This window comes from Phyllostomus discolor, chromosome X, assembly GCF_004126475.2.
Source record: "Phyllostomus discolor isolate MPI-MPIP mPhyDis1 chromosome X, mPhyDis1.pri.v3, whole genome shotgun sequence".
In the NCBI taxonomy this organism is placed as follows: domain Eukaryota; kingdom Metazoa; phylum Chordata; class Mammalia; order Chiroptera; family Phyllostomidae; genus Phyllostomus; species Phyllostomus discolor.
In genome coordinates this window covers 22,359,434-22,474,117 of record NC_050198.1, presented here as the reverse complement: position 1 = coordinate 22,474,117, position 114,684 = coordinate 22,359,434, and the positions used below count along the sequence as shown (strand labels likewise).

At 39.8% G+C, this 114,684-nt stretch overlaps 1 protein-coding gene across 2 annotated transcripts; it reads left to right on the top strand.

Moving 5' to 3' along the window:
• The first annotated feature begins 25,497 nt into the window (after positions 1 to 25,497).
• On the top strand, positions 25,498 to 114,325 carry SRPX (sushi repeat containing protein X-linked). 2 transcript variants are annotated; one of them, XM_028523449.2, is made up of 10 exons: positions 25,498 to 25,682; positions 65,685 to 65,744; positions 71,217 to 71,408; positions 72,875 to 73,051; positions 82,433 to 82,559; positions 93,078 to 93,199; positions 93,931 to 94,110; positions 95,659 to 95,792; positions 98,113 to 98,234; positions 113,766 to 114,325. In XM_028523449.2, exons 1-10 carry the CDS (start codon positions 25,601 to 25,603, stop codon positions 113,947 to 113,949), a joined length of 1,380 nt encoding a protein of 459 aa, XP_028379250.2. In that variant the 5' UTR covers positions 25,498 to 25,600; the 3' UTR covers positions 113,950 to 114,325. The 2 variants fall into 2 exon arrangements, with proteins under 2 accessions (XP_028379250.2, XP_035872332.1); XM_036016439.1 differs by lacking the exon at positions 65,685 to 65,744.
• The last annotated feature ends 359 nt before the right edge of the window (positions 114,326 to 114,684 follow it).

The window sequence follows — 114,684 nt, the reverse complement described above, 5'->3', positions numbered from 1 at the left end:
TACCAGTCATTTGGCTGCTCATTGACAGGAAGAAAGGGAAGGGTTAGAGACCAAAGAAAGGGTTAAATCAAAACACTTAAAAGAGGTGAACATGAGACAGGCATAACCAAACTAACAAAATATCCTGCTTTGTCAGAGGTGTCAGAACAATTCAGACTTTTTAATAATGTGGTTCGTTGAGAATCAGCAACACTAAGAGTTGTTTTTCGTGGTACAAGCAAATACTTTTATAAAGTCCATTATAAAAACGTTATACCAGCCATCTACCCTTGGACTGTGAATGCTTGTATTATATTTGGTTTCCAAATTTGGTTTTCTTTTTGGCTTTTACATTGAAATACTTACTGAACACTTCCTACATGCCAGATACTATGCCAGATTCTAAGAAAATAGAAGTCACAGTTAACATGGAGTAAAATGAAAAAAGTGCACTATCATTTGGAGATATTAGGGCAATTAAAAAACCTAAGTTTCCTAATTGGATGGAAAAGATTAATGAACACTAACCTTCAAACAAACAAAAAACAACTAAGCTAACATATTTGAGAACTCAAAAAAGACAGAAAAGATCTTGTGAAAGATCTTTTATCAATTCTTTTATTATTATCAGAGATCTTTTATCAATTCTAACAAAAATTGATCAATTTATACTAGTTTCAAAAATAAGAGCAGTTACATTATCGATAACCTTATAGCTTTAATAAAAAGTGAAATTATTTTTTATTTTTATTGTTGACACTATTACAGATGTCTTCATTTTCCACTCCTGACATGATTATTTTAATCCCTAAACTATCCCCCTCTATTATCATTGCCATTAATTTCTCTTTCTTCTCTATAGTACTGTTACTTCAGATGTTTTTTACTGCCATTTTGGGGGCCTGAAAATAGAATCTCTTGACTTGAACATTAGGGGGTTATTGACATTGTTTAAATTATTATGGATCAAATATTAAATGGATATTGATTTACAGAATTCCAGTAGTGATAGGATTTTAAGGTATTATGAAAGAGCATACAATTCCATGTCAAAACATTAAAGATAAAGGAAAAGTTGGTAGTCACTAAGAGCCTCCTTTATATGAAGAAGAAACTGTACAATTCTGAAAAGGTGCTTTACATTAGTTTCCTCGCGCTTCTGTAACAGAAGACCATAAACTGGGAGACTTGAAAACAATAGAAATTTATTGTCTCACAGTTCTGGAGACCAGAAGTCCAAAACAAAGGTGTTGGCAGGGCCATGCTCCCTCTGAAGGCGCCAGGGATGTTTTATGCCTCTCCTAACTTCTTACAGCCTCGGGCATTCTTTGGCTTATAGATACATGATATTATTTCAGTCAATGCCCACACGTGGCATTCTCCTTACATTTCTTCACATTGTCTTTCTTGTGTGCATGTCTCTTTCTATTTCCAAATTTTCTTTTTTTATAGGGATACCAGTCATATTGGAATAGAACCCACCCTGACGACCTCATTTTAACTTAATTACTTCCTTAAAGACACCATTCCAAGTAATATCACATTCTGAAGTGTACTGGGGGTTAGGACTTCAGTATATCTTTTAGGGGAAACACAATTCAACCCATAGCAGTGCTTCAGTTAGGAAGAATGTAAGAGACCAGAGTCTAAAACCTGACTTTTTGTGTGTCATCTGTCGCTCTCAAACAGAAGCACTGTTATGGGTAGAATCATTTTCTAGCACTGAAGTGGAGAGTAAAGAATGAGAAAAGTGATATTCCATGTGTGTGTTGTTCTTCGAGTACCTTGTGATGCCCATGCCACTGACCAGATCTAATTTATCACATGTACTAATATATATAGTGCACATGGCTGTGCATAACATTTTATATACTGTAAAATATATTTTATAGGATTTAACTCCATGATTTTTTATATATTTTTAAAGACTCCTCTTCATTTGGATAACAAAAAATAGAAAGGTTCAGCCACCTAGGTTACCAAAAGGAGATGGTTCTATTATAAGTGCTTAACCTGCTTTCATCTTACATAATCATGGCTCCCCAGGCCTACCACCTAAAGGTATTTATTATTTTTTAAAGATTTTATTTATAGCCACACCAGCCAGAGCAAGGTACTGAATGTTTAAAGTAACAAATACAATCAGTCAAATTAGCTGTGAAAACCTACTAAATACAAGCTCTGGTTTGGTTAACAGTCTCTAGAACACAAACACACACATAAACATGCACACAGCTTCTAGTGAAAATCATCGCAGATCCAGAGTTAAGTCCAACAAACCACAGTTGCACTTACTTGAACACCTTGGCTTTATATACCTAAGGAGAAGTCTAAACTGAGCACACAGGGCAGAATTTAGAAAAGTTTTTTTTAAAAGGCAGTTTTTTCTTTCTGTGATTATTCATGAAATATGAACATCATTTTTCTATGTCAGATAGCCTATGTTGATAAGATATATAAATATATAGTAGAAATGATCATAATTCATGTTAATATGGTGTATTTTTACTCAGACACTTTTTTGAATGGGAAGCATTCAGCAAAGAGACTGCAGACTTGGTTTTCTCCATTCTGGGCACCAAAATCTTGCCTACAACCAACAGCCAGAGACACATAACACATGGGGGAAGCATTTCATCCAGAACTTTATGAAGACAACTTAGACATTTACTGAGAATCATAAGTGTGTATATTTTATTAGGATAAAGCATGCTTATACAAAATAATTACAACATTAACATTCAATAAGAGTTAGTGTATCACATGCTATTCTAAAAGCATTCATTAACACATTTAACCTTCATATTAAGCCTATGAAAAAAATATTTTATCTCCATTTTCAGATGGAGAAATGAGTCACAGAGAAAACAAAAGCTTAAGAACAGACTGCTTATAAGTGGGGTTTCTGACTATAAAACCTGTGCTCTTAGCCACTACCCTTTAAATTATGTAGAGTACTGTCATCATTTAATTCCCTATATTCATTTTCATTTTATCTGTCTGAAGAATTAGTGAATATTCTTAACCAGGTGTGACTATGAAAACAGTCTTCATTTTTTAAGTATTTTTTTATTGATTATGCTATTAGTTTTCCCAATTTCCCCCCTTTATTCCCCCCTCCACCTTGCCCCCCCAACCCTCCCGCATTCCCCCCCTTAGTTCATGTCCATGGGTTGTACATATAAGTTCTTTGAGTCCTGTTTCCTATACCATTTTTTATCTCTCCCCATCTCTTTCATGCCACTAATTATGCTTCTTCTTCCCTGCACCCTTCCTCCCTATTTCTACCTTTCCCCTCCCCACTGAACTCCCTCTTGTGTGATGTCCATTTCTCTGATTCTGTTCCTGTTCTGGCTGTTTACTTAGTTTTTATTTTGTTTTTTTTGTTGTTGTTGTTGTTCATTTATTGATAGTTGTGAGTTTGTTGTCATTTTACTGTTCATATTTTTTATCTTCCTTTTCTTAGATAAGTCTCTTTAACGTTTCATATAATAATGGCTTGGTAATGATGAACTCCTTTAACTTGACCTTATCTGGGAAGCACTTTATCTGCCCTTCCATTGTAAATGAAAGCTTTGCTAGATTAAGTAATCTTGGATGTAGGTCCTTGCCTTTCATGACTTCAAATACTTCTTTCCAGCCCCTTCTTGCCTGTAAAGCTTCTTTTGAGAAATCAGCTGATAGCCTTATGGGAACTCCTTTTGTAGGTAACTATCCTCTTTTCTCTTACTGCTTTTAGGATTTTCTCGTCTTTAATCTTGGGTAACTTAAAGATGATGTGCCTTGATGTGTTCCTCTTTGGGTCCAACTTCTTTGGGACTCTGGGCTTCCTGGACTTCCTGGAAGTCTATTTCCTTTGCCAGATTGGGGAAATTTTCCTTCATTATTTGTTCAAATATGTTTTCAGTTTCTTGCTGTTGTTCTTCTCCTTCTGGCACCCCTATAATTTGGATATTGGAACGTTTCAGGTTGTCCCAGAGAATCCTCAGCCTCTCCTCATCTTTTTTGGATTCTTGTTTCTTCATCCTGATCCAGTTGGATGTTTATTTCTTCCTTTTGTTCCAAATTGTTGCTTTGAATCCTGGTTTCCTTCCTGTCACTGTTGGTTCCCTGAATATTTTGCTTTATTTCATTTTGGGTATCTTTCATTTGTTCTTTAATTTTTTGACCAAGCTCAATCAGTTACAGGAGCATTTTGACTACCAGGACTTTAAATTCTCCATCAGATAGGTTGGCAGTCTCCTCATCGCATAGTTCTCTTTCTGAGGTTTTGCTGTGTTCTTTCATTTGGGCCATATTTCTTTGTCTTGGCTCACCTGATAAGTTGTAAGGGGGTGGGACATTAGGTATTCATCCAGGTGGGGCAACCCTCTTTGCTGCCAGAAGAACCTTCCACACTGCCTGTAGGGGAGAGGCCAGAGAGAGAACAGTGCAGCTTGCCTGCTCATCTCTAGTGCACTTTTCAACAGACTCTTGTGTGAGATTGGAAGTATCTCCCACCACGTCAACCCCAGCCTTAGCCCACAGTCCACTCTGGGTCTCAGTTTTCCCCTTAAGTCAGTCCCTCTGTGGAGCTCAGGAGTCAACTCCACCCCTCAGCCCCCTTGCTGGGGTTTTTCTGAGTCAGCCTATGCGGTCCACCTTACCAGTCTGGTGGTTCTGGTTGATTTTTTATTTACTTCCTTGGTTGTCAGAGTTCCATGCAGTTTGATTTTCTGGTGATTTTGGGTGTTTATTGATTTTAGATTGGTTGTTATCCTCCTTTTGGTTGTGGGAGGAAGTGAAGGGTTTCTACCTACACCTCCATCTTGGCTGGAACCAAAAATAGTTTTCATTTTTATCTTGTTTTGCTCTACTTGACTCCAGTTTTGTTGATGAGTCCTATTCTGGGTGTCACATTGTCATCTCCTTTGAGGTCTGTTAAATTAGACTATATATCTATATTAGCTTTGTGCTGGGTCAACTTAGCTAACCCAAAATTATGTTTCCCAGAATTTACTTTCTTGTGTGGTTCTAGTTTCTGGTTGGCCATGAGAGATTTTAGAAGGTAGAGATGAGTGATAGTCATTCTCTGAAGGTCAGTGTTGGGTGCTAGGCAATACCACAGTGCGCACATTGCTCATGATGTGTTGGCTTACCTTGTTAGCACAAGGCAGCAGCTGGACCCACAGATTCTTGTCCTTGTGGGTTTCTCTTTGTCCTTATGGGTTCCTGTTTGTCCTTGCTCTCTCACACTTCATGTTCAACTTTTCTGGCTGCTAGCCTTGCTGCTTACAGTGACTTCAGGCTCATCACCATATGCAGAAACAACAGGTCCTCATACAGTTCCTTACCAGCTTCCTCACTTGCTTAAGGTCTAATCCTTATCATAAATTCCAAATTCTGGAGGTAGGATTGAGCGTGGGAGGTGGGGGTGGGTGGGGTAGGGTGAAGTGATGGCAGGAAAATAGAGACAACTGTTCTTGAACAACAATTAACAAAATTAAAAAATCCAAATTCCATGTCACATATTCAATATGAGTCCATAAGGTGGGTATTGCAGGTGGGTCTGATCCACATAGTCACTTAAGGACATAGGCCAGCGGAGATGCTGACATCTCTACACTTGTGTTTCATGATTGCTGAGAGAGAGAGGGACTGGATGACTTTTAAATGCTTTGCCTCAAAAACGACAGATGTTACTTCCTCAAGCCCTTTGGCCACATGACTCTATTTAACTATAAGGTGGACTTAGAAATGTGGAGAAACATATACAGTGACCAATAAGTGCCTCTTCTACAGTCCACACTTCTGTTCACCAAATCTCTTTTTGCTTCCATCTTCCATTTAGTGGATGCTATTGGTGCTCCACCTCACCTTTATCAAGGAGGTGCATGCATCCCTAGTTGCTGTGTTGACCAACAGCTCACAGCTGTACCTTCTGGAAAGTTGCCCGTAGCCAAAGGGAAGCCTTCTTGAAAAGTTGATGCTTCTATCCCTGGGGAGTGGACCTCAGCCAGTAACTGAATGACACAGGGTTCCAAGCAATCTCTCTTGCTTCGTTGTGGGAATAACTATTCCGTAGTATCAGAGTGCATTTATTCTATATCTAATACTACATTTTTGCTTACATTTCCCCCTGCTATATTTTCCTTCCCTATATTCCTTTATCCTGAGAACATGCCCCCAACAAATCACTTGAACAAGAATCTTAGACTCTACTTCTATGTAATCTGATCTAAAATATTCCTACGCAATGAACACCTTCCACTTTCTCCAATGGAGACCATCAAAGTCCCATATAATCAATGACTCTAGCTCACAATCCTGCATTTCTGGGTAATGCGTGGTAATCACATCAGGACCAGCCTTGGTTCTTCTTGGTTGAGAAGACTAACAAAATAGACAAATTATCTGGCCTGCCCTTAAACATACACCTAACGTATAGTGGCAGAAATAAACACTCCCACTTAGAAGAAGAAGGGAGACACACACAGATGTTACTGGAATGTAGCAATTTTAAAACCCTGTTTTGTAGATGTTTACAGGGCCCTATGCCAAGAGTGAAGGACCTTCTGAGTTAGGCCCTGATTTTCTTTCCGGAAGGAACTCCACTGTTCACTCTTCTTTATAAACCCTGGATCTGCCTTCTGGAGGTTCTTTTTCTATCATGCTCCTTCCCATATCTGAAGTAGTTATTGGAAAAGTACTTATGTGCTCCTTGAGTCTGTATAGCTTTCTTAGCTGCCCTTAGAAGATTGGAAATTAAAATTCGTTTTAAGTGTTAAATAGTCAAAGACTTGCTTTGTTTTATTTGTTTTTGCTCAGGCTTGTGGCTTCCCAACAGTATAAGACTCATAAAAACTCATGAGACTTATCAATGGATGAATGGGTAAATAAAATGAGGTGCATCCATATAATATATCATTTGGCCATAAAAAGGAATGAAGTAGAGACACAGGCTACAGTGTGGATGTACCTTAAAAGCATTATGCTTAAGTGATAGAAGTCAGATACAAAAGATCACAGATTATATCATTCTACTTATGTGAAATATCAATAATAGGTAAATCCATAGAGACATAAAGTAGATTAGTGGTTTCTAGGGGCTAGGAGGAGGAGAGAATGGTAAGTGACTGCTAATTGGAGCAATGAAAAGTTTCTGGAATTACGTAGTTAGGATGATGGTTGTACAACTTTGTGGACATAACTAAACACCACTGAGTTATACATTAAAAATAATAAAAACGTACTAGATTTCCTCATATGTGATGGTAGTGAATTCCATGTAACAATCACATCCACAGTTCTTTTCGGAACATAGTTAATAGATCTGGCACATTTTTTGTTCCTTTCTACATCCCACATCTTTCTCCTGATTCAATGGTGAGGGAATCTAAAAGAGGTCAGACAGGGCCATAATCTTAATCATATCTTTTGCCTGAGTACTTTTATATAAGTAAGTAATTTTATTGAAGGTTACACACTTAATCTGATTCTTACCCTATAGTAGTTTTGAAAAAATAGCTTTATCAAGGTATAATTGAAATACAGTAAACTACATATTTAAAAATATATAATTTGATATGTGTCTATATACATATATACACAGATATACATATATATGTGTGTATATATAGATATACTCAATGAACATATCTGTCATTCCCAAAAGTTTACTTACATATCTTTTTTTTTCACATTTTTTATTGTTGTTCAAGTACAGTTGTCTCTATTTCCCCTGCCACTCTCCCCACCCCAGCCATCCCCACGTCCCACCCTCTGTCCTACCTACCTTTGACTTTGTCCCTGTGTCCTTTATACATGTTCCTGAAAACCCTCCCCCCTTTCCCCCCATTAGCCCCTCCCACCTCCCCTCTGGTTATTGTCAATTTATTCTTAATTTCAATGTTTCTGGTTGTATTTTGCTTGCTTGCTTGTTTTGTTGATTAGGTTCCACTTATAGGTGAGATCACTAATGCATCTTGTATAACCTCTCTTTTCCACCCCTGTACACCCCCTCCCTTGGGCAATCACTGATAAGTCTTCTATCACTATAGATTAGTTTTCATTTTCTAGAATTTATATAAGTGGGATAATACATTATATACTCTTTTTTATCTGGCTGAATTTGCTCAGCATAATTGTTCTGAGTGGAATGTCTGGGTTGTATGGTTGGTATATGGTGAACTTTTTAAGAAACTTCCAAACTATTTTTCAAAGTAACCATTTATACCATTTTACATTCCTACCAGCAGTATAGAAGAGTTCAAGTTTCTCCACATATTATCTAATACTTGGTATATGTGGTTAATCTTTTAAATTTTATCCATTCTAAAAGGTATGTAGTGATTTCATTATGGTTTTAATTTGAATTTTCCTAATAATGTTGAGCATCTTTTCTGTGTTTATTTACCATCCATATATCTACTTGGGGAGATTATATTTTCTAAATTTGGGGGTATTGTTATTATTTTTTATTGAATTTTGGGAGTTCTTTATGTATGTTGGACATGTGATTTACCAATATTTTCTCTCCATCTGTGGCTTGTCTTTTAATTTCCCTAACACTATCTTTGAAAGAGCAAATGTTTTCTAATTTTGATGAAGCCCATTTAACATTATTTTCTTTTCTTTTATGGATTATGCTTTTGGTGTCATGTCTAAGAAATCTTGCCCTACTCCAAGGTCACCAAGATTTTTCCCTATGTTTTCTTCTAGATATTTTGCAGTTGAATGTTTTACAGTTAGGACTATGAGTCTTTTTTGAATTAGTCAATTCAAAATTCATTCCTCATTATCAAGAGGAATGAATTTTGAGTGAACGTTTGTCTTTAGTGTGAGGTTTGGATCCAAGTATTTTTTATTGGCCTATGAATGTTTAATTGTTTAATTTGTTGAAATAACTATCTTTTCTCCACTGCACTGCTTTTGGCACCTTTGTCAGAAACCAACTGAAATAATATGTGTAGGCCTCTTTCTGGACTTTCTTTTCTATTCTATTGATCTATTTGTCTACCTTTATGTCAATACTTTACTGTCTTCATTAATGTAGCTTTTTAATAAATATTGAAGTCAAGGAGCGTTATTCCTCCAAAATTCGTTGTTTTTCAAACTTGTTGTAACTCTTCTGGGTCATTTGTATTTCCATATTCATTTTAGAATCAGTCTGTTAATTTCTATTTCAAAAGCCTACTGTGATTTAGATTTGGATTGAGTTTAATATATAAATCAGTTTGGGGGAACTTAACATTTTAATAGTATTGAGTCTGATTCATGAACTTTAATTTCTCTCAACAATATTTTATTGTTTCTTATATTCAGATCTTGAAGTTTTGTCATATTTCTCAATATTTCATAATTTCAATGCTTTGCAAATGGTGTGATATTTAAATTTAAATTTCCATTTTTTTATAATAGGATAGAGAACTCACTAGTGTTTATTACTTTTTTTGTAGATTGCAGTGAATTTTCTATATAGACAATCATTTAATCTTTAAATAGACAGTTTTACTTTTTTCTTTCCAATCTGAATCCACTTTATTTCATTGACTTGCTGATTGCACTGGCTATAACTTGAGCACAATATTGGAGGAGTGGCAACATCGGACATCATGATCTTAGGGGAAAACATTCAGCCTTTCACCGTTAAGTATGATATCAGCTGCAGTTCTTTTGTAAATAAGTGCTCTTTATTCAGTTGAAGAAATTTCCTTCTAGTCTCTCTTTGATGAAAACTTTTTACCAGGTATGGATGTTGAGTTTTGTCAAATACTTTTTCTTTTGAGATTATCAGACAGTTTTTCTTATGGTCTGTTCATGTTGTGAAATGCATTGATTGAATTTTGAATTCAATAATAAAGGTAGTTTTTAGTCCTATGAGTTTATCATAGGACTAGAATAAATTTGGTCATTTATTCCTGTACTATCATTTGATTCAATTTGCTGAAATTTAAAGAATTTTTATATCTGTGTTCATGAAGGAAATTGGTCTGTAGTTTTTTTGGTGATATCTTTGTTTGCTTTTGTTATCAGAGTAATAATGTTGGCCTCATAGAATGAGTTGGGATGTATTCCTTCCTCTTCAATTTTCTATGATTTTCTGAAAATTGGTATTATTTTTTCTTTAAATGTTTGGTAGAATTCACCAGTGAAGTCACGTTAGCCTGGAATTTTCTTTGTGGGAAGGTTTTTAACTACACATGTTGGCTGTTAAATGCTAAAGCCTGTGAATGGTGCATCACACTTCTCATAGCCAGAACCAACCATATGGTTCCACCGAATTGCAAGAATGTTAGGAAATGTAGGGGAAGACATGGATATTTGATAATTAGTAAATGTCTGTGCCATAGGGTCTTTTGGAAAATGTGTTAAAAATATGTTTACATGAGTAATGGCTCAAAGCTTAAAATGTTGAGATGTAGCAACTGTATTACTATGCAGGTTCGTCCCCTCTAACACTCTGCAGAAAGCCCATTGCTTTTATCATGCAACTCTGGAAAAAGATCACATTCCCTGTGCTGTGGCTCTGTTCTCTGAAGTTCAATGGAAACTCAGTTTTCTCCTCCTATGGCTTCTGTTCCATATTGGTGAGGGAGAGGATTTTGTCCAAGTTAGGCTTTGGCAGGGAAAATAATTTCTAGATTGGAGCCAAGATGAAATGGTTCCTTAGCCTTATGGAAATATGAATACTATGACTTCCTGTCTTACACTATAAATATCCCAGTGTCTGCAGCAGCTTCTCTTGGCTGTGGAGCTATTTAAATATTTCATGTCCTCCAATATTTGCACTATGAAAACCCTCAAAAGTTTGAATTTTGTTAATATTTTCATGTTATTAACATTAATTTCTTAGGCATATCAGGTGTATTTGATCATAAATTAAGAACTTATTGGAAATTATTTCATTCAGGCACATGCCAAGATGCTCTAATAGAGACCGACTATTAAGTGGCTTATTTGAGGTATATGTCTCTCAGATCACAATTCAGTAATGTACAGTCCAAGACCAATAAAGCTACTCTGTGATCCTAAATATGGGTCTTCCATTTATTTCATGGCTCACTGTGGCTTGAGTCCAGTTCTCATAATCGCCCAGTCAAGATTGAAGGGAAAGTCTCAGGAGAGCACATCAATGTTCCATTGTATGGGGACAAATTTAAAATAGCACATGTTACTGCTGCTTATATCCAATGACCAGAACTTAGTTTTATGACTAAACCAAATTGCAAGAAAGGCTGAACTATTATCCTAAACTAGGAATCCAAGTGCCTAATAAAGTTTGGGAGCTCTATTATTAAAGAGAGAGACTGGATATTTGTGGAAAGTGAGTTGGGTTTTAGGAGTGCACAGTATTGGCAGGAAAGTAGAAAGATTTGGAAACAAGCAAAAGAAGGGCAGCATTGGGTGGGGGTTCAGTGCTCAGGAAAATAGGCACTATAGGAAGAGTCAAGACACTGCTATTGAGTTAAAAAAATACTCCATTTTGTCATTTTTCTGTCACTTGTTCTAGATTCAAAGTCCAAATGACCAAGAAAAGGTGCCTGCCTCACACTGTTTTGGGGAAATAGGAAGAATCAGATGAATGTTACCTCCTGAAACCCCTTGGGTATCCAGCGTTGGAGAGGGAGCTATTTGAATTCCTAGTACCACCAGATTTTTCTCAATGGGAGAGGTAGTTCCCCAGAAAGAAATTGAGGTACTATTTGGAAGGAGTGTTAGGCTATCACAAAACACTCATTTACCATAACAATAGCTCCCAATATTTGCTAGAATATTGGTCCCATCTAATTTATTTGGCCATTCCAAAAAACAAGGTTGTGTCTACTTTAAAAAACAAGTCGCTGTTGTATCCCATATGTTGCCAGTATCTAGGTTTTATTGATGCTTTCTTTGTATTTCCTTCTGTCTATGCCTTCTTTCCCCTTCTCTGTGTGTTTTCCAGGCCTTTTTTTCTGTTTCATGATCTACCCATCCTTGGCTAGGATGCTTGAGATACAAATGAGAAAAACCTTAGGGAGCCTGGGAAAGCTTTTCTTGAAATGTCACTTAAGATCTGGAAATAAGGAGCGGTCACCTAGAACAAGGAATTGGAAAAACAAGCAGGAGGAAGAGTGTGTGCAAACACCCCAAGACAGAAAGGAACAGAGTGCAAACAAAAAGAAGGTCAATGTGACTGCAGAACAGAGAGTGATGGGAATAGTGGTGAGAGCTGAGGATGGATAGGTAGACAAGGTGCAGATCAACACACCCTTGTATGCTGTGCTCGAAATCTTGTCCTTTCATCTACTTGGACCAGTAATCAACCAAAGGGTTTTAAGCTGGTGAGTGATAGTTTGCTCTGGATGCAGCAGGTGGTGAGTGTATTGAGGTTGCAGGAGAGACAGGAATGGATGCAGGAGACTACTTAGAAAGTCATAGATAGGAATCCAGGTAGGAATCCAGTGTGTAGTGATGAAGATGAAGCAACATAGCAGAATTCAAGCAGAATAAGGAGGAAAGTCAACTGAACTTAGAGATGGGTTGGGTGGAATGGAAAGAAGGAGTCAAGGGTGAATAGTGGTGCCAGTCATGTAAGCAAAGGATATTAGAGGATAATTAGTTTTGCAGGTTACAGGTCTTGAATCTTTTCCATGTATGTAGAGTGGGAGATGAATTATAACAATCAAGAGAGGTTATATAGTAGAGTTAAGAACACATAGGAGAGCCTAAAGGTACACATTTACGAGTTTTCAGTGTTTAGCTGGTAATTAAATCTGTCTGAATGAGGTCACTGAGGGAGAGACTAGAGAGATTCTCATGGCATTCAATATTCAGTGGTTTCCCAGAGACTGATGGGTGGCAAAAGAAACTAAGCAGCATTCAGAGAGGTCAGAGGCATGATGATGTGGTATCCTGGAAGATTAAGATTGTTAGGGTTACTAGAAGTAATAGGTAGTCATTAATGTTGAGAGCTTCTAAGAAGTATATAAAGGTGACAAGTAACATGTCTGTTGGTGCAAATGACACGCAGGTCATGACAACAAGAATTATTTTAGAGGAAGAGTGTGAGCAGACCCAGATTGGAGTAGGTTGATGGAGGCAGAGAGTTTGTACAACTTTTTTGAAGAGGAAAAAATGAGTTAGAGGAAAACTATATAACATGACTATCATGCAATAGCATTCATTTGCGAATAAGATATACTAAACACTGGGTTTCATTGTACCAGATCATGCATCAAGAGACACATCACTGTGTATTCTTCTTTTAAAAAAGTGATAGCATGAAGCAAGGTGCCCATATCTTATATGTCTAAACAAACAGAAACTGGACCCACTCTGGCAGAGAAAAGGACCAGAGCAGTACAGGAAAGCTTCAAGCAGCCACCTGAATATATTACTGTAGAATCCCAATGCTGATAGCTCAGAATTTTTATTTAGCTTGAATATGTTCAACTCTTGTGTCCCTTCGTGCAAGTCATAACTTTTCCATGCAACAAGTGTGCTTTGGCTACTTACCAGGGTCAGAGAAAGGCTGATCCTTGAAAAACACTTGGCACAACAACAACAACAAAAAATCCAACAAGATCTGACTAAATGAAGCATTTGATTAGTTATCACTAACAGCATGATGCAACCCAAGAAGGACTATTAACTCATTGTTTCTAAACTTGGCTTGTTTTTGTACTTGGCTGGAGCCCTCAGAGCTCTGGCCAAGCAGCAGGGTTTCTGCATGTGCGCTGGCCTGCTTGAGGACCTCACAATGAGCCAGAAACTTTCAGGATCCAAGGGAGGTTTTTAGGAAAAGGAGAAAGGGCACAGGTACAACCACAGGGAGAGGCATCCTATTCAGTACACACACATACAGGGGATGTGTGTTAACTGTTCTTGCAGCTGGAAGCCCTACTTCAGCCTCCAGGACTAATTTTCCAGTCTAAGTCCTCATGATGATCTGACCTTTGGGTTACTTACAAAAGAGTAAATGAAAGTTTTCCCTCTCTTCCAACACATCCTTCTTTGACTGGAAACATGTGTCAAGGCTGTTACCTCCAGCAGATACTTTCTGGATGAGTCAGCATTCTAAAAGACAGAGGCCCTAGGATGTGCCAGTAACAGAATCAGCAAGAAGAAAGTGGGGAGATGGTTCAATGGATACAGCCTTCTGCAGGGTGTCAGTTGTACCATCTTCAAAGTTGGCAGCCCCAGAATTTTATTGGGAATAAAGGGAGAAAGAGCCAAAACTACCTCTGCAGTGCCCTGAGTGGACCTCACTGGGCTGAGGACTGGGTTCTTCTTTGGGAAATCAGTATCATGATAGTTCGATGTCTCTGAGAATAGTTTTTATACAAAAACACCCCAGTCTTGTACTAGTTATATTCCTTTTCAAATGTGCAGCCTCTGGGATACAATTTACTGTTTCCTCATTACCACATTCAGGTGTTTCTGCCTCATCAGTATCCTGGCCTCCTACTTCTCTGCTCTTCTTTTAGGCTGGAAGATTAGTGCCACAAACCACATTACAACCCATGGTGAGGGCTTTGGAGTTTTGGATTCAATCCTTATAGAAAAGAGATTATGTCATAGGATCTAACCGATATGCCCTCACTTTGTCCCATTTTCTGTCAGCCTCTAGTCTTGAAGCATATTCCCTTGTACATATTTCCATGGGTTTTACCTGGCAAAAAAGGGAGTGCCCTTCAAATTCAGATGTCCCTTGTCAAGATCCAGAAGCTGATGTTTGCTATGGCTTCCTTCACTTTACCCTATTTGAGTTATATACTCTTTTTTCCCTTTCATTCCCTCTTCTCCAATGTCCTCAAGGACCTCATCCACTGCAATGCTTTCAGCTTTCACCTGCATGCAAGCATTTCAAATCTATACCCCTCTCTTCATCTTTCCTACTGAATTTCAAAGTATTTTAACACTAGGCATTTTCCACATTGTTGTTTCACCTGCATTATAATTGTGACATATTCAAAACTGAACTCAATTTCTCCCCATACTGGCTCTTTGTTGGTATCAGTCCAAGTTCAATCAGAGCATCAGAATCGGTAGGGGACATATACTGCATAAGGCCAATATGGACTTGTTACAGGGAATTGCTCTTATGCAACTGTGGGAGCTTGCTAAATACTTTCTGTATGGCTGTTGTCTCAGAGTAATACTGGAGCTTGAAGTTCATGGGGCAAGCAGTAGGGAAGGAAAGATGTAGATTGAGAGGGGAGATCCAGGGGAGGCTGGAACCAACAAGCGTGATCTGGAGCCCCATGATTAAGAATTGGAACTCATCTTAGTTTGTGTTGTCACTGGCCTTGGTGATGAGGGTATACAGCAGAAGCAGGGCTCTTTGTCACATTACTAAACACACACCCCTGGCCCAGGAGTTGAACAAACTAAACAAGGATCAGGGGAAGGTAGAGAGAGTACTTGCAGTCCCAGTTGCTGCTTCATACCAATGAGGTAAGTCAGCAAATCTGCACCATGTGTGAGTTACAAAATGGCCCTGCTTCCCTTCCAACTTCCAAATCTCCCAAGAATCCCTGTGGCTGATTTTAAGTGGAAACAAATGAGAGAATGAATTCTGGGAAATACAGCTCAGTCTAGCCAAGCTGACACATTACAAAACCATTAAAATCCATCCCTAGCCAACTTGGCATCCATACACATCTGCTTAAAGTATACTTAATCTCTGAATAAAAACAATACCAAAGTCCTTCTTCTGCCTAGCATGATACAACTATCCTGCATACAAGTCAGAAAATGCTAACCCTTTCCTCAGAAGAGAATACAAATTTCTTTTTTATCTTTGGGTGATGTTCATTCTTTTCCAAGCTGATTCACATACTTCCTTTGATATCTTATAACTGAGATATAAAGTTAAGTATTATTAAGATATCTTGTAGCCCTGGCTGGCATAGCTCAGTGGATTGAGCGCGGGCTGGGAATCAAAGTGTCCCAGGTTCGATTCCCAGCCAGGGTACATTCCTGGGTTGTGGGCCATAACCCCCAGCAACCGCACATTGATGCTTCTCTCTCTCTCTATCTCCCTCCCTTCCCTCCCTAAAAATAAATAAATAAAATCCTTTTTAAAAAAAGATATCTTGGTAAGACGATAAAGGGATGAGAAAAGAAAAAAATATCTGATATATATATATATATATATAAACACATTTGTGTTATAAGGAAAAATATCCATTACTATAGTCTTTGTCTCTGCAGTGGTCACATGGTCATAGCTGATATTTATAGTAACTTTTCCCCATATTCTACCATTACATATTTTTTTACATTTTTTATTTTTAAATAATTTTCAATTATTTTTTACATTCAATTTTTTTAATCATTTTCAGGAGTATAGTATACTGGTTAGGCAATCATATACTTTATAAAGTGTTCTCCCTCATATTTCCAATACTTAACTGACACCATACGTAGTTATTACAATATTATTAACTACATTCTCTGTGACTATTTTGTAACTACCAGTTTGCACTTTTTAAAATATATTTTGATTATGCTATTACAGTTGTTCCATTTCCCCCCCTTCACTCCCCTCCACCCTGCACACTCCTTCCCACCCACATTCCCCTCCTTTACTTCATGTCCATGTGTCATACTCATGAGTTCTTTAGCTTCTACATTTCCCATACTATTCTTACCCTCCCCCTGTCTATTTTCTACCTACCATCTATGCTACTTATGCTCTGTACCTTTTCCCCCTCTCCTTCTCCCACTCCCCTGTTGCTAACTCTCCATGTGATCTCCATTTCTGTGGTTCTGTTCCTGTTCTAGTTGTTTGCTTAGTTTGTTTTTGTTTTTGTTTTAGGTGTAGTTGTTAATAATTGTGAGTTTGCTGTTACTTTACTGTACATGTTTTTTATCTTCTTTTTCTTAGTTAAGTCCCTTTAACATTTCATATAATAAGGTCCAGATGATGATCAACTCCTTTAACTTGACCTTACCTGAGAAGCACTTTATCTGCCCTCCCATTCTAAATGAAAGCTTTGCTGGATAGAGCAAATCTGGGTGTAGGTCCTTGCCTTTCATGACTGTGAATACTTCTTTCCAGCCTCTTCTTGCCTGTAAGGTCTCTTTTGAGAAATCAGCTAACAGTCTTATGGGCTCTCCTTTGTAGGTAACAGTCTCCTTTTCTCTTGCTGCTTTTAAGATTCTTTCCTTATCTTTAATCTTGGCTAAGGTAATTATGATGTGCCTTGGTGTTTTCCTCCTTGGGTCCAACTTCTTTGGGACTCTCTGGGCTTTCTGCACTTCCTGGAAGTCTATTTCCTTTGCCAGATTGGGGATGTTCTCCTTTATTCTTTGTTCAGATAACTTTTCCACTTGTTTCTCTTCCTCTTCTCCTTCTGGTACCCCTATAATTCAGATGTTGGAACATTTAAAGATGTCCTGGAGGTTCCTAAGCTTCTCCTCATTTTTTGGAATTCTTGTTTCTTCATTCTTTTCTGATTGGATGTTTTTTCTTCCTTCTGGTCTGCTCTATTGATTTGGGTCCCAGTTTCCTTCCCGTCACTGTTGGTTCCCTGTATATTTCCCTTTAGTTCATTTAGCATAGCCTTCATTTTTTCAGTTAATTTGTGACCAAATTCAACCAATTCTGTGAGTATCCTGATTACCAGTGTTTTGAACTATGCATCTGATAGGTTGGGTATCTCTTCATCACTTAGTTGTATTTTTTTCTGGAGCTTTGATCTGTTCTTTCATTTGGGCCATTTTTGTTTTGTCTTGATGTGCAGGTTATGTAGTGAGGGGAGGAGCCTTAGGTGTTCACCAGGGCAGGACAACCCATGGCGCTGTGTTGTGACACTATATGTGGAGGAAGGGTTCGAGGGGGACAATATGCACTTCTTAATCCCTTCACCTTTTCTCGCAGTCCCCAACTCCGCTCTCTCTGGCAACCATTAGTCTGTTCCCTATACATATGAGTCTGTTTCTGTTATGTTTTTTCATTTATATTGTTTTTTAGATTCCAAATAGGAGTCAAATCATATGGTAATTTTCTTCCTCTGACTGACTTATTTCACTGAGCATAATACCTTCTAGGTACATCCATGCTATTGCAAATGGTAAGACTCCATTCTTTTTTATGGCTGAGTAATATTCCATTATATATTCTTCTTGCCATCAGCAAATAGCACAGCTGGTGGTCATGGTTCTTTGCTTGGTGGAGTGATGCTAATTTTCATTCTTGAAGGCTCTGGGATATTAGCAGTCCTGCCTGAATTGGGTTTTTGTAGTTTTCTGTTTACTTGAACTCTGGGACATGGGAGTATTAAGAGGCACCCTTGAGCATTTCCTGCTTTCCTGATATTCTCATTCTTATCCCCATTGTGTGGTAGTAGCAGCCTTATTCCTCTTGACGTTAGGGTTAATCACTCTAGCCAGACAGTAACCCCCTTCTCCAACTGTTTATTCAGTGGCACAAGGTACCCAGAGTGCCCAGGAAGTAGTCTCATCTTCCATTTCAGTGCAATCATCATTAGGTCCTCTGTGAAAGCATTCCTGCCTTTGAAACTAAGGCCTCTACAGAAGCAGGGCCTATGCATTATGGGGATGGGAAGTGACATTTTGCATAGATCAGTGCTACTCTCATATTTACCATTGTACTCATGGGTTTATGAATATTGGCTACGGGAGAAACAGCACCATATATTAGATGCTGACTCAGCATCCAGGAGGACCTTTCCCAGCCCTGTAAGCCCAAGGGTCCCCAGCCTCCAGGCTGAGGACTGATACCGGTCCAGGCCTGGTAGGAACTGGGCTGCACAGCAGGAGGTGATCTTAAATGTAATGCACTTGAATCATCCCGAAACTGTTCCCCTTTCCCTGGTCCATGGAAAAATTGTCTTCCATGAAACTGGTCCCCAGTGCCAAAAAAGTCGGGGACCACTGCTAAGGTGTTACCACTTAGCTGATAACCATAACTTTGTCTTCAGAAGAGCATTCCACTTTTATTAGCCTGCTTCAAGATGATGGGGAACATGGTAAGACCAGTAAACTCCATGAGCATGGACCCCTTGCTTTGTTTCATTTCCTGTGAAGTGAATTCATAGATTGGAAGTAATACTGTATGGAATACCATGATGGTGGGTAAGGTATTCTGAAAGACCATGGATGGCAATTTTGGTAGAAGCATATGGACAGAGAAGGAAAACCCATATTCAAGGTGTCCATTCAAGTAACCAGATAGACTACTCAAAGTCTTGCCTACTGGGAGGATTTTTCCTCACTGCTGTCCTTCAGGGCTATCATAGGGTAGGTCTGTAGTACTACCACTATCCACTTCCAGAGGTGTCTCATGTCTCTATGTCATGCAGAACTATGTGTAAACCAGGCCGGAGGATTTTCTTCCTAAGTCAACTGGTCACAGGAAATGTTCCATCAGGACAGAGATCTGGGCTGGAAGAGAGAAGGCAATGTAGCAGAAGTAGGGGCCATGGGCATTGGGCCACCTCCTAATGCAACTTACTTGTGCCTTCAAGACTTGCTCAAACCTGATTACATGTATATACCTTTCATTTGATGATGGAGTGCCACTATGCATACCCAGCTCTGTGGCTCAGCCAGTTGGACAACATTCAGTTCATGATGAACAGCTCAGGTTACATGGCATTGTGGTGTGACCCATGGTTAAGCGTGCAGTCTATTAATGCCCAGTGGCAAACCAACAGTTGCTTTTTAAATGGAGAGTTGTTATTCACAAAGGATGGCAGGGATTTGCTACAAAATTCTAAGAGTCAGGTTTTCCTTCACCAACAGGATTTTGCCAGAGACTTGCAAATGCATCTCTATCTGCCGCTGACATTTGAGCACCACTGGATGGCCTGGATCATATGGCGCAGGTGGCAAAGCAACTTGTATAGAAGCCTAGACATATTGCAGAGTCTTCTATTGTTCTGAGCCCAACACAAAACTGGCATTTATTCGGTCACATTCACACAATACCTAACCAAAGAGGAAAATAGAGATTCTTTCAACCAGCCTCTGTTTTAAAAATCTGAGCAAGCCTCTGATTGGCCTGCATGGAACCTGTGCTTACCCCTCTAATTGCAATGGCTTGGGGGAAAGTTCAGTTGACCCAGCCTGATTCACAGAACCACACCTATGACCCAGGTTTGGAGTGTCATGGTTGACAGTTCCTCTCCAAAACCAGTTCTCCAAATGATGTTTTCCTGGGAATTCATCATCAAGACAAGTCAGAAAAATGCCCTTCTTGGGGTGAGATAAGGTTCTGGTGAAGGCTTTCCCCTTGTACAGTAGTTCTTTTTAATGGAGAAGTCTCTGACCATATTTCTGAATGACAACTCTTCCCCTCTCTCAGAGCAGGAGGGGTCTTTATTGGACCTTTATCATGAAAACCTAGTAGGGTTGTTGGAGGTGAAGCCAACAGCAATGGCAGGCCCTGTTATGACTTCAGCCTCAGGCATTTCTCACTGTCATATTAGTCACCCTCAGCTTCCAGCAATTTTTCTAAATTTGCTATATGTGTTTCTACCCACAGATGCTCTGATATGTCTTCTGCTTTAGGTAACAGATCTTGGCTGTGACTTTCTGGATCTGCCTGTCTTTCCAGATGATGATGGGTGGATATTTGCCCTGAAAACTCAGTTCTTTGCTGGGTTTGAGAAAAGTCATTGATATTTCTGTTTGCATAGCTATTTCTTATTGTCCAGACAGGAATGATGACTTCCAAACACATGGTGATTGAAACCGAAAGTTATTAATTTTATTTTTTAATTCTGTACATGCATACATCCTTTTATTGCAGTTTACTTTATTGTGCTTCACAGATGTTGCATTTTTAAAAAATTAAATGCTAGACCCTCCACCAGCAAATGATACAACTTGTTTTATTACAGTGGTCTAGAACTAAAGGTACAATATCTTGGAGGAATGCCTCCATTTCTCAATTCTCTGTATGACCTTCTACTCCTACTATATAAAAGCATTTCCTTTGATTCTTACTGAATACCCCAAAATGATGTCTAAAATTGCTTTTCCTTTTTCGTAGATTATTTTCATAAGAGATGTTTCCTTTGAATCTTTAGAGTAAAAACATTCCTTTTATTTTATGCTGCAGAATGTTTTCATCCCCTAGAGCTTGTGTTGTTTCATTCTGGATATTTATCCTAGAAGAAGAAATCTCTTTAAGTCAGGGGATTGTAGACAGATAACATTCTTGGAGTGTCTTTAGCTTTTTTGATCTTGACCTTGTGCATTCTCACCTTAACCCTCTCTGATCTAGATTTGTAATAGATACCAGTGAGCAAAAGGACCAGCCCAACTTTCCCTAGCCTTCTGGCATTCATTCAGCATAATTCCAATAGACTCAAGTCAAGTCTGTTGTCTTTGTAGTCCTGAGTTCTCGGAAACCTGGAGAGTCTATGCTAGTCTGTAGTTCGTATACGTGTAGTATGTCAAAGACTAAATTCAAGATAACTGTGCAACTCAAAGTCTGGTCCCTGGACCTGTGCTTCTCTCTTTTTGCCATTTCACTTTTCTAGTGAGTCATGTTTATTACTTTTACAATAGCATTGATCAAGGATAGATTGGAAAATTTAAAATAGTAGTCCTTGCCAGAGATAGTTTGAGAAGCATTGCCCTACATTGCATAACTCCTGAGTGTCTCCTCAACTTTGGGAAATGCCAACCCATTTTCCCCTTAAACTGCAGGCCCTTTACTCTTAATGGATGTGGAAAGAGAACCATTTGAAAGGGTGGGAGAATGAGGAGGTATGGGAAGATTGTAGGGGCACAGGGAGGAAAGGGCCTTGACTGACACTGTTGGGAAATCTCTCTGCTGTAGTAGGTAGGTGGCTACCAGTTTCTCCTTCAAAACCATCTTTGATTAGACAAGCTTGAAGAAGTAAGTGGGGGTGAATCCTAGAATCCTTTTTCTTCCTTTTCCATTGTGGTTCATTTTGCACTGACTCAGGGAACAAGACTGGTGTTTACTCCAACCTTCTTCACACAGTACAGATTGGAAAGAAACTTTCACTGCCCTTGCTAGACTTTGATGTCTGTGTTCCTTTCTCCTTACTTCTGGCACTTTATGCATCACCCAGGAATGCCTCAGAGCACAGAACAGGCACTATCTGCACAGCCCTGAGGTGCTCAGGAAATCTTCCTTAGCTTGTGGGCAACTAGACTTCATTCTCATAGATAGTGCTGTGAGGCCACCTATCCCCTACTCTGCATCTATGTGGTTGGCTGAAAGCCAACCACATAGATGATCTAATGTAGGACATCATATGTACCCTCATTTACCATTCAGACTCAGTACAACATTTATGCCTATAGAGATGTTTGGAACCAATTTCTTGCCTACCTATCTTTGTGCCTCATGCCAACAATGTCTTTTTTTCCATTTATTAATAGTTATGTAAAGCAGAACAGGAATGAGACCATATCTCCCTGGCACTCCCTGGGTGACTTCTCTTCCTGTTTCCATCAACTCATTACCCCATCTTCTTGGTTCAGTTGTTTGACAGATCATGAATCTACTTAACCATCTTATTGTCTGCAAAGATATTGTGGGATAAATTGATAACCTCTTCCCCTCACCTTCTCTATGCCCTCATCCTTTCTATCAGAGAGAGGCCTGGAATAATAATCATGAGTATCACTACTACACTAATAATAATATCTGATTGGCATTTGCTTTAAGATAGCAAAGAGAGCAACACTTAATAGCAAGAATGGTGTTTCTTGTATTTTAGCCAGATTTGGGTGCTAGCAGAAAGCCAGGCGTTCCCTCTCAGTGTAGTCAGATTTTATGTTGGTTTCTGTAAGCAGAGCTTGAGTTAGAGGAGATATAGGAGAGAAAGGCCACTGGACAGACAACCTGGACCTGGAATTTGAGAAGCACATTAACTTTTGCTCATGGATCTAAAACAATGGTTTCAACTGGGGGCAAATTTTCCCTTACGGGACATTTGACATTTTTTTAAATTGTCATAACTTGGAAAATAAGGGGCTGCTATTGGCATTTGGTGCATAAATGCCAGGGGTGCTGCTAACTATTCTTCAACACACAGGGCAGCCAACCTCCACAAAGAAGCAGTATTGAGCTCCAAATGTTAATAGTGCCTAGGCCGAAAAACCCTGGCCTAGGATTTATCCCATTCTAAAACCTGCACACTGAGTGTGGGTGAACAAAATTATGGATCAGGTCAAATTCCAGGCCGCATCCCTAAAGATTCTAGTGTTGTTGGTCTGGGTATTTTTATGAAGGTGCCCTACTCCCCTTGTGTGTAGACAGGATTGAAAACCACTCCCTGGAGTGTCCTGTCTAATGGAGGCCACAGATGAAGCTGACCTCCCTCATTTTTCTTGAGGATTATTGAAGGGTTCTTGGCTCTTTTAGGAGGTAGCAGCAATGGAGAAACCCACAGGAGATGGAGAAAAAAAACACTGGGGAGGATAAGATATGGAAGTTCAAGTTGGTAGTTTTTGTGAGAAGTGGAAAATGGGTACACCCTCTAGATAAAAGAATTTGAAAACTTTCTAATGGATGTTCCCAGGGCCCTAAGACTAGCTAATGGGCCAGACTGCTGTGGCAAGTAGAAAGGAGCACCTCCACAATGGATGTGGCTTCTGCCAAGGCACAGGGCTCCCTGAACCCAGAGGCAGCTGGATTTATGCTCACACTTGTCCCTTTTTCTAGGTACCTTTGCGCAGTGCTCAAACTGCACAATCTGATGCAACAGCCATGGTCAGAATTTGCCTTAACTAAGATGATCTCCTTCATCAGGAAAGGGGTGAGGTTCTGCCTTATGGATTAAAAAAAAAACATTTGAGAAAGCCTCAAAGAAACCAAATTGATCCTGCAGGCAGCCTAGAAACCATGCAGGGGTGTCCATCCTTTTAGTGTCTCTGGGCCACATGGGAAGAAGAATTGTCTTGGGCCACAGATTAAATACATTGCAAATGTAATCACACATAAAAAAATCTATAATGTTTTAAGTAAATTTACGATTTTGTGTTGGGCTGCATTCATAGCCATCCTGAGCTGCAGGTTGGACACCCCTGCATCCTTGATGCCAGATAACAGGGTGGAGGCTCCAGGCCTGTCATGGTGTTCTCAGGTTGAGAACAATACAGGAAATGGAGAAATCTGGTTGCAAGAAACTACAACAGCTGGATTCCCAAAGCTGTGATTGGGACAGGGAACTTTGCCTTATGCTCGCCCTGGAAAGAGCCTGAAGCCCCATTCCAAACCTCAATTTAGCAAGCATGCATGGGGGCCAGCCCTTGATTCATTCCTTTACAAAAGAGAACCACAAACGTTGTAGTGTGGACTTTGGCATCGTCAGAACCACACACCTAAGTTGAAAACCCTGCTCTGCCCATAAAGTGAACCTGTGCAATTTCTAAGCATGGGTTTCTTCCTGGATAAAATGGACATAATGATACTGGACTTCAGGTATGGTCATGAGGATTGTGGATGAAAGAGGGGACCGCCTACTAAACCTGATAAGCTCATGGGTGGCCTGCATGGTGGGCCTTACAAGCAGAGAGACCTAAAGTAACCACAGAGGATGGTCTGAACATAAAAGTTCCTAACTAAAAGCGTGTCATGGCGGGTATTCATGTCCTAGGCCTATAGCTTCCTTGACAAAGGTCAATCTTTACCTTAAGTGAGCCCATCTATTGTCTTTTTGCACCTAAGATAACATACCTTTTTTGTTATGATGTTAGACCGCTTTTCATTGCCATATTTTAGAAAACAACACCTTTGAAATGTCAGTAATTGTTTTCTAGACGCCTCAAGACAAAAACAAAGGACACCGGAGCAGGAGACCACAGAACCCCTCATGGTTGTCTTGTTCCCTGAATATGATCTCTATGTGTCAATGTTAATTATTAAATGTCCACCAATATGAAAGAAGCATGTATCTTTTTGTTTTACTTTTAATCCAATCCTACAGATTTCCCCACTTTGCTGTCTCCCACTCCCCATTAAATCTACCGCCAATGGAATTCATGTCACCCTCCTCATGCCTCTTCCTTTTATTCAAATGTATAAAATAAGCTGCAAAACTACCCTTCTCAGGAGCATTTTCTCAATCCGTTGAAATTTTGCATCCCAGCAATTGTCATCAGTTTGGCTCAAACTCATAAAAATTCTCTACAGGTTTGGACATTTGTTTCACAGACAGGATCAAACCAGCCAATGTGGCCATCATAACCTGCAGTAGTGGGCCACTCTGGATCTTTTTGATTGCCCCTTCTCTTTCTATGTGACTCATGCAGCTTCTTACACAAATGACATTGTGCTAGGGGCCCATGATCCTGGAGGCAGTTGGGCCACCAGTGTGTATATTCTGGTGAGAGGGCTTGCATGGGAGAACAGAAAGATACCCCTGGAGTGCTCTGGTGGTGCGGGGGTGGGGGGCGATCAGCTCTGCTTCCAGAGGAAGCACTGGCACAAAAGAAGAGGGTGGGTGGGAGCCCCAAACCGCGCCAGCGTTCCCTGGAGGCGGAGGAAGGAGGGCAGGCCCCAACTGAAGGGAGGGAGAGAAGCGAGAGAGGAGGAGTTTTCCAGCTCAGCCATCCGCTGGCCGCTCAGCCCCTCAGTCTGGTCTGTCTCTGCCCGCCAGGGAAGCGCGCTGCGCTGCAGGGCCAAACTGAGCGCCCGCGCGCCATGGGGAGCCCGGCATTGCAGCTGCTACCCCCATTGCTGCTGGTCCTGCTTCTGCTGGTCCCTCTGAGCCAGGGCTTCCCAGGTAGGGCCGGAGGCGGGGCACCCTCCCTAGCTGGGCACCGGGAACCCTCCGCTCTGAACAGAGGGAGGTGCGTGGTGGGGGGGGTGCCCTTTGTTTGCCACGAACTCCTTTTTCCCTTCCTGGGGAGGGGGTGACACGGAGCAGGGCTCGAGTCTGGGCACCGGGAGGGGAGAGCCCACTGCCGGCCCCTCGCCAGGCGCCTAGCGCCTTCAGGGTGCCTGGAGCCTGAGTACCCTCTGCGTCTGGGGTTCCAGGGGTCCAAGCAAACCCAAGTTGGCGCAGTAGGCTACTCAGAGGAAGTTTGATCTCGGGCAAGTTTCCTACCACCCAGACTTTTGCCTCTCACACAGATGCTCAGGGCCGGGGCCCAAGGGACTGGCAGATTATCTTGAAAGGAGCTCCTACCCCCACCCACACAAGGTTCCAGGCCATCCCCTAGGGCTACAGGCACCTTCACTGTGAAGGGACTCTTTTGGACAGAACAAGCAGGGTCTCTCCTGCTCCCCGCTTCTGGGGGTTCCAAGAAAATGTGCGCCTCTGGGAGAGAGGTGCCAGCTGAGAGTGGTGACATGAGGCATGCGTTGGAATAGCTCTAGGGAAAAAGGGCTACACAGGCGTGGCTCTGCTAGAAGCTGCTCCAGGGCCCTAGAAGATGTGGTTTCTTGTTGCTGGAAGGCGTGGCCTCTAGCATCTAAAGGAACCCTGGTACTTATTAGGGATCTCCTGGTACTGGCAAAACCTTCTTTGGAGATGTCCTTTAAACACCTCCAGCCTATTCCTTCATCAGGGAGTCTTACTTAGGTTAGCAGAGAGCTTGAGGGGAGCAGGGCAACGTGGATGCACCCATGACCTAGAATGGAGAAGAAATCCATGACCCCACTTTATTTTAGTGTTAATAGAAAGTGGTTGGTGTGGAGTATAGGGTGTGCAAATATTTGGCTTTGCGTTCAGCATCGTGGGCAGTTTAAACTTGGGATCTGAGAAACAAACATACTGACTTCTAGATGAAGGATGAAGGCAGGGAAGGGGTGGGGTGTTTCCCAGACTGTGTGCTTGGGAGATGTAGGGATGGCTGCTGGAAATTCTCTGCACATCCCCAAATGAATGAGTCAAACAAATGTGTGAAGTGATAAACAGGAACATTTGTGTTTTGAGCTGACTCTTGTAAGTTTAAGCTGTTTGGTAGGAACTGATTCAGGGCAAAGTGTAAAGGAGACTTTATCCTCAGTGCCAGACAAGTGCCATTCCCATGGTGTGATAATGCCCCCCACCCCCTTTAGCAGGAGTCAGATTAAAATGAACCCAGAGGGGAAAGGGAAGTCAGTACTGGGCAAGAAGCAGCCTATGGGGAGCAGTGGGGAGTTGAGAAACTAGCTAGAGGCAATTGTACTCTGAATTAAGAGGCTTTTCTGAGCTACCCGCACATCTGCTGGAGCCTTTCTCAGCCAAGGGGCCTCTTCTCATTTTCCATCTGGTCACCATCCCTCCCTTACCATGCCCTCTGCTCTCTTTCCTCTCAGCTTCTACCCTTGTATAGTGTAGCTTGCTGTCAGAGCCCAGCCATCCACAGAATCATGGGTTTGCCAGGGTGGGTGCTCACCCCTCTCAGTCTTTAGGGACCTGGCCCTGGCTGGCCTGGTTCCTCGGATAGCCTGTGAGTTGCCCCCTACTGGAGGCCACCTCCCTCCTCCTTGCCACCCCCTACACTGATTCCTCACTAGCCCTCAGGCTCTCCTGAGACCCCAAATGAGCAGAAGCTGGTTGGGGAGGCTTTCAAAGCACCCCCCTTGAGCTCTCTCTTGGCTCGTCCCCATGGGGTCTCTAAGGAAATGTGATCTGCTGGAGCTATTGAATTCAAGGGTGGGATTTCACTCCAAGCCAGAGGTTTTAGTAGGCTGGGGAGGGGAGATGCCCTAGGTCAGCAGGTCCTGAGGCAAGTCATGTCAGCTGAGTTCACTGTAAGTGCTGGCTGACAGACTTTGAAGATCATTTTAGAGGCACCTTCTTAGCAAGTGGACAGCATGTCTCCAGTAAGAGAGAAGGTAAGAAGCCTATTTAGGGCCCCACTCAGCCTCCTGATTATATAACCAGTTGAGATTTAATGGCAAATCTTGTCAGAATGAGAGTAAATCCTTCCCATTTCCACCCTTAGAAAGTGTCTGGAGCTCTTCCATCTTTGAATTTGATGCAGCTTTTCTGACCCTCTGATTTATTCTTTGTAGCCTAGCAAAGACACAGTATCTAAAACAAACAAACAAACCATGAAATGCATGGAAAGTCCATTGCCAAGTTATTTACATATGATTGTGTTTGCATGCCTATAAGGGTAGGGGTTTTGATTCTCTTCTTAAATGAACTCTTGAAACCTTATTTACAGCTGAGATTTTGGACGATCTTTACCTTCTTCTTTCTGTAAGCAGTGCTCACAGAAGGCAGGAATGAGTGCTGCGGCCACTAGGAAAGGCTGCATGAATCTTACACCTGGAGAAAGGAGGTTAAAGTAGTGTGGTTTGGCCAGTCAGGAAAGCCAAACCAGACCATACCAGCCAAAGCAGTCTTCTGAAATGCCACATTTGGATATAAATATTAGGAACTGAACACCTGGCTCAGGATATACAATTAAAGTCTCAGGCTAGGCTGGAAATCGCTCTTTGTATTTAAAACATGTAATCAGATGACAAAATTACTCTGCATTAAAAAGGAGAATGCTGAGGAGAGCAGGACATTTTCACCTGGCATCTTCTTCACTGAGAATGCTTTCGGTATAGTGTATTGGTATTGCTTGTTCTTATTTCACAGACTTATGAACTCTAAGAGACACCAGAAACCATTTAAAGCACCATCTTCAAACTTCCAGCCTTGTCAGTCCTCACATCACAATTGAAATACAGCCCCTTTCTTTTTTTATCATTAATACAACATTCACACCTTTAGTTTCTGTTATTCTAACTCATTCTATTCATTTTGGCACAAATTCTGGACTTTTAAGTATACAGTTTTACTTTAGTACCATTTTTATCACTTTACTTTCCTATTCAAAGATGGCAAGCAACAGCTCCAGGTTCTGTCCAAAGTTAAGTAGAACATTCTTAGCTGTTCTCATGGGACTATGCAATTTGCTTCCATCCTAATTTTCTAGTCTTTCTCACCTGGTTTCCTAAAGTCTGACTGAAATAGTTTAACTGTTTTTATAGAACTGGAGTGACCGAAAAATGTCACTCAAGAAGTGGGAGAACACTTCCTGGTATTACTGCTTCCTGGACCTGGACTGCTTTCCCCCAACCACCAGTCTGTCCAAATTCAACCCATCATTCAGTGACACCCCCATTTCGATGAAACTTTGTCTTGATCCCTTGAATGAGAAGCTTCTGATTTCCTTTAAGGACCCACAGTGCTTCATGTCTCTCTCATGGTATTTATCATGCACACCATACTTTATAGTCATTTATCTGCTCCGCTATATAGGCAGACATCAGAGATATTGCAGGTTTGGTTCCAGAGCACCACAATAAACAAAGAATCACAATAAAGTGAGTCATAATCTTTTTGCTAGTGTGGGCATCTTGCCTTTAATTTGTAAAAAAACAAAAGCCACATCTATGAAGTGCAATAAAGTGAATCAAAATAAAACGAGATATATCTGTATTTCTGCATTCTGAGCTCTTAAAGGCAGGGCAGTGCTATGTCTTACCCTTCTTTATATTTCTCACATTGCCTAATTGAGCCCCTTAAGCCAGGTGGATATTTGTGCATACTGATTTAATAGTTCCTTGTAATTTGGGTGTTGGCCATTGGAAAGAAAAGTTGCTGAGAGAAACACATGTGCAGGGAAACAGGGCTTTGTGCCACCATCTGCATACATAGAGACTATGGCTTACTGGCTGTAGAGCTTGCATTTAAATCCATGAACACCCTCTGTTGAAGCAATAACTTTCTCTGTTGGGGGCTGTAAGATGAGAGTCTGACTGCAGCCACAAGCTGGAGTTTGTATTTATTGTTTTTGTTGGCCACTTTGCTATGGCCCCTTCCAAAGAAGTTGAATGGTTTCCTTAGTAAACGCAAATGTGTGCTACATTAATTCCCCTTTCAGAGAACACAACTAAAATGGGTAATTGAAAGTGAAGATTGAGCTTAAGCAGAAGAAGGTTTACTTTTGACAAGCTATAGCGTAGTATAAAATTGTAGCAGCCAAGTTCTGATTAATACCCAGATTAAAGATTCACTTCCCCAAAACCAGTGTGAATAATAACCTCTCCTGAGTTCCAGTTCATAGGCAGTTTCTTGGGCCAGCCCCTTGATTTTCAATTGTATGATGTATTGACTGTCAGCTTTTATGGGCCACTGTTTTAGAGGTTTTAAGCCTAAACCTTTCTCTTGGATATTTGAATATAGTTCTGAAACGGAACCAGTTTTTGCCTTCTCCCAGGAAACATGGGCTCCATCCAGAGACTTACTTTTCAAAGTAGACACTAAATGATGGGGTGCTTGGGATACCAGGATGAGGAAGAAGAGGGAATTCCTTCCATCAGAAGCTTTCTGTCTTATGGAGAAATAGACACTGAAGGTTAAGGTAGTAAATGTTATAACACAGGTGGGTTGACAGGCCTAGAAGTGCAGAGAGTAGCCATGCAGGGACATTGGGCCTAGTTATTGAAGAATGATGCTGATAGATGCTCATGCCAAAGATAGTGGCACTACAGGCCCATGAAAGGTTAAAATAGGAGACCTGTGGGCTTCTGTAAGAACATTCTGAAATTGGAAACAAAAATTTGTGTGGGTGTCCTTTTTTCTGGGGAGAAGGCCCTAACCCAGTTCAAAACCACTGCTCACTAGATCATCTCTGTGAATTCTTTGAGAGAATGTGCACTTAGTAGGCACAAAAATCAACATACAATGTAAGATGAAATTTCCAGAATAGGGAAACTTTGATTGAACCAATGATCAGGTAGCCTCAAGTTATAACCAGTGGTACAATTTCCTGTTCTCCTCATTTAAAAAGCAACATCAAACAAAGCAGACATAATCATAGATTGGAATTGCCTTCAGGCCTGGGCTGGCAATGGTTGTACCCCCCCACCCTCAACTTAGCACAGTTTATGGGACATGGGAGAGGGTCTTTAGTCAGTATTTGTGAATTGATTGATTGAAGTAAGTGTGGCAGGAAATCAATGCATTATATTTCAAATATCCCAGTAGGATTTAACCAGAATTTCCAAGAGGATGATTCCCAAAGAAAATGGAATGCAGGATAGCAAAATGTCAGGAAATTTGCAGTACCCTGAACAAAAGATGCATCTGAGCAGGCAACAATTCAGGGCATAAGTAATTGCTGAGGCTCTGGGATTCCAATCACCCTAGGAGACTTAGAGACTCCAGGGAGTTCCAGGGACAAGATTTTCAGATAAAGATTTAAGGATAAGCTTGTGCAAGAGAAAAGTCATTGGTAGCATTGCTAAGCTCCCAAGTTTTCCAGATGATAATTGGTTGCACCTGGATCTTATAGTTGCGTGGCGCTCTGGCCTTGAAAACCTCTGGATCAGTCATTCTCTGGCTCAGTGATTCACTCACCCATAATCCTTAGCTCATACTGGATGTTTCTTTATGTATTGTTCTCCAGGAAGACGATAAATGGGTTTGGATACAATAGCTTGGATTCTCCCAGAGGTTTGGGGTTGAAATTGAGTATGTTGGGTTTAAAACTATTTTTATGGGTAATAGTCAAACAGACCCCAATGTAGAATTTGGGAGAGGGCTGTTTGCCTTAGCCTTGAAATATCCCTGCACTATTTCTTCTTCCCTGCTCTTACAGTGACCTGCAGTGTGATGGCTCATATGCATCAGCAACTTGTTTCCCAGGCTGTCACTGGCTGTTTGCAGTGTCTGTCCAGTTGTGCTTAGTGTGCATCTATTTCTTCAATGCCTATTGCACCCCAGGATCCTTGGACAGAGGGCTGTGGCCTGCCACTTACTGTGTGGGTGGCTGAGCTGAATGACCCTGCCAGTTCCAGGATCCAAGAATGTTCAAAAGCACTGCTTAAATTAAGGCCATGGGGTGAGAATTGAGCAAGGGTTTGGCAGGCTCATTGTGGAGTGGTGAAGAAGTGTTGACATGCCTCACCTTCTGAGACTCTGCCCCCAGAGTGGCTATCCTCGTGGGAACTCTGACTTATTGCCACTGACTCAGCATTTGTCAGCAAAGGCTCTAATTCCTTTAAATATCCAATGCTGAAATTCTCTTTTCACTTAGATTTTAATTCAGCTTTCCAAAGGTTAGAATCATCTTGTTTCACCATTAGATGTGTATGGCTCTGATGCCCCTGACCAAAGGAGCAGGTACTGGAATCTTCTTTATTTTGTGTCCTCAGGGCCTAGTAGGGACCTGGCTCCCAGAAGGCTCTTGGTAGATCTATGGAATGAAATCTGCTGGGGAGCACACCTCTGGCTAGTCCTGACCTGCTGGATGGGTGTCTCAGACTTAATTTCCCACAAGAGTTTTTCACCCATATCCATGCTTTCCTGCATGGACCACCTAATTCAGGTAACTGTGGAACTTCAGAGTGGGAGGTGTGCTGAGATGTAGCAACGTGCTTCTTAGTTATGACCCTCTGAGGCTTAGCCAGTTGAAGGGATTTCTCTGGGGAAACACAGGGAGTCAGAAGAAGAGCTGGGTTTTGAACACAGTCTAGTGACTCCAGAATTCCCTTCACTCTACCACAGGCGGTATTCAACTTGAAAGGCCACTACATGTGAGGACCATGCTACACACCAGGGATAGGCAGCCAAAAATTGATCATGCTGCATGCACTCACTGAGCCCCTGTCTAGGTTATATTTCAGCATAGTTGTTCATATCCACATGTGGCTACAATCTCAGAGTCGCAACGTGCAGCTGCTTGCATATTCTTCAAGGGTTCTGAGAAGTTGCTGTCCCATAGCCAGTTCCTGCCGCCTTTTGTCGAGGTCCCAAACACTCTCTCCCTATGCTACTTGCTTTAAGTTCCCCAACTGATATGTGATAACATTTTTAACAGCTTGATAGAGGTATCATTCGCATACCATACCCTACTCATTTAAACCAATTCAGTGATTTTTAGCATAGTCACAGAGTTGTATGTTACCACAATTTTAGAGCATTTTCATTACCATCAAAACAAAACCCACAGCCCTTCTCCATCACTCCCTAGCCCTGCCCCAGCCCTACGCAACCAGTCTTCTATTTCTGTCTCTATATTTGCCTATCCTTAACATTACATATAAATGGAATCACATGATATTTGTTCTTTTCTGTCTGGCTTCTTTCATTTAGCATAATGTTTTCAAGATTCATTAGTGTTGTAGCAGGTATCAGTACTTGACTCCTTTTTGTGGTCAAATTATATTCCATTCTATGGGTAGACCACATTGTATCTGTCCATTTATCAATTGATGGACATTTTGTCCACTGTTTGATTATGAGTGATGCTATAATGAATATTCATGTACAAGTTTCTGTGTGGACATATGTTTTCATTTTTCTTGGGTATATACCTAGGAGTGGAATTGCTAGGCCATAAGGTAGCTCTATGTTTAACCATTTGAGGAACTGCCAGTCTGTTTCCCAGAGCACCATTTTACATTTGCACCATTTTACAGTTGCACCATTTTACATTTTTGCTAGCAATGTATGATGGTTCCAGTTTCTCTGCATTCTCTCCAATTGTTGATATTATCTGTCATTTTGATTAAGTGATGTCACTTTATCTTAGCTCATTAACAGCTTCCAGTCAAGGGCTAAGTGACAAAGCAATGTCTGTTCTGCCACCTGTGGTGGAGTACTGGCAAGAGTCATTTAAGAGTGCCTACCACTCTGTGACTGCTAGCTGCAGGGCCATTGGTAACCCATAAGGCACCTTTAAGAGAATTAGAACAAGATGCTTTTTGGGCACATGTGATTCTGTGGACACAGGGCTTGGTCAGGAGGCATACTTCAGGGTCTAGGACTCCACACTTGGAGAGTGGACACAGGATGATTTGAAACCCTGCTTGCTCTTTTGGTGGGTATGACGGTGGATGCTGTGGTATAAGGAACTCCCTGAACAACCATATGTGTGGCAGTCCTGGATGACCATAGCTCCAGGTGGGATAGAGGTATGGACCTCATATTCTCTTATACCTTTTGACTATTTAAACAAAACAAAACAAAAAGTTGTGCTTGCATGCCAGCATCATTCTTGCATGCTTGAATCCTTGGATTACCTGGGAGCAAGTCAGAAATGCAGAAACTCAGGCCCTACCCAAGACCTGCCAAATCAGCATGTGCATTTTAACAAGATCCTTTGAATGATTCTTATACACAGTGAAATTTGAGAAGTACTGGTATGATGAATGAGTGTAGTCTTTTGCCAAGACCCGGTGGCTTGCCTGTTTATAACTATCACACTCCCTTCCCCTCCTCTCTCCCTTTTCCTGTTAGCTTTGCCTTCATCACTGTATCCTTTAGACTTCCTTTGCCGTCTCTGACATTCCTGAGATAAGCATGTACAGCCTTTAGGATCCTACTCCATTCTCTAACTGAAAAACAACCCCAACCCTCAGAGGGCCCCTGACTTCATCTCGTATTAAGTAGTCCTGCCAGGAGTACAGCCCCTGCCTGGCCTAACCTCCAGCAGCAGCCAAGCATGTCTTCAATGACTGCTAACAGGGTCCTTGCATGGTTTTGCCCTGAAGCTAAGCTGGACCTTAAAAAACACTTCAGCTCTTAAGAGAGCCACAGGAGTGGGGTTAGAGACAGTCCTACCTCTCTTACAAGACCTAGTTCTGGGGCTGAGACTCACTGGAACAGACCAGCCCTTAAAGACACAGTGACTATACGTCTTTTTATACCAGAAACCAATGCTTCTGGGACTAGGGAGGAGGCAGCACTTGGAGGATGAGTGAGATAGATGCCAATGGGAAAGTTAGGACAGCACACCTAGCCCTTCACGTTAAGTCCCCCTCCCCCTGCCCAGCCTCATGAATGGGGCAAGTCAGAAAGGTTGAACTGTTAACATCACTAAAAGGGGCTTCCCACCTTTTCAAGGGGTCCTTAAATAAGTAGTGGCATTTGGACATGCTGTATTTGGATGACCTGGGGAGTTTGATGAAATGGGGTTGTCGGACCCCACCTCTGTGTATTCTTTTTTGCTGATCTGGGTTAGGGACTATTCATCTAGGGCAGGGATCTGCAAACTGAGTTCAGGGCAGACCAAATATGGCCCACCTCCTGGTTTTGTATGACCAGTGAGCTATGAATGGTTTTTCAATTTTAAAATGGTTGAAAAATGAAAAGGAGAAGAATATTTCATAATGCATGAAAATTCTATGAAATTCAAATGCCAGTGTCATTAGCACTGTGCCACAGTTATTCATTTGGGTATAGTCTATGGCTACTGGGTGATACAATGGCAGCGTTGAGTAGCTGTGACAGAGACTAACTGTATGGCCTGAAAGTATGTTCTGTAAGCTGAAAGTATTTATTTGGCTCTTTACAGAAGAGATTTGCCAACCTCTAAACTAGGGTCTTGCTACACAAAGTATAGACAGAGAACCAACCTGGGAGCTTTACAAAATGCAGAATCTTGAAACTTACCTCAGACTTAATAAATCAGAACCTACCTTTTAACAAGATCCCTAGGTGTTTGGGGCTACTTCTCCTTCACCATGAGACTTGGCTCAGGACTCATCTTAGCCTTAGGCAGGAGTCTTTAAAGATGTCTGGGCCAGCATGCTGTCACTAACATTGTACACCGTATTGTTAATTTATCTGACAGATAAGTGGGTGAATTGTTCTCCATGTTGGAGGCTTGGTAGCTCCTGATACCTCAGACCCCATAGAAACTAGGTCCCTATTTTATTCTTGCCAATTCTTGGCTAGGGCCTGCCATCCTAATCCAAAGCTAGAGGTGGACTGACCCTTGCTATCCACTGGCAGACTTCCTTGATGCTGCCTGATTTCTGGGCAGCAGGCTCAGTTCACTCCAGCTATACTGCCCTGCCAAGGATTTTGGTAGGTGATGTGGCCCACAGCCCTCCACTGCCCTTACCCCAGATTGATGCTGAGGGCTTGACTTGGACATCTGTCTCTCGCAGGTTGCTGTTCCTTCAGGAGCCTGTAATCTTGCTTCTGATCAGGAACATGCCCAATAGAACATTTCTAAAAGTGGCTTCCTCAAAGCACTGCTTCCTGGAGAGTTTCACAGATGTCCTATGGGCAGTAGAATGCATTGCAAATAAGTTGAGAAATGCTTGGTTAAGTAGGTTTCTTGATTTCAGGGCTGCTCAGGGTCATTGATACACTACTGTACTTTGTTACCCTTTGGTAGAGGACAGTGGGAAATAGTAGGGACCACAGACTCTCAAAGTATGGTCCCCAGACCAGCAGTAGTACATGGGAACTTGTTAGATATGTAAATTCTCGAGTCCCACTCCAGAGCTACTGAATCTGGGGATAAGGGAAGGTGGCCTGACAGTGTGTTTTAACAAACCTTCCAAGTGATTCTGGTGCACTCTCAAATGTGAGAACATTTCCAAATTTTCTCAGAGTATCTCATTATACTAGTGTTTCCCTTTTGTTGTTTTTAAGAGAAACTGTGTTTTTGGTTTTAGGACAAGACATTTGGGAACATGAAATTAGGTTTCCTGAAACGTTTACTGGTGGCAGTGACCATTGCAGGCTCAAGGGGGGAAAAGGAAAGAATTAAAAACAACCTTTGGATAACATCATCTGTCTCACATCTGCCCTGCTAAACAGCTGTGGGCACGCTTGGTTAGAAGTTTTCTCCAGTTGAAAGCCACCAACTTTTGTTTGTTGGAAACATGTGTTCTTTAAAATGTATTTTTGTGTATTAAAATGTGAAGAAAGCTGGGAACAGCCTTTGGGATGCATTTCTCTCCCCCTCTGTACATTGTCTCTCTTCAGAATACTCTTCTTTCTTCCTCTACAAATTTTTCTCATCCAAATCCCTTACTCATTTTTCCAGGGCAGCCACATCCAAATGGCTTTTGCTGGCTTCCTGGCCATGGGAATGCCTCTGGAAGCTTTTGGATCTGAGGCTGTGGCCTGTCCCCAGGCAGCATCTCTCAGCACAGGACATCTGTGCATTCTGTCTTAGAGCTCAGCTCACTCCCTCTCATTCTAGAGTTTCCTCCTTCCCCATTCCATTTTGTGGCCAGTGGTGTCCCCACCATGGGTCTGGATGTGAATGCTTTTTTATTCTTTGCTATCAGAGTTTGTAACTGTGGTGTTGTAACTTCGTTTGAAAATCCCAGCAGTGTTTAGGCTTGCAGGTGAGGTGAGAGGAGCCCCTGAGTTTCCTTGCCAAGATATTTGCTCTGTCTTTGTTGAGGTCTTAAGACCTCATGAGCTGATGTGGATGGGTGAGTTCTTGATTTGTTTTTGCCTTCTGAACATAATTGAAAAGAAGCAGAATCACCTCATGGTCCAGAAAACAAAAGCTGTCTGAACACCCCCAGATGTGAATGTGGTGCAGGAATGAGCTTTTCTCCAGCTCAGCATCTCCCTAATGTGCTCTAGTGCTCTCTGATGCCATGTGGCCTCAGTCAGGGCCTTGATATGGAACCTTTTATGGAAGGCATTGCTATAGCCTCCCTCATTTCTTCGATTTTTGACTGTGTCTCCGTTGGCCTCTGTGGAGGACAGTTAAACCTTCAGAGGACCATATGCTAGTGCTTTGGTTCCACTCTCTGGTTTTTCTTTAAAGGTTAGACCTTTTTTGTCTGTTTGTTGAATGCAAAAGACTCCAGGGCTTTGGGAATGTCCCTTGGTGGGAGCAGAAGTTGGTATTTGTTGAGAGCCCCTGCTTTGGGATGACCTTCTCAGATCTAGGTGCCTATCTGTTTCTCATTTCTTCCCTTTTCCAGCTTCAGGCAATGGGCAGGAACACATGTTGGGCCTTCATAATATTTAACAACAGAGGGAGACTAAATTAGAAATATATTATGTTTCCCTTGGATGAGAGTAATACCTTCATTTATAAAGTTATCCTTTTAACTTTGTTTCTGTTAGCTGTGTAAAATATGGCCACAATTAAAATTTCCACAAGCCACATGTCATCTTAATTGTCTTTGCTAGTTAAAGACTGAGTGCCTGGAGACTCTGGATGCCATCGGCTCTGCCTGATGTTTCCTTTCAGGTCTTGTGCAGAAGGTTTGAATAGAGGAAGAATATTCTCTCAGGTGAAGCAGTGGTAGAAGGACGGCTGTCTTAGAGCTCATGTCTAACAAGGATCATCCTCTTGCCAACCCTCCCCCACCTTGCCACCATTATCTTTTTCTGGCCAAAATAAAGTTAAAACTGGCATCTAAGAAAAGCTTTAATGGGGAAACAACTTACATAAGGGTGGTGTTGGGATGCAAATAAGAAAGAGAGTGGATGCAGGATGGAGCCCCAGTGCCCATAGCAGTTGCCCACTAAGTAGTACATTTACTGCCTTTTCTCCTTTCCCTGTCTCCTTCTCCCCACAGTCCATCACTGTGCTTCCTGGTATCTCCTCCCAAATAACTACTTGGACCTTGTCTTAATTGTGCATTTGGGGGAACTCATACAAACAATAGCTAAGCTGGAACTTTGCCTATGATTTTGGTTTCTGATTCAGAGTTCTTTCTACTGCTGAATTGATTCCTGCTAAATAGAGCTATCCAGGTCAGTAAGTGAACTAGAAGGCTGACTAATATGATGGAAGCCTGGGGAGTGTTTTTGTTACCTGTTGCTGTGTAAGAAACCATTCTAAAACTCAGCGGCTTAAAACAGCAACCACCATTTATTTGTTCACGATTCTGCAGTTTCGGTAGGGCTCAGTGGGGATGGCTCATCTCTACTCAACATGGTGTTGGCTGGGGCAGCTCTTATGGGGCAGATAGATTCAAGGTGGCTCCACTAACATGTCTAGCAGTTCACCTGGGATGATTGGAATGGCTGGGATGCCTGTGCCTTTCTCACTACCTCTTTACAGCCTCCCATTCTCAGATCTCTCTCTCTTCATGGTGTCCTTTTCTCCAACAGAATAAATGGACTTGTTTACATGCAGATGGCTTCCCTGGGAATGACAGCCAAAGCTGCCAGGACACTTAAAGTCCAGGCACAAAACTGTCATAGCATCACTCTGTCACACTCTATTTGTTAAAGCAAATTGCAAAGCAGGCCTAGATTTGGGGTGGTAGTGGTAATGGATAGATTCTTCCCCTTTAGGTGGAGAGAATGGTATGCATATGCAGAGTGGCAGTAATTGTTTCTGGTCAGGGTTGCAATTAATTAACTATAGAGCTAGCATGAAAAAGCATATTGGAAATATGAGTTTAATTTCATAGGATATTTGATTCATGCATTCTGATTAAATGCTGAACCCCAGGTTAGCTCTCTAAGTATGTTAGACTGCTTAGCCACAGAATGTGGCATGCCCAGATTCATTGCAAGTCCATAGAATGGAGTAAATCTGTATTCCTGGGAATATCCCAGGTTTATTTCCAGTGCTTACTGGTATTAGGAACACCCTCACCCCTCATTCCCCCATACTTCTCTTTTTTCATTTCCATCACAGGCAAAGACTTTATTAAAGAAAAAGTAACTTAAAATAGATCATAAGACATAAATATAAAACCTGTAACTATAAAACTTCTTGATAATAAGGGAGAAAATCTTTGTCAGCTTGAGTTAGACAAGGCTTTCTTAGATATGACACCAAAAGCATAATCTATAAAAGGTAAAAGAAATATTGTACTTCATCCACATTTAAAGCTTCCATTCTTCCAAAGATATAGTTAAGAGGATGGAAAGATAAACCACAGACTGAAGAAAATATTTGCAAATGACATATATGATAAAAGACTTTTATCTAGAATATACAACTATATAATAGAGCTCTCTAAACTCAATAATAAGAGGGCAAGTACCCAATTTAAAGAGTGGGCAAAATATTTTAACAGACATTTTACTAAAGAAGGTTATATGAAAAGATGGTAAACACCATTATCCATCTACTAGCTGGATGAACTTGAACAGTTTAACTTCTACTTTATCTGCTAAACATGAACAATGCCACCTGCTCTCCTAGGTTACTGATTTGTAATGTACTGAGCAAATATAAGGTATGGTTATAACTCCCCCCCAAAAACAACTTGCACGCATTTCTGTTCCTTGTAGAGGGCTGACTATCCATTTTGTCTGCCTCTTTCACTGGACTTTATGTGACAGACACCCACAAATTGCTGGCTATGACTGTTAGGTAACCACTGGCCACTAGCAATTTGAGGCAGATCATTTACTGTAAGCTCAAGTGGACGTGGGTGTCTCCTACTATACTTTCCCAAGCCAGCATGGTTTTTAGGGCTTCATAAAGAAACCTCTCACTGCCCACTTCTTCTGCCCCCAAGTGTCCAATGTCCTTTCATTTCAAGCAAATTGCATCATTTCATGCCCCATAACAAAGGGCTTTAGTGTTTCTTGGTACTATCAATACCAAAGAGATTTACTTTGACCTTGATTTTTTTCTTTGAATTCATTTGTAATTAATGTATTATTTTATATTCTGAAATGTGTATGTTATATTCTCATAGAGTATTTTTAATCCAGAATCTAAGGACTCTGACTACATAAGGAATAAGGAGTAACAGAACATTCTTCATCTAGCTTCTAAAGTTGGAAAAAGAAGCTTCAATGAACAGCTGCAATGTCCCAAATACTTTTCCATTTCTGTGAATCTCGAAGGCCCCTCTTGATGCATTTAGCATTCCCTAAATTCCTGAAGTTAAAAAAAATACTGTGAGAGGAACACACAGGGTTTTTTTTAAAACAGCTTTATTAAGGTATACTAGACATATAATAAATGCCACTGAATTACCTTTGCACCTTTTTCAAAAATCTATTGGCAGGTTTCTTTGCAGGTCTGTTTCTGTGTTCTTTATTCTGATTTATGGATCTATGTGCTTATGTCTTCATCAATACCCTATTATTTTGATTACTATAGTTTTGTAAATAGTCTTAAAATTGGGTAGTATTTCCTCCAACTTCTTTCTTCTTTTCCAAAATTGTTTTGTATATAAATTTGATAGAAATTTCAGAATAAGTTTGTCTGTATCTACCAAAAGTACCTGCTGGGTTCCTGACTGGAATTATGGTAAATCTGTTGATCTATTTGGGGAGAATTGATCTTTACTATTTTGAATCTTCCAATCCACAGATGCAGTATATCTCTTCATTTTGGGGGATCATTTTTTATTTCTTTGATTAGCATTTTGGAGTTTTCAGGTATATAGATCTGGTACACGTTTTGTTAAGTTTATGCTTAAGTATATCATTTTCTGCAGCTATTGGAAATGGTAATTTAAAAATTTGCTTTCTAATAGTTCTTCACTAGCATATAGAAATACAAATGATTTTTGTGTTGTGACTTTTTATCTTGAAACCTTGCTAACCTCAGAAATTATTTTGTAGATTCTTTAGGATAATCATGCCATTTTTGAATAGGGATAGATCTACTCCTTCCTTTCCAATCTACATGCCTTTTTTTGTTTCTTATCTTATCGCACTGGCTAGGCCTACTTGTATAATGTTGAAAAAGAGTATGGAGAGTGGATGTCTTTGCATTATTCTCAACCATAGGGGAGAAGCATTCAGTTTTTCACCATGAAATATAATGTTAATTGTAGGTTCTTTGTAGATCCTCTTTATCAGGTTGAGGAAGTTCTCTCTCTTCCTAGTATTCTGTGAGTTTTTATCATAAAAGGATGTTAAATTCTGTCAAATGCTTTTATGATACCAATTGATATGATGATGTGGGTGTTCTCCTTGAGTCTGTTAATGTGGTATATTACATTCATTTTTTAAAATATTATTTATGTCGTTACAGTTGTCCCAATTTTTCCCCTTCACTCCCCTCCACCCAGCCCTCCCCCAAGTCCCATAGTCAACCCCCACACCATTGCCCATGTTCATGGCTTCTTCATACATGCTCTTTGGCTAATCCCTTCACCCTCTTTCAAACAGTCCCCACCTCCCCTCTTACTGCTGTTGGTCTATTCCATGATTCTGTGCCTCTGTGATTTTTTTATTCATTGATTTTTTAATAGTAAACCAGCCTTACATTTCCAGGATGTATATCACTTGATGTTGGTATATTATTCTTTTTATGTATTTTGGGGCTTTATCTGTTAATATATCATTGGGTACTTTTGCATCTATGTTTATGACAGATATTGTCCTGTAGTTTTATTTTCTTGTAATCTCTTTGTCTGGTTTTGGCATCAGAGTAATGCTGGCCTTATAAAATGAACTGGGACATGTACTCTCTACCTGTACTTTCTAGAAGAGATTTTGTAGAGTTGGTGTTATTTTTTCTTTAAATATATGGAAGAATTCAGCAGTAAAATCATCTGGGCCTAGAAATTTGAAGTACAAATTTAAGTTATTTAATATTTATGGGGCTATTCAGGTTATTGATTTCATCCTGGGTGAATTTTGGTAGTGATTTGTGATTTTTAAGGAATTGGTCCACTTTTTCTAACTTCTCAAAATTGTGTGTAGAGTTGTACATATAGTATATGAAATGATATCCCCTGCTTTATTCCTTCTTATCCTGGTAATTTGTTTCTTCTCTTTGTTTTTCTTTGTCAGTCCTGTTAGAGTTGTATCAATTATATGAATATTTTCAAAGAACCAGCTTTTTGTTTGATTGATTTTCTCTATTGTGTTGTCTCATAGTTTCTTTTTCTTTTCTTTTTTGTGGGGGCAAATAAGTTTGGTTTATTTTTCTTTTTTTAACATTTTTTATTGTTGTTCAAGTAGAGTTTTCTGCCTTTTCCCCGCACCCCTCCCTACCACCCTAGCTCTCCCCACCTCCGTCTCCTGTTTCCACCCCCCTTGTTGTTGCTTTATTTTTCATTTAATATTTCTATACTGATTTACCAGAGATAAGAATGATTTTTGCACAGTAATTTTTAAATAAGTGATCAAGAGAAGGTTTCTCAAATATATAAGGTTGAACTTTAAAAATTTTTTAACATACATAAGTTGCTTTCTATTTTAGTCAAATTTACAGAAAGGTTTAAAATCTTAAATCAACATTATCAAAATCAATAACAACAATAATTATTATGGTTGTAAAAATAAGACTTCTAGCTCCCTTCTTCTTGCTTTGGCTTCATTTTGTTGTTCTTTATTTTGTAAGGGTGGAAGCTTAGATTATTGTTTTGAGTTCTTTCCTCTTTTCTAGTATAAGTATTCAATGCTATAAATTTCCCTCTAAATGCCACTTTAGCTATATTTCACTGCACTCTTTCTCCTCTCCTTGAACTCCAATGCCTTGAGTGTTAGACCTTATAATCTTGTCCCACAGGTTCCCGAACAACACAGAAAAAAATTGAGAAAAAAATTAACCAAGCAAGGGAATACAGGAGACAAAAAGTCGTGGATGCTCCTCCTTACTCTCTCGAGACCACAGCTTCTCCAATCAGAAAGGTTCCCCTTACCCAGAGTTTTAGATGCCAGCAGGCCCCTGCAGCTAATGCTCTAGCTGTCACTGCTATCACTGCTGTTCTTTGCTACCACATGATAACCTGGGGACTGTAGAAAAGAAAACAAGCAAAAGGAGAACAAAGAAAACTGGAAGATTTTTCTCACTCTCTCTGAGCTTTAGGAGTCTCCTTTCCCACTCTCGGAGCCACAGATAGAGAGCTGCTTCTGGAACTCTATCTCTGCATCCAGTGTCTACTTTTGTATTTGGGCTGACTTGAGTTCATCCCATGTAAAAGTTACCACTGATTCAAATTCTGTCTTCTCCAGCCTGCCTGCTAATGTTTACTTTTCAGAGTCAGAATAACTGTCAGTACACTCTGTTCAGGTCTTTGAGTTGCATTCAGTAGCAAAAACAAAGTAGAGTGTGTTTACTCCATCTTACCCAAAACTAGAATCTTGTGACCTGTTTTTTTTTTTTTTTTTTTTTTTTAATGTTACTTGATCTTTTCAGGGTGATCAAATAGGTGATTTCCTTCCTCCCTTGTTTCTGTCTTTCTTTCTTTTGTTTCTTCTTTTATTTCTTTCCCATATTTTCTTGACTATGGTACCAAGTATATTGTTAGACCTTGATGAATAACTTTTAACTTTGTTTTGGATGGTAAAAATTCTTTTGCATGAGGCTTTATAAGTGTTACAATTTAGGGAAATGATTGGAATGTTCATCATTGGAAAACACTTTCTGCTTTCCAAAGATATGCCTACTAGGATGAGAAAAGAATCACAATTTTTTCATTTAATATTTAGATTTAATATTTCATTTAATATTTTTTTCATTTAAAAAGTCAGAAATAACTGATTTTATGACCTCACTCTGAAAGTTCAAAAGGATAATATATCTGATACAGGTATGAGTTACTTTTGTTTCTTTAAGTAAACCCAGTTTCATCCAAAGCTTTTTTCATGATATTATGCCAATAAATCTATATTAATAATTAAAGGACTATAACCATGCAGAGTGATTATGCATCAAATGCTTTATGCCCTTCTTCTGCTTTATTAGCTAGCTCATCTGAATAGTGAATGACCAATCCTATCTGGAGCCTGAGAAATGAAAATTGTGGAATTGGAGGAGATTCAGTAAAACATGATCTTTCATGCAGATGAGGCTTTTGGTAAAGGTTTCAATTAATTGCTTTTGTTTGGGCACTTGTATTAACATCATCAAACATTAAAACAGTTTCAAAGCATTAGTGAAATTATTTCGACTTATCAATAAAAGGGTGAACTGTGAGGAACTGTGGGGCTTCTTTTCAACTGTGGTCAGATGACAGCTTTCTGCAGCATGGACTAGGTCATATACTAGGTGGCCCTAGCTCAGGTGATTGGATTAGCTTCCTACTCCACCCAAGCTATTTGTAATCACAGATAAACCACCCACACATTCTTATTTTGAGCAGACATCTGAAATTGACTGCAGCTTAAATCTAGTGATAGCTGAGGCTCAGAAAACATTTGTGTTAATATCCAAACTCTGTTTAAAACATCAACAAAGCCAAATACCCCCATTTAATAGGCTCTTTTGAAGTCTTCTCTTGTAAACCAACAATGTTGACATGTAATTCATCATTAGCTCATAAAAACACTGCAGAAATACAAATCTAGTTTGAAGTCTAAAGTGGAACCATGCTCTTTTCAACTAGAGCACCCAGTCCTGGTTCTGATACAGCTCCTTTTGTCAGCCAGTCTGTCATTTATCGGTTCAATCTTCTTCCTCATCTGTGTCCTGCTCACACTCATGAAATCAAGTTTTCCCTTCTGATACACTCTGTGTCTTCATTAAAAAATCTCCAGTAGAATGCACCAACTCCACATTTAGACAGGAAGAAATGATGGCTCTGAGAGATGGTGTGGCTGGCCACAGTCATACAGCTACATGGTGGCAGAGCTGGAGGAGGCTTCCTAGCACCCTCTCCATCATTCCACTTCTACTCTTCTAGAAGGGCACTGTGTTGTTCACAGAACCTCACCTCTGAAGATACCACACTGCATTTTTAGTCCACTCACAACTAAAGATAACACTGAGTTTTTAATTTGCTTACTCCTTTCTTTCCACATCATTTAAAAAGATATTTAATTAATTTATTTTTAGAGAGGGGGGAAGGGAGGGAGAGAAACATCCATGTGCAATAGACATCAATCAGTTGCCTCTTGCACTCCCCCAACCAGGGACCTGGCCCACAACCCAGGCATGTGCCTTTACCAGGAATTGAACCAGGGACCTTTCAGTTTGCAGGCAGGTGCTCAATCCACTGAGCCACACCAGCCAGGGCTATTTCCGTACCTTTTAAGTACATGAAAGAAAATCAACTTGTGATGGCATTAGAAGTCAGGATAGTGGCACAATTCTTGTCATGTTCTGTTTCTTGATCTGAGTGCTGTTACATGGGTGTGTTCAGTTTGTGACAATTCATTGAACTGTGCACTTTTCTTTAAAAGAAATATTTATAGAAAGTGTACAGAAGAGGGATGACTCTGGTGGTGAGCCAACTGGGAAAAGTGCAGAAGAGGCAATTGGCATATGGTATGATCCCTGATTTTTTACTGGGGTATCAGAACTTAATATCCTACTAATGTCATTCATTATGCAACAAGTCACCTCTCTCATCCATCTTAAAAATTCATTTTCCTCTTAAAATTCTTTCATCCTCATCTCCAGGGTACTTTTACTTCCTGACACCTGTGTAATCTTTGTACCATTAGTGCTACAAAATCCTACTTAAAAAGAGGAATTTGCCACAGCTGAAAATCATAACAATAATTACGCCATGATTTTGGCCCCCACCCTGGGTTACTTGCTTGTTTAATATTTACTGTGCATGTTTCTAACGTGCCAGGGCACATCTGGATTTATAGTTCTTCTGCATGTCTGTCCTCTAAGTCTCCAACAATATATGTGTGTGTCTATAGCTTACTTTCTAAATGGCAACACCAAGACCTTTTGTATTTCTCTCTTTTTACATTGAATCTGAGACATATGAAATGATTATTCTTTAAGGCTTCTTCTTCTCTACCTTTCCCACCTTTCTTTTGCATTAGGGAAGAGGCATGAGCCCAAGTTTGTAACCAATAGTGGATTGCACTTCCTTCAACCCCCTGGGCTGATGAAATTATCTTCTGTAGGTGTTCATCACTCTGCCTTTTTATCTCTGTCTTAGTTTGAGTCTTTTTCCATCCCTTCCTCCTCTGAAATATTTTATGTCACTGAAATATTGACTTTCAGTGACCTAAAAGTTAATCTTGGGTCTGTGTGTGAGTCATTATTTGGTATTATAATTTCACAGAACCTTAACCTTGCAAAGGACCTTAAAATTTCACCTTACTCCTCAGTGGAAAAAGCCCCAATCTAACTTCCCCTGCCAGCATCCATTAGCCTTGTGGGAACACTTCCAGGCTTGGGGAGCTTTGATGGTATCTCAAGATGGTCTCAGAGCCTTAGAAAAATCCTGCCTCATGTTGGGCTGAGACCAGTCTCTGGATAACTTCCAGATATTGTCCCTATTTTTCACTTGAATTATGGTATACAGAGCAAGTCTCTCATCCATGAGAAATCAGAGCATAGGGATTCTATATCCCTAAAGTCTAATTTTCTTCAGAGTATAAATCTGAAGTTTCCTCACTATTCAATGAACTTTTTAGTTATTTGTTTACTTATTTACTTGTTATCAAAGCTAGCCCATGTTGGTCACTTTTTTTTAACTTTTTAGCATCTTTCAGCATGTCTGTGTCACTCTCAAAGTGTGGCCCCAAGAATTGGCCTTAATAGCCTGGTGGTTCTCACAGTCTGGCTGGTTCAGGATATTAGTCTTCTGTGGTTTAGCCTCTGTCCTCTTGCTTGTCACTGTTGCTTTCCTCTCTTTAGAAGGCACTTCACCTGCCAGCTCACAATGTGGGCAACTGCCTGACTACTGTCTCCCAAGTCTGCCAGGGCAGGTTCATCCATACTGTGTTTGTACAGCTTCATGTAGGAAGAGAAGTACAAGAATTCATGTTTATAGCCCTGACTGGTGTCGCTAAGTGGATTGAGTGCCAGCCTGCGAACCAAAAGGTGACTAGTTTGATTCCCAGTCAGGACACATGCCTGGGTTATGGGCCAGGTCCCCAGTAGGGAATACACGAGAGGCAATCATTGTTTCTCTCCATTTCTCCCTCCCTTCTCCTCTGCCTAAAAATAAAATAAAATAAATCTTAAAAAAACAATTCACATTTATAATCTCTATTAAACCCCTCCTTGTAGATTTCTAACCAGCCACTGCCTCTGATGATTCCGTCTGTGATTCCTGCCCATTTGTAGCCACCCTGTTGCTGCCCTGCCCCATCTTCCCTCAGTCACCTACATGTTCTCCTGCATTGAGGTGTACAGTTCCTCCTCATGCTGATGGCTTTTCACCTCAGATGTCCCTGTGTCTGAAAGGTTTTGCCTGCAGGATTTCTCCAGTGCTGTGGGAGCTTGCTCAGCAGGAAGTTCTGGATCAGTAAGACATAACACCCCTGGGGCCCTCAGCTAAGAAGGGGCAGGAATCAGTGGGTAAATACCTGGGCTTCCATGTTCCCCAGAGCTTCTTCAGTGTGAAGAAGTCCTGGTTGCCCCCAGAAGTAGTCTGCTTGTTAGCACAGCTTTTTGGACTTTTCTGTTTTTCCTTTCTCACTTCCTTTACTTTCTCACTATGCTTCCCAGTATCACCTCACAAATGACTTACCTGTACCCAAGCCCTCATCTCAGGGTCTGCTTTAGAAGGAACAAAACTAAACTGTTCTCTCCAGGTTTGTATCTTCTTCAAATTTCTTAGTTCTTTTACTCCTACAACTACACACACCCCACAGCCCAACTCCTGAGAGAGTGTTACCCATGAATCAGTTGTGAAATCCATTTAGTAGGTCATGACCAGGACTTTTTCAAAACTGCAATGGAGTAGAATAGAAAATGTGAGAGGACATCACACCTTAAGTCCTGTTCTGTGAAACTTATTTCTCACTCATGTAGATGTATGCGCCTACTGAGCCAAAAGATGCAATTTTTTCTTACTGTGGGTTGTGATTAAAAAAAAGTTAAAAAGTCACTGCTTTTGCAAATACCATATATAAATCGATATTTCTTTAGGATATTTACAAACTTTTAAAGGGGTATCAGATGAAGGTATATAGCCCTTTATGCAAACAAGCTGTGTCAGAGGATGCATTCTTTTGACTAAACCAAGGAAATGAGATTAATTTGGCCCCAGTTGTTCTTTTTAAACCAATGCTGATCCCAAATTATCACCATTTAAAATAATTCTTCTTTTTCTGTTTAAATATGTTCTACAATAAAGCTTAGGATAGAACTGAAGTTTCTCATGTCCAAGATCTATACTCCATATTTTTACCCGTGTAAAACTTGTCCATCCTTAGTCTTTGACACTTCTTTTGTTTCCTGTAGCTTTTCAGTGATTATGAGGTATAATTCTGCGGTCTGCCTGCTACATTCTTGCAGACTCTAAGAGCCAGTTTCCCTGAATCTGGAAATTCGAACTCAGATAAAGCAGTCAGCTGAGAACTCACCACTCTTGTTTCAAGCCCCTCTTCCTAATGTGTGGCTTTTTCTCATCTGATGATAGTTTATCTCATGGAGGTGACAGAAGCACGCAGGAGTTGAGACATTCTAGTTTTAGTCTGTTTAAACATTTGCACAGCTTCTCAAGTAGTATAAAATTCATCTTTATCTTCTTGTCACTTTGAAACTCCTCATTTATATTAAACTATGTGGGACCTGGGCAGTTTGTAACATGACGGGATGAACAAGATGTTGCCCCAGTCATGCCACTAACTCAGTCAGCAGTTCTCCCATATGGCTGTGAGAGTAGCAGACAATCTCAGAAGTTGTCAGATTTCATAGAAGGCATGACTGCATTTAGGGCTGGGGTCCTGAAAGCCTGCATACACAGCAGCAGCAGCAGTGGCAGCACAACCTGCCTGGGCTTTGAGCTTAAGCTCTCTACCCCACTGTCAAATCACCCCTTTTCTGCTTTTCATTCTTGATACTCTAGTTTTTGTCTCTATTTTTTTTCAAAATAACTTTATTAAATAATTGGGAAAGTAACACGAGGCCATTGAAAAAAATCTGAAATGAAAAAGGAAAATAACCTACCATCCAAATATGATGACTTAATATTGCTGTTTATCTTTCTATGCTCTAGTCTATATAAACATTCACATACTGAAAACACTGTTATTTTCCATCTAATTTTGGGCGATCTGCTTTTTTGTAATTTTAACTTTAAATCTGTGGTGGACATATTTGCTATCTAATTAATATTTTGGCAAGTGAGATGTTGGCAAAATTTCAAATGCACTGACAAGTTGAAATAATTTTTCTGCTAAACAATCATATGTACCAACTTAATCCTACAATTAATATTTATACATGCTTCATTACATATCTATCCCTCTATCCATCCATCGATACATCTATTTTTTAAATACATTTCAAACTTATAGACATTAGCACCTTCCTGCTTTAGTCTGCATATCATCATTTCATTACTATTTATATCATCACTGATAATAGCTATATCACAATTTATTTAACTAGTCCCCTCTTAATGGACATTAGACTATTTTAAACTTTTGGTTAATATGAACATCATTACAACAAACATCCTTATTAATTCACATTTCTGTCATTGTTTCCTTAGGATGAATTCTGGTAGTGTCTGGCTCAAGATGCACGTGTATTTCTAAGGATTTTCATGCATATTGCCAGTTTGCTTTCCAGAGTCTTCCCAATTGCACATCTGTAAGCAATATATAAGACTGTCTATTTCTGGTCTTTTACTGATCTTTTAAAGTTTTTCTAACCTGTTTGGGAAAATACATTTTATGGATTTAATTTGTAAGCCTTCCTCTTTTGGTTCTTCCTCGGACTTCAAATTGCTTCTCATTATGCGGCACTTCGTGGATTTTTTCCCCTAGGCAGTCTACATTCAGAATCCCAACTTTCCATCCCAGAGATGGGAATTTCTAGTGTCTGTTTGGATGACTTCATGGAGTAGGCCTTGCTTCCATTTGACCAAATTTTGTTTCCTGAGCCCCAAGTAGCCTTCTCTGTCCAGCTTGATAGAGTCTCATCAACCCTTTCCCAAGTTTATCTGACCCACACAGAAAGTTTCTCCTGAACATTGGTAGTGGCAACCAGTAGGATATAGGCATACACACTAAAGCAAGAAAGGTTTTAAGTGGACTTTAAGAAAAAAGAAATTGAGGCCATCCCAGAGATAAAATATTAAGAGCTGCTTAAGAGTAGGCTGGGATGGCTTTGTCTCCAGACTTCAAGTTTTCATTGGGACACTCTCAGTCTTTGAAGCAGGTGTCTGCATCATATTATCTCTTGAGAACATTTCCAGATCTAAAACTCTCAAATTTTATTGGCAAAACATGCCTATTAGTAGGGGCCCAAATAGTCATTCTTAAGAACTTCTAGGATAAACAAGTTCTTATAATTGCAAACAAATGAGAAACCAACTTAACAAACTTTTTGCGTGAAATGTAATTGCTGTGGTTGAAAACAAATTTAATTACAGTAAAAGGCAAAAAACTTTACTTGAACAACAATTAAAATAAAAATGATTATAAAAAAGAAAAAAAATAATTAAACATTGAGTAAAACAAAAGAATATTTATATAATATGGATAAACTAATTCAAAAAGCAGCAAATACTTTTGTTCTTACTAGCCAGTTTAATAAAAAGAACATTGCCAAATATGTATATGAATTACCTTGAAGTCCTTGCTTGCTATGCCCCTGCTGGATTCCATCCCTTCTATTTCCTCAGAGGTAAGAAATATCCTCACTTTCAGTTTATTATTCCTCTGACTTTCTTTATAGTATTTCTGAATATGTTTATATGTCTAACAGTACATTATTTACATTTGCATACATGTGATCTTTGTATAAATGCACTCATACTGACCATATTCTTCTGCAACTTACTTTTCTCATTCAACATTAGATTCTTGAGATTTGTTGATATTTTTGGGTGTGGTTATAGTTTGGTTATTCACATTACTCTATAGAATCCCATTGTATAAATATGCCATAGTTTATTCATGCTACTCTTGATGTGCATTTGGATTGTTGCTAGGTTTATGTTATTATGAACAGTGTTGTTAAGGATCCTTGTCCATTTCTCCGAAACAATGTGCAGGAATTTCTCTAGAATAAATACCTAGGAGTGGAATTTCTGGATCACAGTTCATGTATAACTTTGCCATTGCTCAGTAATGCGAAATTATTTACTAAAGACGTTGTACCAGTTTAACCTTTTTCCACCAATGTGTGTCTCCACTGCTAAATATCCTTGTCAACATTTGATCTTGTTAGACTTCTACATTTTGGGCAGACTGTTTGTGAAACTGTTATCTCTATGGTTTTAATTATTATTATTGTACTAATGAGATTTTTAGTAATAATATAATAGCAATAATAATGTGGTTATGAATTCTCATAGGAGGGTATTTTCATCTTCCACTTTGTGCTAAGCAATAAGACAAAATTTTTTCTTCACAGTGCTGGCACATGGGGTGGATTTTTTTTAGTTCATTCTTTATACTGAATGTGCAGCTCTTTGGTGTAATAGCTCTATGTGGGGTTGAAGAAAGGTGGGAGGTCCTCTCTGAAACTGCCACTCTTGAATGGTCCCTGGAGTTTGTCTTCTGTACTTGAGTCTTCAATGAGTCCATGGATATCAAAGCTTGGTTTGGGCAGTTGTCCTCAGAATGAAAGGTGAACCTTGATATCTCCTGACCAGGTTCCCATTTTGCAGAAGTTTTGGCCTCTGAATAGTCCTCACTTAATTGCAAATTCAAAGTGGATTTCAAAATTAAAAAAAAAAATCATCCAAAAGTTTTAATTGATTTTTGTATGAGCATGGTTAGGCTAAATGTCTCCCATGCTGCCTGAAATAGAGTTGTAATCACTTGACTTTAAAATTGATTCCCTTTCTAACCTATCACTACTTTTTAATGTATTTCATTGGCTTGGACCAGAGCTATTGGTTAATTTGATGAGTGGAAGGATACTCATACCCCCTCCAACTACCCTCCCTCAGATTCACAAACTAGAAAATGCTCAGTGTAGAAGGCAACTCCATCACTTGTTCAAGATTTTTCATGAATTTTTGTGTGTACTTACCAAGGGAGGAGATGAAAATCCTGCCTAGGATGTTTTCCATTTACTGCCTGCCTTAATTTTTCATTTGCAATTTCTTGCTCAGCATTTCACTGAAGAGTGACAGTTCTAGGAGACATCAGCATTCATGCTTTAATGCCCATGCCTTACTTTCCAGATGCATCCTTTATGGTGAGAAAGATCCCACATCCTATTTGATTTTGCTGTGTGGAATTTGAGTATGACATGACTATCATACATTTAGAAAAACTTTCAAAGACCAATACCAACAGAACAGTTATTGACAACTTTTGCAAGGGATGCAAAGTAATGTGTTTGCATTTTTCCTTACTTTTGGATAGGCGCCATGTGAATACATTGATTACATGAAATACTCTATACAAATAAGCAAGCCTGGGATAGGCAATGACTGGGATAGTGTCTGTTCACTGAATAGTAGGCCCTTCTTTCCCTTTACAAGCCACAAACACCTGCCTTAGGACTCACTTGTGTCTGCTGTAGCCAATAAAGCTGAATAAGGTGCTGCTGCACAGAGTTCCTCCTGTGTGGTGAAAGGTTGGAGGAATCACTGTGACTTCATTTAATTTACCTTTTATTTGGCTGCTTCCTTCTCATCCTGGGCTTGTATCTACTCAGCAAGGTGCTGGAAAATTGCTCAGAAAGACATGGCTTTGGCAAAGTTCCCTTAAAGGTGTAAACTTTCTTCTTCAGTCACCCATGGTTTCTGAGAACTGGCCTTATCCCAGGGTTTCTGAATATGGGGATTTTACCAGTTCTACCAGTACCCTCCCTACAAACAGTCTTGCCTTGACCCTGGGGCTAACCGATGACTTGAGGTGCTGGAGGAAAGAAAAAAGAAAGTTGTCACTGCAGGCCCTTCTCCAGTAATGGTCTGGGAAGGGGCCAACATCCCTGTAGGCTCCTATATTGACAAGTTGCAGCATCCTTGAGAGCAGCCAAGACGTTAAAATGGTAATTTGTGTTTGCATCTGGAATTTCTAAGCTCTGAGTTCTTGGACTAGAGGCCTCTCAGTAAGAGAAACCAGAACATGCACATAAATATCCAAATCCATATAAACCTCTTTGTTAGACTCTGGGTCTACAGATCAATACTACCAGGATGATTGTACTGTAAATAGAATGAACCTGAGTGCTATGTTCCAGGATAGGGGTGGGGAGCAGTAGATGTGGGATGTAGCAGAAACTACAGAGGGGTAAACATCCTCCCCTTTTAGTGGGTATTGAGTTACCTCCAAACATAGTTAGAGTTCCACTACAGTATGACTTAAAACAGCTTGTGTAGACTCTTCAGGGGATGGGATTATCATTTATAATATGGCTCCCAAAGGAAAGCCAAGTTTGTGTTACAAATAACTTTTGCCGTATGTTTTGGTAATTCATTTCATTCGAAAGTTAATTGATGGCCTACCACTTGTTAGAACTCTTGATGGCAAAGGACAGGAACCCATCTTGCAGTAGCTTTGGCGAAAGGGAGATTTTATTATTTTATGTAAGGGCAGAGGTATGATGGTCTGCCCAAGGGCTCAAATATGGTGGGATCTCTCTTTCTCTTCCTTTTTCTCTGTTTTGTCTCTGCTTTTCTCTGATGATTTCATTATCTTGGATTAGTATTCTCTGTGAGACTTAACCTTTGTCATTTTTAACTATAGGGCTCACATCTTCCTTATTTTACCACCAGAGAAAAATGCTCTGAAGGATCTGATTGTCTCAGCTTGGCCCTTGTGATCATATCCTATGGCCAGGGGATAGGATAAAGCCACCTCCACTAGAACCACATGGGTGACATGGGAAATATTATCTAAAAGAAGGGGTCCTGTTTCACTTAGAAGAACACAGTAGATGTCCATCAAACCTAGAAAGCAGTAGCACCGGGCACTGTGTATTGGGGTTTAGCTTTTCATAACAGGTATTGCACAAGGCCTGCAGATTATCATTTTCAAAATCATAATTGCCATAAGTTCAGTTCCATGTTCTTCTTTCCCCAGAACTTGATTCTTCCAGTGAAGATTATAATAATGGACAGTAGCCAGTGGGTGACTGTCACTTCAAGGGCACTGAATGGAAAATGGATGCTTTCAAAATCAAAGAGAGAAGCAAAACCATTTTGCCTCCTATCACAGGCAAAGCTGGCCAAATAAATCCTTCATGAAAAGCTTCAGTTGAAGTTTTAAGTTTTCATCCTTGGGTGCTGATGTTCTATCCTCTGTCAGGAAATCAGAGAATGTTCCAGAAGGATGAAGCCTCAAGTTTCAACTGAGTAGTCTGCAGCCTGCCACTTACAGTCTCATGATGTTCATGTAAGGGCTGTATTTTGGAAGTGTTTTTTTTTCTCAGTCTCTGCTCGCTCTCTCTCTCTCTCTCTCTCTCTCTCTCTCTCCTACCATTCTCAGTACACACTGTTGCAATTTTATTTTCTAAGTATCTCTCTTTCTTAAATCCTGTTATTCTCAGTTTTGCCATAATGGGCCAGAATTTTTTAAATTATACCACTGGTTTACTGCCATGAACTATATACCAGTTGCATATTTATTTGGGCAGCTTTTTTGAATCTTAAATACAGTATCTGTTTCTGTAAGTACAACTTTCACTAAGGGAGATGGGTGTCTCATTTTGACACTGGCGGAACTGCTCCAACAGATCAGTAATGTGTAGACTCAAGTTTTGAGGGGAAGAACACTTTTGAGGGATGCCCAGTGGAGGAATGCCTCATTAGTTTCACTGGGGAAGTAAGTGGAAACAAAACCCAACTATTGTCCCTGAGGAGTTTGATGTCTAGTTGGGAATATAGAACATCATACACACCTGAAATGACTTCTCAAAATCCAAAGCAGTATAAGATGAGTGCTAATTCAAACATGTGAACAGAGAATTTCAATGTGAACAGTTTCAAGATTAGAAAAGCTAATCTAGAGGAGCTAGGCTTGGAAATAACTTTTTTATTTTTTTATTTTTAAAGATTTTATTCATTTATTTTTAGAGAGAACGGAAGGGAGGGAGAAAGAGAGAGAGAGAAACATCAGTGTGTGGTTGCCTCTCACGTGGCCCCCACTGGGGACGTGGCCTGCAACCCAGGCATGTGCCCTGGCTGGGAATCGAACCTGCGATGCTTTGGTTTGCAGCCCACGCTCAATCCACTGAGCTATGCCAGCCAGCGTGGAAATAACTTTTAAAACAGAAATGGGACTAGGAGGAAGGGAAGGGCTTTTCAGGTTGGTTGCACAAAGGCATGAAGACAAACAGGTAGCTGTGAAATTACATAGGATTTATGGTCAGAACAGTTCAATCCTTGTTCATCTTGTAACTGATAATTCACTTCATTCTCTGACCTGAGAGTGCAGTCATGACCAAGGCATCAAAGAGTCACTGTCCTCCCCAGTTTACGTTCTAGTCCCTGGCTGTTACCTATCTGATGGTGTTGCACTGAGGACTTAAAGAAGCAATGAAATTGTAAGAAGCTAGTGAGGTTTACAGTGATGTGCCATGCTAATTGTTTATTACTAGTTGAAGGAGGAGGGAGACAAGTTGATTTGCATGAATACAATTCCAACTAGAGGTTGAAGGTGGGGGAATGTTCTGAAGGAACGTGATTTGAAAACATGCACTGTTCTTCCCACTACTCTCACTCCCTTTTACAGATGAGCAAACTGAAGCTCAGGAAAGGAAAGTGGCTTCCCTAGTCAATATCACATAGTTAGTGGAGAACCTGGAACTTAATCTAAAGGCTCTTTCAATTGCATCCTTGCAGAGAGGATGGCCATGAACGGTTTGGGAAACTCGGTCCTTGCTTAACATTTCATGAGCTAGAATGTCTGTCCATGTTCTGAACAAAACAAAGGCTTCTACCACTACCCCCAGAAGCCTTTCTTAGATAGTCAGATATCTTCATTTTGAGAAAAGAAATAATTATCTAGACAAGACTATTACCTATAGGTTTTCAAAATATTTTTACTGAGACCCATAGCATTTATCTTTAATATGTATAATGAACTCTGACATTTTTTATTCTATCCTACTTTACTACAAAAATACTACTTATGACCCATTGCATTAAGTGAAAAGTTTGAAACACAGTACTCTAGTTGATTGTTTGTACATGTGAGGGGCATGGGATCATGATGGAGAAGGGGAATCGGGGGTATGGTGAGGTGGATGTCTGAAATGTACTGTAAACTTGTCTGATCTGAACATTTTGGTGATTATTCTCTCTGAAGAACAACTCTGGTAATAAACATTTCCTTCGATCTATCCCCCACAATTAGCAAAAGGTTTAGCATTCTGGGTTCTCTTTTTTCCATTTGAAATGGCATCTTCTCTGTGTACCACCTCCTCCCTTTTCCTACCCTTAAGCTTTTATCTGTTAGTCTGCCACTAATTTAGAGTAGTAAGGCTTCCAAGAAAGAGTGCCTTATTTATAGTCTCTGGCTTTCTGCATACTTGCTCTGGGCCTGTGTCTCGGAGTTGAAGTTGATGCTCTTGAAATGCTAAATTATCTTCTCTGCTCCACTCTTTCAAACACACACACTTACACACAACTCCTGGATGTCTCTCCTCTGGATGAAAACTTTGTCAAGACATAATAGAGCAGGTCATGCATGCAAATCAGGCATGTGGGACTCACTCCTGGGCTTCTTCAATGATCCTACCCATATAGTAGAACTTTCTAGCTATGAAGCCCATGGAGGAGAGAAAGGTTACCACTCTACCCTCTCTTCACCCTTCCTTGAGGCCCCTCCGAATGTTTGAACACTCATATGTGTTAGCAAGAGCCACAAAAATTGCTGCTGAAGACTCAATAGTAATACTTCACAGCAATGAAATAACTTTCTATAGGCTCCCATTTTATAAAAATCTTTAGGTCCCGAGGCATATAGGGAACCACAGTGGTTTTCCTGCCTCAAAGGATAAACTATGGTAATAGCCTGAGCCTGAAAGTCACTTTTCCCTAAAGCAAATTGTATCATCCGATCATCTGAGTTCATAGACTAGACTTGACAGCAGTTTATTTTACTAGAGAAGATTGAGTATGTGGCTTTTCCTGGTGGAAAACCAAGGACAGTAGTAATTATTTTAATAAAATACTTTAAAACATACAAAATGCCATTTATCTTTTATGGCAACCGTATGAGGCATTATTGGAGTATTTGAGTTTTAGGGAGATTCAGTAGCTGTCTTGGTTCTTTAGAAGTGGAGCCTGTGACTTGTTGAAGGAATGCTGTCAGGGAAAACCTATACGTAAGGGAGAGAAGAAGAAAAAGCTGAGCAAGCATACAGTTTCAGGAACATAAATCCTACAGAATTTTCATGAAAGGTAACACCTATTTAACAGCTAAGTAGTAACAGCTAAGCAGTTCTATGAGTCTGTTTCTGACAGTAGAATTCCAGTTCAAAGGTCTCTCCTTGTTCTGTAATGTCTCTGTCCCCCTTAGTTACGCTGGCAATATTTTGCATATTATAACTCATTACAAAGTTTGTGGGACTTCTATGAATCTTCATGGACTTCACTCCTTTAGACAAAAGCCATATTCACAAATCTCATAGACATAAACTTTTCTCTGTTGTTTAATAGAGAGGATCTATAAGACACCCTTAATCTCTTTAAAGGAACTTTTATGTGACTGAAGGTACTCTGAGGCACCACCTTGATTTAACAGAGGATTTGACAGTCATATCCTTGGCTTCATCTTTAAACTGTGTCTTCCTGGCAGTGCTTGGATTTGATCTTTGTTCAGAAACCATCCAAATGTACTTTTCACTTTACTGAAACTGCAGTGTAACCCCTGTGGCAAACCATTTGCTAGGACTAAATCATCTGGTATCTACAAATAAATGCCCTGTGGCTTCCAATAGTGCAAAATACCTTTTTCTAAGCATCCAAGTCTCTCCAGTATTGTCACAGTTCAAATTTATATGCTGAAGCTATCTGAGTAGGGTAAAACCATTCCAGATGTATGAGCATAAGGACACCTGATTTATGTGTCATAAAAAGCTTAAGCCCTGGCTGGTGTGGCTTGGTTGGATTGTCATAGACCAAAAGGTTGTGGGTTCAACTTCCAGTTGGGGCATATTCCTGGGTTGTAGGTTTGGTCTCTGGTTAGGGTAAGTATCAGAGGCAACTGATTGATGTTTCTCTCTCACATCAATGTTTCTCTTTCTCTCCCTTCCTCTCTCTGTAAAAGTTAATAAAAATTAAAAAATAGAAACTTAAGAAGATTCTTTTTTTTATTATTCTCCTCCTTTATTCCCCCTCTGCACAGTACCTGCATTCCCTCCAGCATTCCCTGCTCCCTTAGTTCATGTCCGAGGGTTGTGCATATAAGTTCTTTGGTTTCTCCGTTCCTGTACTACTCTTAACCTACCCCTGTCTATTTTGTATCTACCATTTATGCTTCTTATTCCCTGTACTTTTCCCCCCATTCCCCCCTCTAATATCCCTGCTAATAACCCTCCATGTAATCTCCATTTCTATCATTCTGTTCCTGTCCTAGTTGTTTGCTTAGTTTGTTTTTCTTTTTGTATTTTTTAAAGGTTCAGTTGTTGATAGTTGTGAGTTTGTTACCATTGTACTGTTCATATTTTTTATCTTCTTTTTCTTAATAAGTCCCTTTAACATTTCATATAATAAGGGCTTGGTGATGATGAACTCCTTAAACTTGACCTTATCTGAGAAGCACTTTATCTGCCCTTCCATTCTAAATGATAGCTTTACTGGATAGAGTAATCTTGGATGTAGGTCTTTGCCTTTCTTGACTTGAAATACTTCTTTCCAGCCCCTTCTTGCCTGCAACGTTTCTTTTGAGAAATCAGCTGATAATCTTATGGGAACTCCTTTGAAGGTAACTGTCTCTTATTCTCTTGCCGCTTTTCAGATCCTCTCCTTATCTTTAATCTTGGGCAACTTAATTATGATGTGTCTTGGTGTGTTCCTCTTTAGGTCCAACTTGTTTGGGATTCTCTGAGCTTCCTAGACTTGTATGTCTATTTCCTTTACAAGCTTGGGGAAATTGTCTTTCATTATTTTTTCAAATAAGATTTCAATTTCTTGCTCTTCCTCTTCTCCTTCTGGCACACCTATGATTCAGATGTTGGAATGTTTAAAGTTGTTCCAGAGGTTCCTAAGTGTCTCCTTACTTTTTTGAATTATTCTTTCTTAATTCTGTTCCAGTCAAATGTTTATTTCTTTCTTTTGTTCCAAATCATTGATTTGAGTCCCGATTTCCTTCCCTTCACTATTGGTTCCCTGTATATTTTTCTTTATTTTACTTTGCATAGCCTTCATTTCTTCATTTTGTGACTATACTCAATTATTGCTGTTAGCACCCTCATTACCAGTGTTTTGAAGTCTGCATCTGATAGATTGGGTATCTCCTCATTGCTTAGGTTCTTTTTCTGAAGTTTTGATCTGTTCTTTCATTTGGGCCATATTTCTTTGTCTCAACACATCTGTTACATTGTAAGGGGCGGAACCTTAGGTATCCGCCAGGGCAGAGCAACCCAGGTCACTGCATTGTGGCAGTGTTTGTGGGGGAGGGGTCAGAGAGGGACCAATGCCACTTGCTTGGTTCTTGGCCCACTTTCAAAAGACTGTCAGTTTCTCTTGCTGCCACAAGCTCATGGATTTTTACAGCTAGGGGTTCTGAGGTGCTATTTTCCCTACACTGGAATCAGGTTATGCAGTCTGTCTTGCTCCCCATTTATTCTTCCAGTTTATCTGTATGCAAATATGGGACCACCTGGTCCATGAGCCATTGTGTTGCCATGTGTCCTCTCTGTCCCAGGTGCCTGTCTCTGTCCCTCTGATCCATCTGGGTGAATGTTTCTTCTTTAAATCCTTGGTTATCAGACTTCCATACAGTTCTTTAATTTTCTGGCAGTTCTGGTGGTTGTTGTTTTTTAAATTGGTTGTTTCCTTCTTTTGGTTGTGTAAAGAGGCAAAGCATATCTACACATGCCTCCATCTTGACCAGAACTCCCTCTTTTCTTTTCTTCCAACATTTATTGACTACCAATTCTGAATCATATGCTAGGTATACAAAACAAATTAGACATGGTTCTCACCACTGAGCGATTTAGACACGTGATTGACTTCATAGACTATTTTAAATTTAAACCTAGACCTATGCTGTCTAATATGGTAGCTAACTAGTCACATATGGCTATTTAAATTTAATTTAATTAAAATTATCTAAAATAAAAGTATTCAGTTCTGTAGTTTCACTAGCTATATTTCACATGCCTAATTATTAAATGTGACTAGTGGTTACCCTATTGGACAGCACAGATATAGAGAATGTCCATCATTGCATCAAGTTCTATTGGGCAGCAATAATCTAGAAAAAGCCAAGAAGATCCAATAAAAGGATAAGCATTTATCCTTGTTTTAAATATATTTGTCTCTCTCAAATTAAAAAGTCAAATATCAAGCAGGTACCACATACTTCCTCACTAAATATTCTTTTTGGTCACATACCGTTGTTAAAATCTACTGAAAGTTAGCAGCTTTTTTCACAAAGAAGTATATTCATGTACCAAAAGGCATATCCAATTACAAGGGGTACCTGGACTCTCTAAAACACTTCCATTGATCCTCTAACAAGGGTGTCCAACCTGTGCCTGGGGGCTGCATGCAGCCCAGGGTGGCTGTGAATGTGGCCAAACACAAAAATCATAAATTTACTTAAAACATTACGAGATACATTTTTGTCATTACATGTCACAATGTATTTAATGTATGGCTCAAGACAACACTTCTTCCAATGTGGCCCAGAGATGCCAAAAAGTTGGACACCCCTGCTAGGAGATCAGGAATTTGGGATAAGAATCTCCACTGCAAAGTGAATTTTATTTTCCCATGGACTTATAATATAAAATTGATGCTGCTGTTTACTATTAAATATGGCTTCTTTTAAAAATGATTTTATGTATTTACCTTTAGAGAGAGGGGAAGGGAGGGAGAAAGAGAAGGAGAGAAACATCAATGTGTGGTTGCCTCTCCCACACTCCCAGCTAGGGACCTGGCCTGCAACCCAGGCATGTGCCCTGACTGGGAATCAAACCAGCGACTTTTTGGTTTACAGGCTGATGCTCAATCCATTGAATGACACCAGCGAAGGCCAAATATGTCTTGTAATGATAGTAAAATTATATTCAGAATAATGATGATGGAGAAAAGCAAAGATATCCAACAAAACATTAAGAATGCAGAGCTGTCTTCAGAATAACAAAAATAAACCCAAACCTGTGAGCTAAAAATATAACACAGAACCAGAAAGTTGTACATTTGGATAATGTATCATAGTCAGTAAAGAAACATATGGTTTTAGTAAATTGGCAGTGTTTTCCATTAGTGTCAAATGCTCTGCACCCCACCCATGCCACACCTTACAGTCAGAAAACTTTAGGGTACTGGAAGGAGCACTGTAGTAGCCTTCTAAAAATCACAATTCCTGATGTAATTCTAATACATTTAATAGATATTTCTTATGAGTGAGTTTGGTGTCAATGTTGTTATCTACCTGGACAGTCAGAATGAGAGGGTAGGTAGGATTCAGCAGGCCAGGAAAACCCTTTTTTGAAATTTTTGGGGAAAAGAATGGCTCTTTCTTTGAAAATCTGTTGTATTTGATGAAGTTTCTATAAGGAGAGCAGAATTATAAATGGAATTGGCTCCAGGTATGGCTAAGGGACAGAATCCTACAGGCACTAAGTTTCTAATTTCTGAGCCCACATGGAATTTGTATTTGTGTGGAAGAAGCACTGAAGCATTTTTTCCAAATAGTGGTGATCCAAACCATATGAGCACTGATTAATGGTTGTCACAATAAAATCTCAGTTAACCAGAATTCTAAAGGGATGGCCTTTTGTAAACAAAGAAGACTTTGTTAGGAAACCTCCCCTCATCTCTTTCTCTTTTCTTTCTCTCTCCCTTTCCTTCCTTCCTTCTTTCTTCGTTTCTTTCTTTCTTTCTCTATTTCTTTTTCTTTCTTTCACCCTGTGGGAAATATTTCTTCAATATATATGAATATATTTCCCCTTTGCTGCTCTAGTAAGCTTTAGTAAGTATAATCTCTTGAAAATAAGTTGCCAGGCTTTGATATTATTGTATCCTTCAGGTTGTCCATTTTGTAGACTGGTCATCATTTTTTATAGAAATTGATGTATGGGTTTAGGCTGAATATAAACTGGAAATTTGGAGGGGGCTGGATAATATCTAATTTTTTTACTTTTATCTCCTATCAATAGTAGGCAGTAAATTTTCCATCCATTTTTGGAAAATTTGGATGAAAAAAATCCATCCAGTTTGGATGGATTCAGCTTTAAGTAACCAACAATACTACTCACAGTGGCTTCAGTTGAAAGGACATTATTTGTTGATCTAACAAGAAGTATGGAGATAAGATGTCTCAGACTGATTTATTATCCCAATAAGGTCATCATGGACCTTAGGTTCTTTTGATCCTTCCACTGTACCATCTTCAGCTGAAAATTTTTAATCTTGAGACTTCTTACCTCATGGTTGTAAAATGGCTGCTATAGCTTCAGGCATTCATCCTTATACAATTGCATCTAAAGCAGGTATCAGTAGTCTCATCATATTCCAAATTTGACATATGTATAAGTATATATATATGTACATATATGTATATATACACACATATTTCATCATGTATATAGTTTACAGTATCTGCTTTTTTTTGATTAGCTGTGTTTCACATACATTTCCTATTCCAAACTTGATTAGTGGCTATAAAATAGCTTGTTGATATAAGATAATTTGTTTATTCATTGCCCTATTGTCAGGCTTTAATTTTCACTATAATAAACAATATGTGACAATTGCATCTTAGAATGCTGATGTACCAGTAAAGTTGGGCTGTTCACCTCAGGTGCCCCCATCTCTTCAGTAGGTCTCAGTCCTTTCCTTTCTGTATGGGGGACCCCTCTGATGAGTATACTCATCTCAAATTATTTCTGAAAGAGTGAGTGTTGTGATGGTCATGGAGATGCACTGACTAGATCATCATTTAAGGAAAAACTGGTTGGCTTAACTGCAGGCAGTCAGCTATAAGCCCCGTCAGAGATTGCCTCAGCTGTTAGGAGTGTTTAGCCCACGTTCATGTCCTTTCCAAGGTGGGCCATATCGAATGGCTGATTGATGCAAGGGTATAAAGGTCCAGTCATTTCTGCCCAACATGAGAGGCTGTCATTGGGCTGAAATCAGAGCTCAACACTTCTGCTTGTCCAGACCTTCTTCCATCTTCTTCCTTTCACAGGTGTTGATTCCTGTGCACTGAACTCCACCTTAGAAGCTAGTTCCTAGAGAATTTAACCTGTGATGGTTGTCTTCTTTACTTAAAGCCAGGAATAAGTGCAGAGTTTCTTACTGCCTAGGTAGATTATATGGAGGCCAGGATGAGCTGGGGAAAGAGAAAAGTACTCTTAATATGAGACAGATCTCCCAACACTTACAAATGTGACATATGAAGTTGGAGAATCCAAGAACCCTTAGTGGAATTCCAGTTAAACTCTGATTATGGAGAGAAATGGGGCAGGGTGGAAGGGGAGAAGCAGTAGAGTCTTTAACATTTCTAATATATTCAAAAGGTATTTTGAGAACTAAGCTTCTTTGAGTTATATGCATAATAAATGTTAGTTTCCATTACAAAAGTAATGCATTTATAATAGAAAATTTAGAAGAGAAGGAAGCAGAAAAACATCCAATTACCATAGACCCTTTTCTATGCATTATTTATTTTGAATTTGATTGCTTTAAATTGTTATAAATCACACCATTTATATAACTTTGTTAGAGTACATTTTCACTTAATGTTATAAGAAAGCTTTTTTCCACACTATTATTTTTATAAACATAATTTTTATAATGGTTATATTTCATTATATCCAATGAATGCATTATTGTTTATTTAACCATAACATTGGCCATTTGGTCATTTTATAGTCTTTTGCTATTATAAGTGACATTGCAAAGAAATCTTTGTATGTAAATTTTTTTCTATATTCAATATAATTTCCTTGGGATAGATTTCCAGAAATGGAATGACTGGATCAAGGGGTTTGAACATAAGCTTTTGATTCATGTTGCTAGATTGCTTTCCTAAAGAGTATCACAGGCTTTCATGTTTACTTTTTGGTATGGAATAATGAAAAGTTTGTGTAATTTTGTACCTGTCTGAATAGCCAGAAACCAGGTAAAGAAACCTGGGGCAAAGCAGAACATATAACTGGAGTCTTTTCCAAATGGACATGGCCCAGCCTTAATCAACTCCCCACTTTCAATTTCTACACTCACTATCTCTCATCCAGAATACAAGTGGAGTAGAGACCATTACTCAATCACTTATTCTGTATGGGGATTTGAATAACCTCATAATAGAGAGCATCTCTGTCTGTTAGGGTTGTAGGTCCCTGTAGGTAAATGTGTGGCCACAATGGTGCCAACTCAACAGTCAGTATCAGATTAGGAAGTCTAGAAGGAAGGATGTTTAGATTTAAGATTGCTATTTTGAAGTTTGGGGCCTGATACCATTTTAAAGATTAAAGATCTACCATTTACTGGAATTCAATATTTAATATTTTTAAAATGATTCAGTTCCAACTTCCAAATGAGTTTAAATTTTAAAATTATTAAATACAGACCTTCTCACTGAGTCTGTGGTTTTCAAGGATAGCAAGACTCATCAAGAAGTTTTACTTTAGCCATGCCTTGATGAGAGGTTCTGAATAAACATCTAGATTGTCGATTTTGGTCCTCATTTCCTACAAATATACCAAAGCAGCTTTGTATTTCTTTTGTCACTAAGACATTTGATTTGCCTCCTTATGCTCCACTCAAATTCACTTCACAAGATGGACTGATTTTCAGGTACCATAAACATGCAGTTCTGCTGGGTGTTCTTTGACTGCTGGAGAAACTGTGGGCTGTGTCTGAGTCACACACCTTTCACTGTGTCTCCCTTGGCATGAGATTCATATACATTGGCATCTTCTCAGAGTGAATTTGCCGAGTCCGGAATTTCATTTGGCACGTGGTGATTCCCAAACAGTTTGAGGCTCATTTTGATTGGCTCTAGTCATCCCAACCCAGCCAGGTTCACTCTGAGAGGTCCCCTGTCCTTTCATGAATGGCCATAGAAGCTTTTACTCTTGGCTCTGCGTTCTAATAGCCCTTCCTGCATGGAGTGTGCCAAAGCAGTGCTTCAAAATATTCATCCATATCATGTGGCTTTTCTTGCTGCAGTTTCTGTTCTTTTTTATTGTAGGATCTGGAGACTCACCGCTAGAAGATGATGAAGTCGGGTACTCACACCCTAGATATAAAGGTGAATGCTTTGCTTATATGCTAATGAGAGCCTGCTGATGCCAGGAGAACTTTCTTTTTTGCCCTGCATAGCAGATTATAATAAAGTGACCAAACAATGTAATTAAGTTCTAATTACTTGTCCAAAACGACATATTTAAAATGAATATACGTATTAATTTCAAATACAAAGGAAAACTAAAGAAAGCAAACAAAAAGCATTTGGAAATCTCTGAAGTGCTGACCTTCAGTATCTCAGTGGTCATTTTATTCTCATAAGTTTCTTTACTGTCATTACTTCTGCAAAGCCAAGCTCTAGCTGATGAAAGTGAAAATCAAGCTATGAGTTCTGCCTGATTCGCACATTACAGCCATAATCATCCAGAGCAAACTATCCAAGGTCAAATCTGGGCCCAGTGCTGCTAATGTAGTGAGATGAATGGGGACTGAGAAAACTTGATTTTCATAAGCTCATTTCATCGTACTCTTTCTGAGTCCAGCTTGGCTCCTGAAATGATGAGTAAAGTCTGTTGCCCCATGAAACTTTAATCTAATGTAAAGAATTCCATCTCTACACATTTCCAGCAATTCACCCAAGTATAAAAAGCCTAATCAAGAACCTTCTATGCAGGCTCAGGTAAGTATGCCCACAAATATTTCTACTGGTGAGTCATTTCTCTGAAACATAGGGAGCCCTAGGAAAAATGAAGGTAAACATTTTTTTAACGTAAATTTAAATCATTTCTTTCTGAATCTGGTTCCCTTTATAGTGGAGAAATAATTTTAAGAAATTGGTTAATAAAGTTCCATTGTGGTATTTTGGCCAGAAAATTTGTCCACATTATGGCAATAGAAGAATGCCCTGCTCTGTTGTGATGTCTGTTGTAAGAGAATCAGGGTAGTGCTGGTCAGCCTTTGGTTGGAGAGAGTCCTTCAGTTGTTTCCCACACAAGTGAAAAGTCGTTCTACAGTAATGACTGGCGCCTATGTCCAGGTGTGTTTTCCACCATAGTCACATTTGCTTTTGACCTGTGAATACAAATACTCATTTCTATCCACAGCTCCTATACTAATTGTTTCAGGAATTAACCGGTCAAGCAAAGCACAAATTTGTTAATGAGATGTTTGGGGTAAGAAGGTATTGTGATTCCTAACACTTCTTAATTAATTGAGACTTTAAAAAAATCTTTTTTTTTTCCTTTGAGTCCCTGCTTCACAAATCTTCCTAAAACACATGCATACAAATGTGACATGACATGTACAGTATGGGTTGTTTGCTGCCCCTGGATCATTGTTCCCAGTGTTTGTCCTCATCTCATAGCATTGAAGTTGTGGAAGGTAGTCCAGATGGTCAAAATATGTGTCTGCCTAAAGCATACCCTGAATGTTTAAGAATAAATACTTCTTAAGGTATTGTTTGTATTGTCAGGTTTAGCTTTAAAACTTAGAGACCAACCATTGTTAATTAGGGATTTAGCTCTAGATCTTCCAGCCCCTGCACAGTGCCTGGCACAGAGTATATACTCAATAAGTGGTTTTAAATTTAATTTAAGTAAAAGAAAAAAGTGAAATTTAACCCGCATTTATTTTGTTCCCAGAATGTGGCAAACATTGCTTTTGATTCTTTTACTTGGAATGCCGTCAGATTTTCACACTAAATGATAGAAGGGATAAGGCACATGGATATATGTTTATTTCTTATTTACAGGTGGAGGAACCATCTATTACAGAAGGTAGGTGACTTGCCCAGAGTCACACAGCTAGCAAACATTACGTTGGGTTTGAAATCCAGGTGTTGAAGCTCAGTGTCTCAAGTTTGCTAGTTCTTTCTCATTAGTCATGGCATTTCACTTAATTGGAATGCTTACCACATTGACCCACAAAAAATGAAAAAACCTTTTCTGAATAATGGATCTAGATTTCTCCCTAAATAAACCTCATCTTAATTGAAGCAGCATAAGAGCTTCCTTTCCTTAAACATCCACATTAAATGTTTTGCTAATTCACTTTAACTCATGGTGCTTATATCACTTCAAATTCAAGTCTCTCATTGACACTTTAATTACTATCACTGCAGGGCCCCTAAACTATCAAAATATATTCCAAAGACTGGTCTTGGAAAATAATCCAAAATGACTTTCTTTTTTAGAATAGATTCTAAAAGATTCTTCTCCACATGTTGACAACAGTACAGGTTTTGGATATACAGCCAGCACTACTAGGATTTGAAGACTCAGAATATGGGGCCAAATCTGCTAATTGCATGTTGTATCAAAATATGTGAATTCGTGATATATGTATACCCAGGTCATCCTCTAATGTACCTGCTAGCCTTAAATATTTGTCATGGGTACATTTGTAGAAAAGACAACCAGAAAGTGTGTGATAACAACTCCAGGTATGCTGCCTCATATTAGTTTACTCTGAAATTGGCCCTGGCTGGTGTGGCTCAGTGGTCTGAGCACTGGCCTGTGAACTTAAAGGTCACTGGTTCAGTTTTCAGTGTTGCGATTGCAGGCCAGGTCCCCAGCTGGGGGGATGTGAGAGCCAACTGATCGATGTTTCTCTCACACATCCATGTTTCTATCCCTCCCTGTGCCTCTGTAAAATAAATAAATACATAAAATCTTTTAAACTGTGTCCTTCCTAAACTCACACCAAAGTCCACATGCTAGATGTGATAGCTCTCAATGTTGGAGTGAAAAACAAGTAGAAAATTGGACATTCCTCCAGTTTATATATCAGTACAATTATGATCAGGATCCAGAATGCAAAAAAGATTTGCCCTCAGCTGGAAGGGTTACAAGACTACCCAAAGTTGTCATAAGAAGGAGTAAGGTGGTGGAAATGGGTATGAGATGGGTATTGGCTGAGACATAGATAAGACAGGGTTTGAATCATACAACGTAAAAGCTAAATGAGACTTTGAAAAGAGTTTAATCCACTCAAGTCTCTTGAAGATAAGGAATCTGGTTGCCTGAAAAATTTAGTTAATCATTCAGGGTTACTAGAAGATGATAGAGTTCAGAAGTGTGCCCAGGCCTCTTGACTCTTTGCCCAATATTGTATCTGCACAAGCTCATTACGTTCTCAACATCTCCCTTTGGGTCTCCATATTCACTCCCACCACAGTATTCTTCCCCCACCTCCAGTAGAGATTTTATTTTCTTTCCCGGGAGCTTAGTTCTCAGCCACGGATTTCACAGTTTGGCCTCTGAGATGGTGGAAAAAGAGGCAGTTAAGGGGAGCCAACTGGCAAGAAAAGAAGACTAGAGATGGGGAAGCATGAAAGCACTGCAGTCTAGAAAGAGAACAGAGCAGGCAAGGCAAGTAAGGAAAGAGGCAGCGGGGAAGTTAGGGAGAAGAGGGGAAGATGGTAAAGATAAAGAGGTAAAGTAACAGGTGATTTTTAAGATGTGACATCATTTTAAGTCCTCTGACAAACTATCAAAAGTGCTTCTTAGAGATGAAAAACACTAAGTGCATTTGGGGGATGTCCTTGTAGGTGATTTTTTCTATTACAATTACAAAAAAAAAGGGGAGAGAGACTTCTAGTAGTCACAGAAACCAGTGGCTTCCAAATCTCACTTTTGTTTGAGTGGCAGCCATCTGTGGATTTTTCCAGAATTTATCTTAAGGACTTTTCATTGTAGAAAACATATACACAGCTGGGCAGTGCTAAGCAAGCATACTCCAAGGACTTCCCATTTACCTGTGATCTTGAAACCTAGTTTCATGGCCTACTTGGAGCCATTACCAGAGAAAAGTACTAAAACATTTAAAATGGTTCAAGAATTATTTTATATGTAGAAGAAAATAATGGAGATACATGTGCTGTTTTATACTTCACTTCAGGTTCCAGATTTTTCTCTTTTAACAATGTTAGCACATAGACTACATGTGTAAACTTTAGGGGAAGGTAAATCTGTTCAAGGGAAGTCTGTAGGCCAGGTGTGAGCTCCTGCAAGTCTGTATCCACATGGTTGAATTTAATCAGCTGTACAGTAAGCACTCAAGACAATGCTTTCATCCAGAATGTTTAGGGTATACTGCTTGAGTCCTGACTTTAGGACTCACCGTCTGCAAAACATTAAATCATGGAACATGACAGCACAAAGGTAATAAAGCAGTCTATGCACCATGCCTGGTCATGGCTGAGAAGCACTTAGAAACATCCTCAGAAGAGAATTTCTGGAGAAGTCAAGCAGGGTGTGTCCTCTTTTCTGGCCACATGATGGCGCACGAAGCCCACTCACTGACAGCTCAGGTGCTGGGGTGGAGAAAGAGCCTGGCTGGCTTGAAGGAGCTCCTCACTAGCCGCTTTGAGTGTGCAGTGCCCACTGAGGGAAATTCTCCACCGAGGAGCTAGTCTTGCCCTAATGATTTTATGGCACCCAGTGAGCAGCTTCCAAAGGCACAGGAAGAAGTTCTGATTTATTAGTGTTATCCTAACTGTGCTCTGGATAACTATGAGATTAAAAGAATATCTTGGAATTATGCTATCTTGGAAGGATGTCACTCTCTTACCTACTTGGAGCATATCTGGGAACATCTGAAAAGGGGAGTTGCAATGATTCTGTTACTTAAGCCAAAATTATATGCTGTGGGGAGAAACCTGGAAATAGTAGCTTTATTCAAATTAATTATAATTAGTATTATGAGTTTTTATAGAATATGAATACAGATGTGGAAAAATCCAAATTATTATTTTATTTTATTTTTCTTTCTTTAAATTGAATTTATTGGGGTGACATTGGTTGATAAAATTATGTAGGATTCAGGGGTCCAGTTCTATAATACATCATCTGTGTACTGTACTGTGTGTTCCCCACCCCAAGTCAAGTCTCCTTCCTTCACCATTTATTCCCCTTTTACCTTCTTCTACCATCCCCCTCCCCACTTTCCTTTTGGTAATCACCATACTATTGTCTGTGTCTATAAGGTTTTGTTTGTTTTGTTTTTTTGTTACTTTGTTTTGCTTAATCCTTTCATGTTTTTTTCACCCAAGCCTACACCCCCCCTTCCCTCTGACAGCTGTCACGTTCCTGCCAGGACCTGCAAGGTCATTTGCAAGGCCATATATGGATGGTTGGGGTTCACAAAGGTTACCAGTTGCCCTGAAGACAATTATGTATCTAGTTCAGGGAGATGTTGAAAAGAACAAGCATTTATTGAATCTTTACTGTGTGGTAGGCACCGTGCTAGGCGCTGATGTATTATTTTTTGGTTCTCACAAGAGCCTGGACATAGCTGTAGGTATCAACTCAGAGAGATTAAGTAACTTGTTCAAGACCACATAGGTAGTAATGGAGGAACCTGAATTTGTATTCAGGTACATCATAACTTCCCCATACAGAGATATCTTAAAAGACATGGGGCACTATCTGGAAGTCCACAATATGGAATGCAGCTAGTCAGCGACTTCTAGGATGAGGAAACCTATTTTCTGAAGATGTTATTTTCTGTTATTTTCCTCCTTTTTTGTTACCTCTAGACACCCCATGGTGCTCCCCCATCAAGGTGAAGTACGGGGATGTGTACTGCAGGGCCCCTCAAGGAGGATACTACAAAACAGCCCTGGGAACCAGGTGTGACATTCGCTGCCAGAAGGGCTATGAGCTGCATGGCTCTTCCCAGTTGATCTGCCAGTCAAACAAACGGTGGTCCGACAAGGTCATTTGCAAGCGTGAGTAGTCCAGCCCCATGTTGGTCCTCAGGGCCAGTTAGGACCAGAATCTTTTTCTTTGAGAGGCTTTTTACTGAATGTTTTATGGCCTTTGATGAGAAAAACTCCCCTTGTGAGCAAAATGCAGGGGGATTTCTAAGATACTGAGGAAGTGATATGATACCTTTCAGAGGGAAGGATGTGATCAGCTATTGGGGAAAGGGGAAGAGAATAGCGGCTTGTTCAGCAAACAGGTTATGTTTATTCAGTAAATGCTGGACTCTTTAAAGGCACTAGAGATTTAGAAATAAAACACACACAGGCTCTGCCATCATGGGTGTCACAGAATAGCGTGAGAGACAGTGAAGCAGAGATGTAAACCATGACAGCGGAGAAGAATGGTGCTAAGTCACGGACCTGGGGTAATGGACACAAGTATTCTCCCAGGAGGTAGAGATTTGGGAGGCAGGGAACCAGTTCCTGAAGGATGCTGCTTATTCCAGAAAGGAAGTGTACCTCATGGAAGAAGACTGGAAGGGCATTTCAGGGGTGACTTTAAGCTTCATGAAAAGTCATATGCAGAAGTGGTACATCATTGTCAAAGCACATGTGAGATACCATCATTTTCCAAAACAGCTACCATTTACTGAGTTCTTACTATTTGCCAAGCATTTCACATACATTCAGGTTTTTTCAACAATGCCATTGATGTGGGTGCCATTCCTTTAACTTTATTGTTAGGGAAACTGAGGCTTACAGCTACAGCCATGTGGTCTGGTCTACACAGACTGTGCAGTGTGTGACTAGTGGACACTTTTTGGTGCTTCATCCAGATCTCTCTGGATGCCCTTTAACCTGTGTATCCATTGCCACCTCCCACCCCCAGGTTCTGAGTGCTTTGCTTCTAATGACTTGCACATTTGATGTTCTTCAGAGGAAGAAAAGGGCTTTGCTTCTTTAGAGGACTTCCCTCTTTGTTCTGACAGGCAGAGCATTCCCGTGAGGAGCTATAGCTGTTCAATACTGACTGGTAAAGGATTATGAAAGGCCAGCTTCCTTGCCTGGAGGCAGGACAAATTCAAATGTCATTCACGTTCCAGAACTCCTTTTTGGGAGCAGTCTGAGGCTGACTTTGCCTGAGAGCCTACCTTGCCTGGGTTCTTCTCACCCAATGGTCTGCCTCTCCCACCCCTCCCTGGTCTCCCCCAGGAACACTCACTTACTAAATCTCTGTGTATAAATCCTTATCTCAGAGTCTGCTTTTGAGGAACCCAACTTAAGACAGTGGCTTACCTAGGATGCCAACTTGAGCCACTCTGAAACAAAACTCTGTGTCCCTTCTGTGTGACATGTAACCATCCATTATTTTTCTAATTCTGTCCATTGTATTTAAATTAACTTTTAACCCTATGCTTTCTGAGTTTCTGGACTGTGAAACTCTATGGACAAAACCTAAGGAGCTGAATGTCTGGTTTTCTGTTTTTCAGAAAAGCGATGTCCTACCCTTGTCATGCCAGCAAATGGAGGATTCAAGTGCATAGATGGTGCCTACTTTAATTCTCGGTGTGAGTACTATTGCTCACCAGGATACACACTGAAAGGGGAGAGGACAGTCACATGTATGGACAACAAGGCCTGGAGTGGCCAACCAGCATCTTGTGTTGGTAAGAAAATCTCACAGGTTTCAGGAGGCACATGCTTTGTAAGAAGCAGGGGCTGTTTGTCCAGTGGATTTGAAAGGAAGTATCAATATCCCACGTGTAAAGCATTAGCATCCAGCTTTGCTTTCAGTAGCTTCCTTCATCCCTAGTTCTCTAGTTCAGCTCAGACCTAATCTCAGTCTCTGTCTTCCAGAAATGACTTAGCAGCTGATGGCTGTCATCTGACATTTGTCTCTTTTTTGGTTTTCTACCCAGGCAGCTGCAGGCTGGCAGAGTGAGGGAACACTCCTGCTGCTTTAAATCAGGGATCTTCCTTATAGCTCTGAGCAGAGCAGAGCTCCTGACATTTGAGGGGAAGTCCTGCAGAGAGCATCTCTGGGTCTTTCACCCAGCAGATTTCCTTTGTTGCTGACTCTAGTAGTCAGCGAGCACATAGTTTGCTAAACTGGAAGGGATTTGAATGTTTTACCTTACTCTGGGTTTGTTGAGCAGTTCTCATGGGGTGTTCCTGGGAGCTGCAGCATCAACCTGGAACCTCTATAGAAATGCAAATTCTCAAATCAGAGGTGGGTCTAGCACTTTTGCTATCATAAGCTCTCCCGGGGACTCTAAAGTGCTTAGGGAGCCACTGATCTAAGGCAGTGCTTCTCAAACTTTAACATGCATCAGAATCACCTGGGGACTTTGGTAGAAATGAAGATTCTAACCCAGCAGGTCTGGGATGGGCCTGGGATTCTGCTAGACTATGCTCTAGGGCAAAATCTCTGAACCTTGGCACAGTGGAAATTTGGGGCCACATAATTCTTTATCATGGTGACCTGTCCTCTGCACTATGGAATGTTTATCAGATCCTTGGCTTTTACTCACAATATGCCAGTAACATTCTTTTTTCCCTAGTTGTGACAACCAGAATGTCTCCAGACATTGTGAAATATCCCCTGGAGGGGAGAGGAAAAGAAGAAGAAAAATTACTGCCCCATTGGCAATCTCCGGTCGAGGGGCATGGATCCCCACCTTGGCTACTTACTAGAATTGCTCGAGTATCTTTTAGATGCTAGTAATACCTTGCTTCTACCCTAGAGATTCAGATTTATTTAGCTTGTTGTGGGATAGTTGGAGGAGGCAAGTAGCATTATAAAAGCTTTCCAGGTGGTTTTCATGTGCAGCTAAGATAGAGGAACATTGAGAGCAGTAGTTCTGGAAGTGTTGTCCCCTGACCAGCAACATCACTATCTCCTGAGATCTTGTTAGAAATGCAAAGTCCCAGCCCCACTCCACATGTGCAGGATTAGAAACTCTGGGGTACGGCCTAGCCATCTACATTTTCATAGACCCTCCAGAGAACTTGGATGCTCTGCAGGGGTGTCCAATCTTTTGGTGGTTCTAGGTCACACTGGAAGAAGAAGAGTTGTCTTGGGCCACACATTAAATATGCAAACACTAATTAAAACCAAAAACTCTCATAATGTTTTAAGTAAATTTACGATTTTGTGTTGGGCTGCATTCACATCCATTGTTGGGCCACATACAGCCCATAGGCTGTGGGCTGGATACCCCTGCTTGAGAACCTGCCCTCAAAGGTCAAATTATACTCAAAATAGTGCCCTTGAACCTGCGGCATCAGCACAAGCAGGAAGCTTGTTAGAAATGTAGAATCTGAGGATCCATCTTAAGGCTGGCAGATCAAAATCCACATTTTAAGAAGATCCCTAGGGGATTCCTATGCCTTTAAAATGATGAGACAGACTGCTGTAGGTAGTGGTTATCATTTCCATCTGGATGTCTAGGCCCCTGCTATTTTTCCAAAGTTGTCACATAAACTGTTACAGCTGCCAGAACCCATCCTTACAGAACATTCTAGTCCAATTTCCCATTCTACAGGTGAGGGCTGACAGGTCACCTGACTTGCTTGAAGTTGCTTACAGGTAGGCTCTCAGGCCCTTGATCCCTGAATCCAGGGACAGCTCTGGCACTGATGTGCTACGACAGCCGGCCATAGGACTCTGGCTCCTACCCTTGTGGGATCTTCCCATCGTCTGGAGAACTATTCAGCTGTCTGCTAATGTGCTTTACCACAAGCACTCCTTCCTCACTGCTCAGTGTCTGAGACATATACTTCAGGACTAAGACTGAAATTGGATGCTACCCTCTGGGGGCAAATAGGCAACAGTGCCTCCAATCTTGGTCCCTGGGGTATCTTCATGATGACACACCCTGTCTACTGTCTTCCCTGGTAGCATCCACCATTTTCACTCTGCAGTTATGTGGTTACTAAGCTACAGCCAAGGGACCTGGCCCAAGATGTTGTCAAAACCCATTTATACCAGAGTCACAGCCTGGATCATACCTTGTATCAATTTGACAAGAGCAGCAGGTTCAAACTACTCAGATAACCAACTGACTTACATTTATTCTGGGCTTTTCTCTTTCTAGGATTTAGGTAGCAGTTTGTATTGGCCAGTAATTGGGAAAACAAAGGCCACTCTAGGTATTTCAAACAGAGGGGAATTTAATAAATTTAACATAGGGAATTGGTTACAAAAATATAGGAAGAGCTGAAGGAGCAAAAGAGGAAAAACTGTTACCAGGGACAAGTTACAGCAGAAGTCATTCCAACCAAGGGCTGGAATAGGAAAAGTAGGATGGTAGTGTTATCCTGAGTCCGTGAGCCCACCCATGATACTGATGTTTCCATAACTGATGCCACCATTGGTGAGAATGAAGTCACAAGGCCACATTCCTGTTGATGTTTCAGGAGTCTAGAGAATCCTCACTGATGCTCCTACCAAAAGCATAATGGCTTTTACCTCCTTCCTGCCCTCTAGTCCCAGGAGGCACTGTTCTGTGGCAAATCTATCTGGCACCCACCTGGGAAATGTAACTTTGAGGCTTTTAGCTAGACAGTAAAGGGGAGATTATAGAAAAACTGAGTATCAACAGAGTATTTGGCCTAGTAACCTTTTTCTGAGGTTTTAAACTTCTCTCCCAGAATCATTGTAGTTGTCAGTGAAAAGAAAGACCTCAGAGCAGTCCTGGTCAACCAGCACAGGTACCATGGTGCTGGGACTATGAACTCTGAATATGCTCCTCTTGAAGGGTATAACCTAAAGCCAGATGTTCAGGTCAAAATGGCCTCTCATGGATATTGCTTTCAGTATGTCCCCTGTCACTTGGTATGTGCAAGCTAGTTTTTCAAAACAATTAAAAAAGTTTTGAAGCTCTCCTCCCTCACATTGGAAAGGGCAGAGGTGATGGGAGGAGATGCTCAGAAATCTTTCTGCTAAGCAAGTGCTGGCAAAGAGTTCTCTAGGAATCATACCATTTCGATGTCCAGATTGTATGGAACAATGGAAAAAATGCTAATTATTCTCAAAAAGCAATAAGCTACACCAGATGGTCCTGGAACCTTCCCAGAGGGAGGGAGAAAGAACTAAAAAAAATGAACCCCAATTTTAGGGGTCTTATCTTAGAGTTTGCCAGGGCAAGTTTCAGGCATATGTGGGGGAAGGGAAATTGTGCATGAAATTAGGTAGGAGTAGCTAAAAGGGCACCAGTGCATCACAAGAGAGCATAGAGCTCCGATAAAAAAGAGAGAAATGGACAAAGCAAGCATGCAATTCTTTCTCTGATTTTGGTGACAGATAAATTGGAGTTTGTCCCCAGTGAATTTTACTCTAGGGATATCACTGACTCTTTTGGCTTTAAATGTATTAAATTAGTTTAATAAGTTTTTGTGTTGGTGGGGCTACAGGGTCCTTGAACATAACTCAGAGCCTCAGCCTATTTTAGAAGCTGTCACATGGTGGCTGAGTAGTTCCCAGATTTCCACACAACCTTGAACAGTGCATCTTGGCTACAGCTGTGCTGAGTGCTGAGAAAATTGTCTCATTTCTCCCCTAGACCTGCATGCAAAAGAGAATGCTGGACTGACTTTTGACTCAGAAGTGGTCAGTTCTGTGGTCTGGCAAATTTGAAAGTACCACAAGTTAAGATTAATTTTCTTATGCAGACCATACTCTGGCAGTAGATTCAAATCCACGGTTAATTCAGAAACAGATATAGGCAGAAATAAGTCAATGTAGGAGAAAAAACACACAGAAAATTTTGGGAGGGTAAAATTTTTGAAGAACCACAACTGCCATTGATAATAATAAAAGATAAACCTTAGAATGTAACAACTATTCTGGGGAAATAGTTTTCCTTCTTTCCATTTAAGTTATTTTTAGTTACATTGGCATTTAGATAGAACAATGAAGAGTTAAAATTACAAGTCCTCATGGAGAGACCAGATTTTGAGTAGATACATGATCTCTCCTTTAGGCCAATATTTTTTCCTAGGCCAAAAGAAGAAGAAAAAAATTAAAGGAAATTTAAGAAACCATGGACAATGAAAACTCAGTAAATTTCTTTTGACATGCAGAGAGGCCCAGTTAGTTATTTTAATGAAGAACAATGTACAAACAAACTTTGCTTTTCAAATTGCCCTCTGCTTGTTTTATATTTCCTAAAGTAGAATAGATGGAGAGTTAACACAAATGAAATTTGGAATAAAAAAAATCTCCGAAATTTAAGATATGCAAATTTATGAATACTTTTATGACTTCCCAACTATTGGACAGCTGGGTTCACCCATAAAGAAGTTTGCTGGGCTGCACTGCATTATTTTCAGATTCAGTTGAACACACAAACATCGAGGGGACAAGAATAAATGTATCAGTGCACTGTTGTAGATGACCATAAATTATGCCAAATTTTTGCTGGGTGGACAAATTCATATTCTTTGCAAACTTTGAGAAAACCAGTTTCAGCTTTGAAACCACTTGATTGACATACTGACCCACTTTTTACCTGACATGGTTTGCTAGTACAAACTGAACAGGTAAATTTTTAGTGGCCATCTTCAATATAAATATATCCCCAATTAATTTTTAGTTGGCCATCTTTTTTTCCCATTTTTAAAATTGTTGTTCAATTACAGTTGTACCCATTTTTTTTAGTTGGCCATCTTTTTGGTGAAGATGTTCACCAAACATCTCTTAATTGTGGAATTCATTGCTTTCCTTTTTGCCTCTTTTGTCCAGTTGAGAATGTTTTCTAATACCTTATGTGGTGCAAAAGAAATGGGACCACTTCCCAGAGATATCTATGGGGATTACGCTCTCACTGGGGAAGAAAACAATTGGAAAAGTTTTTAGTGTCTGGATTTGCTCTGCCTTTGGCAGTCATACTCTTCTTGTGCCCCATGACATAATCACTTCCTTCCTTCATCACCAACCTCAAGCTATTTTATATTTGGATCAGCATTCTATTGCTAAACCATAGACCACACAAACCTAGGTGGCTTCAAACAGCCATGTTATTGCTTGTGATTATTTGGGTGGGAATTTGAGCAGTACTCGGTGGAGACAGCTCACCCCTGTTCCACATAGTGACAGACTGGAGCTAGAGGATCCAAGATGGCTTCATTCACATGTCTGGCATCTGTCAGAGGTGGCTGTACTGGCTAGAGTTTGGCTGAGCCTCTTTCTCTCTTTCTTGCTTCATAATTTCTCATCTTTTCCACATGGCCTCTTTAGTCAGCATTTGGACCTCCTTAGGTGGCAGGTGGTTTCCAAGATAATAAAAGTAGAAGATGTCAGGCTCTTTAAAGCCATAGGCCTGGAACTGGCAGAGTCATTTCCCTTGCATTTTATTAGTCAAAGCAAGCAATTAGTCTTGTGACTGACACAAGTTCAAAAGACTGGGAAATAGACTCCACCTCTTGGTAGGATGAGCTGCAAATACATAAGAAGATCATTGGTAGCCATTTTTGCAGGAAATTCACCATAATATTCTTCAAAATTAGTGCTTAGAAATCATTACTGAAATACGTCTTGGAAGATGTTGCACAAGCTACTATATAGACATAGATCTCCACTGAAAATACTATTTAACCAAACATTTTAGGATACAGTTAATTTATAGCCTTAGTTTAAAAGGGTTTTTTTGCTAGTTACTTGTTGGCCAGGACATTTGAACCTCTTTCTTATTTCTGCCACCTACCTGCTTAGATGTGTTAACAATCCCAAGTACATAGTTCAGTTTCTTAGATAAATAGAGTTTGATACAATGCAATATAGCAATATGTTTGTTTCTGGTATTTTAGATGTAAACAGGAAACTAGAGCACAGTCTGTCAGATGTCTCCAGTGAATGGGGCAGAGGCCAGCATTTTCATGAGAGTTTCAGGATTTCCACACAATAACAGGCTCTATGGGCATCCTGATTCAATAGGGAATTGTCATTATGTTTCTATAGCAACTTTGTTCATTTCATTCATGGAAATTTATAATAACATAAAAAGCAATGATGGGCGTGACTATATAATAATAGGCTTAGGTTTCCGGAGCATCTTCGAAGGGCAGCCAGCTGTTCTCATCAGCTGAAAGAGAGGGCATGATGCTTGAGGACGCAACAGAATCCAGTCCTGCTGCTGCTCTTCAAGGAGTTATGGGAAGCTGTAGCCAGCGACTGCAAAAGAATGTGTGTGCAGGGATTGGAGGAAAACAAGTAGGGCAGCAGCAGGCTGACACACAGAAGTGTTTGGCTTATTAAAATAACTTTAAAAATATTTGGTCATATCGTAAAATCCCAGACCACAAAGAAAATCCAAAAGTGAGGAAATGCTTTCCAGTCTATAAATGGGGATGATGAAAACAATCCTTAGTTTAGTGAGTGGTTGTGAGAATTCAATGAAATAATGCAGAGATACTACTTACCATGGGGTGGGCATGTAGGAGGGTCCAGTAAATATTAGCTATTGTTTTTAGTAATTTATTTTTTTCCTGTCTCTGGTTTGGAAAAGCACTGCTTCTGAAAAACTAGGCTAGTTTTGAATGATCATTGTTAGCTGGACATAAACTGGCTTTGCAAAACTCTGAGAATCATCACCCAGATAACATAATTTGGAGCTTTTTGTTTACAATGTCAGTATGACTAGTTGATACAGAAAACAACCTAGCATATCACCCAGATGTTTAGTTTGAATGACACACAGACTAAGAGAATCTCTTCACTCTAATGATGTTGCTCCAAAAAAAAAGTGGTAGCACAATGAAATTTTACATTGATATCTATCCCCTCTCCTCTAACCCTCCTTTCTTGCTTTATTTTTTCTTTTTTTAAAAAATATTGAATTTATTGGGGTAACATTGGGTAATAAAATTATATAGGTCTTCACGTGTACAATTTCATCTGTATATTGTATTGTGTATTTACCACTCCAAGACCCCAAGGCAAGTCTCCTTCCATTACCAGTTATGCCTCCTGTACCCCTCCTTCACCCCATTTTTCTCTGGTAATTATTATACTGTTGTCTGTGTCTGTGAGGTTTTTTTTTATAAGGAGAGAATCTTTTTTATTTTATTTATTTATTTATTTATTTATTTATTTATTTATTTTTAGAGAGAGGGGAAGGGAAGGAGAAAGAGAGGAAGAGAAACACCATGTATGGTTGCCTCTCATGTGGCCCCCAATGGGGACCTGGCCTGCAACCCAGACATGTGCCCTGACTGGGAATTGAACCAGTGACCTCTCGCTTTGCGGGACAATGCCAAACCAACTGAATCACACTAGCCAAGGCTACTACAGTTTTTTTCCCCCACTCATTTACTAATGAGCACTTGGGCTTTAAATTTTTAAAAAATAAATATGCTTTCTATGAAGAGATCTGCCAGCTATAGTTAACCAGTAGGGGCAGATATTGTATACTTGTCTTTCTGATTCACCCTAAACTCTGAAATGTTCATCTGAATTATGAAAGTATGTCTTCTATTACCTATTATAGAGAAAAAGTATTATTTTTTAAAGATTAGCAACTGAAATTAGACACCTCAAGTGCATTTAAAGCACCTTCCATGTCATAACATTTATATACTTTATTTCATCAGTTGTAAGAAGCATATTTTTTTACCCTATAACATCCCTGAAATTGGCTGCATCTCACAACTGATAGTGACTTGGACTCAATAAACTATGGTGGTCATCTTAGTATTAGTATTAAAGCTGTAAATTCACACTCTATGGAAGCATGACATATAATTAAAAATAAATTTGGATAGCTGAAGACAACACTGTTTAACAAATGATTAATAATTTCCTATCCTAAATAGAAAGAGAAATTATCAGACAAGACACAGGAGAAAGTATATGAAGACTTCACTTGGTGTGTTTTTACTCTCTCAAAGATGCTTGATTCAGAATCAAATGACACAATTTTACTCAGGTTGTGGTAACATTTAACTACTTATTAGTTAGAATGTAAAGCAATGCAAATCTGAATATTGTTAATTTGCTATGACCTCTTGAAATACATTGGCCACATGTTCAGAATCATCAGGTAGAGTTTGCTAAACTTCGAACTCCCCTTCTTGTGATTTCACTTTAGCTATAACAAGATAAAATCCAAACCAGTGTAGAGCCAAAGTAAAACTGCTGTCCCAAAACACAAATCATAGGTGTGGTCCAGTGGCAGTTAAAGGGGAGCGTGGACCCAGACAGAGCACTGTTTTTTAATATATTGAAGAATATGTTGACAATAGACATAGCCAGAGGAGAGAGGGTTTGTTCCAGGGCTAAGGGGTCTGACTTGAGTTTTAAGTCATACTCATTGTCTACATGCATTGCCTTAAGTAAATCACTAGGGCTCTCTGAGCTTGTTTCCACACCTGTAAAGTGAGAGCATTGGGTGGCTCCTATAAGTCTCTGTAGTATTTTCTTTTACCTCTCCAAGGGCAGTGCTCTTTCTACTTCATGTTATATTACATGTGTGCTGACATAATGCCCCTAATAGGCTATAAACTCAGAGAAGCACACAATTCTCTTGCTTTAGTGCATCTCAACCACAGGAGTTGGAACGATGCCTTGGTTAAGGCAGGCACTTACTAAAGACTTGTTGCCTTGAATTTAATAAAACTGGATGATAGCTAAAGGTACCTTTCTGTAATATTTTATAATGCTCTTTTTAAAGCAGGAGGTATTCAATATGGCTGGATGACTTCTAGATTTAGTTGGGTTACTGCCATATTACCGAGTCAGTAGGCAGAATTTAGAAACATAGGGAAGAAGAAGCTATAGCCAATAAGTTATGCCATAATACACCTAACAAGGCCCATTGATTTGGTTTATTCAGGTTTACCCATGCACATGTGAGTGCTTAAACAATCTTCAAAACTCAGCAAGAGAGAAAGGGCAAGATGAAGGGAAGGAAGAGAAATACAGAGGGGTGAGCAAACCATTAAAAATGCGGAGTACCTAGAGCTTTTGGCATGTCGAATGCAAGGCGTCAAACCCCAAGTTAATGACATGGTTCTTGATGATAGTGAGAATACTCTGGTTGTATTTTCAGATATGGAACCACCTAGAATCAAGTGCCCAAGTGTAAAGGAACGCATTGCTGAACCAAATAAGTTGACAGTCCGGGTGTCCTGGGATACCCCTGAGGGAAGAGACACAGCAGATGGCATTCTAACTGAGTAAGTGAAATTTGGCAGATGGAACAATGTTACCTCTTTTAAAATATTTTTATTGATTTTGAGAGAGAGAGAGAGAGAATGATTTTTGTTGTTCCACTTGTTTATGCATTCATCGGTTGATTATTGTATGTGCCCTGACTGAGGATTGAACCTGAAACCTTGGCATATTGGGATGAAGCTCTAACCAATTGATCTACCCAGCCAGGGCTGATGTTACCTCTTTTATGTGAGATGTTTACTACCTAAAGCGGGAAAGTGTATCTACGCTGGTCTATTGATGTTTACAGACTCTGTACAACACTTGGTCAGCTCTTCCTCACTGATGCTTTATTTTTTTCCATAGTTGTCTTCACCATCTGACATGTTATATATTTTACTGATGTATTTGTTCACTGACATGTTCCTAATGTCCAGACCCATGCCTAGCACATAGTTGGTACTCAGTAAATATTTGTCAAAGAAAAGAAAGGAAATGAGAAGAGGTGGTGGGAAAGAAGGTAGAGGAGAGACAGAAGGGGGAAGAGGAAGCCACCTGGCTAATTCAGAAATGACCCCCATTGCCCACCCAGAGGATTTCTACTCATGCCCTCAGGCCTTACTAAGCCATAACCCCACTGGAAGCCTCTGTGTGTCCCAGCTGGAGCCAGATACCTACCCTCCTTGTGCTCTGTGAATATGGCTTAATACAAACCCTTTGCACCCCCTTTTTGGCACCCGTTTTTAAAAAACTTTTGATTTTTAATTGGTTTAAAAAAACTTGTGGCCACATTGAACACTTACAGAAGAGGCTTATTAAAAAAAAGAGTTGCTCTCTTCTGCCTTCTTCCCCACCCCAACCCCATCCTCCAAGACCAATTGTATTCATAATTTAAGATACATCCAAAATACTTTTTAAAATGGTGATTTTATTTGGTGAAACTAGCTACATGTAGTTCTAATCTAGCATCTTGACCTGTACCTTGAAGCTTTTTGGTTGGCCTTCCTGTTCTCTGGAGGCTACTACTTCATGTCACCATGTTCACATTTGTGCCTTGAAGGCCGTGGCCCTGTTAGACCTCCGGACTGAGTTTCCATCTGTGGACAAAGAATCCCTCTGATTCACCCCCTGGTGAGTCATACAGCAGGGAAAGGTTTTCTATAATCCTATCAACCCAGGCTGTGCAAGAGAAAAACATTTTAAAGCAATTATTAGCAATAACAGAAAATCTCCCAACCCTAGCAGGACCTCTTATTTCTACACCCTCATAATTTTCTCCCAGTGTACCATCTAGCTTAGATAATATTATTACTAGTTTTGTTCCTCCTTGTAACTACTCAAAAATAAAGTTCAAACTTTATTAAGAAAATTATTTATTTGCTGTCACATATGCATGTCACAATCCCCTAATGAGAAACTTTGGGCAATTGGGAATAAAAAATATGTCACCGTTGACATATTCAGGGATTGAGCTTCATTTATGTGTGAATCTTTGGGGCCTAGCAAAATGCTTGGATCAGCTCCTGAAACAGAATAATTTCTTAAATTTTTACAACTCTGAATGAAATCCTACATAATAAACTCAAAATATCATGTCACCAGATGGCTCTATTTACCTTGGCCTTGGTAGCCTGTGTTATGGTTAGAAAGGTGACATTTTCTTTTATTTTTTAATTATATTTTATTGATTATGCTATTATGGTTGTCCCAATTTTTCCCCCTTGGCCCTTCTCCACCCAGCACCCCTCACTCCCTTAGGTAATCCCCACACCATTTTTGATGTTCATGGGTCATGCATGTAAGTTCTTTGGCTACTCCACCATTTCCTATACTGTACTTTATATCCCCATGATTATTCTGTAACTACCCATTTGTATTTCTTAATTCCCACATTTCTTCATCCATTCTTCCACAATCCCCTCCTAATTGGCAACCATCAAAATGTCCTCTATATCCATGATTCTGTCTCTGTTCTTCTTGTTTCCTTAGTTTGTTTTTTAGGTTCAATTTTTGCTAGATATATATTTATTGCCATTTTATTGTTCATAGTTTTGATCTTTTTCTTTTTCTTAAATAAGTCCCTTTAACATTTTACATAATAATGGTTTGGTGATGATGAACCCCTTTAGTATTTTATTGTTTGGGAAACTCTTTATCTGCCCTTCAGTTCTAAATGATAGCTTTTCTGGGTACAGCAATCTTGGCTGTTGGTCCCTATTTTCATGATTTTGAATGTCTTGCACATCCCTTCTAGCCTGCAAAGTTTCTTTTGAGAAATCAGCTGACAGTCTTATGGGAACTCTCATGTAGGTAACTAATTTCTTTTCTCTTGCTGCTTTTAAGGTTTTTTAATTATCTTTAACCTTTGGCATTTTAAATGTGCCTTGGAGTGGGCCTCTTTGCATCCATCTTGTTTGGGACTGTGCTTCCTGAACTTGCATGTCTATTTTCTTCACCAAATTAGGGAAGTCTTCTTTCATTATTTTTTCAAACAGGTTTCCAATTTCTTGCTCTTTCTCTTCTCCTTCTGGGACCCTTATGATGCAAATGTTGTAACACTTGGAGTTGTCCTGAGAGGCTCCTTACACTATCCTCATTTGCTTGGATTCTTTTTTCTTTTTGTTGTTCTGATTGGTTGTTTTTTTGCTTCCGTATGTTCCAAACCATTGATTTGATTCTTGTCTTCATCCACTCTATTGTTGTTTCCCTGTAAATTGTTCTTTATTTCAATCAGTATATCCTTCATTTCTGACTGGATCTTTTTTATGCTGGTGAGGTACTAAATTCCTTGAGCATCCTTATAACTAGGGTTTTGACTTCTGCATCTGATAGATTGTGTATCTCCATTTCATTTAGTCCTTTTTCTGGAATTTTGTTCTGTTCTTTTCATTTTGGGCCATGTTTCTTTGTCTCCTTGTTTTGGCATCCTCCCTGTGTTTGTTTCTATGTATTAGGTCGATCTTCTTTGACTCTGTGTCTTGGTACAGCTTATGTAGTGTGGGCTAATATAGTAGGTGTCCTGTAGGGTCCAGTGGCACAGCATCCCCTATCACCCAAGCTGGGTACTTGAGGTGCACCCTTTACATGGGTTGAGTACATCCTTCTCTTGTAGTTGAGCCTTGGTTGCTTTTGGAATATAAATAGGAGGGATTTACCCAGGCCAGTCAGCTGCAAGGACTGGCTGTGAGGCTGGGACTCCTCGCTCTCAAGATATCCCTCCTGAATTTTTATCTTCCACATGTGGATTTAGGACCAGCCCATCCACATCTCTGCCCCTCCTACCAGTCTGGATAGGTGTGGTTTCTTCAATTCCATAGTTGTCAGATTTCCATTCAACTCGATTTTATAGTTGTCAGGCTTCCATTCAGCTCGATTTTTGATGGTTCAGAGCGATGGTTGCTCTATATTTTAGTTGTAATATTGATATGGTTGTGGGAAGAGGCGAGCCGTTACTGCTTATGCTGCCATCTTGACCAGAAGTTATGAGTAAAGAATTTTTAAAATAGTGCCCCTTTCACACTCAAAAGGGTCCTTGTTTGGAATACATATTACATGGTCATGTTACTTATTGAGAAGGACAAAATCCACACTATGGAATATGAAATGGATAGAGTTTACCAGACATTGAACTTTGCCATAATTTGTGTCCTTTATGTTAATTAATCATACTAGTATATCCTTCATTTCTGACCGGATCTTTTTTATGCTGGTGAGGTACTAAGTTCCTTGAGCATCCTTACAACCAGTGTTTTGACTTATGCACCTGATAGATTGTTTATCTCCATTTCATTTAGTTCTTTTTCTGGAATTTTGTTCTGTTCTTTCATTTGGGCCATGTTTCTTTGTCCCCTCATTTTGGCAGCCTCCCTGTGTTTGTTTCTATGTGTTAGGTAGAGCTCCTATATCTCCCTGTCTTGGTAGCATGGCCAAATGTAGTAGGTGTTATGTAGGGTCCAGTGGCACAGTCTCTCCTGTCACCCAAGCTGGGTATTCGAGGTATGTCTTTTGTGTAGGCTGAGCACACCCTCCTCTTGTAGTTGAGCCTCGATTGGTGGTGTCAGGTCAATGCGAAGGATGTACCAAGGCCAGTCAGCTGCAAGGACTGGCTGTGAATAGTGACAACCAATCTCTGCCCTTCATGGAGGATCAGCTGTGCAGGGGAAGGGTGGTGGTGCTTTCACATGGTCTGTAGCTATCCACTGGGTGTGCAAGCTCTGGGGTTTCCTGGGTGGTGCAGGCCAAGGTCAGCTTCCACCTGTGTTCTGCCCAGGGCCAGCCTGCCTGAGTGCTAAAGCAATCCAAGATGGCTGCTACTTGTGCTAGGCTTGGAGAACCCAGGTGAAGCCAAGCTGTGAACCTAGACTGGCTGCTGCTAGTGCGGGGCCTGGGCCCACTTAGCAAGAGGTACAGGGGCTAGGAGCTCACTGAAGTTGGCTGTTGTTTGTCTGATAGGATTTAGGAAGTTGTGAATCATGAGCCAAGACCAGCCATTTCTGTGGAAAAGCCACTGTTAGTGACTTGGGTGGGCCAGTAAGTTGGGTGGTATGGAGCCTCAGGAGATTTCCAGGGTGGGGCAAACACTGTTAGCCAGGTTGATGGAGTCTCAGATATAGCAATCCACCTGCTGGCTGTGTGGCTCTGTGGGGGGAGGGTTCAGAAAAGGTACAATGGCCTCTGCACACCTTTCTGTCTGGGAGAAAACTGGGTACTTGTGGTGCACTGTAGACCCCCAACCCTCACCCAAATGGCAGACACTTCAGTTCCTTCATGTATTCCACTGGTACCCTGCAAGCTGCCACCCAGGTACTAGAGTTCAGAGAGAGTCAGTCTAAGTAAGTCCGTGTGTGGGTTCTTTAAGAGGAACTGCTTGGGACTCCAAAATTTTTCCATGGACTCAATCCCCACTAGCTTTCAGAGCCAGACTGATCTTCCTGGCACTGGAACCTAGGTTGGGAGGCCTAGTGTGGGGCTGGGACTCCTTATTCCTGAGATATCCCTCCTAAATTTTTTAATGTATATTTTATTAATTATGCTATTACAGTTGTCCCAATTTTTTCTCCCCTTTCTCCCCCTCCTCCCTGCACCACCCACCCTCCAGCATTCTCTCCCTTCTCTTAGTTCATGTCCATGTATTGTACATATAAATTCTTTGGCTTCTCCATTTCCTGTACTATTCTTAACCTACTCCTGTCTATTTTGTGCCTACCTATTATGCTTCTTATTCCCTGTACCTTTCCCTGCCATTCTCCTGCTCCCCCTTCTCACTCATAACCATCCATGTGATCTCCATTTCTCTGATTCTGTTCCTGTTACAGTGTTGGCTTAGCTCATTTTTGTTTTTGCTTTTTTTTAGGTTTGGTTGTTGACAGTTATGCGTTTGTTGTCATTTTATTGTTCGTATTGATCCTTTTCTTAGATAAGCCCCTTTAACATTTCATATAATAAAGGCTTAGTGATGATGAACTCCCTTAACTTGACCTTATCTGGGAAGCACTTTATCTGCCCTTCCATTCTAAATGAAAGCTTTGCTGGATTAAGTAATCTTGGGTGTAGGATCTTGCCTTTCATGACTTGAAATACTTCTTTCCAGCCCTTCTTGCCGGTAAGGTTTCTTTTGAGAAATCAGCTGGTAATCTTATGGGAACTCCATTGTAGGTAACTCTCTCCTCGTCACTTTTAAGAGTCTCTCCTTATCTTTACTCTTGGGTGACTTAATGATGATGTGTCTTGATGTGTTTCTCCTTGGGTCCAATTTCTCTGGGACTCTGAGCTTCCTGGACTTCCTGGAAGTCTGTTCCCTTCATTATTTGTTCAATTAAGTTTTCAATTTCTGGGTCTTCCTCTTCTCCTTCTGGCACCCCTATGATTCAAATGTTGGAGCATTTAAAATTGTCCCAGAGGTTCCTGAGCCTCTACTCATTTTTTTTTTAATTCTTGTTTCTTCATTCTGTTCTGGTTGGATGTTTATTTCTTCTTTTTGTTTTAAATCATTGATTTCAATCCTCGTTTCCTTCCCTTCTCAGTTTCCTGTTGGTTCCCTGTATATTTTCCTTTATTTCATTTTGTATAGCCTATTTCTTCTTTAATTTTACAACCGGGCTCAATAATTTCTGTGAGCATTCTGATTATAAGTGGTTTGAACTCTGCATCATATAGGTTGTCTATGTCCTTGTCACTTAGTTCTTTTTCTGGAGTTTTGATCTGGTCTTTCATTTGGGCCATATTTCTTTGTCTTGGCATGCCTATTAGGTTGTAACGGGCAGAGCTTTAGGTATTCACCAGGGTGGGTCAACACTCTTTGTTGCATTGTGGTGCTGTCTGTGGGGAAAGGGTCAGAGAAGGAACAGTGCCGCTTGCTCGGTTCTTGCCATGCTTTCTGTCAGTCCCCTGCTACCCACAAGCAGATTGTGCCTTTTCAGGTACTGATTCCCCAGGTGGGTGAGTTTGTGTATGTTCTAGGACCCCATCCATCTCTCCAATGGACTCTCCTGTGAGACTGGGTGTTTCTTCTGCCACCACAACCCCTATAGATTTTTCCAGACAGAGGTTTTGAGTCTTGAATTTCCTTCACTAAAAACCCTGGGTTTCACAGTCTGTTTCACTAGCTTATCTGTGTGTTCCTCCTAGCTTATCTGTGTGTGAATGTGGGACAGCCAGTCAGCCAGCCCCCACCATGCCTGAGTAGCCTGCCTTCTTGCCATGTGTCCTCTCTGCCCTACTGCCTATCTCCACCCCTCCTACAAGTCTTGATGAATATTTCTTTAACTCCTTGGTTGTTGGACTTCCATGCAGTTTGATATTCTGGCAGTTCTGGTTGTTTTGGGTTTATAAATTGGTTATCCTTCTTTCTTTTGGTCATGTGAGGAAGTGAAGTGTTTCTACCTATGCCTCCATCTTGGCCGAAACCCCACTCCTGAATTTTTAGCCACCACATGTGGATGTGGGACTAGCCTGTTCTGTGTCTCTGCCCCTCCTACCAGTCTGGATGGTTGTGGTTTCTTTAATTGTGTAGTTTTTGGACTTCTATTCAACTTGATTTCTGATGATTCTGAGTGATGGCTGTTCTGTAGTTTAGTTGTAATTTTGATGTGGTTGAGTGAGGTGAGCACTGCTTACCTATGTCCCCATCTTGACTGGAAGTCCCAGAAATATGGCACTTAAAAATGTAGCCTAGAGCCCCTACCACTCTGTTCACAGTAGCTGTCTTGTCTCCTTCCAGAGTTCTACAGACCAGAGCCAGTGGAGGCTTGGAGCAGGATACTGTGGAGAGTGCACTGGCAGAATGAGGAATTCAGAGAAGGCTGTCATGTCCCCTTTTCAGCTCTCTCACTTGGGCTCCTTGCTTGTGTGGCATTTCTCTATGACCCCTTCCACCATGTCTTATGCAAGCTACTGTTATATAATCTCCTAAGAGGGAAGGTTCTAGTGTCAAGCTTTGAGACAAGTGCTTCCTGTGAGTTCCCTTATTTATTCCTGATGACTGTTATTTGCATGTCACAAATAAGATACAGTTTCCAAGAAGTTAGCAGACACTCATATTTGATGTGTGATTCCTCTCAGGTTTATTTGCATTTCAGTCATGATTACTGCATGACTTAAAGCATCTGAGGCTCAAAGTGACATGTCTCTAATGGTGGGATTTCTGGCACTTTCCCAAGACCCCTCAGTTCATAACTTGTAAACAGCCACCTTAAACACAGTTCTAAGGTATAAGGTTCTCCTCAATGGTAAGAATGGTAATTTCACATGTCCATTATTAGCAAATATTTTCATCATTCTTAAGAATTATAGAGAGACTTCCAGCCAAGATGGAGGCATAGGTAGACACACTGTGCCTCCTCACACAAGCAAAAGAAGGAAAACAACAAATTTGAAAACAAAAAACAACCAGAACTGACAGAAAATAGAACTGTATGAAAGTCTGACAACCAAGGAGTTAACGAAGAAACATTCATCCAGAATAGTAGCAGGGGCAGAGATGGGCAGCCGATGTGGAGAGGACTCATGGCAAGGTGGTGCCTGGTGGAGCGGGAGGTCCCACATTTGAGTGCAGATAAACTGGTAGAAATAACTGGGGAGTGAGACAGACTGCTCAACACAGAGTTCCAGCATGGGGAAATAAAACCTCAAAAAGCTCTGCCTGTAAAAAACCTGTGACAGTTGAGGCAGGAGGAGAAACTCCCAGCCTCACAGGAGAGTTCATTGGAGAGACTTACAGTGTTCTAGAACATGCACAAACCCACCCACCCAAGAATCAGCACCAGAAGAGCCCAATTTGCTTATGGGTAGCGGAGGCAGTGACTGAAAGCTGGCAGAGAGCTGAGCAAGAGGCACTGTTCCCTCTCAGACCACACTCCCACATACAGCAACACAACAAGGCAAAGTGGTTTGCCCTGCTCTAGTGAACACCTGAGGCTCTGCCCCTTACTATGTAACAGGTTCACTGAGACAAAAAAAAATGACCCAAGTGAAAGAACAGATCAAAACTCCAGAAAAAATACAACTAAGTGACAAAGAGATAGCCAACCTATTGGATGCAGAGTTCAAAACACTGGTAATCAGGATGCTCACAGAATTGGTGGAGTATGATCACAAAACAGAGGAAAAAATGAAGGGTATGAAAAGTGAAATAAAGGAAAATGTACAGGGAACCAACAGTGACAGGAAGGAAACCAGAATTCAAATTGTTTTGGACCAAAAGGAAGAAATAAACAGTCAACCAGAACAGAATGAAGAAACAAGAATTCAAAAATATGAGGAGAGGCTTAGCAACCTCCAGGACAACTTTAAACATTCCAACATCTGAATTATAGGGGTGCCAGAAGGTGAAGAGGAAGAGCAAGAAATGGAAAACTTATTTGAAAAAAATAATGGAGAACTTCCCCAAAATGGCAAAGGAAATAGATTTCCAGGAAGTCCAGGAAGCTCAGAGAGTCTCAACAAAGTTGGACCCAAGGAAGCACACACAAAGGTACATCATAATTACATTACCCAAGGTTAAAGATAAGGAGAGAATCTTAAAAGCAGCAAGAAAAAAGGAGACAGTTACCTACAATGGAGTTCCCATTAGACTATCAACTGATTTCTCAAAAGAAGCCTTATAGGAAAGAAGGGGCTGGAAAGAAGTATTTCAAGTCATGAAAGGCAAGGACCTACATCCAAGATTACTCTATACAGGAAAGCTGTCATTTAGAATGGAAGGGCAGATAAAGTGCTTCCCAGATAAGGTCAAGTTAAGGGAGTTTATTATCACTAAGCCCTTATTATATGAAATGTTAAAGGGACTTACCTAAGAAAAAGAAGATCAAAACTATGAACAGTAAAATGACAATAAACTCACAAGTATCAACAACTGAACCTAAAACAAAAATGAACTAAGCAAACAACTATAGCAGGAACAGAATCACAGAAATAGAGATCATATGGAGGCTTATCAGTGGGGGAGTGAGAATGGGACAGAGGGGAAGAATGTACAGGGAATAAGAAGCATAAGTGGCAGGTAGAAAATAGACATGGGGAGTTAAGAATTGTGTGGGAAATGGAGAAGCCAAAGAACTTATATGTGTGGCCCATGGACATGAACTAAAGTGGGGGGATGTGGGTGGGATGTGGTGTGCAGGGTGGAAGGTAATAAAGGGGGGGAATCAGACAACTGTAATAACATAATCGATAAAATATATTTTAAGAAAGAGCTGTAGAGAGAAATTATCTGTCTGTTGAACAACAAACAAAACTCGACATTTGATCATGCTTTACTTCTTGGTGTTCTTATCAGACAGTTAAGAAGAAAGATGCTGGATTCACCCTAGATGCATGATCTTAGACAAGTTCCTGAACTTTTCAGTTCTACAATTTCCTCATCTATAAAATGGAGACAATACTACCTACTTCATAAGGTTGTTCTGAGGATTAAACAAACTACTATATGTAAAACTCCTAGATGTATGCCTGACAGTGTCCCTGCTACAGGGAACCAACAGTGGCTCCCTTTTGATATGGTTGTGTGAGGAGGTGAGCAGTGTTTACCTATGCCCACATCTTGACTGGAAGTCCCAGAAATAAGGTTTGTATAAGTACAACAAACAATATTATTATTATCACCAAAGAATCACAGTGAACTTTAATTTTGCTCAGCAAATATCTCAACTGGCCCAGATAGAAAAAGAAAGTTGTAACACCTCATGCAGGCCCAAATTGCCAATGAGTGCTTAGACTATAACTGAGGTCCTGGGTTCTCAGCCTCCTCCATCCTCTGTTCTACTTTCCAGTGAGAAAAATAAATATGAACTTCCCAGGAATTTGAGACTACCATTTTCTGATCTCAAACAACTCTTCCAAAAACAAAGTAAAGCTCAAAAATGATATTTTTCAATAAATGTTTGTTCTAGTCAAACTGATTGCCCTTCTGTATCATTCCATCCTCTGCAGGTTGTTCAACAAATGCCTGTAATGGTCATCTTTGGTCTTTAGGCCCACAATGGCCTAAGTGTTGCTAGGTCCATAATCATCATCTTTGTTCTTTCCATTTCCCCACCTTTAAGTGTTATTCTAAAAGGCCTCCCACCAGGCTCGAACTTTCCAGAAGGAGACCACAAGATTCAGTACACAGTTTATGACCGAGCTGAGAACAAGGGCACTTGCAAATTTCGAGTTAAAGTAAGAGGTAAGAATACTGATTATTGGCTTTTCCCCCTCTTTAAAAGAGCAAAGGGAAGCAGGCTCTCAAGCAAGAACCCTCTATAAGCACCCACTGCTATAAGGATACTTCCCAGTTTGGATTCACCTCTAATGAGGCCAAGAAAGTATACCACCTTATTGATTAAATTTTCCAATACAAATCCAGATGAGGTTCAGTGCTGGCAGCTTACTTAAGGAGTCTGAGAGAGTGATAAGCTAGTCTCACATGAACCAGTCCTGGCTGTACTAGAATATTATTTGATAACTTTTTCATCCCTGGGTTTGGATGACCAACTAAAAGCCTGCAAGTCCTTCTATAAAGTAGGTTAGAAACTCCCTAGATTGGGCCACTGGATCATGTTTTTGGTGTTCTAAGACTTTTGGTCTACCCGAAAAAAAAGTGTTTTAAGGTTTATTTTATGCCTCATGGTTTGGACAGCTAATTAATAACCAACCATATTTACTCTTCTGCATTCAAGCTCCTCATATAAAACACAGGGGGCTAAAGCAGTTGATCTCAGTGTTTTCACTGGTATAAACAGTGACCATTCCAAGGCACATTCCCTGGCCAGATAGCCATCCCTGCCCCTTCATTCATTTCACATACTGATATAGAAGTCTGATTACAAAGCTGGTACATCTGAGACCTCACTTTCCCTGGTTACTCTGTGGAGGGGAGCTCATAACTGAGACTTGCCTGGACTTGTGTCCCTACAGTGAGACGCTGTGGCAAACTCAACCCCCCAGAGAATGGTTACATGAAGTGCTCCAGTGATGGAGATAATTATGGAGCCACTTGTGAGTTCTCCTGCATTGGCGGCTATGAACTACAGGGTAGCCCTGCCCGAGTATGTCAGTCCAACTTGGCTTGGTCTGGCACGGAGCCCACCTGTGCAGGTATGTGTGCAGCCTTCTCTATCACCAGCAGCAGAACCTGAAAATTCCTTGGTTCTGGATTCCAGTACAGGGAGGAATGGTTTCATTTTACATACTTCAAAAGGTTCAATGCTATCCCTCTTTATCAGATAAATGAAAATTGTCCCTGGATCCCTGCTGCAGGTCATCTTACCCACCCTCATCCTTTGCCTCTGCCTCTTCTGATTTCCCCTTTAGAAATTTTCTAATGTAAAGACATTTCTAATGTCTTCTAAGGAAGAAGCTGGATGGGGACCCAGGACCAGCCTTTAGTGACATTATGAATCAGCAAAGCCTGCTGTAGTTACCCTTGTTTCTCCCTTCTACAAATGTAATCATTTTTTTGTACAAAAGCAGTATACCACATGTACAAGCAATATAATGCCTCTTTTATAGCACTGGCTTGAAAGTCATGCAGACCTTGGATATTTATAATCCTTCTTCTTATGTCAAATGAGACAGATAATGGCTACTATCTGAGTTGTTGTAAGAGTGAAATGAAGTTATTCATTGAGCAATGGAATAGAGCAGTGCCTGGCCCAGTGTAAGCCCTCAATACATGTCAACTATTCTTACTGAGGAACAAAACTTGAACTAGGAATCAATAATACTACAGAATTTGGACTAGTCAGAAAATTCTGGACATATCTCTAATTTAAATACTCCTATTTTGTCTCTTTTTCTAATCTTTTCTCTTCTTTATACTTCCCCTTTAATCCCAGATATTCAGAGTCAGATGAGAGAGAGAGACAGACAGATATGCACCATCAGCTAAATATCCGAAGTTCTTCAATTTTATACATTAAAGTAGAAAGAACATACTTCTTTCCTTCCCCATCTCACTTCCTGAGGTTGGGAGAATAATGGCCCCCTCCTACCAACTCCCCCATGTCCATATCATAATTCCCAGGATTTGTGAATATATTGCCTGACATGGCAAAAGGGGTGTTGCAGATATAATTAAGAATTTTGAGATGGAGAGAGTATCCTGTATTATCCAGGTGGTCCCAGTGTAATCACAAGAGAGAAAGAACTGTTGTCAAAACCAGAGAAAAAGATGATGGAAGCAAAGGTCAGAGAGACAAGAGATTTGAAGGGGCTGTGCTGCCAGCTTTGAAGATGGAGGAAGGGCCACAAGCCAAAGAATGCAGGTGGCATCTATATACTACAAAAGGCATGGAAACAGATTATCTTCTAAAGCATTTGGGGGAGCCCAGCCCTGCCAACACTTTGACTCTAGCCCACTGAAACCATTTCCAAACTTCTGATGGCTAGGACTGCAAGAAAATACACCTGTGTGTGTTCAGGCACTAAGTTTCTGGTGGTTTGTCAACAGCAGTAAGAGGAAAGTAATATACTTCCCACTCTTCTACCAGTACTTCTTGGGACCACCTCCTGAACAACTTCTCACAACTGAGTCTTTATACCCGAGTCCACTTCTTACATATATGGTTCTGTGTGCCATCATAGGCTATGTTGAGCCAGAACAAGTAGAGCATTTCTGACCTATCTGGCCCTTTCTAATTATAGCCATGAATGTCAATGTGGGTGTCAGAACAGCTGCTGCACTTCTGGATCAGTTTTATGAGAAAAGGAGGCTTCTTATTGTTTCTACACCCACAGCCCGAAACCTCCTCTACAGGCTGCAGCTTGGAATGCTACAGGTGAGTCCATGGGGTAAGGACAAGGAAGGGACCTTTAGCTGGGATGATCCAGTCATTTCATTAAAAGTAAAGGCCAGCTTCAATGCCTAATCCATTTGCTATGAGCTTCATGATACTGGCACTTTAGAATTACCACTGTTCATTTCTGGTTCTGGGGCATAACCTGATTAGTGTTGATTCCCCAACATTAACCTAATCATTTTCCAACTAATACCATTAGTTTGTCTTCACTAATAAGCCTCACTGACATGCTGTCCAGGCCCAGCCAATAAACAATTGTCTTTACAGAACCTGTCTAGGATATGTCTGGGCTGGAGGTAATCAATTGTTAGCCCAAAGAAGCTGGCTGAAAAGATAAGGGGAGTCCAGGAGCCCCCATGCCTCAGATTCTACCCCCAGTGAGCTTCCCCAGCTCTCCCAGAGCTCCTCAGAGAGTGATGACCATCTTTAGAACACTGGTTCTCAAAGTCTGGTTCCTGGACTAGTGGCATCAGCATCAATTGGTAGCTCACTAGAAATGCAAATCCTCGAGCCTATTTCAGACTTACTGGATCAGAACCTATATTTTAATTAGACCAGGTGATTTCTAAGCACCTTAAAATCTAAAGAATACTTTTCTAGGAAATGTACCTTCTCAGGTGGGCAAATTTTGTAACTAAGTGAGGCAACCAGTATCTTTAAACAACAACAACAACAACTACAAATTGAAAAAAGTAGAACTTGCTTAATTTTTGTTGTTAAGCTGGTTTGCAATAAGAGTAGCCAACTTGACCGAATGCTAATGAGTCAGAATGTGCACTGGGTCATGGACACAGTGCTACACTTTTTTTTTTTTTGAGCAATATTTCATTTGCTACAGTGAATGGAACTAAGTGTTTAGAACAATATTGGTTTAACAAAAGTTACAATTTTACTTCTCATTTAAGCATTAATACAATGAATGATAAGTCTTAATTCTCCTCATGTACTTGAAGGACTTCCTGTGAACTCTGAACAACCATACAAAGTTTTTCAGGCTTCTCAGATAGGACCCCAATTCATTGTGTCTTTATCCTCAATCCCTGCCACCTTACCTCCATCCTTGTATTGCCTTGTCCTAGCTAGGGGACTTGCTCTTCAGGTAACACAGGCTCACACCACTCCACTCTTTGGGCAATTGGCCTTGCAGGCTATATTCCATGATCATACATTTCCTGACCTCTTCCTATTCCAGAGATAAACTATTAAGTCAGATAGCTTGCTTTTCCTCTTTGTTGACAAACTATGGTTTTGTAGGTAAAATTTTATTGGAACACAGCAACACTCATTCATTTGTGCAGTGTCTGTGGGTGCTTGTGCACCACAGTGACACAATTGATTAGGACAGAGACCATCCAGTCCCACAAAGCCCAATGTATTTAACTATCTGGCCCTTTGCAGAAAAAATATGCTGATTCCTGCCCTAGTCTAGCCCATTCATTTGCATACTAGCTAAAGTACCAATCAATAGGTTGGAAAAGATACTTGGCATCCAGGTGTTTATATGTGACCTCTGCCCAATCAATATATTTTAACCAGAGCCTTCCAGGGAAGTTTGATTGATTTAGGTGTTTCAGTTAGAATGATAAAAAAGTATATTTTTACCTTTTCTAACTTTCCCCCCCTGTCATCCCATATGGGGTTGTTTCAGTGGAATTGTAATTTAAAAACTGGTGTTCTAATAATTCAGGAGGTTCAAATTTCTTTTCCCATTTAGACAGATTCATATTATGTTACTTTTTGTTCCCTACTGCCATTGCTGCTCCTGATGTGAGACCTTCTGGCATGTGATTGAGTGGGCCACATTTCCGAGGCTCTTGCCAAGGGCTAGCTCAGAGAGCTGGAACCTTTCATCCTTGTTTCCTTGATGCATTTGGATGTGGGGAACATAGATCAGAGGATGTGGAGGGTGGACATAAGATCAGATAGGGGGACTCTGGAAATAATCATCCCTCCTTGAAAAGACAAATTTAGAATCCTCTGGGGGTGGTCTTGGACACTTTCTAGGAAATTTGGCTCATGTAAGGTCTTAACCCATCTGGAAAGACAGAGACTGCTATTTTGCTTATGTTTTCAAAATCCCATTGCCAAGCCATTTCTGAATGATTTCTCTAGGAAGGTATTAAGGTTTTACAGCTACCGGTTTCGCCCCAATTTTTTCAACTGTTTTCAAGACAGTGTGGAGTGGGCAAATAAACTTCCAAAAACAGACCAATTCTGTTTCTGTCAGTCTGCAGTTCAACACAGAAGTTTCTTTCTTTAGCCATGCTCATGCATTCCCTGTTGTTTTTCTTTTTTACAGCAAGCACAGTGCAGCTTGGATCTTCGACATATCACCGTGGTAGAGCTGGTAGGCGTGTTCCCGACCCTTATTGGCAGAATAGGAGCAAAGATTATGCCTCCAGCCCTAGCTTTGCAGCTCAGGTAGGGGGACATCCTGTCCTTAAATTTTCTCCCCTATAAAAGTACTTTTTTTTCTGATCAGTTTCCCTGATTTCTTTCTATTCAGTATTGATTCCAGGTAACTTTCAACATTTAATTGCTTTTATTCTGGGAGTATTATAGTCATGTTAGTTGGCATGTTGCTACTTATCCAAATGTATCATATAATAGGTAATTACCAGTGTTCTCTTATTTGACCCTCCAACCACATATTTTCACTTTGCCTTTGTTCTTTTTTTCCACCTCGGGGGGATGGGATGGATAGAGGAGAACCTGCAAAAAAGACTTAAGCAATCCTTGGTCTTATTAAGAGGGTAGGCATCCAATGAGCCTTTCCAATCTTGGCCTCTTTTTCTTCCATACTTCCAGGACACTTGTCTATCTCCCCATTTTAACACTTATATTTTATTTTGGGAATACTCACAAAGCCAGAACCATGGTGTTGCAGACTCTGAGTAATACTGCTTCAAAGAAGCAGAATTCAGCAGCCAAAAAGTAATTTCAGAACACCCCCAAATTTTTATTTATATCTCTTGATCATTGTGAAAAAGAAAATTAGGCTAAAGCAAAACTGAAAGTCTTTCTCACCAATCTTTTTTTTCTCACACATTGTAAGGGACAGTGCAGATCTCTACATTGCCTTTCAGGGTCCCAAGCTAATGGCAGCTCCACCATCTCATAGCATCAACATCCAGACTCATGGCTTCCAGATTTCTTCAAAAGTGGAAGAGAGAAAGTAAAAACAAACCATACTACTCTTTTATACTTCATGTTGGAAACATAAAATTGCTCTCTCTCCTAGCCCCTTGGCCAGGACTCATCACATGATTATGACTGATCTTCAGCGGAGGCTGGAAAATATAGTCTTTCTGTATTTCCAGGAAGAAGAAAATGAAATAACACTTGCTAAACCCTATCACAGATGTTGAAAGGGGGTCACAGAAATTCCTTGAGAGAGATAGAAATATGTCCTTAGCAAGTGATGTTATAGATTGACATAATAGTTTATCTCATTTCTTTATTTTCCATTTGCTTTTTGACCCATCCCGTATTTTGTTTATATCTCTCTCCAACTAAAAAGAGTCACCCACCCAGGTAAAAAACTTAGAGGGTCAGGAATGGGAAAAAAGAAAAATAGAATACCCAAGTTCCCTTCATTTGAATGAAGGAGGGAGAAGTCTGGGTACACTCATAGGCATTTATATTTTTGTCCTAGTGTATTTGCATCTAGCACCTCCTTTGAGATCTGTACCAGATCGTCTCAAAATTCACTACCCATCCATTGCAGAAAATGCTCAAGGGGATTATTCTACATGAAACAAAGAATAGCAGTTCACAAAACTATGAGTAAGATCACCAACAAACTTACAGCACAAACAGGGATAATCTGTGACAACAAAAATGTAAAGGGGTGGGTGAAAGGTCTGAATTTGCAAAGGAGGATGAATGTCAGATGCATTCAAAAGAAAAAGGCCTGCTGTATATATGAAACTTTCTTTTTCATAAGTAAACCTAATGGAAATCAATCTCTCTCTCTCTCTCTCTCTCTCTCTGTCACACTCACACACAAAACAAAAAACTGAGACACATAACTTAAAAAGGGATAAAAGAGGTATGGAATATCACCCAAAAAAATAATAGGCAGAAACACAAAGGAGAAGAACCAATGGAGGCACAGAGCTATCAGAAAACAAGAAAATAAAATAAAATGACTATAAGAAATCCTCATATATCAATAATTATCCTCAATTTAAATGGACTGAATTCACCAATAAAAAGGCACAGAGTAGCAGATTGGATGAAAAAACAAAGCCCAACCACATGCTGCCTTCAGGAGACACATCTAATCTACAAAGACAATGATAGACTCAAAGTGAAAGGGTGGAAAATTATTTTCCAAGCAAATAGCATCCACAAAAGAGCAGGTATAGCCATACTTATATCTGACTAAATAGATTTCAAGATAACAAAGGTAATGAGACAAAGATGGACATTTTATAATGATAAAGAACACTACATGAAGAAGATATAACACTTCTAAATATATATGTACCCAATCAGGGAGCATCAAACTATATAAAGCAACTACTAACAGAACTAAAGGGAGAAACTGACAGAAACACAGTCACAGTTGGGGACTTAAATACTCCATTGACAGTTTTAGATAGCCCAGACAGAAAATCAAAAAAGAAATATCGGCCTTAAATGACACATTAGATCAAACGGACATAACTGACATTTACAGAGCCTTTCATCCCAGAACATCAAATAATTCATTCTTCTCCAGTGCACATGGAACATTCTCAAGGACAGACCATATGTTGGGTCACAAAATTAGCTTCATCAAATTTAAGAAGATTGAAATCATACCAAGCATATTCTCTGACCACAATGCTTTGAAATTAGAAATCAACTGCAAAAAGGAAGTTAAAAAACCTATAAATATGTGCAGATTAAACAACATACTGCTAAAAATGACTGGCTCAAAGAAGAAATAAAAGGTGAGATCAAAAGATATAGAGAGACAAATGAGGATGACATTATAACATATCAAAACTTCTGGGATACAGCAAAAGCAGAAAGAAGAGGGAAGTTTATATCATTACAGGCCTACCTCAAGAAACAAGAGAAATCCTAAGTAAACAACCTAACATTACATCCTAAGAAACTAGGAAAAAAGAACAAAAACAACCCAAAGTCAGCAGAAGAAAGAAAATAATAAAAAATTCAAGTTGAATGAAATAGGGAACAAAAGAACTATACGAAAATTTAATACAACAAAAATCTGGTTCTTTGAAAAGATTAATAAAATTGGCAACCCCCTGGCTAGACTCACTATGGAAAAAAGAAAAGGCCCATATAAACAAAATCAGAAATGTAAAAAAAGTTACCACAGACATCACAGAAATACAAAGGATCACACAGGAATACTATGAAGGACTACATGTGACAAAATCAATAACCTAGAAGAAATGGATAAGTTCCTAGAAATATATAACCTTCCTACACTAAATCATGAAGAATTGGAGAATCTAAATAGACTAATCAGCAGTGAGGAAATTGAGGCAATCATCAAAATCTCTCCCAAGATAAAAGTCCAGGACCAAATGGCTTCACCAGTGAATTCTGTGAAACATTCAAGGAAGATTTAATGCCTGTACTTCTCAAACTCTTCCAGAAAATTGAAGAAGAGGCAATACTTCCTAACACATTTTATGAAGCCAACACAATCCTGATACTAAAACCTGGCAAGGATATCATAAAAAAGAAAACTACAGAATGATATCTGTGGTGACAGATCCAAAATTCCTAAACAAATCAAATACAACAATACATTAAAAAATCATAGATCACGATCAAGAGGGATTTGTTCCAGGGCATAAGGATGATCCAACATACACAAAATGGTCAATGTGATATACCACATTAACAAAACAAAGGATAAAGATCATATAATCTTATCAATAGGTGCAGAAAAAGTATTCAGTAAGATATAACATCCATTTAAGATTAAAACACTCAGAGGGGGGAAAGATGGCAGCTTTACTCTAGGCAGCATGATTCTCGGCTTCTGTGAAGAGGAGGAAAACTCCTGGATTGGCGAAGGAACAGAGCAAGTGGCCTAGGTTACCAAAACATTTTTTAAAACAGGACATCAAAAATTATTGTGATCATTGAAAAACCAGATGGTAAGGAGACTGCTTCAGGACAAAAGGGACCCAGGAATCAGTGCAGGGACCAGGGGGGCTGCAATCCCCAGGCCCAGTGCTCCTGGGTCTGCCTCAGGGCTCCTGGGAGAGGGGAGTCGCTGCTCCTTCCCCCGAGTACGGGGGTTGAGCAACACCAGGGGAGAACTTGTTGCTTGAAGGCACAGAGAGGCCAGTCGGACTGGGGGGAAAAATCATCCAAGGACTGTGAACACCCACCCAGAGCCCTGGGAGCAGTGAGTGCCTCCATCCGGCATGACCAGGGGTGGCCTGGAAGAGCCCCCACACCCCTAGCCCGGTGGGAGTGTGGATCGGTGGAAAACCCAGACATCGCAGCCCCAATCCAGGAAAGGGCGCGGGTGTTCTCAGGTTTCTGGAGCCTGCGGTGCTGAACTGTGGAAGCATGCGCCCCAAAGGGAATCCTGACTCTCTCGCTGTGAACCCAGAAAGGACGCAGCATTTAGTGCATTCCTAGAGCCCGAAACTCAAAAATTGGTGGATGGGTGTGCCCTTTTATGATCCCCAGAGATGGCACAGTGAATCCCAAAACATCACAGGTGCTTCCTGAGATCATACAGCTGGAACTCTGCAGGGACTCCGGAGCCTGGGAGAACGCAGCAGTGAGCTCCAGAGAGCAAGCGTGCTCGGGAACACCCAGGGTCCTATAGGGGAAAGTCAGATTGGTCCTGGGGATAGTACCTGAGACACTTACTGAGATTTGGCTGGGAAGAGTGATAAAAATTTCAAATGTCCCTCAGCCAGCTGAAGCCAGCAAGATCAGAAAAACTGGTCTGGCCAGTTAGAAACCAACAAGAGGTTTTTTTGTTTTTTGTTTTGTTTTGTTTTGTTTTTGTGGCTGTTGTTTGATTGATTTTATCTTGTGTTTTAAGTGACATTTTATTTTTCAATTCTTAGTATTTTTATATCTCTCGATCCCTTATCTTTCTCTTCCATTCATCCTAGTATTATTCCTTCCACGCCAAATTTATCTAGCCTGCACTCCATCTTCTGCTTTTTTCCTTTTTGTTTTTTGTTTTTATCTTGCAACTTACTGTAAATTTGTATTATCTTTTTCTCACTCTTCTGACATTTTTTATTTTAATAGTATTTTGGTATTCTTTTCCTTTCTGTATAATCATCTGTGCTTGGTTGGTTATACTGTCATTTGATAGGTTCCCCCTGGTATCTAAGTCACAGTGTGTTGATAATTTACTATCCTTCATCTGTGTTCCATTAATACACCTCTCAAGGTTCTATATTCCTTATTCCTGTTATCTAGATCTCATCAATTCTGCCATAAGACTGTTGCTTTACTATTACTGTTAATAAGAGTTAATTCATACAATTGTAAATACTACTCAACACACCTACCTGATCTCAGCCCATTTTACAATGTCCTGAACGATACTATTATGGGGGTTGTCTCTATTCATTTACACACTACTCCTATTTACTAATCTTTATTTCAACCCTACCTTAGAATCTGACCTCCCACAACCTCACAGCTTGCTAGTTCCAACTAAAAATCCTTTCATCCCCAATAAGAGTCTTACCTTCTTTCTATCCTTTCTAAAATGTGGATAGTGGGGTGGAGGATCATGGTTAACACTATAAGGAGCCAAAGGATATCCATCTCTTCTCTACTGGCTGCTAATGTAAATATCATAGTATACCGTCTTGCTGTCTTAAACCATTTTGCCTTACTCCTCCAACTGATCACAAAAAAGAGTAGGGGGAAGTTGTGAACACCAGGATACATGAAGGAGACTGCACCACTGAATCTGACAAGTATTCTACCACAGAAGTTCACATAATAATTACAGGGAACCAGAACAGATCAATATAAGAAACAGAGGCTAACAAGAAGAGTCTCACGAACAATGAGAAGACAAAGAAACAATCCCCAAATGAAGGAAAGGAGGAAACCTCAGAAAGAATGCTAAATGAAATAGAGGCAACTCACCTATCAGATAGAGAGTTCAAAACAATGATTATCAGGAAGTTCAATGAACTCACAATGAGCTATGAGAAACTAGAGGGAAGCTACAACAATCTCACTGCAAACTATATAAACATGAAAAAGGAAATAGAAACTCTCAGCAAGGGCCAAGAGGAAATGAAGAATGCCATTTCTGAACTGAGGAACACAGTAGAAGGAATGAAAAGCAGGGTTGATGAAGCAGAAGATTGGATTAGCGAGCTAGAGGACAAAGTAGAAAACAACACCCAGAAAGAACAAGAAAAGGAAAAGAGGCTCAGAAAGAATGAAGAGGGATTAAGAGAAATGCAAGACAATATGAAACATAATAATATCCATATAATAGGGATACCAGAAGGAGAAGAAGAAGAGCAAGGGATCAAAAACCTAGTTGAAAAAGTAATGATGGAAAACTTCCCTAATTTGATGAGAGAAAAATCACACAACTCCAGGAAACACAGAGTCCCAATCAAGAGGAACCCAAAGAGGCCCACCTCAAGACACATCATACGTAAAATGGCAAAACTTCAAGACAAAGAGAGAATCTTAAACGCAGCAAGGGAGAACAAGGAAGTAACATACAAGGGAGCCCCAATAAAGCGAACAGCTGACTTCTCAATGGAAACACTTCAAGCCAGAAGAGAATGGCAAGAAATACTCCAAGTAATGAGAACCAGAGGTCTGCAACCAAGGCTACTTTACCCAGCAAGGCTCTCAATCAAGATAGAAGGCCAAATAAGAAGCTTCCCAGACAAAAGAAGTCTAAAAGAATACACCTCCACCAAACCAGCTCTGCAAGAGATTCTAAAGGGACTGCTTTAAGGAAAGAAAGGAAGAGAGAGAGAAAGGGAGAGAGAGAGGAACACTCGTACAAAAAAGACAATGAATAAGTACCTATCAATAATAACCTTAAACGTAAACAGATTATGTTTGGAGCATTTTGATTAAATGCTCCAATCAAAAGACATAGAATAGCTGAATGGATAAGAAAAAATGACCCACATATATGCTGCCTACAAGAGACCCACCTCAGGATAAAAGACCTGCACAGGCTGAAAGTGAAGGGCTGGAAACAAATCTTCCAAGCAAATGGACAGGAAAAAAAAGCCGGTGTAGCAATACTCATATCAGACAAAACAGACTTCCAAAAAAGGTCCATAAAGAGAGACCCAGAAGGTCACTTCATAATACTCAAGGGAAGAATCCACCAAGAAGACATAAATATTATAAATATATATGGACCCAACATAGGAGCACCCAAATACATAAAGAAAATCTTAGAGGACTTCAAGAAAGATATGGACAGCAACACAATTACAGTGGGGGATTTTAACACCCCACTATAAAAAATGGACAGATCTTCCAAACAAAATATCAACAAAGATATTGTGGCATTGAACAATACCCTTGATGAAATGGACTTTACTGATATATACAGAGCCCTCCATCCCAAAGAAGCTAAATACACATTCTTTTCAAATGTACATGGAACATTTTCAAAGATTGACCACATGATAGGACACAAAACAAGCCTCAAGAATTTCAAGAAAATTGAAATCATACCAAGCATTTTCATGGGCCACAAGGGACTGAAGCTAGAAACCAACCTGAAGGAAAAAAACACAAAACACTCAAAATCATGGAGATTAAATAGCATGCTAATAAACAATGAATGGGTCAAGAATGATATTAGGGAAAAAATCAAAAGGTTTCTGGAAACAAATGAAAATGAACTCACAACAACCCAAAACTTATGGGACACAGCCAAGGCAGTCCTGACAGGGAAGTTCATAGCAATACAGGCCCACCTAAAAAAGTTAGAAACATCCCAAACAAACAACCTAACCCTACGTCTACAAGAACTTGAGGAACAACAACAAAGACAGCTCAGAGCAAGCAGAAGGAAGGAAATAACTAAGATCAGAGCAGAATTAAATGACATAGAGACTAAAAGCACAATTCTAAGGATCAATGAATCTAAGAGCTGGTTCTTTGAAAAGATAAACAAAATCGACAAGCCTTTAAGCAGGTTCATCAAGACAAAAAAGACAGAAGACCCAAATAAACACAATCAGAAATGAAAGAGGAGAGATTACAACAGATACCACACAAATACAAAGGATTGTAAGAAATTACTACAAAGAACTGTATGCTAAGAAATTTGAAAACCTAGGTGAAATGGACAACTTTCTAGAAAAATATAATCTTCTAAAACTCAATGAAAAAGAAGCAGAAAGCCTGAACAGACCAATAACAACAAAAGAAATTGAAGCAATAATCAAAAAACTCCCAACACACAAAAGCCCTAGGCCAGATGGTTTCACAGGAGAATTCTACAAAGCATTTAAGGAAGAGCTAACCCCTATCCTTCAGAGACTATTCCAAAAAATCCAATAAGATGGGAGACTCCCAAACTCTTTTTATGAGGCCAACATCATCCTAATTCCAAAACCAGATAAAGACACAACAAAGAAAGAAAACTTCAGGCCAATATCACTGAGGAACATAGATGTGAAAATCCTCAACAAAACACTGGCAAACTGCATCCAACAATACATTAAAAAGATCATACACCATGACCAAGTGGGATTCATTCCAGGGATGCAAGGATGGTTCAATATTCGCAAATCAGTAAATGTAATACATCACATAAACAAAAGCAAAGACAAAAACTACATGATCATACCAATTGATGCAGAAAAAGCATTAGATAAGGTACAGCACCCATTTATGATAAAAACACTCAGCAAAGTGGGAATAGAGGGAGCATTCCTCAACATAATAAAGGCCATATATGAGAGACCTACAGCCAACATCATTCTCAATGAGAAAAAATTAAAATCTTTTCCACTAAGATCAGGAACAAGACAAGGCTGTCCACTTTCACCACTTCTATTCAACATAGTATTGGAAGTTTTAGCCACAGGAATCAGAAAAAAAAATAAATAAAAAGCATCCAAATTGGAAAGGAGGAAACAAAACTGTCACTGTTTGCAGATGACATGATAGTGTACATAGAAAGTCCAATAGACTCCACAAAAAAACTGCTTGACCTAATGAATGAATTTAGCAAAACAGCGGGATACAATGTCAATATCCAAAAATCAAAGGCATTTCTGCACACCACCAGTGAAACAGCAGAAGCAGAAATCAAGAAAAAAATCCCATTTGAAATAGAAAAAAGAAAAATAAAATATCTAGGAATAAACCTAACCAAAGAGGTAAAAGACCTGTATTTAGAAAACTACATAACACTCAGGAAAGAAATCAAGGAAGACACAAACAAATGGAAACATATACCGTGTTCATGGATTAGAAGAATTAATATCATCAAAATGTCCATACTACCCAAAGCAATTTACACATTCAATGCAATTCCTATTAAAGTACCAATGGCACATTTCCCAGACATAGAACAAACACTTCAAAAATTTATATGGAATCATAAATGGCCTGAATAGCTGCTGCAATTTTGAGAAGGAAGAGTAAAGTAGGAGGGATCACAATACCTGACACTAAACTATACTACAAGGCCACTGTAATCAAAACAGCCTGGTACTGACATAAAAACAGGCACAGAGACCAATGGAACAGAACAGAGGGCCCAGAAATAAACCCAAGCCTCTACGGTCAATTAATATTTGACAAAGGAGGCAGCAATATAAAATGCAGTAAAAATAGCCTCTTCAAAAAATGGTGTTGGGAGAATTGGGCAGCCACATGCAAAAAGAAACTCAAGCACCAACTTACACCATATACAAAAATAAATTCAAGGTGGATAAAAGACTTAAATATAAAACGTGACACCATTAAAGTCCTAGAGGAGAACGTAGGTAGGAAAATCTCAGATATTTCCCGCAGAAACTTTTTTACTGACTTGTCCCCTAGAGCAAGGGACATAAAGGAAAGAATAAACAAATGGGACCTCATCAAAGTTAAAAGCTTGTGCACAGCTAAAGAAAACAGTACCAAAATTAAAAGAGAACCAACTGTATGGAAAAACATATTTGCCAACGATACCTCAGACAAGGGTTTAATCTCCAAAATATATAAAGAACTTACATGACTACACTCTAAGAAGACAAGGAATCCAATTAAAAATGGGCAGAGGACTTGAACAGACACTTCTCCAAGGACATACAGAAAATCCAAAGACACATGAAACGATGTTCAATATTGCTAGCTATCAGAGAGATGCAAATTAAAACCACAATGAGATACCACTTCACACCAGTCAGAATGGCCATCATAAACAAAGCAACAAACAACAAGTTTTGGAGAGGTTGTGGAGAAAAGGGGTCCCTAGTGCACTGTTGGTGGGACTGCAGACTGGTACAACCACTATGGAAAGCAGTATAGAACTTCCACAGAAAACTAAAAATGGATCTGCCTTTTGACCCAGCAATTCCAATGCTGGGACTCTATCCTAAGAACACTAAAACACCAATCCAAAATAACCTATGCATCCCAATGTTCATAGCAGCACAATTTACAATAGTAGATGCTGTAAGCAACCAAGATGCCCATCAGTAAATGAATGGATCAAAAAACTATGGTACACTTACAGAATGGAATTCTATGCAGCAGAAAGAACGAAAGAGCTCCTACCCTTTGCAACAGCATGGATGGAACTGGAAAACATTATGCTAAGCGAAACAAGCCAGGCAGTGAAAGACAAATACCATATGATCTCACCTTTAACAGGAACCTAAACAACAAAACAAAGAAACAAGCAAAATATAACCAAAGACACTGAAATAGAGGGCAGGCTGACAGTGACCACAGGGGAGAGAAGAGGGAATTTCACGGGACAATGGAAAGGGTTCATGGGAACAAATTTAAAGGACACTTGGACAAAAACTAGGGGGAGGGTTGTAATGGGAGGGAAGTGGGGAGTGTTGAGTGAGTGGGCTGGATTGGGAGTAAAAGGAAGAAAACTGTACTCGAACAATGATTAAAATAAAAATAAAAAAAAGAAAAAAGGGAATAATCTCACCTAGTTGGAATGTTTGCTCTCTGTCATTAGTGTTCTTATGTGTGGCCAATGTATTACTGAATCTTCTTATATGACATTTAAGAGATTTTTATGGATATTTTCAAACACAGATAAAAGAAATATTACAATGAAACCTCATACACACTACTGACTTTGACAATTATCCACATTTTGCCAATTCACTTTTATATACATCCTCAAAAAAAAAAAAAAGATTAAAACACTCAATAATGGATATAGAAGGAAAGTAACTCAATAAAATAAAGACTACATATGAAAAATCCTCTGCTAATCTCATACCCAATGGTGAAAAACTGAAAGCTTTTTCTTTAAAATCAGGAACAAGACAAGGATACCCACTCTCACCACTCTTATTCAACATAGTTCTGAAAGTCCAAGCCAGAGCAATCAGGCAAAAGAGAAAAATAAAAGGCATCCAAATTTGGAATGAAGAAGAAAAGGTTTCATTTTTTCAAAATGGCATGATTCTGTAGATAGAAAACCCTAAAGATTCTACCAAAAAACTATTAGAAACAATACACAAATACTGTACAGTTGCAGGATTCATAATTGATATACAAAAATCCACTGCTTTCCTGTATACTAACAATGAAATCTAATAAAAAGAAAACAATTCCTTTTGCAAATGCAACAAAAAGCATAAAATACCTTGAATAACAAAGGATTTGAAGGACCTAAATACTGAAAACTACAAAGCATTATTAAAAGAGGTTGAAAAAGACACAGTGAAATGGAAATAAATTCCATTCATGGTTTCAAAGAACCAACATAGTTAAAATGGTTATATTACTGAAAGCAATATACAAATTTATGTAATCCCCATCAAAATCACAATGATTTTTTTAAAGAAATAGAATGAAGAAAATTATCAGATTTGTATGGAACCACAAAAGACCCTGAAGAGACAAAGCAATTCTGAAAAAAAAGAATGAAGCTAGAGGTGGTATCACAGTACCTGACTTCAAATTATACTATAGAGCAATGATAATCAAAATAACATGATATTGCCAGCAAAACATATGCACAGACCAATGGAACAGAATTGGGAGCCAAGAAATAAAATGATATATTCATGGGCAAATAAATTTTGATGAAGGAGCCAAAAACATACAATGGAAAAAAGAAAGCCTTTTCAATAAATGGTGCTGGGAAAATTGGAGGGCCACATATTTCTAAATAAGCAACAGCTTCATAAGAGCTACTTTGAGAATGTTTATTATAAATTTTCATGTTTATTTAGAACTACATGTTTATATCCTATGTAAATGATTCTTTAAAAACCTATTGCAGAATTTGCTAAATGTTTCTTTTGGACACACACACACACACACACACACACACACTATAAGGAATCTTTATAAAATCTTGATATTTTAAACTGTTTAAATTTGAAGAACAGGAAAAAATCTGATTTATGAAAATTTCTGTCATTCGGGCTTTGTGTTTTGGGGCTATTATAGACCTCTGTAAGCTGAGGATGATTTAAGCAACAAATAAGTTATACAAATGAAATATGCAGTAGTTATCAAATTTTAGCCTGCCTTGGAATCCCTTGGAGGGCTGTTAAAACACAGAGTGCTAGGCTCCACCCCCAGAGTTTGTGATTCAGTAGGTTTAGAATGTGGCATGACAAATTGCATTTCTAGCAAGATCCCAGGTGTTGCTGATGCTACTGGTCTAGGGACCACACTGGGAGAACCACTGGCCCTAGTGTTTTACCAAAGGCTTCACAATTGATTTAGAAATAGGAATTTCTCAAAGCAGCCTATAAAAAGAGAATAAATCATTACTGTGTAGCCAAAAGATAGTCCAGGTAAATATCATACATAAAAGATTCTTCACATGCATTACCTAAGAGAATATGTGTTAGGCCTCATGCCCCCTTTATCAGACCTGTCAGTGAGGAACAAGGGTTTGGGCTAATGGAAGTTTTGTTTCTTTGAATTCCACCCTAGAGTCTAGAAGAAAAGAACCACTTTAAACAAAGAAGGGGAAGCAAGACAGAGGAGAGGAAGAATGCCTGGAGAATTTAAAAATTCTCTTGTATGTTTGGAATACTATTTCCAAATAGCACTGAAGCCATGATAAATTAGTTGAAGGTCAGCATCCTAAAGAAAAGGGTGGGTGCCTGGTGTTGCAAGATCAGCACTTACCTGCCTTCTTCCTCTCATTTCTTTTATATCTGGACGTATGAGCTAATTCATGTTCCCTAGAGTAATTTTCTAGGAATATCAAGGATGATAGGGACTAAGAATGCAATAAGTTTTATATCCATATCATATTTTAAGGTATAATTGACATATGCCATTATTAGTTTGAGGTGAATAGCATAATTATTTGATATTTGTATATATTATAGGATTATCTCAAATAGTCTATATAACATCTGTCACCATATATAATTGAAAAACTATTTTTTCTTGTAATGAGAATTTTTAAGATTTACTTTCTTAGCAACTTTGAATATGTAATGCAGTTTTATTAACTATAATTGCCATTTTTCAGTTTGCAACAGACCTGCAGGGGCTCATGTCTTGTTGGTTTTCAAAGCTAGATGTTTACAGAGCTCGTCTCTCAGATGCAGATCTTAAAAGCTGGGGTACCTGATGTGGGGTACAGACACTTCACTCATCAGGGAGAATCTCTCAATTTTGAGTTTCCTCCAAATTATGGGTCATCATGCTGGGGTAGGTGGTTTATGGAGAAACTGTCTCAGCCTTTTCTACCAGCTTATACGTAGTTTCCTTCTTGTTCACTTAATAGGCTGAATCACTCTACTAGTTTTAAGGTGTTTTTTTTCCCAGAGGAAATTGTTCCATATGTAGTTGTAGATTTGGTGTGTCTGTGGGATAAGGTGATTCAGGATCTTCCTATGTCACCATCTTGAATCAGAACCTCCCATAGTATTTTTGGAGTCTGGAGAGTTTTCTAGTAGATTCTCCAGGAAGAACATATTTCAATCTGATGACAGACCTTTGTGTAACTATGACATACCACTGGCACCAGCTCTCATCTTGTGGAGTGTCTGATCATTCATCCCTGAGATTTGTGGTCTCTTGGCCATAATGGGATGCATTTCTGTGCTTGTGCCTAGCTTGTGGATCTATCTACTTATCTCTTCCTCTGGTGGTTTTCTCTCTGTGTGTTTTATGTGAATCAAGGCACAAGGCTCACATGATGAATGTGTATGGTAGCAGATTGTAGCACCATGGGAGGCATTTCCATCCTAGGCTAATAAGCACTATAACATCAAATGTACCAATTCATCATTGATTACACTATCCCACAGGCTCTAGAGACCACAACATTGCTTAGCCCTTTTCTCTCTCAACCTGCTTACTTCCCAATGCTTCTGTTTCCTGGGACCACCCACCCTGGGCTAGGATTTCTCCCTCATCAAAAAACTAGATACTTCTCTTCTTAAAGACACAGAGAAGTTTAGTTGTCCATTCGCACCTGACTTCATGGTCTACATTCATCATTAAATACTGGACTTCATTAAAGCACCTCTGGAAAGAATCTGCACCTGACCTCCCTTCTTACCATTGCAGGAAACGTGGAAGAAACACTGCAGTGTTGTCTCTTTTATTTCTAGTCACTAGAAGTGGAATAATAATTTAGCTTCTCAATGGGATAAAATATAAATTATTCCCATGTCCCCACAAACTCCTTCTTAAAAAGCAGAAGAAAGTGTTGTCAGTTTGGATTTTGAATTACTTTTTTGATCCATTTGTGTGAGGCAAAAATTATTTTAAATCCAGATGGCAGTATATGTTCTGCCTCACACATGATCTCAAGATATCTAAACTAAAAAGCAAAATCTGGATAAGAGCCTGAGCAGGCTCATTTTTTCACTGGGCTCAGCTAATCCATCTGTTTGCTTTCTTTGGCTTTCTTCATCTAAACATGTTTGCATTGATGTAAAAATAATATTTTTGACAGTTTGAATTCTAGTGAAATAGAATACAAAAAAATCAGACCTTTGAAACCAATTTGAATTATTTTTTTTATTATTTGAGGTACAAATTATAATAACCAAGTCAATATACCAAGGGTGTAGACCAAGTTCAAACCCCGCTAACTGTTATCCTGAGCTGGCTACTGAATGGACAAGAACTACAAAATCTAGAAACTTATATCAATCAGCTTTACCTAGTCCAGGCTTTTTCAACCTTGGCATTATTGCCATTCGGTAGTGGATAATTCTTTTTTGGGGGGAGTGGTTGTCCTGTGTATTGGAGGATGTTAAGAAGCATCCCTGGCCTCTCTCCAAATGTGACAGCAAAAAATGTGTCCAGACATAGCCAAATGACCCCTGTGGGGCAAAATCTCCCCTGTTGATAACCACTTACTTAGTACTGGTGCATATGTGGTTGTGCAAACCTAGTCTGCAAAGTTGTATTGACTCCAGTTTAATGTAAAATATCTGTTAGTATTGTTGTACATGACTTGTGGCAACTATTGGTTCATAGCACCATTGCAGGCCTAATGACTTTCTGATGATTATAACCTAAAGCAGTGCTACTCAATATTTTATGTGCATGCCAGCCATCTGGGGATCTTACTAATAATGAAGATTCTAATTCAGTAGATTTGGGGTAGAGTGTGTGGGATTCTCCATTTCTAACATGATCGCATGTAACTCTGCTGATCCAAAGAACCACACTTTGAGTAGCAAGGGTCAAAAGGCTGATTAAGTCCTTTGTGGCATTGAGCTTTTCTCTGAACATTGTGTCACTCTAGGGCTCTTGCTGGTCCACTAGAACCCCTGGGGGTCAGGTCTGACATATTCTTCTCTTTTTCTGCCATAGGTTGTTGCTGCGAATCCCACTTTATTCCTTCAGCATGGTGCTAGTAGATAAGCACGGCATGGACAAGGAACGCTATGTCTCCCTGGTGACACCTGTGGCCCTCTTCAATCTGATTGACACTTTCCCCTTGAGAAAAGAGGAGATGGTCCTGCAAGCTGAAATGGGGCAAACCTGTAACACCTGATGTAATGGTTCCTCTCTCTGCAGTTCCTCTTCTCTTTCTACATAGTGATATGCACATGGAAAGGCCTTAAAAATATCCTTGATGTACAGATTTTTATTTGTAATTTTTAAAGTCTATTTTATTATGACCTTTCTTTGCACTTAAAAATTAGCACAATGCTTTTTGAACTTCGAAGAGTTCAAAAAAAATATATTTACTATTTCTAACTCTCTTTATTATGGCTGGTTAATTTTGTAGAGAAATTAAAAGCCACAGTCATACACATCCTTTCAATATGTTATTCAGTGTGACAGGTAACTTTTCTTACATCTTTTTTTATATAAAACTTTTACTAATAAAATATTGTGGAGCAAATTTATTAAAACCCATTTTGTTTTTCAAGCACCAGTCATAGTTAGTATAGTCAGTGGTTTTAGGACTGCTTTTTTGTGGTGTTTTAAGAATAGAAAAAGTAGCAGCATCACCAGATTCAGAAGCAACCTCTCTATCAGAGAAGATGAAAAGTGAAAGGGGTGAGTGAAAGTCTGCCAGGCCACTTCGGCTGCAACTGGATGGTCCCATTGCTCTTCAACAATGCTCCAGACTTCCAAAGAGAGACATCCCTGACTTAGGGGAGGGAAAGGAAGAAGGCAGACAAAGAGAGCTGAAGGAAGAATGCCTTTCCTGCTGTCTGCCCCAGGATTCCAGCAAGAGATCTACCCATGGACCTCTGAGAACCCCCTTCCCACTCAAAGA

Excerpts from the sequence above, each read along its gene's own strand:
- SRPX (XM_028523449.2), top strand. The coding sequence starts at position 25,601 with ATGGGGAGCCCGGCATTGCAGCTGCTACCCCCATTGCTGCTGGTCCTG. Across the intron at positions 65,745-71,216 it reads CTCACACCCTAGATATAAAG|ACACCCCATGGTGCTCCCCC; the intron begins GTGAATGCTTTG and ends TGTTACCTCTAG. Across the intron at positions 94,111-95,658 it reads CACGGAGCCCACCTGTGCAG|CCATGAATGTCAATGTGGGT; the intron begins GTATGTGTGCAG and ends TTCTAATTATAG.